At 49.9% G+C, this 141,768-nt stretch overlaps 4 protein-coding genes across 5 annotated transcripts in view; 2 read left to right on the top strand and 2 right to left on the bottom strand.

The window, feature by feature from the left end:
- ZNF395 (zinc finger protein 395) overlaps nucleotides 1–2,318 on the top strand; it is an 11,741-nt gene extending 9,423 nt beyond the window's left edge. The window contains exons 7-10 of the mRNA XM_086461705.1: nucleotides 374–638; nucleotides 1,562–1,654; nucleotides 1,870–1,973; nucleotides 2,136–2,318. Of these exons, the coding sequence (XP_086317831.1) occupies nucleotides 374–638; nucleotides 1,562–1,654; nucleotides 1,870–1,973; nucleotides 2,136–2,247 (574 nt within the window). The 3' untranslated portion in view covers nucleotides 2,248–2,318. The remainder of the gene's footprint in view (nucleotides 1–373; nucleotides 639–1,561; nucleotides 1,655–1,869; nucleotides 1,974–2,135) is intronic.
- Nucleotides 2,319–8,339: 6,021 nt separating this feature from the next.
- On the bottom strand, nucleotides 8,340–13,760 carry PNOC (prepronociceptin). The gene is made up of 3 exons (XM_086461704.1): nucleotides 13,641–13,760; nucleotides 9,546–9,981; nucleotides 8,340–8,389 (listed from the first exon to the last, which is right to left on the bottom strand). Exons 1-3 carry the CDS (start codon nucleotides 13,758–13,760, stop codon nucleotides 8,340–8,342), a joined length of 606 nt encoding a protein of 201 aa, XP_086317830.1.
- Nucleotides 13,761–28,745: 14,985 nt separating this feature from the next.
- Nucleotides 28,746–33,142, top strand: LOC104342501 (serine/threonine-protein kinase PDIK1L). The gene is made up of 3 exons (XM_009946124.2): nucleotides 28,746–29,291; nucleotides 30,840–31,056; nucleotides 32,907–33,142. The coding sequence occupies exons 1-3, from the start codon at nucleotides 28,746–28,748 to the stop codon at nucleotides 33,140–33,142; spliced, it is 999 nt and encodes a 332-aa protein (XP_009944426.1).
- Nucleotides 33,143–47,353: 14,211 nt separating this feature from the next.
- Nucleotides 47,354–141,485, bottom strand: ELP3 (elongator acetyltransferase complex subunit 3). 2 transcript variants are annotated; one of them, XM_086461702.1, is made up of 15 exons: nucleotides 141,461–141,485; nucleotides 138,482–138,581; nucleotides 137,458–137,596; nucleotides 135,907–135,977; nucleotides 133,539–133,602; nucleotides 131,553–131,621; nucleotides 129,538–129,692; nucleotides 107,776–107,937; nucleotides 104,377–104,503; nucleotides 85,826–86,019; nucleotides 80,220–80,310; nucleotides 76,784–76,849; nucleotides 71,467–71,694; nucleotides 68,860–68,941; nucleotides 47,354–47,867 (listed from the first exon to the last, which is right to left on the bottom strand). In XM_086461702.1, the coding sequence occupies exons 1-15, from the start codon at nucleotides 141,477–141,479 to the stop codon at nucleotides 47,791–47,793; spliced, it is 1,644 nt and encodes a 547-aa protein (XP_086317828.1). In that variant the 5' UTR covers nucleotides 141,480–141,485; the 3' UTR covers nucleotides 47,354–47,790. The 2 variants fall into 2 exon arrangements, with proteins under 2 accessions (XP_086317828.1, XP_086317829.1); XM_086461703.1 differs by having other exon boundaries at nucleotides 138,482–138,578; nucleotides 141,461–141,479.
- Between the last annotated feature and the right edge of the window lie 283 nt (nucleotides 141,486–141,768).

The following is a 141,768-nucleotide window of genomic DNA, read 5'->3' as shown; positions in this document are numbered from 1 at the left end:
GCGGAACGCACTGGGAAAATAAAAACCCTGCAGAGGCTGTTTCCCGCTGGGTGAACCGCAGGGCTTCAGTGGCAGCTGTGCTAAATGAACTCGATTAGAAACGAGCGGGGGATTTTCAGTGGCGCCCGGTCAATGTGCCAACGGTTTTAAAGGCCCTGGAAGAGATATTGATCTTCCTTGGAAGCGCGAAGCGCTGTGGCAGAGGCAGCGGCCGTTGCTGATTGCAGACGACGTGATGCTTCGGAGCCCGAGAGCGGAGCTGCTCTACCCGGGAGGGCGAGATCACTGTCCCCCCGGGGAAGCAGGGGGCCGCTCACCCTGCTGAAAACGGGGGCTGCCTCTTCACCGCTGCCCCCCCTTTCCTCCCTGGCAGGGACAGCGCAGACTCCGACCAGCGGAAGCGGGAGGAGGATTTCTACTACACCGAAGTGCAGGTGAAGGAAGAGCCGGCGCCGGAGGCGGCCGCCGCTACCAGCCCCACGTCTGCATCCGCCCCCATCATCATCCAGCAAGCCCTGGCGAAGCCGGAGGCTCTACTGGTGGAGCAGCCGGCACTGGAGCCCGCCCTGGCCAGCAGCGCCCTGAGCCAGTCTGCCCCCAGCTCCTTCTGGCACATCCAGGCTGATCACGCCTACCAGGTGAGCTGGCGGCGCCTCCCGAGGACGGGCCACCTCTTGACACCTTGCCGAAGGGGCAGGTCGTGACCTGCTTCGCTCAGCAAGTCCCCGCTGGGGCAGGGAGGTTTCTGTGGCCCCCGCTGCAGCCCGGAGAGGCTTTGGTGCCGGTGTGTCGCCGTCCCTGCCTGGCTGCCCTTCAGCCCCTTGAGCAACCGGCTTCGTTAATGCCTGGTTAAGGGGCTCGTGTGCTTCTGCCGTGGCTGTTCCTGGGCTTGAGGGGTGGAGGACCTGCCGGCCTCTGCCCCCCTCCAGTCACCCCGTGCTGGTATGCAACACACCCTGCTGCCGGCAGATAATGCGGGGCTGGAATGCAGCCGCACCAGATCCTGCACGTCTCCACTGCACCGCGGCGCGGGCTTTTGAGGCATGGGGAAACCTGGGGACCTGGAGCGGTGGCCCCGTGGGCACCCTGGGCCAGTGGCCCTTGTCCCAGGGGGCTGCTTGAGAGCGGAGCGCTGTTCTGGAGCTGCAAGTTAGTGCAGGGGCAGGGTGTGTAGATCCGTAAGGTGCGTGTTGATCCGTTCCCAGCGCAGGGAATGGGTGTGACGTCGTGTAAAAGCAGAAAACCTCCGTAAATAGGTGCAAAAATGTATAGACATATCGACTGGGGTGGGTGTTGCCACCGAAAGCGGTCGCAGGAGCGAAGAAGCTGCTGTGTCCCGGTGAAGGGTGACAGAGCGTGTGCGCCGTGCCCCTTGTTAGCTGAGCACCCCCTGTTAGCCGGGCCCGGTGCTGGAGGAGAGGTTGCGTGGGGGTTTCCATCCCACCCCCGGTGCTCCCAGTTTACGGGTGCTCCAGGCTGGGAGGTGAATGGTTGTGGGGCGGCATGTGGGAATGGGGGGGGGCTGCCAGGGGCTAATGCTGCCCCCTCTTTTGCCCCTCAGGCGTTGCCCTCGATCCAAATTCCGGTGTCCCCCCACATCTTCACCAGCATCAGCTGGGCCACTGCCACCTCGACTCTCCCGTCCCTGTCACCGGTGAGTCCCGCGCGCGTTTCCCCGTTCACCCTTTTGGGACTAGGAGCTGAGGCGATCTCCCCTCTGCTTTCTCACTCCCCATTCCTCCACCCCACATTTGTGGGTCGGGGGGCACACCCGTGTGTCCCACTGTCCCCTTCCAACGCCCGGGGGGCCACGGCAGGAGTGGGGACTGCGTCCTCCCGCCTGCCCTTTGACACCCCGGTTCCCCGCAGGTGCGGAGCCGGTCGCTCAGCTTCAGCGAACCCCAGCCACCGACGCCGATGCTCAAGTCCCACCTGATCGTCGCCTCGCCCCCCAGGGTGGCCATCGGCACCAGGTGAGGGTCCCGAAGGGAGCACAGGTGGAGGCCTCCTGCCTCCCCGCTGAGGCGCAGCGGAGCGATGCTCAGCCACGGTTACAGGGCCGTTCCGTTAGATCCGTGACCGAAGTTCTGCCGCGAGTGGGTGAACGTTGCTGCTTCTTTTCCCTCTTCTTGCAGGAAAGTCCGCGGCGAAGCCAAAAAGTGCCGCAAGGTGTACGGCATCGAGCACCGGGACCAGTGGTGCACGGCCTGCCGGTGGAAAAAAGCCTGCCAGCGCTTCCTGGACTGAGCGCAGCACCGCGGTGCCGCGTCCCTCCCCTGCTCCTGCCCGGGGAGCACCGGAGTCCCTCACTGCTGCAACCAGGGACCTTGGAGGTACCTCCTGTGACCCCAGAAGACACCTCCAGAGCTGCGTGTAAATTCCTCCTCCTGTATATTGTACATCTGCTGGGTTCGCTCCTTTTTTAAAAAACTTTTTCCAACTTTTTCCTTTTTTTTTTTTTTTTTTTTTAAAAAAAAAAAAAAACCCTGAAGAATATCTCCCTTTGTACGTGACACGCTGGGGCTGGGAGGGAAAGGAGCCGGTTCCTCGGCGTTTGGGGGGAGACCGTAGGCGATCTGGGGACCAAAGAGCTTCCTGCATTTCCCAGATCAGCCCTAAAAACCTCCCGAACCTTCTCAGCGTGGCTGGCGTGAGGCGCTGGGGCGGCTCCCCCTGCGCTTTGACTACCTGGAAAGTGTAAACCCCTCGGGCCCTTCGAGGGAGGGGGTCGGCGGCGGTCGCAGCTTCGAGGAAATGCTGGTGGGCTGCCGCGAGCGGGGCAGGAGTCGGAGGTTTCTCTCCGCGCATGGATACGGTCTTCGCTCGGGTCATGTCACACCGGTACCTCGAGCCTGCACATGCCTCCGGTCGGTTCCAGCACGTTGGTTTTGGAGGTGTTTTGGGGGGGGGGGAAAAACAAACCCAAACCCCACCCAAAACCCTTCAATCAGGAAAACGATGAGAATTTTTAAGGCAAAAACCTGGTGTTCCTTCTCATTTTAGGTTTTGTAAGTCTGCTTAGCTCCGTGAAAAAGCTGCGTGGTGGCTCTCGCCGTGTCTTCCAAAACTTTTTGAGCAATTTTTTTTATTTTTTATTTTTGATTAATGATTCCACCAGTAAAGGCAGCTGGGAGAACTGGGAAGGGCTTTCCCTTAACATCACCGCGTGGCCCAAATTCAGCAAAACCCTTCGATATTGGCTTTTGAATCCCACCGAGCCTGGTGGGAGTCGCTTTTCTGACTCCCACCCTCCAAAATACCCATTTCCCCCACCCAACCCGCTGCCATCGTGGCTGTCCCGCCGACACCAGCATCGCCCCGTCAGCTTTCCCCCCTCACTGGGGCAGGCGACCGTTGGGATTTGTCTTTATTTTTTTGCGCTGCTTTTTTGATAAACCATCAAGCCACAAGCCACCCCTGCGCGCGGCTTCCGCCCGGACCCTGCACTGAGGCTCAGCATCCACAGCCCCGGTAATCATGAATTGCCTGGTGGCGCCGTTGCACTGCTCAAAAATAGGGTTTTTAAGTTAAAAAAAAGAAAGAAGCCCCCACGCCTTTGCCGCTGTCTGACCTCCAGCATTTCAACGGCCGAGGTGGCGGCGGTGGCGTTACCCGTCCCGCGGAGCTCGGCGTGTTCGTCCTTTTGGGGAAGGGCCCCGTGATGCCAGGGTGTGGGCAGGGTTTTGGTGATGCCGGGGGTGCTGGTGGCTCTCTGGGATGTCCCCCGTAGCGCTTCGTTGCGTTTTTAATTTTTTTAATAACTTTTAAAAAAAACAGGGCTGGAAGCAGCGCCCAGAGCACGGAAGGAAAAGGAAAACAAAACAAAGGGTGGATTCGTGCTTCCCTCAGACCTTGTGCCTTTGCCCCCACGACTCCGAGAGACCCAGGCAGGACTAGAGATGTTATTTCTTGCTTTTTATGCCCTTTTGGGTGTTTTTTTTTTTACGCCCGTTCCGCTCAAATGGCGTCGGGCAGAGCCGGCTCCGCGCCGGCACTGGTCGGACACGGCTCAGCTGCCGGCTCAGTCGCTCAGGAAACGTCGAACCAAGCCATCGGGGCGCGGCGTCACCCCGGCCCTGGGGTGGGGGGGTTCGTATCCCCCCCACACACACACCTCCCCTAATCGTGGGGTGTAGCATCGGACACCCCCAGCCCTCCGCAGCGCAGAGCTGCCTCGGAGATTGGGTATTTCCCTGGCGGGAGCTCGTGTGTCCACAAAATAAAGCGCAAAATAACTTTTTTGCTTTTTTTTTTTACCAAAAAAGTATATAAAAAGGAAGAAAACAAAAAAAAAAAAGGTGGCAGTAGCTTTGGAACGAGCAGGCGTGCAGCGTCCTCAGGTGAGAAGGGGAGGGGGCTGGCGGGACACCCCTCCGCAAATTTGGGGGGCTGCTGCCCCTTGCCCGTGCAGCGCCGCCTCCTCCCGCAGCACGTGGAGCACTTACGGCCCGGCAGCCGGTGGGGGTCACCTCGCGGGGGGTCACCTACGATTTTCAGGGGGCGGGATGTGCCTACGGCCGCGTTCCCGAGGCCGCTTGCGGTACGGACTTAACCGGACAAAGTTGTCCCTTGTGCTCATGGTCTGGTTTGGGTTTTTTTAATGGAGAAACTGGTGCAGGCTGGGTTTGTTTTTTTTTGGTCTGGTTGGTTTGGTTGGTTTTTTTCCCCTTCTGGTTTGGGAGTATTTTGGCGTTTTTACACTTTAAAAAGAGAAAAACCTCATGTTTTTGCAGAAATGACAGCAGGCTTCCACCGTGTCTATCGGGTTGGTTGGCACTGGATGTATATTTTTCAATTTTTTGGTTGCTTTCCCTATATTTCCCTTTCCTATTATTTTGTTAACTCGCTTCCAGCCACCTCCCGACCGTCGGACTTTTCCTCCCGACACTTGAGTCTCACTGATCTCGAGAAAACTCCTCTGCGGCCCCAACCGCGGGTAACCCCGACCTGTAAATCCAGCTGGGAGAGTTTTCCCTCGTCCGTCCGGCTCGCCCCGGCGCATGCGTATGTATGTATATAGGAACCTCTTAATTGGGCACTAATTAACGGGAGGCTGCTCCCCCCTCTCCAGCCGGGACGCTGTGCTCACCCCACTGCTCGTGGCGGGGAGCCGGACCCCCAAGCGAGGCGGTTTAGCGCAGGGTGACCCCCCCCCCCCGCCCTGGCGTCGCCCCGTTGCCATCGGTGGAGGCGCGGCGGCGGGGTGGGGAGCGAAGGGGTTGGGGACACTTGTCGCTGTGGCCGTGCCCCCGTGGGGCCACCGGCCACCCCGGGGACGATGTATTAAGTGAATTTTCTGTCTTGTTGGAGCTTTTCTCAGCTGTCTTCCAAGTATTATTTTTATTGTTTAAAAAAAAAAAAAAAAAAAAAAAGAGGGGAAAAAAAAAAGTTAAAAAAAGAAAAATGTGAAATGTAATTTTTACAGCAGCGATATGAAATATATTTTATAAGAAATAAAAAAGAAAAGTTGCCCGATAGCTCGCTGGCTCTGCCTTGTCCTTGTAGCCCGTGGGGTGGGGGTGCCTCCCTGTCCCCCAGGGCCCCCCCCCCGGTGTCCCTCAGGGACCCTCCCCGTGTCCCCCGCTAGGGCAGGGGTGGCACTTTCTGCCGCTGTTTCCCCCCCCGCCCTCGGCACAGCCGCTCCTGGCACCACTAGATAGCAGTGTCTGCCCGGCGCTGGCAGCCGCGGTGGCAGCGCCTCTCCCTCCCTCGCCTGCCCATCTTTGTTGTTTTTTTTTCCCCCAAAAAAAAAACCCGAATTCATCAAGTTTTTAACCCAGAAGCTGCAGGGAGAAGTTAATACCAGCGGGTTTTTAATCGGTGTCCTGCCACGGGGGACTTGGCAAGATCTTGTGGCCTGGAGCCCTCCCTTGCTGCGAGGGGAACGTAGAGCTGAGAAGTTGCCTTGTGGTGCAAAAAAAATCTGGGTAATTTTGCCTTTTTTTTTTTTTTTTTTAATACACGAGAAAGAGGAACTAAAAAAGGAAAAAAAAAAAAAAGGGGGGGGAGAGGAGAGGGGGAAGGGGCTGGGGCTGAACGGGGGTGCGGAGGGGAGCGCTGCCTCCCCTGCGTGGGGAAGGAGACGGGGCAGGGGGAAAAACTCACCCTGTTAAAAACTGCATCCCGGGACCACCAAATTGATGCGATTCCTGCCCATTCTGCGGGGCTGCGGCTGAGCCCGGGGAGCTCCGGTCCCCGCTGGCAAAGCAAACCCACTGGCCAAAGTCTTCCCCCAATTAATTTTTTAATTGCCAACCGCTGGCCAAAAAAAAGAAGCAGCACAAATCACGGCTGTGCCCGGAGCTGGTTCCGCACCTGGAGCCCAGCGTTAACCCAGTTTGCAAACTGGGGCCTCTGGGGCTGGCCCGTGGCATGGCCACTGAAGCGTCCCTACCCCTCTGTTCCCATGGCAATGCTGAAAAGAGCACTTGGGCGGCGCTGCTGCTCCTCTCTCCAAATCCAGGGGTTCCTGAGAGAGGTGAACCCCCAAATTTCCTGGGCTGCACCCAGAGCAGCGTGGGCAGCAGGGCGAGGGAGGGGATTCTGCCCCTCTGCTCCGCTCTGGTGAGACCCCCCTGCAGGGCTGCGTCCAGCTCTGGGGGCACCAGCACAAGACAGACACGGACCTGCTCGAGTGGGTCCAGAGGAGGCCACGAAGATGCTGAGGGGGCTGGAGCAGCTCCCTGTGAGGACAGGCTGAGAGAGGTGGGGGCGTTCAGCCTGGAGAGGAGAAGGCTCCGGGGAGACCTTAGAGCGGCTTCCAGTGCTGAAAGGGGCTGCAGGAGAGGTGGGGAGGGACTCTGGATCAGGGAGGGGAGAGATAGGGTGAGGGGTAATGGTTTTGAACCAAAAGGGGGAGATTTAGATGAGATCTTAGGAAGAAATTCTTCCCTGTGAGGGTGGCGAGACCCTGGCACAGGCTGCCCAGAGGAGCTGTGGCTGCCCCCTCCCTGGCAGGGCTCAAGGCCAGGCTGGATGGGGCTGGGAGCAACTGGTCTGGTGGGAGGTGTCCCTGCCCAGGGCAGGGGGTTGGAACTGGATGGTCTTCAAGGTCCCTTCCCACCCAAACCAGTCTGTGATTCTACGTGCAACAGGACCGACCCCCACGTGAAGGAGGTTTTCTACCGTCTAAAAAGCCCCTGCTCCAGAAATGATGCCAATTTACAAAAATCTCCCTTTTTTTCCCCCTAAACCCAAACTATTCCCCAGCTGAGCAGGCGATTTGATCCCCCCATGGCAGGGGGCAGCAGGGACCTGCTCTGCAAGCGTTGACCCAAGTGACGGTTGCCAGTCGCAATAATATCGTAGAAACAGTAAACTAATTTATTAATCCTTTTGCTATGTACAAGTTTAATGGAGAAATCTTTGTATGAAACAATTAAAAAGAACAAGATCTTGGAATTTTTTTTTTTCTTTTTTTTTTTTTTTCCCGTAGGGGTTATTATATTATTATTATTTATTTTTTTTTTTTTACAAACAGCGAAGGGCAGCGCTGCGGGTGAGACCCGGGTGAAGTCGCTCCCGGGAATATGCTTTTTTTTTTTTGGGGTAGCAAATTAGGCAGGAGAATCAACTGGCTCTGATGATCCTCCTGAGAGCGCCCCCCCAAAAAAAACCCCAACGAACCCAAGAAAAAAACCCGCATCCCGGTGCGGGGACTGGGACGCGATGCATGCCGGGGGGCGGGGGACGGGGGGGACACGCCACGACAACACGCGCGCGGATTGTATTGCTGAGCAAAGAAGTCAACCCCGGGGGCTTCACGAAGCTTCAGGGGAAAAAAAGAATCGGAAAAAAAGGGAGGGAAAACCATTTAAAAATCAACATTTCCAGGTGGTTTTTGGGCGCTGGGACCCGGTTCCCACCATGGTGGCCTTCGGGATCGGGCCCGAGGGGTGGGACATGACCCCTCAGCATCCCCCATCAGAAAAACTGGAAAGAAATCCTGCGGGAAGCCGAAAGCCCCGGCTGGGGGGTGCTGAGCACTGCCAGGGAAGGCACTGGGAGTGTGGCGTGGGGGCTGATACTCCGCTGGATCCAAGGTGGCTTGTTCACAACGCAAAAACATTAAAAAAAAAAACCAAAATCCAATTTTTTTTGCAAAAAACCCCTTTTTTTTTCTTATTCTGTTTAAATTTCCACCCGCTCCCCGCTGCGGTCCTTTTCCCCCCGCTCCCCGCGGCATCTCGCTCCCATCGCCGGCCGAAATTCGTCGGGTCTTGGTTTAAATCTGGCTTAGTGAGTGAAGAGCAAAGTGATTTCTGAACGCGTGCGAGTCTGAAGCGCTTTGGGGTCCGTCAGAGAGAGGATGGAGGCTGCTGGGGTGGACAGGAGCAGGGTTAATTTTGCCTGTGCCTGGCGGAAGGTGCTGGGATGCGGTGCCGGAACGCTATAAAAAATAAAAATAAAAAAAAAAATAGAGAAAAGAAAGAAAAAAAGAAGAAAATAAAGAGAAAAAAAAAAAAAAAAGAAAAAAAGAAGGAAAAAAAAAAAAAAGCAGCTGAGCCGAGAGCGGAGGGAGCGGGGGGCTCTCTCCCAGGGCCTGCAGGGCTGGGGGGGGCATCCCCGAATTTAGGGAGATGTCACCCGGGGCAGGGGGGAAAAAAAAAAAAGGAAAAAGAACCAAAAAAGAAAAAGGGGGAAAAAATTTTTAAAATTGTCCCAAATTTACAATTTGGGGGAGGTTGGGGGTGGGCGGTCTCGGCAGCTGCAGGGTAGAGGGGCTGGGGGCTCCGAGCATCCCAGCAGTGGGGCTGGGGGACGGTGGTCCCCGGGGAGCCGGATTAACCCGCTGCTCGATTTGGCGATGTGAAGCTGGAGCGTTTGGGGAAGGAGTTATTTCATTTCAAAAAGGAGAAGGTTCTGCGTTACTTTAATTTATTTTAATCGATTTTAGTTTAGTTTAATACTTAGTTTATTTGCATTTTAAAAATTCAATTTATGTTTAAAATTTATTTCCATTTTTTAAAACGTGTTTTATTTCCATTTTTAAATTTTATTTCCATTTTTAACGTTTATTTCATTACAGTTTTAAAAATTAACTTCAATCCTTTTATTTTAAAAATTTGTTGGAATTTTTCCAAATATTTACTTTGTTATTTTTAAAATTTTCTTCATTTATTTTGATTGTGGGGTTGTTTTTTCTTCTTTTTTTTTTTTTTTGTTTGTTCTGCTTTTTGCGGGGGCTGAACCATCCTCCAGCCCTCCTTGGCGCCGAAGACAAAACCCTTCGGCCCACCCTCCCCGCGGGGTGGGGGGAAGCTGATGGCGAAGGGCCTTTCCCCGATCGCCCTCCGCACCCCGAGATGCCGACGGCCGCCCTCGGCATCCCTCCCCGGTCTCCCGTTTGGCAATTTTCAAGCCTTTTTCCGAATTTTTTTGGGTTCTGCCCCCCTTTTTTTTTGGTTTTTAATTTGCACCTATGGACATGCGGTGTGGAGGGGTAGAGGGTTGACTTTTTTGGCCATGGCGGACCTCGCCGGGCGGCGCGGGGCTCCGTTAGATCTCGTTGTGCTCGCTGATGCCGCCGGCAATGTCGTACTCACTGGAGCGGGGCGACATGCCCAGGTACTGCTTCAGGAACTCGCTAAACCTCTTCTGGTTGTTCCACTTCCTCGCCGACTTGCGGACCCCGATGAAGCCCCCGTATCGCTTCTGCACCCCCCTGGCCGTCGGCGTCGGCCACGAGCCGCGCGTCCCCCGCGGGAAACCGCCGAGCCGTCGGGAAATGTCCTCGGGTGGCTGCGGGAAGGCGCCCGGCGCCGGTTCGACGCCTTCGTCTTCGATTTCCCGGCGCCGCAGCAGCTCGCTTACCTGCAGCGGGCTCGCCGGCACCGCCGGCACCGCCGGCACCGCGCCGTACCAGGGATCGCCAGCGTCCTGGAGGTCGCGGGGCCGTGGGGCGGCTCGGCCGGCGGCGGCGGCGCACAGCTCCCAGGTGGCCCGCGGCACGGCTTCGCCTTCACACTCCAGGATGCAGACCTGCGCGGGAGACACGGGGATGGGCGTCGGGTGGGTTTTGGTCCCCCTGGGACCGGTGGTGTACCCCAAATGCCGGGTGCTTGGGCAGCCCCCCACTTCGAGCCCGTCCAGCGACACAACACGTCGGAAGGCACCGATGGAAAGGTGCCGGCAGCTCGTCAGCCCTTGCCTGGCCTGGTTCTGTGAGGTATCCCCTCCCAAAACACATTCCTGGACTCCCAGAGGTGGTGGTGGAGATGCTGGGGGGCCATGGCAGCTGCTCAGCATCCCTCTCCCAACCCTCGCTAGACCAGCTGGACATGCTCATCACTTCCCTGTTGATGTCCGTGCTCCCATCCCACCACCCCACGCTCCACACTGCTGGGTCCTTCAGCTGGGCCCAAAAAATCACTGAGTCACGGGACGGCGGAGGTGGGAAGTGACCTCTGTCGTGCGCCCATGGCACGTCCTGGTGCCTGGGGTTGTTCCTCCCCAGGGGCAGGACTTTGCTCTTCACCTTTTTGCACTTCATGAGGTTCCTACCAGCCCATTTCTCCAGCCTGGCAAGGTTCCTCTTGGTGGCAGCATGACCCTCTGGTCTACCATCCATGCCTCCCAACTCTGCGTCATCTGCTAATTGCTGAGGGTGCATCTGCCGTGTCATCCCGGTCATTAATGAAGATGTCAAGGTCCTTCAGGTTTCAGCCCACCTCGCTGTCCATTTATCTACCCTGTACTTCAGCAGCCTGTCTCCATGGCAGACAACGTCAAAGCCTGATGAAAGTCAAGACAAGCTGGTTGTCACCCTCTCAGGTTGGTCAAGAACCATTTCTCCTTCATAAATCCGTGCTGGCTGCTCCCAATGACCTCCTTCATCATTTGGAAATGCTTTGCGGGATGACGTGCTCCACCACCTCCCCAAGGACTGAGGTGAGGTTGACCAGCCCATAGCTTCCCAGATCCTCCTTCACACCTTCCTCAAAGCCAGGTGTGACATCTCCCTCCTCCCAGCCCCCCGGAACACACACCCCACCCTGATCACCACATCCCTTCAAAGGCCACCAAGAGCAGCCTCATCGAGAGGTGCCGTTGGGCTTCCTCAGCACCCGGGGGTGCATCCCACCACATTTGTGTCTCAGCCCTTTCCAAGAGGCCTCATCCACCAAGGCAGGAGGCAGACCTGGCACCGCTGTGGGGCAATAGCCCTGAGTGGGCTGGTACCCCCAGCACCCAGCAGAAACCATCCAGGAGAATATCATAGAAGAACCAAACTAAATAAACATCCGAAGAAACCAGAACTGGAGGTCCCAGAAGGGAAGGGTTGTCTTCTCTTGCCTTGGAGTGTCTCCATCCCAGCATCATCTTCATCTCTTTTAAATGCTTAACACCAGCTTGGGGACCCCACACTGAAGCACGTTGGCACATCTCGTTGCTACAGGATATCTGCAAGACCACAACCCTTGCGAAGACCCTCTTCACCATGAGTCCCTCAACTTCGCCAGGTGAGAGGCGCTGCAAGTCCCAGCGTGGTGTCTCAGGGCTGCAGCTCAAGCACGTGGCTCTGCAGCGATTGGCTGTTTCCACCCCCGAGGGCAGCCAGGCTCTTCAGACAAAAAGACAGAAGAAAAATAGTTGTCCCAAAGTGAGGTGGCGAAGAGGGTCTTGTAGGCTGGGACACCCACGAGGCTCCTTGTGGAGACACCGAGGGCATCCTGCGCTGAGCCGAGATCCTGCCCTGGGATCTCCAAGTCTTTGGCAGGGTCTACAGCTGACGGACAGTGTCCTGACAGTGCGTTGGAGATGAAAGGCGGTGGATCACATGCAGGTAACAGCTCTGATGAGCACCAGCTAACAGGCTTCAAGAGGAATGACCCCAGGCATCAGGCGGAAGACCACCAGTGGTTCTAGCACTCATCCACGAAAGAGCCCCACGAACATCCCAGGGTCCTCGGCCATCGTGCTGTGGTCTTAATTCACATGGAAATGGCTTCTGCTCGCAGGGTTTTGGGAGTCCTCAACAAACACCAGCCGATTCTCCTCCACGTCCAGTGCTGAAACTACCTGGGGAAGCTCCTCCCCATCTTCAGTTGACATTAACGGTGCTACCGTGGGTTTGCTCCACCTCTAGATGACTCTGGGGACCAGGATGTAGGTGACTCATCCACATCTTGAAGACCAGCTCCATCAGCTGGTCCCTGTCCTGCCCTGGCAGCTGCGATGCTGGTGCAGGCATGCCTGTGACTTCGAGGGGATCTCCCGTTTCTACCTCTGAAGGACGGACCAGCCACGTCACTGATGGGACTTCCTTGCCCGTTGCTTTGGAAATGGTGGAGGGTTGTAGCAAATCCCACCGTGATGCCTCTTCCAGCTGAAGCTGAGCCTTGAAAGACCCCGGGTTCCTCCGCTCCTGGTTCAAACCACTCTTGTTTTGAGATACAACCTTGCACGGGACCCATTAGCCACCGACCATCCCATCTCCTCCCCACCTTGCTGGCTGGGAAGACAGAGCAAAATACAGCCCAGAAGCAGGACCAGGCCGGAAGGTGTGGGTGGACCCTGCAGAAATGCTGGTGCCTTCAGGCTCCAAAACAACATTTTGGGGCAAATACAGGGCAATCGCGCCCCAAAACTTGGTGGCAGTGACGTGAGATTGCAGAGGGCTTTGCCAGCAAGGAGGTGGCACCGGGGTGGCTCCAGCATCTCCACGGAGCTGTGGAAGTCTCTGGTCCCCCCTGTTTTTTTTTGGGGGGGTATGTTACAGCCCTGGGGGTTTCCTGAGCTGCCGGCTCCTTTCAGGTGGACGTCACAACCCGCCGTGATTTGTCGTCATGAGCGGGCAGGGGGGAGGTGATGGATAATCCCCTGGGGGCTGAGGGGGAACGGGAGGGAAAGAAATGCTGCCAGCCAGGGCACGGCCACGGCTCAGCAGAGGGGAAAAGAAAGGATTAGGGGCTGGAAAACCCCCAAAAACACTATTTAATGGCTTTTCCCATCCAGTGTTGGAGGCAAATTAAGAGGCTGAGAAGGACTGTAGGGTGCCCGATGCCCGGTTCCCCCAAAACACCCCAGCTCGCTGGCCATTGTCAGAGCTGGTCCCATCCTGATGGGGCTCAGAGGGGGATTTGGGTGGCTCCTTGGAGGATGGGGTGGGGGTCTGCGGGGTTGCGGCGTTGGCGTAGGTGGGGACAGCGATGCTGCAAGCCACGAGGGGCGGGAAAGCTGGGGATATTTGGGGTCTTAGGACCCTCCTTGGGCCATCCCAGCCTTGTCCCCACCACTCCCAGCAGCCAGTTTGGGGTCTGCATCTTCCCTCAGGACCACCTTGTCCCTGGTGGGGGGGGTGCCCAAGGAGGAGGGACAGTGACGGCAGTGGCACCTTCCCCTCAAGGTTTGGCACCGACCAGCAGCCACAGCCCCCCCCTCCCGACCCCAAACCCCAACCCCAGCAGAGGGAGGTGGGTGCCCACCCAGTCTAGGGGGGGATGCAGCTGGCACAGCACCCATGGGTGCTGCCTGTAGTGGGGCAGCCGAGACGAAAAGAAAGGATTAGGGGCTGGAAACCCCCCCCAAACACTATTTAATGGCTTTTCCCATCCAGTGTTGGAGGCAAATTAGGTGCTACCCTCATGGGTGCTGCCCGTAGCGAGGCGGGGGACAAGCCAGCAGGCAGAGGGACTTACGAGGACGTCAAAGCTGTCCCGGTAGAGGTGGCGGTCGCAGTGCAGACAGTCCCCCCGGCAGTCGCCCCGCACCCGGGCGAAGAGGCAGAGCAGCAGCAGGTCCCAGAGCACAGCCCTCATGGCGGCACCGGCAGCGGCTGCGGCGCGGGAGAGAGAAAACCCGTCAAGCCGGGACGGCACTGCCACCGCCGAACCCTCCGCCTGCACCGAAATGTGCCCGTTCTCAGCCCGTCCCCCCTCACCCCGCCCCAGAGCTGCATGTTCCCAGTCTCCCTGCCAAAATTAGCCTTTTGGGAAAGGAGCCCGGCTGCCTCCTTACCCCCAAAACTGAGCCGGCGTGTCCCAGCTCGATTTTTTTCCGGGCTATCTCATGGCACGAGTCCCGGATGGGGCTTATTTTAGCAGGTGGACGTGGCGGGGCAGCACGTCCCCAGCTGTCCCCCTGAGCAGGACACTCCTTATCTGAGCATCACCGGAGCCGGGCGAGGATGTCCTGCTCCCGTTTCCCCTCCTGGCCGTTTTTGGGATGCTGCCACCCCTGTCCCTATCTTGGGAGGGTTCAGCCATCGCTGCCAGCAGGGATTGGTGGGATCTGAGCCCACCCGGCACAGGGCAGCAAAGCCAATTCCCGAAGAACCCCCCACGTCCCATCTGCTTTGCCAACATCGGTGGCAGGCGGTGGTTAAGTGACATGACCAAGGCCATGCGCTTCCCTGCTGATTGCTGGAGATTTAGCCCCCGGTGTCCCCAGGGCCACCTGCAAACAGGAGGGTTGGTCCTCCTGATCCCCCCCTTGCCCTCATCCCACTGGGAAAAGGGATCTGACATCCCTGTGGTCCTTGGGAGCGGGTCCCAGTGCTGCATGGCACCGGGTTTATAAGCCAGTGAGGGGATGAGATGGAGGTGACGGGGAGGAGCAGGATGGGGACGTGAAGTCTGGTGCTACCCTTGGTGGCCCTGAGGTCCCTCCGTGCTGGAGCAGCACCCAGACTCCCCCACATTGGCATGCTCAGAGGCGAGGAAGACCTCAGTGATGGTGGCTTTGCAATCCCTGTGTTGCTCCAGCAGCATTTCGGGCCACTTTTTTTGGGGGGGGAACAAACTGGGCAGGGGGGGTCTCCATTTATTTCCCACCCTCCCAAGGTGGGAGGACACCCCCACTCCTGGCAACGGAGGCAGAGCCTCCGCCGAGGTCCCCAACCAGCATCACGGTCACCTTTCGTCCCCGCCAGCCGGGTGGTGACACAGAGCCTGGCGGCTCCCAGTTGTCATTTGCTGGAGGGTACGAGGGGAAGCTGATAAGGAGCAGGAATTAAAGCTTAATCTTCATCGAGTCTCATTAAAACTGGCTGGTGGCGTGAGTCAGAGGCTTGGCAGAAAGCTCCCGGAGAGGGCAAACCCCTCCCCAAAAATCCCTTGGCCCCAAAATGGGGTGCGGCGGAGCCGGAGAGGGGGCTGTAACCCACCCCCCAGCCTTGTTCCCATGTCCCCAAGAGACATCAAGTCCAACGTCCTGGGAAAAGCAGGTCACATCTGGCTGCGGAGGAGGCTCCGAGATTACGGCTCGGCTTTTCTTCCCGGTTAATTGAAAGATGCTATCGGGCGGGTGGGCTGCGGTACCCTGCCAGCACCACCGGCCGGGGCAGGGGGGGGAAAGAGGGAAACAACCCCCCTGCTTTGCGCAGCGGTGCCCCCCCAAATATGAAATCCACCCCTTACAAGGCAAGGACCAAGCCTGATGGATTTTTATTTTCTCGCTTCTGCCCTTGGGTGTTTGGGGCGAGGGAGGGTGGCAGCGTCGGGGGGTGGTGACAACATGAAGCCCCTTTCCGAGTTTCGCTGCCACGAGAAAGAGAGGGATGCCTTTTGCCCCATTTTTTTCCCCTTTTCCCCATTTTTTTCCTTTTTTTTCCCCACCATTTTTCCCCCATTTTGCCCATTTCCCCCCATTTTTTTCCCCCATTTTCCCCATTTTTCCCCATATGGTCCATTTCCCCCCCTTTTTTTTTTCATTTTTTCCCGCATTTTTTCCCTTTTTTTTCCATTTTTTTTCCTCCAGGAAAACCAAACCTGGGCCCTATTTCCCAAGGGACACACCGGCCAGTCTCCCTGCCCTCGTGGCTGCGGATGCCATTGACCCCAGCGAAGGATGTGACAGCCCCGGCGTCCTTCCACAGCCACCCCTGCGGCTCCTTGGACACCGAGGCAGCACGAACCTTCCTCTTCCTCCCTGAAAACGAAACCCATCCATCCCGGGGGGGTGTGTCAGGATACGGCCACTGCATCCTACAAAACAGCTTTGGGACCCCCCCCTCCGCTGCTACGGGCTGCCCCAAGGGTGCGTCCGCTGGAGTTTTCAATCCAGTTGAATTACCCTCATTCATATTTGGGGGGGAAAAAGAAAAAAAAAGGAGTTTTTTTCTAGAAATCCAGCCTGCGGTTCAGATAACGGCGAGGTCTGGTTATCCGTCAGGACAAGCGGCTTTTGTTTCTCGCTCCAGGTGGGGCGATGTGGGGGATGCAGCCGTATGAAAGGGCTGATTTGGGGGCGGTGGGAAGGCTGTGGGATGCGAATAACCCGAGGAGAAGAGGTGGAAGGGGAAGCAGGTGCTGGCTGAGATGGGTTTTGTTCGCTCGATTTGATGCGATTTGGGTTGGGAGCTCGCGGGCGGCGCTGGGGAGACGCTCCCCGCTTCTCCCCAGGGGTGCTCCATCCCCTCTTCCCGTGGGAGATGAGGAGAGGAGGGATTATCCCGGCAGCGGGATCACCGTCCTCCCCCAAAAACCCTTCGAGAAGGGTTTAAACTCGCTTTCCTGGGTCAGGATCAGCCCCACTATGTGAGGAGCACATCTAGGAGCTCCTCGCTTCCCATACCCGGAGCAAAACCAGCCCCAATTAATTTTTTTCCCCCGCTAATTCCCGCACTGCCCAAACCCAAGGCCTGATCCAAAGAGATGCGACCGGGCAGGATCCAGCCCCGCTGGGAGCCAGCGTTGAAGGAGTCAAAGCTTTTTCCAGTCGAAAAAGCGCAATATTGTCCAACAGTGTCCCCCGCTGGCACCGGCTAAAACACTCCCCTGGCTCCCCCAAACCCCGGCGATGCTGCACGGCTTTGTGCCGGTGGCTTTTGGGGGGATTTTAGGGAGAACCGGAGGGATTCGGGAATGGGGGGCGGGTAAGGGTGGGTGGGGGGGTGGCTATAAATGCCCAGCGCTTGCCAGGAATAAAAACGTTTCCTTTTGTCGATCCCCCTCAATCAGGTAATTGGCCATAATTGGCCAAAATTAGACGCCACGGCGCGGCTATAAACACAGATGTGGGCTCGAGAGACAGAGAAAGGCTGTTTAGAGGTGAAAAAGCTCAGGAAGAACATTTCTCCCCGTGTCCCCGTGTCTCTGCCATTCATTCCTGCTTTTTGGGGGGGACAAAAGAAAAATCAAAGCAATAAACACCCCCCACCCCCCCCCATTTTCCTCCTTTTTGTGGTTTTTGGAAGGAAAAAGGGATCGCTCGCAAGCCAGGCGTCTCCCAGAGCATCCCAGAGTCACACCGGTGAAGTCCTGGCTAGAAGAAAAAGGGGCAGAAATACCGAATGGGGAAAGTCGTGGCAGCTTCGCCCCCCCTCCCCCCCCCAAAAAAAATCCCCTAAAAAATCCTACCCATCCTGGAAGAACCCACCATCCCCCCGTGGGCTTCTCCCCGGCTTCGGGCAGGCGGCCCGCGCCGACTCTTGTTGCATCCCTCTGGCTCCACTCCGGTTGATTTTGGGGCTGGATGGTGAAGCTGAAACTTTTCCTCTCTTGGGATAAAGGAGATGGATTTCCCCCTCCGGGAAGATATTTAGTTTAACCCTTAGCAGCGAGGGGAATATTTATCCATGAATCGAAGCCGGACGGACCATCCTCGGATGAAAAAAAACCCCAGCCAAGCTCCCCTAGGATGGAAAATTAAAGCGGATTTCCTACCTGCGGGTGTGCTGTCGGCTGCCGGCTCCTCTGATCTGTGACTCCTCCGGCGCCTGTGCCACGGTGGTATATATAGAGGGTGTACACACGCAGCCCCACACCTCCCTCCCCGCACACGTGCGTCGCTGAGCCCACCCCCGGGGGCTGCTGGCGGAGGGATGCGCCAGCCAGCAGCTGGGAACCGGGGCTGTGCATCCTTCCCCCCCCCCCCCCCCCCCCTTTCCTGAATCCTTCGTCCCTTCCTCCTCCCCAAAACTGGGGGGCCAGCCCCGAAAGGAGGTGAGGGATGCCGGCCTCGTGGTTATCCCGAGGTGCAGTGTCCCCCAGCATCCCGGGGATGGGATGGAGACCGGGGAGGGGGGTGCGAAGCTCTGTCGCCCCAACGTGCCCTGGTCTGGATTTAGGGGGGGGGGTTATAACAACTTGAAGGTACCAGCAGCTGAGTGAGCCCCAAAATCACTCCCACACCCCCAGGGCAGTCCCCAGCCCTTCCTGGGGGGCTCTTTTCTCCCCTTCAGACTCCGGGAGGAGGTGAAGGGGGGGTCCCCAACCCCGTTACCGACCCGATCCGGCACGGTCGCAGCAATACCGCACGGCTACCGAGCGCGTCGTGCATCGCTGGCAGAGGGTGCGGGTGGGAATAATTGATTTGGGGCTCAGCAGACGAGGGAGGGAGGGGTTGGGGGGAGCAGAAAATTCCAACTTTACATTTCACAGCTGATGGAAACGCCCGGCGAGCCAGGCACAGCCGCGTGCCGGCACCTCACGAAGCGGAGAGCCGGATTTGGCCGCTCCGGCATCGGGGATAGACGCTGCTTTTTGGTTTGGAAAGGCCAAATCAGGCTCGACCTGGTTTTTCCTCCAAACCAGCATCACCCCATTTTTTTTTCCCCCCCGTTTAGGTGATCTGCAGCGGTAACGCTGATCCCCGCCGGCGCGGAGCCAGGACCCCCCCAAGCGTCTCTCCCTGCCCCACCTCAGCAATTAAATAATGAAATGTGCCACGGCGCTGCGATCCTATCTTGGTAATTTCTTGTAACGATTCCCTGGGAAGGGCTGGAGACCGGAGCAAAACGCCTTTTGGTTCAGCTACTGCTGCTAAAGAGTTGCATTAATGCCCCCGGGTGAGACCTCGGATGCGCCGGCGCTTGAGCGGGCGTAAAAAAAAAAAAACCTAGAAATTGATGAAAATGCCCCAAAGCGGTGAAACGGCTTCATAGGAGTGGTTGGAGGGGAACTGGCCGGTGCTGGGGGCAAGAGGTGAGGCTGGATTTGGGGCGTTTTAGGGGAAAATAGGTGCTGGTGAGTGTCGCTGTGCTGGTCCCATGGGCAGCCTGGGGCGAAGCGGTCCCCCATCACGCTCCCAGGCGAGTGCAGGAGATAGGGACCCTGATTTTTTTTTTTTTAATATCTGCATTTTATATTTATTTTTAAATTTTTTTAAATATGTTTGACATGAGTCTATTGCCTCAGTCTTTTCCTTAACCCCTCGGTTTTGCATTAAGGACATACTCCCTGGCTCTTTTGCAAAGCCGAGCCCAGCCGAGCCGGCGTGAGAAGGCTTCGTGCTTCTTTTGTCCTCTCCGGGGGTAATTTTACAAGCTCTCGGAGCTGCCATTCCCTCCGCAGCCCCCCAAAATATTCATTTCTTGGCGCTTTCTCTCCCTTCAGCTGGCCAGAGGGGATTGCCTCCAGGGCCCCTGGCTTGAGCCGGTGATGATGATGCTGTTGAGCTGGCAGGAGCAGGAGGCAGCAAATGACATCGGGTGACGTCGTTTATGGTCTTGTTAATTAATGGAGGGGTTGGGGGTGGGGGGGTGATTGACAGCCGAGGTGCCCAAAGCCAGCATGCTAGGCAGGAGAAATAGCCATTTTTTCCCAGCGTTTCCAGGTTTGTGTGGGTACCAGCAGCTCAACTCCCATCAACAGTACTGAGAATGGGTTTGGGATGTGGGGATGATTCACCCCTTGTAAAATCAGGATAGAAAATCCAGGTGCAGCTTTTTTTTTTTGAGGGTTTTTGGGCATTTCTGTTTCAAAGTTGGGTCTGACCGAACGCTCTCCTCAGCGGTTCAGGGAGGGGGAAAAGCATCCCTGGTGAGGCAGAGCAGGAGGATTCGAAGTGACAGGCAATTAGCAGCGAAAAGCAACGATCCTTTTCATAAAGAAGACATAAAGCAGATGGGATCTGGCGCAAGGGAAACATGGAGAGGATTCAAAAGCTGCCTGGAGGATGCAGGAGCTGGAAAACTCAGGAGCTGGGAAGTTGTGGGATCCCTTAAATGCTGCAGCCGGAGGGGCCGAGGATGTACCCAAGCCTGGGTGATGCCTCCCATGGTCACTTTTGGAGGCTGCCTGATTATTTTCCTAATTAACTCTGGGTGTTTACAGGGCAGTCATCGCCTCCATCAAGAAAAACATCCCCCCCCCCCCGAGCATCACCTCCTCCCCCAGCCCCCGCTCAGGTACCACCGCCCAGGAGGTGATTTTCCAGGAGCTTTTCAAGAGCCAGGTGCCCGATGCCAGGGCCGCATCCTGCCCGCCGGCAGCCTCGGCGAGTTGCTCGGATCAGGTGAAGCAGCAGCTTAAAGAGCTTCGTTGCCCTTAATTTGGGGTTGACAAATGCCAACGGTGGCTTGCAGACCAGCTGATTTACGCCCATCAGCAACGGGGGTGGGGGGGGGGGCGTTGAGCTCTGCCCCGGCGGGGTGAGGATGAGCGTGACGAAGGCTCAAGCCATTTCTGTGCCCCTTCAAGCAGCTCGGGGCTGGGCAGGGGAGCGGGGCTGGTGCCGAGCCGGGGCTCACATGGCCACCGAACGCCGCAGCTGGCCGGGATCCACCGGGAAACAGGCGAGGACTTGCCAGGCACGCCGGGAGCCCGTTTTCGCACCCTTCGCTGTGGATAAACCTCAACCGAGGCTCCGGGCCACGCGTGGGGACCACCAGTAGCCCTGCTGAGGATGCCAAAGGCTGCCTGGAGACCTGCCTGCACCGAGGAGGAGGCAGGTGCTGCGAGCAGGGGTGCGGGCAGGCAGCGACCCCCAGATTTAAAGGCAGGGTGGGGGCGAAGCACCTCTTTGCCAAGGCGTGGGGATGAGGCACGTGGAGGGTTCCCTCCGGCTCCAGCACTGGCACGGCGATGGGTGCTGCGGGTAATATTGCAGCCGGGCTGGAGCTGATTCACTTCACGGGGTGGGAAGATGAACCCCTTTTGACTCAGGTTGGTTTTCCACCACTTTAGCGAGGTGGATGAGGGTCTGATGGGCAGCAGGAGGAGGTGATGGGGCGGAAACCATCCTCCCATGCGGATGCAGCTCTTCCTGGGAAAAGCAGCACGTAGTCCTCTGGCTGGTCTCCACCGTAACATGGGCAAGAATGGCTTCACTGGTGGGTCTCCAGCAAGTCCTGGATGAAAGGAGTCTGGGGTCGAGAATGGAGGAGGTGAGGAATTTGGGAGAAATGTTCAGGAAAAAAAAAACACGAAAGGGATGGGAGAGCAATCCCTCCCTGCACTTGGCATCAAACGGGAAAGAAGGGAAGATGATACTCCTACAAGGGAAGAGGGACCAGAGCAATTCAGCTTGAGGCAATATCTGAGAAGATCATAATTTCTGCTTGGTGCCCTTCGTCCCTGCAGCCGGGAAGGACCAGTTGGGACACAGAAACTCCATTTTGTGCTGGGAAAGGGAGATTTTTCCCCCAAGGCCCAGGGGACAAGGCTGCACAACCTCAAGGTTTCATCCTTGGAGATGCTGGAACCACGTCTGAATGGGCGCTGGGCAGCAGGACCTTGCCTTGAGGTTGGCCCTACTTTGAGCACGGTTGGGACCAGAGCCCTCCGGAGTCCAGTCCCACTTTCCTGGGACTTTCGGACCCAAGGGCGATGAAAAGTAGCAAGGACCCAAAATGGGCCAGGAGGACCTTTATCAAAACTAACAAGGGGCGGGGGTTATTTCACCCCCCTGCTGAAAGTGACCTCAGGAGTCACAGGATGTGGCCATCTCCACCCATCCCCATCCCCTTCTCTATCTCGATCTCTGTCTCCGTGTCTCTCCATCTCCATCCATAAGCTGGTCCCAGTGAGGATGGGGAGGCTCTCAGAGAGTGGTGGTAGCTGGGGAGCTTCTCTGGCCCACAGCAAGGTGACGGAGAGCATCCATTCTGGTGTTTTTTGAACTAATTTGTTGGACTAAACCACCCTCAGCAGATCAGAAACCCTCCACCGGCACCCACTTTGCTTGCAGGTGGACCTGGAGCCTCCATCCTTCCTCCGATGTTGGTTTTGGGGGTCCTGTCACATCAGCCCTATAGAAAGAACAAAGATGGGTGGTGTCTTTTCTTCAAACATCTCCAAATTTGCCATTCAAGGCGATTTTTGCCCCAAAAGCTCTTTGTGCCAGCACCCCAGACCATCCTCCTGGTTACCCCATGCTGGGACACACCATCCCCAAACATCCCCATGGCTCTGCCCTCCTCAGCTCCGCTCTCCCACAGGACACACGGATGTCAGCTGCCACCACCATCGCCACGTGTACCCACCTCGGCGTGAACCCACGACACAGAGCGCATCTGCCCAACCGGCTGCGGTCTTCTCCGAGCAGAACCACGAGTAGGTTCCTCAAGAAATAATAAAAAAAAAAACCAGTGGGAGATATCACTGGCAACGCAAGAGCTCTGCTGCTCCACGCTCCGCCTCAGCGAGCGGTGAAGGGCTTGATGGGGCCCCGCCAAGTATTTGTGTCATCTCGTTAGAAATTGCCGTTTTATTGAAAGCCCGATTGCGCTCATTTAGCTGTCGCTCAAACTCTTCTGCAGCCGCTTATTAGCGCTGGAGCGGGGAGCGATAAGACTTTGCTGAAGATCACCCATCCTCTCACAAATTACCTCTTACTGATGAATTAAGGCTGTCGAGACGACGGTGCCTGCAAGCCGGGAGGAGAGCTGAATTTCAGAAGAAGCGCCTGAAGCCATTACCCCCTCTCTGCTCATCACCCGTGGAGCCACATCTGGAACGTTGCATGGGATGCTCGGCTCCGAGGAGCAATGCAGGGATGGCGGCGCCACGGGGACGGTCGCCGGCTGGAGGGTGGGATGTCGGAGAAGCTGTTAAAAGAGGCTGTGGAGCAGGTTTTTCTTTGTTCAGAGGGGGGAAATGGTAGATCTGCCCTCAAATATGCTCCAACATATGGCGCGTCACCCCTTGTCACATGGTGTATCACCCCTTGTACGTCCCCTCCACGCTGCGAGTGGGTGATCCGGCTGGAGATGAGCTTGATCCCAGCGTAGGAAATCGCCTTCTTGGCACTATGGGCTATTCTTTTTGCGGGAAAAGCTCTTGACTTCAGGAAAATCCCCCCAAAAATCACTTCAGCGCAGACAAAGAGCTTCGTGGGGGAAAGATTTCAACCCGTGGCACGGGAAACATGGACATGGGGGTCCAAACAGCGCCTTGGGACCAGCTGGAAAATTGCCAGCCGAGGCCTTCTGGCCCCCAAAACATCCAGGAGCGACGATGCCGCTACCACCCGGGTTGTTCTATTTATGGTTCAACCCCCTGGGGCCAGCGCTTGAAGGATGGGCAGGATGATGTTCAAACCATCTCCTCGCTTCTTGCTTTGGGGCCACGGCACCCCCCGTCTCCTCTTTCCCATGGAAAAAAAAAAAAAATCTTCCCCGAGGAAAAAAATCTGCTCGGCTCAGCCCCGTCTGATGGATGGCGGCGGGGAATGGCTGGCGAGAAACCAGATTGAAACCGGTGACTCATTTCCCACCGGCGGCTATTTTGGGGGGGGGGGGGTGGGGGAGGGGAGAAGAGCGGCCGTTCCCCAGCCCACCCCCCCCCCAACATCCATCAGGTGGTTGGAAATTCCCTGCAGCCCCCTCCGACATCCGCCGCGCTGCCGTGGGGCCGGAGAAATGAGTTTTCGCCCTAATTGGACCTTTTTCTCGCTTTTCTTGCTTCCCCGCCCCGTGGTATCCTCTGTTGGATGCGGGATGAGGATGCAGCTTCGTCCCCGCTGGTACCTGGACCCCCTGTGTGTGTCCCCCCCCCGGCTGTTGAAGGGTGATATTTGGCTGCGACGGAGCAGCTCTCTGTAGGAGGGGTGATAACTAGCAATCAGCATCACCTATAGACACTGCGATATGTATAGGCGCTGAGGTGGAGCCGATACCAACCCAGAAATACCAGCCAGCACGGAGGCCCCGGGGTGGGAGGATGGGGCAGGATTTGAGTTTCGAGGTGCCGACGATCCCACCCGAGAGCAGAGGGTGGCTCTGAGCCCAAAGCACGCCTCCAGCCCCAAACGCAGGCGCTGCCTCCGGCCGGGGAAAAAAAAAAAAAAGAGCTCAAAGTTTAATGAAACAGCTTCAGCAATCAATAAAAAAAAGAAAATAACTCTAAGGGATTTCTTTGCTCGGCAGGTACTAACCCTCTCCTCCCACCCCTCAGCCCTGCCCTGCCTCGCACCCTCCGCTCACCCCATCGCTCCCAGCGCGGGTCCCACTAAACCACTACCCGCTAAACCACGATGCACCAAAAAAATAACCCCCAAACCCCAGCATTTAGCGCTTTGCGAAAGAAAAACTGCAACATCACTGTCGCCTTTAGCACATAAAACCTCTGAGTCACCGGAGGAATGTGCAGCGCTTTTTAATAGAGTCCAAACTGTCCCAGCGGGCCCGATGTTTAACATTCAGGGCATTGATTTATTTTATCTTTATTTATTTAGATTGCTCCATTAAAGTATTCCCCCCTCAGCACCCCGACACGTGAGACGACGCATTCGCAGGAGCGAAGGGGAGCCAGTGCTAGATGCCACGCGGGCGAGGAAGGACAAACCGACCGCACCACTGGTCCTCTTGATGCTTAATTATATTTTTTTAACCCAAATGTAAAAATAACGGTTCTCCTTGAGAGCGGGAGTGGGTTTACAGGTGATGTTGGGTGAGGGGTGGGAAGGAATGGGTGGTCCCCTCGCAGGTAGCTTGGGGCGAATGCCCTAGAGGTCTAGGAAATCCTGCCCAGGCAGAAAAGTTGAGGAAAAAAAGACTTTTTTCCAGGATAAAATACAGAATTGCAGCGAGCAGATGGGCGGCTGGAAGGGGAGAGGAGAAGGGATGAGCTGTGAGCTCCTTGCTGCGGGACATCGTGGCGGTTGAAGGATGCTGCCGTGATAATAAGAGAATAAAAATCCAGTGGAGGCAATTAAAATCCTCCCTGCCAGCCAGAAGGAGATGCGGTGGTACCCGACATCCCGCCGGGCTCATCCTCCCCTTAGCACCTTCATGTGGAGCCAGGATTTGGGGCTGGTGTGCCCCTGGGTGCGGGGTGATTTTAAGACACAAGGAAACATTTCAGACCAATGCCGTCGTTTTATTTCATAAAACCAATACTGAGGGAGCGTGATGGCCACGCAGAGGTCAGCTGCAGCGGAAATATCCCCAGCATTTAATGCTGAGGGATCGGGATGCTCCATCCCTTGCTGGGATAGGGATGGTCCCAGCTGCCTCTTCCTGGTCCTTCTTCCCAGCCCCATCAGTGTTAAGGACTTATTTAGGACACAAGTATCTCCAGCAGCTCAAGGGCACACCCCAAAGACACCTCGTAAAATCGTATTTTGGTTTGGAAAAGCAGCCAGGAGGAGTTAAACGGGAGTGGGAACAAAACGTGGGATGGTCTGAAATCCACCCCCGCTAAGAAATTTGCCTCAGCCACGCAACCAAATCCAGTCGCTCTCTGTAAGTTAAAATATCAGCAAATGGCTCCATTTTCTGGTGGAACTGGGTCATTAAAACCGGTTTTATTAATTTCTGCAGGTGCAGCAGGGAAACCCCCGTGCACACCTGCTTTTCTCTCCCGGCTGCAACACGGCCGGAAATCAGAAACTGGATTGAAAAAGCACATTTCCACTGCCTGAAAATGCTGCAAATCATAGAACCACAAAATCATCAGGTTGGGAAAGACCTCTGAGGTCATCGAGTCCAAACGCCAACCCAACCCCACCATGCCCACTGAACCCGGAACAGAGATGAGCCGGAAACCGGCCTGCCCATGGCGAAACCCCCTCCTCGTCCTCCTTGTCCTCCTCCTCCTCCTCCTCCTCCTCAGCACAGCCCAAACCCCCAAGCTGGGGCTGGGAACACGGGGGTGACCCACAGTTGGGGGCGAACCCCTGAGCGATGTTTGAGGATGGGGGCACATCCCTCTGCCGCTCTGTTTGATGCCGCCATGTCTTGGCGGGGAGGGGGGTGCGCCAGGCCCCTGATTCCGGGGGAAAGCAAGGCCTGGGTGGGCTGCGCACCCTCTGGTATCAAAAAAGTTTCCCGAAAATGGCATTTATTGCATTTTTTTTTCAGTCATCGAGGCCCAACCGGAGTCAGGAGGTGAAGTGGCACCATGGCCTCGCTGATCACCAAGGAGACAGACGGACGGGGGACACACACGGACACACAGCCCTGGCCATCGCATCCTACGCCTCTCCCCACGCCGACCCACGCCGACCCCCGCCTCCTGCACCCGCCGCGCTTTGAGGAGGTTTGGCCTTCGCGGGCACCCGTCGCCCACCGCAGAGGCTGCTGGGATTTGTAGTTCTCCCGCCCTGCCACCGCCGCGCAGGCGCAGAACTTTCCTCGCCCGCTTTGCTTGAGGCGGGGAACGGTGAAGCGTTCGCCGATTGGGCCGGCGGCGGCCTCACCCTCCCCCCTCCCCCTCCCCCTCGCCCTTTGTTGACTTTGTGATTGGTTCGATCGTGTCTCTTTCCTTCTGGTTGGCCGGCTGTGGCTCGTGGGCGGGGCCGAGCAGCGGCGGCGGGAATTGCGGTGGTGGCGGGTCCAGGCGCGAGCGGGCGGCGGCGGTGAGGAGCGGGGGCGCCGGGCCCGGCCGGGCCTGAGGGAGGGCAGGGGCAGCGGGGTGGGGGGACAGGAGCCTGAGGGGGGGCAGGGGCAGCGGGGTGGGGAGGCAGGAGCCTGAGGGGGGGCAGGGGCAGCGGGGTGGGGAGGCAGGAGCCTGAGGGGGGGCAGGGGCAGCGGGGTGGGGAGGCAGGAGCCTGAGGGGGGGCAGGGGCAGCGGGGTGGGGAGGCAGGAGCCTGAGGGGGCGCAGGGTCAGCGGGGTGGGGAGGCAGGGGCCTCAGGGGCGCAGGGGCCTGAGGGGAGGCAGGGGCAGCGGGGTGGGGAGGCAGAGACCTGGGGGGAGGGCAGGGGCCTGAGGGGAGGCAGGGGCCTTAAGCTAGGTGCAGGGAAGAGCTGGGCCTGAGGGGCTGGTGGAGGTGGGGAAGGGTCTGGGGGGTGGGGATGAGGAAAGGGGCTGAGTTGGGGAAGAGGGGAGGGGAAGGGGCCTTAAGTGAGACTCTGGGAAGTGCTGGGCCTGAGGGGCTGGTGGAGGTGGGGAAGGGGCAGGGAGTAGGGGGGGACGGGAAGAGGTCCTGAGGTGGGGGAAGGGGTCTTAGGGGAGGAGTGGGGAAGAGCTGGGCCTGAGGGGCTGGTGGAGGTGGGGAAAAGGGGCTGGGGCTGGGGAAGGTGCCTGAGGTGGGGAAGGGAAGGAGACTTAGGCAAGAAGCGGTGAAGAGCTGTGCTTGAGGAGATGGTGGAAGGGGGCAGGGGCTGGGGGGAAGGGGCTGAGGTGGGGGAGGATCTGGGAGTGGCCAAGGGGTTTTCGTTGAGATGCTGGGAAGAGCTGGGCCTGAGGGGCTGGTGGAGGAGGGGAAGGGGCTGGGGAGGGGAATGAGGAAAGGCCTGAGGTGGGGAAGGAGCTGGGGCTGAGGAGGTGGGCAAGAGGGGAGGGGAAGGGGGCTTAGGTGAGACACTGGGAAGAGCTGAGCCTGAGGGGCTGGTGGAGGTGGGGAAGGGGCAGGGAGTAGGGGGGGGCAGGAAGAGGTCCTGAGGTGGGGGAAGGGGTCTTAGGGGAGGAGTGGGGAAGAGCTGGGCCTGAGGGGCTGGTGGAGGTGGGGAAGGATCCGGGGGGTGGGGAAGGGGGCTGTGGTGAGGCAAGGGGCTGGGGTGAGTGGAGATGGGGAGGGGGTGGGAGGGGGCGTGATTATGCCATGGGGCAGAGTGGGAGTGGGTTTGGGGGATGGTCGGGGTTTGGGCTGTGGTGGGGGCTGCTTTGGAGAGGAGTGGGGAGCTGAGGCCTGGAGGGTGGGGAATAGGGTGGGAGAGGGTTGGGAGGGCTGGGTGGAAAGATGGAAGCTTTGGGAAAGAGCAGAGCTGGGGGATGGAGCTCGGGGAGGGGGGGATCGAGAAGGCAACTGGGGTGGGCTGGGAAGAGAGGGGGGGGTGGGTGGGGGGAGCTGGACTGAGCGTTTGGGAAGGGAGGAGAATTTGGGGAGAAGTGAAATGAGAGGCTGAAAAGGGAGCAGGGGGATAGGGCCAGGGGTGGGGAATTAAATGAAGGACCATGAGAACTTCATCGGGAACCTGTGCTGGACAATGAAGTGAAGAACGATCTGGGGGGGGGGGGGGCCTGGGAGTAGGACAGGGAGCTTGGGGGGGGGGGGGGGGAAGGGCAGCGTAAGCCTTGTGGAAGGGGGTGAGCTGGAGAAAAGGGGTATCAGGGCACGAATGGTAGAAAATTGGTAGGAGAAGTGCAGGGACGTGATGCAGCCGTTGAGGGATAAGTAAATTCATGAGGGGAGAAAGTGAGTGTGACAGATTTGGCCCCAGACCGGTGCTTCTGGCCAACTTTGTTCCTTTAAAAGTCAATTTTTGGTCCAAGTGAGTTCAGCCATTACCCAGCAGGTCTTGTCTTCCCTTTCCTGCCCTGCTTGGGGAACGTGCCTACACGGCTCTTTGTCTTTCGCACTAAACCTCGGCCGCTGTGGACCAATCGATGTCGCTTCCCAGGTGGTTGCATCCCGCTGTGCCATCAGGATGGCGCTTGGTAATGACTCCAGGTTGCCATGGATATAGGCTTCCTCTTAAAACCCCATCTTAGCTGTCGGGCCTCGTGCGGCGGCCTCATGTCCCGCTAAAATTGATCCCGGCTGGAAGTATTTGCCGCGCATCGGCGGTCGGCTGCTTGGTTTGGGAGGGTTTTAAGCTGCTGATCCCCTTCTCTTCCCAGGTTTTCCCCGCAGGTGACGGCGGGATTGCCATGAGTTCCAACGGTTTCCTCTGACGTGCCGGGGCCGCGAGCGAGGGATGGCTGCGGAAGCCAAGTACAGCATCGTCCGCGAAGTGGGCCGGGGGAGCTACGGGGTGGTTTACGAAGCCGTCCTCAACCGAACTGGCACCAAAGTGGCTGTGAAACGGATGCACTGTAACGTGCCCGAAAACGTCGAGCTGGCTCTGCAGGAGTTCTGGGCCCTGCAGAGCATCCAGAGGCAACACGAGAACGTGATCCAGCTGGAGGAGTGCATCCTGCAGAACGGCCGAGCCTTCCAACCCATCAGCCACCGCTACGGGAAGTCCGACAGCCACCTGCTGCTCATCGAGACCTGCCTGAAGGGGCGGAGGTGCATGGACCCCCGCTCGGCCTGCTTCCTCTGGTTCGTGATGGAGTTCTGTGACGGGGGCAACATGAACGAGTACCTGCTCGCCCGCAGCCCCGACGCTCAGCTGAATCACAGCTTCATGCGGCAGCTCAGCAGCGCCGTGGCTTTCCTGCACAGGAACCAGATTGTGCACCGAGACCTCAAATCCGACAATATTTTGATCTCTCACAGGCGGGGCAGCCCCGTAGTAAAGGTAAGGGAATAAAACTGCGACAGGGCAGCGACCAGGCGTGATTTGGTGCGCCACGGGCTTTTGGTGAGGCTGGTGATCCTTGCGGTAAGCGCGCTCAGAACTTCTGGTAGCAGTTGTGGGGTTTTTTTTTTTAGGAGTCTTGGAAGGAAGTAGATGTCACGATGTGCCTGTAACGTTCTTCATCCACTGCTTCTCCTCAGGGCTGTCTAACTTCACGCCACATAATCGGAGATCACCATCGGCCGAAGATGAAATGATATTTTCTCTTCCCTTACACTCTGAGAGCACCAGTATTTTCTCTTCCCTTAGGCTCCCTGCTGCCCTGTCACACCAGCTGGCGCTTCCAGTGCTGCTGCCTCGAGCGCGCGCTGATGTTCAGGGGAGGTGGGGAACGTCCTCCCGCTTCGTGTCGGTGCTGGTAAAGACTGGGCTGCAGCTGCCTCGCGGCACCCGGCGGAGGGGCTGCCCCAGCTCTCCCAGGAGCTGGGAGCCACCTCGCTCCTGAGCTCTCCCTGCCGAGAGTTTGATGTAAAACAGTAGGTTGGCCCGTTCGGGCAGTTCATGGATCAATAATGTCGGCCTGTAGCGTCAAGGGACGCTCAAATCGTTGTCACCTTGATCACTCTGGGTAATAACGGTGATGCGAGAGATCCCGTGCGCTCGCCGTGGCACAGCGAGAGCCACTTCTGCAGCAGGTGGTGTTCAAGGTGGGATTACACCCGGTGAGGTGGGATCAGTGGGCTTCACAGGCAGATAACAACCCAGGACCTGTTGTGCCCGTCTTGGGAAGGGGAGAAAACCACAGGGAAGGAGCCAGGGAATGGGCAGCTGCCGGGAAATAACCCGCTCTTCGTCTGAGGTTTTCTGCCATAAAAGTGAGGGTTTAGACCCTAAAAATGAATGTGTGTGTCCTAACAAAAGGCTGCTTGTTAATGAAAGATGGGCTTGGGCCCTATATGTGAGGGTTTGGACTTTAAACATGAGGCTTTGGGCCTTCAAATTCGGGCTCTGGGCCTTCAAAATGATGCTCTGGGCCCTTGAAATGAGGCTTTGGACCTTAGAAGGGAGCTGTGGAACTTAGAGAGGAGGGCTTGTGTCCTAGAAACGAGGCTTTGGGCCCTAAACTGGAAGTGTGGACCACAAAAATGAGAGCTTGGGCACTTAAGATACGGCTTGGACCCCTGGAACGACCGACTGGATTTTAAGTATGTTGCTGTGGAGCTTGAAAATAAGACTTTGGAAACTAAAAATGCAGCTTTGGGCTCTAAAAAGGAGAGTCTGCAACCTGAAAGGGAGCCTTTGGGCCATAAAAAGGAGGTTTTGGAGCCCAAAAGGAGACTCCGGACCCTAAAATGAGGCTTTGATCCCTAGAAGTGAGGCTTTGGGCCGTAAAAATGTCTCTTCGGGCCCTAAAAATGAGGGGGTCGGTGCCGCGCCGCGGGGGACTTCGGAGCGGGATTGGCTGAGCTGCGGTGCGTAACCACGCTCGGAAACTTGGCCGGGGCGGGGGGTTGTGACTAACCGGTCTCCTCTTTTGTGGCGTGGCAGGTAGCGGATTTTGGCCTCAGCAAGGTGTGTCAGGGGAAAGGGAACGTGAACCAGCACCGCTTCTCCTCCGCCTGCGGCTCCAACTTCTACATGGCCCCCGAAGTGTGGGAAGGTCACTACACCGCGAAGGCCGACATCTTTGCCCTGGGGATCATCTTCTGGGCTATGGTCGAGAGGATCACCTTCCGAGACGGGGATACTGAGAAGGAACTGCTCGGTGAGGATCAGATCGGTGCTGTCCTGCTGTCAGCGGACCTTCTGGATCCGTAGGGATCCCCGAAGGGGCGTTCTCCTGCGCGTGGGTACAGGCGCCGTGGCACGTGTGCTTTGTGAGCGCCTTGCAACCCGAAGAAACACAAAACTGGGGCTTTTTTGGGGGGGTGGGGGTTTGTTTTTAAGAGCACTGCAAAGAAATCTCTTTTTTTTTTTCCCCTTCAGCACGCTTTGCTCCTAATTTGGTCGCTTCTCCTCCAGGGTTTCTGGGTCTTGAAGACGTACCGCTAAGGCGGAGGGAATGCTTTTTGTAGTTACAAATTGTTTGGTTTGGAAGATTCTTCCTTCTGCCAGGTTTTTTTTTCCAAAAAATACTCTGCGGGATTGAAAGGTTAAGGGAAAGGTCGCTTTGGCTTCTCTGCTGTCAGGCCTTCCTCACCCTGAGGAAAGCTCTTCGGAAATGGATTTGGCCCTCGTGGTCGCTAAAGAATTGTAAAAGGGAAAATAATCTCGTAGCTGGTGGTGAGGCATCTGCCCTACAGCTATGCCCATGACAGATACACACCTCCAGAAACACTTGTGATGCTCTTCTAAACCAAAACCTTCCTGGAATTGGGCTTACGGGTTCACTTGTATCCTTGACTTGCCACAACCGAGGGACGGGCTCGCTCGCAGCCCTGAAAGGGATGTTCCAAGGAGCCAAATCATAAGCGGGGAGAGGATATTTAGATAAGCTCCACCACCATCTGGCTGAGTTTCCTCCCAGTGGAGAGACACGAGGGCTTGCAGGGATGCCTCGTCCGAGGGCCTGCCCTCTCCCTGCCTCCTCCTCCCTCCGAATCCCCCGCGTAGATACACGCTTGAAATACTCGGTACTAAACGATTTCACAAAAATATATTTTGGAAAATTGATTTTGAGAGGAGAGAAAGCCTGTCAGGCACATTAGCATCGTAACTGAAGGTGTCTGCCCAGGCTCTGGCATCACAGCATGTCCGTCTGTCTGTCTTTAAACGTTTAAATCCTTGGAGGGCATTTCTGCAGAGGCACTTTGAGGAGCTATTGCGCTGCCCCTTTAATTGAATGTAGGGTTTTTTCCCATCTTCCGAGGAGGCTCAGTTCCAATTCTATTACTTATTTCTTGTCAAAATGCCAAACATTGATAGATGTCGTAGTTCCCGCCTACAGAACCCAGCAAACGGCCGCCGCACGAGCCGATTTCGTTCCAGCCGCTGCCCGCCAGCGCGAGACAAGGGGTTTGCAAGGGCAGCCCTTCCTGGACGCAGACAGGTCCCCGCCTCTGACCCCTTTGTCCCCGCTTGGGGCAGGGGCAGAACAGCTGAAGGGAGCCAAGCGGGTTTTACTGCCCGTTTCGGAAGCCGGTTTAATCATTTTCAACAACCGGTGAAATGATTTCGATTCCTGGGAGTAAATTTATGTTTCCCTTCCTTAATCTGGCCGAGGGTAAACAGGAGACGCTGTTGTTTTGACTGAAAACTGACCGATTGAGCAAATAAGTTGTGTTTTTAACGTTTTCAAGTCACCTCAGCCGAGCGCAGCCTCCCTCCCTCTCCTGGAGCCCGCTGGTGGGGCGGAACGGAGGCGGTTCGTTCCTGCAGCCCCTTTTCTCCGCAGACGGGCCGCGGAGCTGCTTGCCGTGCTCAGGCTCACGCGACCCCTTGGTGACTGTTTGAAAGGAAAAGCCTCTTCTGATAACAGCCTCTCCCAAGATTTGGCTTGGCGGTCGCCTCTTGGCGACCTTTCCGACGCCGCCTTGCCCAGACGGCCGGCGTGACGGCGGTTGGTGTAGCCTTTTCTCTGCCTGTTTAACCCGACTGTTCCTCCTCTGTGTTCAGGAACGTACATCTGCCAAGGCAAGGAGCTTATTCCCCTCGGAGAAGCGTTGCTGGAGAACCCCAACATGAAACTACAGATTCCCCTGAAGAACAAGAAGTCCATGCCGGATGATCTCTGCAAGCTCCTGCGTGACATGCTGGCTTTTAACCCCAAGGAAAGACTGGACGCCTTCCAACTCGAAGCCCGAATCAGGCAAATCTCCTACGGCAAGAAGCGCCAGCGCTCTGCCTCGTAGGGACGCAGGACGTTCAGGTGAGTGTCTCTGCCAGGCTACTCCCTACTTTGTCCGAGCTTCCAGGGGATTTTCTGTGGTTAACCTCCAGGCTAAAGCCCTCTGAACCCAGCAGCTGTGAGAATTCAGCGACGGAAAGATGCAGTCGGAGAAGAAAAGGCTCCGATGAGCGTTTGGGGAACGGCGTTTGGTTGAAGCCCGTCTGACAAAGCGCCTCTTTCACGGCGTTTCTTCGGGGAACGGGCTGTGCCGTCTGCAGTTGGGCCAGCACGTCCTCTGCCCCGAACCTCACCTATTTCCACCCGTGAGGGCGGGTTTCTGCCGTCGCTCCAGCATTTACCGCGCTCCTTCGTGGCTTTTATGATGTATTTGCTGGCGAAAGAGAAGCTGAAGTGGGCAAAGCTGCGGCGTGTTCGTGGCTGTGCATCTTGAACGGGGCGCTCGGGTACGACAGCAACTGCCAGGCTAAAGACAGGATTTTAAATTCTATTTTTTAATTAAAGCACTGTTGATGCTCGGGGTGTATCAGAGCTGGGTGTGCCGGGTGATAGAGGAGCTTCCTCTCCGGAGCTAGTTAACATGTGGAGGTCTTGAAGAAGGTCTTGGAGAAGGCTGGACGGGAAGGCTGGTGGTCTTGTTGGTTTTGCGTGCCCACTTTGAAAAGAATAAACCGATCCTCACCCTTGTGAGCTCTTGATGGCCTCTTCAGTGCCTGCCTTGATGTTCGGCCGACGTAAAATTCGAGATGAGCTGTCAGATTCCGCGCCTTTCAGCAGAGCGGGGAAAATGCAGAAGGGGGTTTCCAGGATTTTCAAGTCCTGTCTTCTGCTGTCATGGACTTTGTGTCCTAGAATTTATTTGGGAAACGCATCACGGAACTAAAGGGGTTTTGTGGCTGATACTGCCGCATCTGGCTGGCCTCGCAGCGGAGGGCACTGTCCCTTGTCACACCACTGCCGTTCTGAGCAGCCCAATACTCTTCCTCTCGTGACAGACTCATCCTTTAGCTTAAAATCTTCTCCTTCCCGGGTGTTTGCCCGCTCTGAGCTGTTTCATAGAGGACAATTGTCACCCCAGCAGCCCGGGGGGGGTGGGTTGGTTCCAGCGAGGTTGGCTCCATCCGCTAGGAGTAACTCCTGCGCTTGCTTTAGACGAGTCCCTTGGGGTCCTTTGTAAAGCACAAGCACTCGCTGTCGAGCCTGGAAATACTCCTCCTGCTGCGCCCCGGGGTGGCATCTCTCCCCTTTCATACCTAGATCTCCTCTGGTCATTGCTTCGTGTCCTAAAGCCCTTTTTTGACTCGAGTGGCTTCAAGCCCACGGCGTCCTGGGTTACGGCTGTCGCTTTCATGTGACCTGACCTTTTATCTTCCCAACTTTTCAGAACAACCCTGAAGATTTCCTCACCCTTTTTCAGGACCGCAGCACCTCCAGCTCTGTGTCCTCAGGGCACTTCTCGCTGTGCCAAGGCCGTTGCTAGTGAAAACGTTCATTAACCGAGCCCGGTGCCGGTGCCAATCCTGATTAAACTCTCCTCTGGCCTCTCCAGCTCCAGATTCCCCGTTTCAGTTCTCCCGTGGGACAGGACAACTCCGTTACACCTTCCCTTTCACTAACCCCAGCCTTCTCCTGCCCGTCTGACACTTTCTTAAGTGGTTCCACACCAAACTCTTCCCTGAAATCCCAGCGGACCAGACCAACGCTGCATTTTACCTAGGAAAAAAAAAAAAAAAAAGGAGTTTTATCGCTGAAAACGCCTCCATCAGCCTGGCAGGATCTGCAGTTCTGGGGCCTCCCACCCGAGACGGGAGGCCTGATGTACTGTAATCGCGGCGGTGCCACTAGTTGGCAGGTTAGCCTGCTTGTGGAGGAATTTGTGAGGAGAAAGAGGGGGGAAAAAAAAAAGGCTCTAGCAGCCCAGCGCCAGGCTTCCTGCTGCTGAATTCCCTTTTTCCTTACGAAACCATACCGGCAGGGAGGTTTGCAGACTGGGTTCAGCGGGAAAACGCCAGGACATATCCCCCAAAACCCCCATCTGCCTGAGGCCTCTTCAGTTATTCCCTTGTCCCCTCGGTAGGAAGGTCGCTGAGCACCTTCTGCGCTCGCTTTTGGGGTGGAATCGGAGTCGATGCGGCAACGGCTGGTGGCGCAGTGCTGCGCGCCGGCCCCCCGCTGTCGGCTGCTGTGGCGGCGTGGACCGACGGCAAAACCGACTCGCCTTTTGGACACGGGGCTCTCTTCCACACCCGTGGTCCAGAAATGGACTCGTTTTGTATCCCACTTCCCTCCTCTGAGCTCAGCGCGGAGGCGGAAAAGGGCGATGCTGGGTGGAGGTTCTCCAGCAGAAACTCTCCCGCAGCGAGTTCGAAGCGAGCGGGAGGTACTTTTGGGGGTTTGCCAGAGCGCTTTGGTGTCGTGGGGCAACAAATTCTGCAGCCAAACGCTGAACCTCCTCAGAATAGAGTAAAAAAACATCGAAATGAGTTCTCTTCCATGAGTTTAAAGACGAGGATACGGGTAGGAGCGGTGATTCCGGAAGTCCTGAAGTTAAACATCGCTCGGAGCTGGGATTTTTGCCGAGGAAAGCCTGAGCCTGTCCCCACCTCGCGCTCCTCCCCAAGTGGACGTGTGCCTGTGGGGTCCCCGAGGCCGACCGGTGGGGTCCCCGAGGCCGACCGGTGGGGTCCCCGAGGCCGACCGGTGGGCCAGGGCCCAGCGCTCCCGCCGAGTGGTGTTTTCTTCTGCAACTTGGGCGCCTTTCCTTTGCAGGTCCCGGTGTCCCGCTGCTCTCCGGAGGCCTCGACAGCTCTGCGGAACGAGGGGCTCCCTCAGGAGACCGTCGCCGGCTTCCGAATGGTTATATTTAAGTGGACAATAACTTTATTTATTTGTACAGTAATTTTAAGAGGAGAACTACACAAAAGATCTATTTTTTATGCAACCCTTCGGTGTTTTTCTATTTGCATTCTTCCCTGCAGCGAGTAGCGCAGGTGGAAACCGGGCTGAGGTGCCCTCGGCTGCCTGGCCGGCCTCGGCGCCGTCGCAGAGGAGTTCCTAAACTCGCTCTTTTTACTCAACCTCACCCCTCGTGCACCCCTTCGTGGCCGTCCCGTGCCCGCCCTGTTGAAGGACAACAAAGAACCGTGCAGGAACCGCCTGGAGCCGGGCTGCTCTGCCCCACCGCCTGCTTTTCCAGCCTTGCCTTCTCGGCGGTACCGCCGCGGCGCTCGTCTTCGACACGGGAGGTCTCTTTAGGAGCTTTTTGTTTCGGTGTAGTCCTCCACGCCGGGTCGCTCGGCCGCGTGAGCGGGCGCTGGCTGAGCTGGCGAAGCGTTTGCCTGTTCTGAGAAGTTTTGAGCCGAAACAAGAACGTCTTTTCTTCGCGGTAGCTTTTGCATATTCTCGCTTAGATTAACTGAAACGCTTTCTTAAAATAAATACAAAGAACGTTAAAGATGCCAACTCCTGATTAGGACGTATGCGTCACTAACACTTAAAGTAGTTGAGGGAATCGTGCTTCCTGCTGTGTTGGCTCCTTGTGCCAGCTGCTCCTACGAGGGAAAGGGAAAAGGCTGAGCTGGGATCTTGGCAGGTGAAGGGGGAGGCTCGTCTGCACCCCGGCTGGAAAAGGTTTGACCGCTGTCTGTCACGTTGGGAAAGGTTTGAACGTTCTCTGTGAACTGCTGCGCATCCCGTGCTTTTCCGAAGGAGCTGGGAGCTCCCGGCCAAGGTTCCTCCCGCTGTGAACCGGTGCCCTGCGGGGACGGCCGCCTCTTGGGGGAGAGGAAGGAACCCCGGGAGACGGTGGGCAGCCCCCCCCTGCGCCGCACCGGGGGGCAGGACGAGAGGTCATTCCCTTCGCAATGGGTTATTCATCCCCCCTGTCCCGCTCTGCCGCAGTGGGAGCTGCGCTACCGGAGACTCCGCGAGCGAAATCCCGGCAGAGGCTCGCTCCTCCCGCCGTGCCGTCACCCAGAGGCCTCACCGAGGAAGCGGAACGTTGGCTCACCCGCTCTTCCCAAATGCCGTCTCTTCACCCTTCCTGATCCTGCAGCCGCTTTCTGCCACCTTGGAGCGCGCCGGTGATTCTCCGGGGCGACTTTTCGGGGAGACCTGGTCTGTTTTTTCAGGGAGAGAACGGCGGGGCGCAAAACCGTCTGTTTGCTCCTTTTCTTCCTTGTTTTTGCCGTGCTTCTCCGGCATCCTCATCCTTGTAGTGAGTCTGTACGTGTGCTTTAATCACTCTGTGCTTTATACCTTAATAAAACGCTGTGCTTTTTATTCATTAACGCATTAAAAAGTGTGGAAATAGAGACTCTCTCTTTAGAACCACGTGATGCTTTGGGGTTTGGTTTTTTTTGAAGGTGCCACTACTGAGCCTTGCCCTAATGGCTGGCGGCTTGGTAAACGAACACGCACGATGACAGCCTCTAATTAGGGGACTGTCAGAGGGAAAGGGGGTGGTGGTGGTGGGGAAAATCCTGGGGCTGCTGCGTGTAGCTCTCTGCCACCAAGCTTGGGAGTCAAAAGTGATCTAAAGGGTAAAGGTGGTGGCTGTAGCCAAGGAAGGGACAACGAAATGGAGGAGCGCAGGGCTCCGTGTCCCAGGAGCTGCAGGCAGCTCCTTGATGCTACAGCCAAGGGGAAAGAAGAGAAAAATACAGAGGAGTTTGTCAAAGACCTACAATTTGGGAAGGGGAAGGGGAATCGTGTTAAATTACGTGTGTTCGGGAGAAAACGAGCTCCTCTATCGACCCGACGAGAGGAAGGGGGTGGGTGGGGGTGGGTTTCGCACAGCGGCATGGCCAAACTTTGCTGCAGGAGGGTCAGAGGGCTTCGAGCTCCCCCCTGCCTGCAGCAGCGAGGTCCCTGAGCGGTTACTGGGCAAGGGTTCGGAGCCACCTCTGCTTCAGGGAGCTCCCCGATGCTGGCGGAGCTGCTTTTTCTTCCAGCTCCCGGGGGGAGACGGCGACGCTGCTGTCCTCCTTCCTCACCTGAACCCCAAATATTGCAGCCCATGGGGCTCTGGCGCCGTCGAGTTTTCCTCAGGCGGGAGCTCTTCAGTGGAGTTAAAAAAAAAAAAACTCCTTTTTTTTTTTTTTTAACCGAATCTCTCTCGAAGCACAAAGAACGGAGAGGAACGTGGAGCTGTGACGGCGCTTGGTATTCCAAGCAAACAGCTAGTGAAGGTGGAGCGTTGTCCTGCTTTGGGGGGGGGGGGGGGGGGGGGGGGGGGAAAGGGGTAAATCCTCCGTTTTTAGCCTCACCCCTGCGACGAGCCTCGTGTGCATGGGGGGGGCGGTTTGTTCAAACAAACGGCCTCATGGAACAGCGTCTGTCGAGCCTGATGATTGCTTTGGGTTAAGGATGCTTCAGACTAGTTAATTTTTATTTCACTGGGACAAATAACATCACTCACAGCGATGCGAGCTAGCTAGGGGCCGAGTTGCTCCGGGGAAGAATTAACTACTCGCTGCCATCCCCAGTCAGGCTCAAGTCAGTCAATCCTGTCCTATTTTTTCTCTAAAATTAAGCGTTGCCTCCAAATCATTCATTAGCAGAACCCTCCACTAATCATCAGCCCCAGACAGCAGAAGGCCTTTCTTCCTCCCCCCCCTGCTAAATCCATCACCGTAGCAGGTCTTACAGCTGCTGGGAAGCGGAGGGGGTTTTTTTGGGAACCACAGAAACTCTCAGGGCTGTGAATCACAGAGGGTAACGGAGGCGCTCGGGCCGCGGGCGGGGTGGCTGGAGGCGTCGATCGTCCCGAGGGGGGACGCAGGAGCGGGCTGGATGCGACGGCTGAGCTCAGCAGGGGCTCGGAGGGGGCTCGGGAAGGGGAGCGGGTTGGCTGACCTGGAGGCTCAGGCAGGAGGAGGGACGGTTGGCGCGGCGGGAGCTGCAGGCCTGGCTCGAAACGGTCCCTTTGCGAAGGGGCCTGAGGAAGAATTCCATTTCCCCGCGGCCGGAGAGGTAAGGACGAAGTTCTTGACTTGTGTGGGTGCAGACGCGAACCGGCGTCGCCCGTGGCTTGACTGAATCTAGAGAAATCTTTTTGCAAAAATAAGGAAAACGGGGAAACCTGCAGCTGACTCCATCGGAGCCGGACACAGCCCAGTCCCCAACGAAAACCTGTAGCACCAGAGCGCCCAGTTCCCCTTCCTTGGTCCTCCTCGAACCTGACCTTCGCACACGGGGCTCCTTTGCACCAGCAGGTAAGGCTGGTGCCTCCCTCCCCCCAGCGCGGGCGGCCGCGCCCGAACCCGCAGCCCCTTCCCAAAGCACGAGGCGGGCGACACGTCCAAGGCACCGACGGGCCACGGCTGATGTGACAGCGAGAGAGCGCGCGAGAGGATTTGAGAAGGTAACGCGCTCGTGCCGTCCGAGCTGTCGGTCCCCGTTGCTCTCTCAAGACGCTGCGTACGCTCCCAGCGGCTCTTGCCGAGGCTTTTTGAAGGCGGAGGCAGCCACTCGCTCCCTCTTAAGCCCGCTGAGCTTTTCCTTTGTTCTCAGAGAGCGGCGGGAGCAGAGCGCTGAGGTGGAATTGGGTTTAAATGGAAACACCGCGCGGTCTGCTGGCGGTCGTCACGCCTCCTCGCAGCGCCCCTTGCTCGGCGCAGCCTCGTGCTTGCTCCCTTGGCGAAGGGCTGTTTGCAGAGCGGCCGGGAAAGGTTTACTTAAACCCCACTAAGGGGAACTAAATCTCTAGAACCGCCCTCAGATGTGTGAGGATGCAGAGCTGTGCGATCCCAGCGGCCGAGGAGAGGGAAGGGGCGCTGAAGGATGCTCCTGCATGAGGGGGTGCGTCCCAGGAGCAGCTCCCCGAGCTTGTGTTTCTCCCCCGGAGCGAGGTGATGGGGCAGTGGGCTGCGGGCAGCCCTTCCAGGGGTGAGAGCACATCTTCTCTGGGGGGGGGGTGTGTGTGTGTTAGGCTTGGACCTGGAGCTGGCACCCAACAACCGGCCGCGAGTACTTACACCAGCTGCTGGCAGCCACGGCCAGAACAAAGCTTAGGTTTCGTTTTCATCACGGTATCAGCTGGATTTGGACAAAAACTAGAGCTGCAGCGATGCTGGGAGGAAGCATCAATGAAACCAGGCAGTGACAGGAATTGCTACACATGGACTTCAGAGGGTTTGGTGGGTGTGGGTTGGGTTTGGGTTTTTTTTTTAACCTTTTTCCCTGAAGCCAGCACACGCTCCTGCCGAAGCCGTGGCCTCAAGCTGCGCCAGGGGAGGTTTAGATTGGATATTAGGAAAAATTTTTTGCTGAAAGGGTGGTGAAACACTCCAACAGGCTGCCCAGGGAAGTAGTGGAGTCACCGTCCCTGGAGGTGTTCAAAAAACGTGTAGCGGTGGCACTTTGGGACATGGTTTAGTGGTGGGCTGGGTAGCGTTAGGTTAATGGCTGGACCTGATGATCTTAAAGGTCTTTTCCAACCCAAATGATTCCGTGATTCTATGTGTGCCGAATGAATTCAGCTGCCAGTTTGCGACAGAGCAGCCTCAGCCTTTTGCTTACACAAAAGATTGAGGCTGAAACCACCACATCTGGCTTTTTCTCACAATTATAAACAAACTGAAAGAGGGAGAGGGGGGAGGGAAAAAAAAAAAAAAAGATCAAAAAATAAAGCCAAGTGCGTTGCTGCAAGAGGTTAAAACCCCCACAGCGGGTCTGGGCAGGGCCTGGCGGCCTTCGGAAGGGGACTTGGGGCATGAAACCCCGCAGAGCCATCTGTGCCCCTGCGCCAGCCAGCTGAGGCGGGGAAGCAAGCAGCGATGTCGATAAATCGATGCCGAACCACTTCTTCCCCACCTGGATAAGGCCTCGAGACGAGCCTGAAGATTCTGTGCTGCTGTTTACCCGAGGGCTGAGCGGTGCCGTTTCACCTCAACTTCTTTTTTTCCAACCCACCGACTCCTTATTCTTATTAAACAAAGCTGATGAGCACAGCCCGAGCGTGACTGCCGTGTTTTTTTAAGCTCAGGCTCCTTTCTGGCTCCTGCTTCTCTTGATTTAATTTTCTCCTTTTCTTCCAGAATCGCCACAGATTCCCCGAGCCCCTGGTGTGACTGCTTATTGCACCGAAGGCAGGAGGCAGCCCCTGCTGCTGCCGCACGAAGGAGGCGAGCGAAGGAGAAAAACAAAATCCGAGCTGGCAGCAGGGGATCGGTCCTTGAGAGCAGGTCGGACCCGCGCCACCCTGCGCCGCTGCTGCGACCTGGCCTCACCAGTGAGGCCACCCAGCATCGTCACGTATTTCTGGGTTACTTGGTGGGTTTGTTGGCCTTTTCTCTGGGTTTTTTTTGTGGGTCTTCCCCCCTTCCCCAGTTCATTTTTTATAATGAATAGAGCTGCTGGGGTCTTGAAAGCAAGACAGACGCAGGATGGGCCAAACTAGGATGTGGAAACAGATTTTTTTCTTTCGTTTTCCCCAAACTCAGCAGCATCTATTCTGCTAAATTCACCCCTTTCAACTGTAGAAGGGTCTGTTGGGTGTGAAGATTGCCCTTAACACCACTGAGAGCAGAGCAGCTGGGCCGCTCACACCCTGCCTCACCACGTTTGTCTCGGCGTTGGTGTCCTCTCGTTTCACGGCTCAGTAGCCGTGAGGCTCCACCTTGGCCACCTTGGGCTTGAAGACCTCAAGTTTTTGAGGCACCTCCCTGCTTTCTGCTGCTGTTAGGCTGCGGTCAGACATCCTCCTCCTGCAGCCGCCTCTTCCACCTCGCAGGCGTTGCGGGCTGGAGTCGATCTGCGCCGCGCTCTGCCAAAAGCCATCGGGACGTCCGAGCCCCTGACTCCCAGCAACGGCTCTTTTTGGTTTTGGTTTTGTCTGAAGAGGCTGTTGAAGGGGTTCACCCGGTTCATCCTGCCTGAGGATGCGCCGTCACGCAGCTTCAAGGGGCAGGAGCCGCTTCTGCCTGCGCAGCTACAGGTGGCGAGGACAGGGAGGACCACCAGGCAGCTGCGGTCGGCAAAGCACCCGGCTGGAGGTACCCAGGGGTGCGTTTTCGTTGGGGATACGGCACAGGGGGGGTTGTGCAGGTGCTGTGGCAGATCTGGGTGGGTTTTGGTTTGTTTTTTTTTCTTGCTGCAGAGCTATACAAGTAGGCTGATGCCCACCAGGTCCTCCAAGCTCAGGCTGAGCACCAAAGCAGAAAGGACAGAGGGGCCCAGATGGGCCAGAAAAATATTGGTGTGAACGTTTAGGTTGGAAAAGACCCTTAAGATCATCGAGTCCAACTGTTGACCCAGCACTGCCAACTCCACCACTAAACCATGTCCCCAAGCGCCACCTCTACATGTCTTTTAAACACCTCCAGGGATGGTGACTCCACCACCTCCCTGGGCAGCCTGTTCCAGCGCTTGACAGCCCTTTTGGTGAAGAAATTCTTCCTCATGTCCAATCTCAACCTCCCCTGGTGCTGTTTCGTCATGTTCCTGCCTGTCTCCATGCTGCTAACTTAGAGATCGCCTGCAGCCAGGGCAAAAGCTGGAGGCAACAGCCATGGGCTCACAGGGATCTGCCTGGGCTTTGCTTTCTTCACAGGTGGAGCCTGTGCTGGGGTGGACCCACCTGGACGCCTGCGTGACCCAAGGTGGCAGCTCTGGTCCCCTCCTGCAGCCACCGAGCAGCGGAAAGCAGGAGGTAACAGCTCCCCAGGGTCCCAGAAGCAGCAGATCGAGGCAGTCCCATGCCCCTCAGCAGGGTTCCTCCTGCCAGCAGCTCTCCGGGGCAAAGACGGGCTCCTTCCCGCGGCCGCAGGGAAGCACAAACCCTGCTCGGCAGCCCTTGGGCTTCCAGCGAGAGGCTCGTCGCTCCAGCCCAACCAAGGCAGGGGCAGAAGGTAATTTTTAAAGCCACGAGGGAAAGGCATATAAATAGAAGCAAGAGAAATATTGAAGCTGGCAGAGCTGCTTTTTCACGTCAGGAAGGCCCAAACGACGGCAATGAAACCGCGGCGCGAGCCCCCGCGCTCCTGCCCCGAGCGGGTGATTAGAGCTCGAGCTGCACCTGAGCTCCCGGCCACCCGGCAACCACGTGCCACAGCTCGGCCACGGCCGATGGCAGGCAGGCAGGGAGCGCTCGCAGCCCCAAAAGTTGGAGCAGGAGAAAGGCGACAGGGTAAAACGAACGCAGAAAGAAGCACGTCTCACCTTTTTTCCTCTTTTTCGAAGGATTTTACGCCGGTCACTGCTGTTTGCCCAGGAAAGGGGAGAGCAGCTCCCATGAACGACTTGCTTCCTTCATGCCTGCTTGCTTCTCTTCCTCATGGGCTGCGGAGGAGCTGGGCACAGGCAGGGGAGCCCGACCCTCGCTGGCGCTCTCCTGCTTGGAAGCGCCGGCCTCAAAACCCCTTCTCCTGCGCAGGGCTGCGATGGGAGGACGCAGGACGAGCAGCCGCTCCGCATTTTCCACCTGGAGCAAGGAAATTTGGGGCCTTCCCAGCTCCAGGTTTCATTCCCACAGGCATGGGACCAGCCACAGCCCTTGGGCTGGTGGGTTTTACAGGGAAATGGCGGGTTTTGTGCCTTTCTTTGTCTTTTGAACAGTCGCATAAGCCCTTGTCTGCTTCATCGCCCTCGTTCCCGTCACGAAGGGAGAAGAAGGAGGAGCTGCAGCTTGTCACTACAAATCCCTTCAGTGAGTGGGGTGTTTTGGGGTGGTGGGTTTTTTTGTTTGTTTTCCATCCAGGAGGCTTCAATACACTTTTCCACCCAGTCCCATGGAAAAGATGCCGGGTTTGGCCACGGAAGGCAACGCTGTCTGCGCTTCGCCGACCTCCAACCGCAGGACGATTCAGACAAGACCCATCTCACGGGCGGCAGCGAAGCACAACCTGCTCCCGGATTTCAAAGCTGCTCTCCCTTTCGCCATTAATTACGGGACGGTATTAACCGATTTCCTACCCAATCGCTCTCTAAGAACGATGTACCTGTACTCAAATGGACGCTGTTCTCATACAGAAAGGGGAAAAAACCCCCTCAAACCCTAACATAATATCCCAAATTTTCAGACTACTGCAAAAACCAGGTCATAGCCAAGTGGGAAAATCCTTGCTGTGGCTGAGTGGCTACCGGGACCCTGCAACTGAGCAGCCTGGCCAGGAAAAAGCCAGTTTTTTTTCAGCCTCAAACACCTCAGCCAAACCATAGTGCCAATTTCTCCTTATTATAATAAAGTTTTGGGTGCTCAGCAACGCTCCCTCCTCCCTGTGCGTCCAGGGCAGGGCCCTCTGCTCATCTTCAGCCCATGGCATGAACTTTTAAGGGAGTGGGGAAGAACACAAAAAACCAAGACCAAAGATTGTTTTGATTTCTTTCCTGGCAGGGATCGCAGAAGACGTTAGCCATGAAGCTGCCGGCATCCCCTATCGGCAGGGCTACCTGTAGGAAACTTGGGGTGTGTCTCAAGCCCCATCAGGACCCCTCTGAGCACCCCAGTTTGTGATCTGGGTACCTGCTCCCACGCTGTCACCTTGTATTAACGAAGTCTGGCTGAAGAGGTGGCCACAAAGCTTCACGTCTCACCACGGGAAGGCTCTGCGCAGCCCCTTTTCTCCCAGTAGGTCCCAAATTTCCTTCGTGCCTCCCCTTTTTCGCAGCTGAAGATGACCCAAATCTTACCAGGCTCCGTGGCTTCGTTACTGTTGGTGCCCAGTGTACTTCAACTGCAAAAAAGCCCGACACCCTTCAGGACAGCTGTAGAGGGAAGCGTGGTTTTGCTTTTCCCTCCTGGCACGGGCAGCAGAGCGCACCTTCTTGCCCAAAATTATGTCCAGGCAACCGCAGACCCCATGAGCAGCACTAAAACCCGTGGAAAATTCACACACAACCTCCCCCACGCCCCCTCCCCAGCTCTCCGTAGGGGACTGACACGCACCACTGTGCTTTTCAACCTGGGTGGACACACAAAGGGCGAGAAGCTGCAGCTGCCACCCCAGGACTTCTCCCCCAAACCGTCGTGTCTCCCGGGCCACCCCGGGCAGCCCCAGCGAGCCCTGCTCGTGGCCTGGCAGGGGACGGGGCTGCTGAGCCGCCGCCGGAGCCCTTCTGACCCCCATCCCAAACCCCAGCGGTGCGGCAGCCAGCGCAGACGCCAGGAACAGGCGTTGGAGGAACTCCCTGTCCCCGGCAGAAGCAGCGGCTCGGCGAGAAGCACAAACCAGCTCTTCATTTGGCCGCACTGATACCCAACGGACGAATCAATACATCACACTTCAAAACAAAACCCCAGCCTGTGCAGACAAGCCCGGAGAGTTTCGCAGAAGCTGAGCCAGTGCAGCATGAAATCACCCCAGAAAGAACACACAAATGGGAAGCTAAAAATAAGATCCCCGAAAAGAAAAAAAAGGCTTTATTTCTTGATAAAGCTGCTGGTAAACTCGAAAGGCATTGGCCTGAAAAATACCCCACAAGCCCAAACGTATCTGATATCCCTAGATGTGCCGGAGGGCCACGCTTTCAGACACAGGGAAGCGCTGAGCTCTTCCGGCCAGTACCTGAAAAAAACGGGGCTGAAAGCGTCAGAGTGATTCATAATTATGTCAGCGGTACCAGAACGACAAATTTTGCGGAAAATTTTAAGGATTCTGCAGAGAAATTGCATCCCCTCCCAACGCAGCCCTTTCCATCTCCTCTGCTTTTATGGTGTCAGAAGCTTAACATGCCCCATTTACCAGTGTCTTCGAGGAGGAAAAAAACAACCACCCAGTCCAACAAATCAAGGAGCAACAGTCCCACCTCCCTTCTTTAAATCAAACCCTCACAACACGCTCAGGGTTTTGGTACCAACGAGCCCGTCTGCGGTTTTCACTCCCCAGCCCTTAAAACACAGGACACCAGCGCTCACCTTCGCTAATAAAAACTTTATTGCCAAGTATTTCGGCAGTTTCGGGCTTTTTCGGCGCCGCCTTCGCCGCTCGCGCGTCAGCGCGGTCCTGGCCGCCGGCCCCTGCGAGAGCCTTCCTCCCCGAGCTGCTCCTCCCCCCAGTCAATCATGTGTGTCCAGCGCTCGTCAGGGGCGAAGCTTCCAGAAGGCTCCTGACAGAGTCATTTATTAAAGAAACACCCAAAATGTCAACTTCTTTATGAGCCACTACTCTAGATTTCAACTCTGGTTTTGATTAAAACACCATAAAAAAATGAAGCGGAGGTCAGAGCTCGGGCAGCTCCCTTCTGATTTCATCCAGCCAAGCGGGCAGCACCGGGCACGCTGCTTCTGAACCCCCCCGAATCACCACCACCCCCCTGCCCTGTGCATCCCGGGCCGTTCCCCCCCCCACCGAAGGGCTGGCGAGAGGTGAGGAAGGTGCTGAGCCCTTCACCGCTCGCTCTCGCATCCCATCGCGGGCCGTTGGCCAGAAGCAGCTTTAATTCTACCATTCCCGATGCCTGGAAAAGGCAGCCATCACCCCCTTCTCCAAGGAGGACCAGGAGGAGGAGCTCCTGTGTTGGCAGAGATGGGGACCAAACCCTCCCCAAAGCCCTTTCCTGCCGTGGGAAGGAGAGGGATAGAGAGAGCTGGGATGGAGGGATCCCCCGTGCCTGAGCAACCCAACGGTGTGTGGTGACGAGGGGACAGCAGTGCGGGTAAGGGAGGGATGTGGATGTCGTATCCGTCTCCTCGTGCCCCAACCGGTGGGTCATGGGCTGGGAAAGTGGGAAAGCGGGTGCTGGAAATACGGACCGACAACCTGGAGCAGAGACCACCAGGATGGTTATGGAGTTGGGAGTACGGGATGTGCAAGGAGAAGCTTGGAGACCAGAGGCAGGCTTCTCCCAGTGACAGGCCAAGAGGCAACAGGCACCAGTGGGAACACCATGAACTCCAGTCAGACCTCAGGGAAAACTTCTTCAACATAGGGGTGGTCAAACACTGGAACAGGGACCGAGACGCTGTGGACTCTCCATCCACACCCGTGGAATATCTCCACCCTTGGAGATACTCAAGCATTGCTGCCCTGATGCAACTGGACCTGCTTTGAGCGGGGTTGGGCTAGAGACCTCCAAGGTCCCGTCTAGCTCAGTCACTCCACGGTTGTGTGTCACCAGAGAGGGTGAGTTTAAGTTTTAACCTTAATTCCTACCACCAGCAAGGCAACGGCTCCCGATGCTCGTGGCCTCCCACTGTAAAAGGATCAAACAGCATCGCTTGGGATGGAGGGGGCGCAGCCAAGCTCAGCACAAACAAACACGCGCAGACAAAGGATTAATTCATGTGGCAGAGCGACCCACACGATTTCAACGCTGAAACATTAAAAGCTCGCTGACGGCATCGTAGAAATAAGAGACTTTTTCCCACCGGGCTGTTCAATAGGGTCCCCAAATTCAGAGCCTTCGGTTCACCCACGCTTCAGTCCTCGCCTCGGGGCCCGTCCCGGAGACACGTCAGGCTTACGCAGGCAGCGAGCCACGTGAAACATCCCCAGCCTCCCCTGGGGCAACGGGCAGATCCCAGGAGAACTGCTCTCCCCAGAGGAGATGCCCGATTTGCTGATGTGGGCTCTGGCCTAAGCAAGTCCTTGGCAGGCGGCAGGCTTTGGGTTTTAGCTCGTGTCTGTCACCTTGAGCTTTCTTTCCAGGATGAGTCTTGTCTCCTCTCTTCTCCCCCGCAGCAGCTGGTCGGGGTGAGGACCCCCCGGGGCATCAGTCCAGCCTTTTCACCATGTAAGGCCCTTCCAGCTCGTAGCCGATCTTCCTGTAGTAGTTCCTTGTGCCAACACCTGTGAGAAGAACGACAAAAAGGTTTAATTTACGATTTTAATAACGACAAACGAGTTGGAGAAGCCAACGCTGGGCAGGAAAGTCACCCCTGGGGAGGGATGGGGCTGAAAGGAGCCCGGCCTCTCCAAACAGTCGGCGCTGGGCCTCCCTGGCTGCCGTGGGGGTGTTTACTCGTTAGCATCTGGCCTGATTACGTTTTTTTTTTAAGAGGGGAAATGCAGGAACACAAGCTGTTCTATCTGCCCTGAATCACGCACCCCATCCTTTGTCTTGAGAAAGGCCGTGAGCTGCGAGGGAACAACAGTGAAACGTGAGTCCAAGTACCCCAGGTCTAACAACACCCGAAGACGGGCTCTTGAGTAGGCGGCGGCCCAGCTGCAGGCATCATTACCGGGAACTGAAGGGCTCTAAAACCGGACAAACTCCGTCCAACCGCTCCTAGAAATGAGCTCAGCTCCACTTCAGAGAGACAAGTGGGCTCCGCCGCCACAATCCAATTTCCTCGTTGAAAAGGCCGGCTCCGACCGCCTCGGTTCTCCAACAGCCTCTTTCCCTCTCCTTCCTCTCCTAATGAGAGCCCGCGGGGTGAGCCCAGCCCCACGGAGCCAGGCTGCCTTTCCCGCAGCGTCCTGCGGCAGGACAGGTCCAGCGCAGCCGCCTTCCCCCTCACCTTATCTAATTACTCGCAGATGCAGCCATTAGTCATCGGGGGGGAGGGAGGGAGGGAGGGAGGTGGAATTCAGCATCGTGGCATCATTGTCAGCGCAGCTGGTGGGTAGGGACAGGAGGACAGCTAGGACACGGCTCTCCATCAAGAAAAGCAGCCCCTCTTTTCCTCTAATCTCATCCCTCCAGCCAGTTCCTGGAAACTGCGGGGCTTGCAAATGGCTCTCCAGGAATCGGGCTGCATCTCCTATGCAGGGAGTGACCCGGCGCAGCCGGTAACCCCTTCCTGCCCACACGTCGCTGCGGCGGTTTTACCCATCGCTGCTTTGACAGGTTTATCTAGAACAGGGGTGATTGATTTCCTGAACGCACGTTGCAACAGCCACCGGACGGCTCGAGCACCGCAGCTCCAATCAAACCCCCAGCCAACATCCTAGAGAAGCCTTGTATCCATTCAAGGTATGGGAAAGAGACCTGAAACCCCGACCTGAGATGTCCTCGTGCCCCTCATTCCAGCTGAAGCTGGGAAGAGCTTGAAAAACCACCAAGAACCCCACACTGGGGGACACCTGAGCAAGTTTACTTCTAGCGCAGCGGCAAAGCCCCCATGGCATCGCAGCAGAGCACCATCCTCACCTAAAAACATCCTGAAGGGACCTAAATTCACTCAGCTTCAGCACCAACCTGAAGCCAAGGAAAAACCCAAGTGCGCCGCGGCAACACATCCGCTCCCCTCTTCCTGATCTCTGCTCGGGAGGGTTGGGATCTCTGACATGGAGTAAACTATCAGCTTTATCAGTATCTTGCCTAAAAAACGTCCCCTGGGTTCATTAGGAGAGATGCTGGGGTATGACACGCAGATTGGGGCAGTAAACCAGCAGAGCCACCCCACCCGTGGCCCAGAACAACTTGGTGGAAAGGATTAGTGAAATCTAAAGCTGAAGAACCCTCTCGGAGGCAAAGGACAACACAGTAATTCAGCTGATGGTTTTAAAACCACCTTGATCCGAGTTATTTAACGCTCCCCCTCCCTCCCCTCTTCTTTTTTCTAAAGCCCTTGGGAAACGTGTGGACTTTAATGGCGGCAGTTCAGGTTGCATCAGAGCATCGCGTGCAGCCTCCATCCATCTCAGAGCTATTAAGAGGCCCGAGCCGAGCGCCAGCTCCTCCTCGTTTGAGGGCAATGGGTTCAGGCCATTAACAAGAATGATGATGCAGCTGGCTGGCCCCGCGCCCCGGGGCTCCCACGCCGTGAAGATTCGCGAAGCCCTCTCGGTCGTCATCTCAGCCGCGCTCGCGGCAGTTAACTTCTTGCCCAAAATGAGTGTCCTTCAACGGCAAAGTCTGCGGCGAAGAGGGGGCAGGAGATGCCTCCAGCCAAGGGCTGCACGCGAAGAGGCGGTGCCGTTTCCCTGCTGCCCAGCTCTCCCTTGGGATGTCACAGAACGACAGAACGGCAGGAGCTGGAAGGGACCTCTGGAGATCATCTGATCCAACTCCCCCGCCAAGGCAGGGTCACCCAGAGCAGGTCGCCCAGGAACACGTCCAGGCGGGTTTTGAGTATCTCCAGGGAAGGAGACTCCACAGCCTCCCTGGGCAGCCTGTTCCAGGGCTCTGCCACCCTCAGGGTAAAGAAGTTCCTCCCCAAAAGAAGTTCCTCCCCAAAAGAAGTTCCTCCTCAAAAGAAGTTCCTCCTCAAAAGAAGTTCCTCCCCAAAAGAAGTTCCTCCCCAAAAGAAGTTCCTCCCCAAAAGAAGTTCCTCCTCAAAAGAAGTTCCTCCTCAAAAGAAGTTCCTCCCCAAAAGAAGTTCCTCCCCAAAAGAAGTTCCTCCTCAAAAGAAGTTCCTCCTCAAAAGAAGTTCCTCCTCAAAAGAAGTTCCTCCTCAAATGTCTCGCTAGCTCCAGCGCTGCAGGAATGTTTTCAAGGCAAGAGGCTTTTGAGGGGAAAACCTCTCGCCAAGACGCCCCAAGGAGCAGCCGTTGGGTTTGAAACGGAACCACGGAAGCCAAGCGTCCAGGATTATGTCACAGGGGCAATATCTCCATTTGGAAGCCGGGAGAAGCAGGCAGGTGCGGAGGCACAAGCCATCAGGACGAGGACTTCTTGCAGTCTCACCTGGCGTGACAGGAGTGGGTCAGCAGATGGAAGCGCTCGGTGCTCAAGCCCATGTCTCTGCACTACATGTGACTGGGGGCACGACTCCAGACCGGATTTTTGGTACCCTGGGCTGCACGTGCCCACCCCACGTTTGAAGTTGGCCAAAGAGCCCTTCGTTCAGACCCCTCTGCCGCCTTCCGAGGGCGGACTGCGTTTGATCTGCAGCTGGAGCGAAGCTTGCGGTTTCGGTTCCTCCGAAACCCAACTGTGCCGAAACGCACGGAAATCTCCCCCTGGGCCAAACTGCTGCACAGCAAGAGAGGATGAGGATGGGATTCACTTCAGCTGCTCTGCACCCGAAGGCTAACAAACCCAGCCTACAACATTCGCTGCCATGAACACCAAGTTATCTCCTCGTAGTCAAAGTACATCAGGGCAATCACGACGCGCCCGGAGGACGGGCGTTTTGAGACCAGCGTGGCACAACTGGAAGAGAAAGGGGGTGTTGAAGCACGGAACTGAAAGCAGGCTGACAGCCAGAAACCATCCGCAGCCTTGCTCATCCGTGAGAGGAGCGCCACCCAGTAGGCGCTGCGAAATGGAGTAAGAGATCTGTGGGACACTAATAACTGCCCCTGAGTAACCCAGAAGGAATCCGTCTTCACAGACCTCTCCGTTGTGAAACGATCACAACTTTGGAGGAATGCAAAGTCCCCAAAACCCGAAGCTGCAGGATTATGCTGCTGGCTTCTCGTCACAACACGCAGCCTTAAGAAAACCAGAGCTCCAGCTATGAAAGCAACGCGCCGTTTTGTCTGCTCACGAGTCTTGCTAGGGGTAAGCGCTGGAGAAGCAACTCGTAACGCCCAGCACGCACTGAATACTTGTCCCTCAAGCACACCTGAAAGGAAGGTCTCGATGGCCCGAGTTCTCTTCCCAAAGCTTTTCTGCTCTCCTTTACAGCAAACATACCAGGGAGCTGGCGGGACCTGTTCAGCCAGCACTCTTCCCACTGCTCCAAGTCGCACCCAAGCTTTCCAGCGAAAAGAAACATCATCCGAGCAATATCACAAAAGAAATAATATCACAAAAGAAATAATATCACAAAAGAAATACCACGCGGGAGCGGAAGAGCAAGGCCACAAGCTGACCCAAGAAGCTTTTTGACTTTCCAAGTCAGAATTAGCTGCGTTTCTCCTTCTGGGTCTTTAAACCGGGGGTTTAAGTTTTAAACATTCCGTATCAAACTGTGCAGGAGAACTTGGTTTGAACTCAGCAGAACAGATATTTCAACCAACCACTTCGGGATTCACCGCCAGTGATGTGGTTGAAGGGCAGGGGCTGCGATCACGCTTCGCCTGGACGGGAACCCGTGGCCAGGGGCCAGCTGAGGCTTTTTGGAAGCGTCCCTCGCCGCAATCTTCAAATGACACATCCTCTGGCAACGGCTGCTGGTTAATTTAATCGCCTTTTGTTCTCTTCTTTTGGAAGTATCTGAATAATGGTGAAGCCTGCTGCTCAAACCCCAAACCTGGCTCCTCACCATAACATTTACACCTCAAAATTAATTGAATAAATTTTTAAGCCTGTAACAGGGGACAGAGAAAAGCCACCACAGCGTCGGGGTCGAACACTTCTGGCCCAGCACTGCCTCGGGACTGCTCCCCAGCGGCCAGCAGACCTCGGATTTCACTGCCCACGTGCAGCCACCCCTGGCCATGACCTTTTCTGTGCGGAGCCCATAAATACACCCTTCTGAGTCAGCCCTGCCACACAGAAATATTGCAGCGCAACCTCCGAGGCTGAGAATCCTCTAAGATTCCTTCACCGCGGCTCGCTAGTCACAGAACTAAGTGAAAATGAGATTGTTTTCAGGATCATTAAAGAGCTACTAATAGTTCATAAAATTTCCATAGCAGAGATTTACTGAGGCTCACGAGAGACTTATCTCCTCAGAGGCCTCCGCATCCTTTGGCAACACCTAAAATCATTTCTGAAGATGTATCGTGTCCCGCAGCTTCCCCCCCCCCCCCCCCCAAATATTTCTCAGAAGCAGGTGGGGGGGGGGGTCCTGTGTGCGAGGCAGCGAACCGCTGAACTTTCCGCGTTGCCTCCACCCTGCTGCAATTCTGGTGAGAGCGAAGCCTCTTCCAGGGTTTTTTTTGGGGAGTAACTCCCTGGCTCGGCGCTTTGCCTGAGGAAGGGAGAGCCTCGGGCTCGCTGCACGGACACCCAGATTGTCCGTAGGGTCTCTGGCAAGTCGGATTGTCCTTCAAGGGTGCTGAGAGAAGGATGGGTGGTTAGTGTAGGCCACAGGCTGGGAAAGGGCGATGCTACGTTCACCAAAGCGCTATGGATTTCACCCAGAACGAGCAGCGAGTCTCAAGGCAGCCGTGGCGATGTGGGATGGCTCCAGCTGCGTGTCAGAAAGGACGTTCCCCCCCCCCGCCCAGTGGCTGCCAGTGCTGCTGGAATAGGGGAAAGTTCTGCCACAGCTGGAACAGAGGTTTTGTGGTTTTGGAAAGGCACAGAGGAGGGAGCTACAAGCACTCCTGCAGTCACCTACGGTACTTCCACGGAGGTGGGTAAACCACAGCGATGGCACAGAGCCGGGTGGGAGGCTCGGAAGCCGCTGCTGCCACGGGCCAGACCGTAAACATCTGCCTTTTCAACCCAGCTAGGAAAGCGAAGAAAACAAGAGCTCTGAGAGAATCTCCTTGGCCTCCAAGCGTGTCTCCCATGACCAGGCCAAGGCTGCCAAAGCACGAGGAGGATTCAAAGGCCGTCATTCAGAGATCACAACGCTCACATTTTCGAGCCTCTCAAGACCTGGGGTCGGGTGAGTTGGAGCCTGACGTCAGTGGTGAGCGAGCAAACACAACCCTCTTTTTTACCATGGCTGTTGGTGAAGACTCAGGCTACTACGAGAGAAGTTTTAGGTTTTTCCTCCTGCTCCTTGCTTTGACCTCCCCTGAGTCCAAGAAAACACCCTGCTAGCTGTCAAACAAACGCCTTGTTGTGAAATCCGCTGCTACCCAAACTCCGTGCAGGATCCCAAGGCAAAGCCGACGCTTACTGGCGCTTGGCAGCCACGCCGGCATGTGTCCAGCGCTTGCTTCGGAGCGAGCCCTTGCTCTTCAGGTTATACAGGACCTGTTCACACAAGGAAGGGTCAAAACCAGGGTTTCAAATCCCTAAGGGCGGTAGGAAAATAAGACGAGAGAACGTTTTCTTGCCTATTGTGCCCCGGACGCTGACTGAGAAACCACACACCACATTTCCAAACTGATGCACGAGTTAAGAATGCGCAGCAGATCCATCCACGACCTTGGATGAGTTTGCTTTGGCACTGACACTTTTCACCACGCTGGATTTTATCTTCAGGAAAAACATGAAGCTGTTTCACGTGAGCCTCTACCAACCAGCCGCAGAGAACGGTAACAATGGGGAAAAGGCAAAGGATTTGAGATAACCAAAACGCCTTATCAGCACTGAGGAAACAGGAAAAAATCCCCAGCATTCTTAACACCGCTGAGAAAACCTGGGCACGTCAGTGCAATCAGAGAGCAGTTATTAATTTAAGAACCCAAGGAACAAACCCCTACACGTATCCCCGCAGCGAAGACTTTTATTTCTCTTTAAAGATTAGATAATTGGCAGCTCATTTCCTGAAAGTTCCTAAAGAAACCAGGAGATAAAAAACCTCTGAAAATTACAAGTAGGGGCTTTTGGAAACATTACCCAATATCTTACAAATATGATGCTCTCAATTTTCAAATTCACATGGAGAGAAAACACAGAGTCGGTCAATTTTCTTTTAAAACAACAGGCTCTGTTGGGAATTGCTGAGAACTACTAAAACTCTGGCAGCCATCAGAAAACATGATCCAGGCACTTCAAATGGAAAAACAGGAATATGATATTTTTTTTTTTAAAGCTAATTGATGATCTTATTTCAATAAATCTGCTTTAAAAACAAGAGCATTGGAAACTCCTTTTGATTTCGTTTTTTTGCACCCATAAGCACACCGCGGCGCTGGGGTCCGAAGCATTCTCCCCACGGAGCGACTTTCCCCCGTGTTTCAACAGCCTCTGGAGGGACTAAACCCGAGGATGGGAGAGTTCAGTATTCCCTGACTTCCTCCTGCTGCAGCAACCACAAAGAGCCAACTGGTGTTGCAGTCAGAGTCGCGATTTAGACGTATCTTCACACGCTTCCACGACTGTTAACATCACTGTGCGTGAAGCCTTCCGTAACCCTTTCTCTAGCCAGGGCTACATGATCAGCAGAATCAAAGCCACTGAGCCCAACCTGTGTTTAGGCTGCATGGGGCTGTTTGTTGGACCTGGAAGAGAAATCTGCACCTGAAAGCCTCCGTTTGGGGTTGTTTTTTGTGTGTCTGTCAAACGCAGTTTGTGCTCTCTCCCCGCCCAGATTGCCTCCCAGAGATTTTAAATTACTATTGTCACAACACCTCTGTCTAGCGGGGAGGTACTGTCCTCACCACGTCCCAGAAGAAGGGCCAAGAGCCCAGGGAGCTGGGTAATTTGTCTGCAATTGCAAAGCAAGCCTGCGATAAAAAAAAAAAGAAAGAGTTTTGAAGCCCGGGTCTCCCTTTGTCAGCTCGACAACCCCCTTCGTTCCTGCAGAACACTGACAGCCTTTCAGGTTCAAGACTGGATTCTTTTTTGAAGCCCGTGACCCACAAGCAGAAAGCCCTGAATATCCCCAGCATCGCCCCCCCAGCAGCTCCAACCCCTGCTCCATCTAAACCCACTCTGGGTTTGACGCAAACGCAGAGGTCAGGCCCTTTCTGACAGAGCTGAGCCTTCCTCCAACTCACGGTGTCCTGGGTTACAGTGTAAAATGTGCCAAAAGGAAAAAAAAGTATTCCATTACCATCTTCAGGAGCTGTTGAGACCAGGTGGGGCGGCGCTCCCTGCCTCCCCCCTCTGGACTATCTCCTGTTACTGGGCACAACAATGCCTCATCGCCTGACCCATCGATCACTCGCTCCTGGACTATCTCCTGTTCATGGCCCATCAAGGAACTGCCTCACGACTCCCCATCCCACGGTGAGATGCTCCGCCCGGGGAGGGGGGGGAAGGAGCCAAGCAGTCCATGCCAAATAAAAACTGAGATCTCCAACACCCTAGCAGCCTTCTTCCACTGGATTCCCAGAGGAGTTTTTCCCCCCACTGGAGTTCCAGAGGACAAGAGCTACCTGCCGACCACTGGACCTTCGGAGGAAGACCAGACCCTTTTACCTGATCGCTGCTTCCACAGAACTACATCCATCACTTCAGGAGGACTGCAGCCAGCATCTTATCGGACTGCTACTGCCACCCTAACAGGGTGTCAGGTTGTATTTCTGACTCGGTCAGTGTAAACCAGGGGGTTGTTTGTTTTTCCCTGCCTTGTGTTATATATATATATATATATATATATTAGTAAAGAACTGTTATTCCTATTCCCCATATCTTTGCCTGAAGGCCCGTTAATTTCAAAATCATAATAATTTGGAGGGAAGGGGGTTGCACTTTCCATTTCAAGGGAGGCTCCTGCCTTCCTCCACAGACACCTGTCTTTCAAACCAAGACACACGGTCAGCTCTGGGGCTGGATAAATAAAAATGAAGGAAGAAACCACGCTCCACGGACAGCACCGGAGAACTTTACTCTCCCGTTCGCAACTTACTCTTTATACGCCACAGATTTGATTTGGTTTAACTCAAATCTAGAATGGCTCGGCATGGTCTAGGACCTGGCTCATTTGAAAAAACTCCTTTTCTTCCTCTTCCCACAGGAAAGGCAGCATCCCCTCATTCACCTGCAGTCCCTTCAAACGGAGATCTCTCATCTAGCAAACGAGGTCGCCATACACCCTCCCGGTTCAGCCCGTCCCAGGAGGGAGCCTCAGCAACCCCTTTAGAGGAACCACCTCAGCTTTAAAGGTTAACACGAGCTGCGATGAATCCTCCTGTAGCAGAGCAGCGACACTGACTCACCGGCAATTTCAAGGTGAAAAAGGGACGTTTGGGGCCAGCAGCATCACAGGTCAGTTTTCCTAGCGCGGCGGGGCAGGTTTGCCAAACACCAAAAGCGCCAAATACAGTTTAACGGGGTGAGTTTTGGGTGTGACACTACAGGGTGGGAGCCTGGGGTGCCCGAGTGCTTTACAGGGTACAGACACACCAGCCCCACTCCGGAAAGGTATGTGGGTTGTTAAGGATTATAGTACCTTGACAGAGTAATTTAGTGAACTCATTTACGTACTGAGTTTTATTGAAACAAAGCAGATACACCAGGTTTCCTCCCACCCTGTCACACTGCAGGATTCGTGTGTTGGTGAAGGTGCAGAGCTAACAAGGAAACCACAGCAAAAGCTTGATCATATTAACAAACGGATCGCTCGGGGATTTTCTGATTTGTTCTTAAGGCCAAATCTCAAAACCAAGACTTTTTTTTTTAAAAAAAAAAAACAAAACAATTAAATGAATGGTAGAATTAACGAGCTGATTTTTACAGCATTCAACTTTCGGGGTTGCCTCTTAGCACAGAGGAGATGCTCGGGCTAGAACTGATGTTTAAATGGCAAGTCTGCAGGTAAGACCCATCCTAGAGCTTCCAGATGGTGAGATTACATCTCACTGATCTCTTTATTACAGAAGCAATATTTCATTAATGACTAGACAGGCCTGCCCAAACCCAGCTGCATCCACTGTCAGGAGAGAGAAAGCCACCAAGCCAGCGCCGCCTTTAACTGCAACAGATGAAGCCAGAGCTGACAGATCTTCTGACTCTAAACCAAGCAAAATCAAGTATTTAAGAGCTAATACCATAACTTCTCTTACTCTTTAACCAAGTGCTGCCACCGGGCATTGAGAGAGACAGGGACAGTGAAATGCATCTGGTACTCGACCCCAGATTTGTCACGTTAAAGATTTGTGAGATTTTAGATCTACAGGGTACGCGACGTCCTGAGACTTCTCCCAGCGATCAGCGCTGAAATATCCAACCCAGCTGGTAAGGTATTACCGAGCGACTGGGGATTTAGGATGACTCACCGAGCATGTGAGGCATTCACGATCGATTTTCTTTCCTATGGGCTATGAGATTTTAAATGCCAATGAAGAAACACTCAGCAAGCTTGAGAGTGAGCCTACGAGTCATTAAATCAGCAGCATCCCCATGCAGCTACTTCATCAGAGAATCACAGAATGGGCTGGGTGGGAAGAGATCTTCAAAGGTCACCTAGTCCAAACCCCCTCCAAGTGAGACCTTCAGCTGGATCAGGTTGCTCAGAGCCCCATCCAACTTGACCTGGAATGTTTCCAGGGATGGAGCATCTACCACCTCTCTGGGCAGCCTGTGCCAGCGTTTCACCACCCTCAGCATAAAAACGTAGCACATGGCTTCAGGAATTTGTTTCAGCACCCGTCCAGTGCAGCAAGGCAGGGGTCAGAAACCAGCCTTTTCTTCTGAACGTCCCCTCTTACCCATCAGAAGAAGAAAGAGATCATTGGTGTCATAAATACGACGTCCCTGTACCTGAAGAACAACTTAAAAGGCTCCTGTAGATCTACAGGGTACTAGTGCAGATTGTTACATCAGATGTTACTGGCTTCTGGTGAGTAAAAGTAGTGTGAGAAAAGAGCAGAAAGACCCCAAATGCCTAGCAGGGATTCCTGCGACGTGTTCCTGGGAGCAACAGGCACAGTCAGCAGCTTAGGTGGCTCCACCTGAAGGTTATTACTGCACGTATTCTTAATAAAAAGCACCAAAATATTGAAAAATAACAATGCTACTGGTTAAAAAGAAGTGAGAACGATTAGGCAGGGAAAAATCCTTCAAGATCTCTTCTTGGTTTTGCATGTTCTTGCTTTATCGTCCTTCTTGCAAGCTGCTGACAGGGCTCCTGCGAGTTCTCGTGTTCGTCTGGACCCAGCAGCGACGCCAGTGGAGAGGGTCACTAGAACATCAATTACGTTTGCACCTCTGCAGCGCAAGGAGGCCCTGAAAAGGCTCTGGTGTAGCAAATAAGGAATTAATATGCTTAATGTAAGATTAGCTAGCCTCTCGCTTCCAAATTTTGCAGACAACGCCCCTTTACCTGCTCTGCAGAAACCCTGTTCGGCTCAGTTCTGAACAAAGCGCACCGAGACGGGCGGTTAATGAGGACTGTGCCCGCTACGGGCGATTCTTCTCCAGCTCTTCCCCAGCTACTCGACTTTTCTGATGATCTGGCTAATGAAGCGGGCCGGCGACGCTTGACATCACCTGATCCCTCCACGCCTACCATTCAGAAATCCCATCCTGCCTTCCCAGCGCCACCTTCAGCCTCCGCGCACTCAGGCGTGAAACATCCCTGGCCTGTGTCCATGTTAATTTTCTACTTGACAGAACACAAATAGAAACCTGGTCCGGGGGAAAAGTGATCATCTTGCCGCATAGTAATTAGCTTATAGCAGGGAACGGCGGCGGAGCCAGACCTCCACGCCGCCCTGATAAGGTTGCTACGTCACCGGGATGGAGCGAAGTGAAGCCTCGCTGCAGGGAGGCATTAAACCACGGCTTCAGAAGACGAGGCGTGCCGGTGCAGATTTGGCCGCCGTTCCAGACACCTCTCCAGTCGCAGGAGTAAATTACCAGCGAGGCTCGTTTAAAGGCTACTGGTGACAAAACGCCTGCGCTTTAAACGGGAAAGGCAAGGGTGCTTAGTGACGGACCCCGGTGCATTCGGGTTGAACAGGGCAGGCACCCGCGACAGAGGAATTCAATCTCATCCCCCACCTCCCCGAATAAGCATCTTCTGCACAGAGATAAGGAGACAATCCTGTTGGTACAAGCCAAGCCAGCCTGCTTTTCTGATGCCAGCGTGAACAGATAACGCTGACAGACGTCACAGCAGATACTGCAGCCGAAAAAAGCTCTTCCGTGCGAGAGCGAGCTTTTAGGGGTTTGAAAAGTAATTTGCAGTCTTACAGCGCGTAAATATTTGGGCTGTGCGTTCCTGGTCCTTGCCCTTGGAGTAGCCAGCAGGCTCCCTCACGGCGTCGCAGCTTTCAGATTCACTAAACCAAGGAGGCAGCTCACCTGCTGCAAGCACGCTCACCAAGGACAACCAGTAAGACACCAACCCTTCACGGACCCGGCGGTGTAACGGGGCTGTCCCTCGCCTTTTGGTAGCCGAGTTAGGCTAGGCAGACAAAAACAGAGAGAGCTGCTCAACAGCTGGATACCTTCAGCTCCTCTGCTGTGAATAAAGGGAATAGTCAGTGGTAGCCCCACTTTAACTTCATTCAAGGAACTCGGGTTAGGGAGGTAAAATACATAAGCCTTGTACTGTCACTGTTAAACATCACCGGTACCGAAACCACCAACCTCCCCTGCGTCCACAGAAAGTGAAGCTGGAGGCAGCTACCTGTGCTCTGCACGTGGCAGCGGTGTGAGGCAAGCGGCTTTCATGCACTGAAGACGTGTGAAGGGCACACAGAGGCAGGGCTGGACAGTACGATGGGGGTTTGGAGGTGGTAGTAACATTGAAAATCCACACGTAAAGCCAGTGGCTACCCCTGAGACAGGAGGAGACTTATCATTTAAAAAACCCAAACCAACAAGGGCAGTAGTGTTACACAGGGAGTGAAAGCCAGGTGTTTCGGTGTCCGTTGGGCACAAGCCCAACGCTCCTCACAAAGAGGAGCGGGAGATGAAGGACTCGGCGAGGAGGTAGCGAAGCACAACGGCCCAGAGCATCGTCGGAGCCAGGAGGAGCGCGGCATCAAGCCCGGCATCAAGCCCGGCTGCCCGGGCACAGGCAAGCTCTGACGCACGGACGTCTTGCGCTCGGTGATCGCTAAGCCCTGTGCTGGCACGGGCTGGTCGGGAGCCGCTCAGGAACCGGCCAGTTGTGCTCCAAGACTTCAAGGTAGAGGCACAAAGGCCATGAAGGCCAGCCAGGAGCGACAGCAGCGCTGAGCAGGTCCCTTCGCTGGCGCAGCTCTGGGTTGTGTTGCTTTATCCCTCCTCGGATGAGCACCGGGGCTTTGGGCGGCGGTGCTGGGCACTGCCAGGGGCACTAAGGCCTCATGAGCGACCTTGAAGGGGTGTGTGGTGCCACCTTCACTCACTTGCACCCCTCTGTCTCTGTGGGCCTGCCAATGACAGCCTCTCTCCAGGTTTCCTAGACGGTTATAACGGACAACGCGCGCATTAAAAGAACAGAAACATTTGGGACGTGAACCTTCCCAAAACCACAACTGCACAAACATTACTTAAGCACACAAAGATTATTTTAAAGGCAGGTAGGGAAGCCTTTCTGCTACGTGTTTTTCAGTATCATGTGTAACTACAGCACTTCAAAAGAGAAAGGTTACCAGTCTTGTCATTTTATTGCGCGGGTGCTTCAAGCAGTTGTAAAGCCCCGACTCGAATCTCTCCGGTCATCATCTCCTTGCCAGAGGTAACCACCAAAATCAGAGGATGGCGTCAGAACAACCAAGTTGCTGCTTAGAGGAAGCACAAAGGACCCGCAGTGTTTGAATTTGTTTAAGCACATCCAGTCAGGAGCTTTACGCTTCTGTCATTTAGGAGGGGGGGGGGACCCAGGACTTCTAATATTTCAGAGTTTGTTGTGAGTTTACATTTCACATACCCATCACTGCTGCTGTTTTAAAGAACGAGATTAGGGTCAGAAGGGGCTAATTATGGGATGTCAAGCAGCAAAGTGTCAAAACAACGGCAATAGGAACCCTCAAGAGACAACAGGAAAGGTCTTAACAGAGGACTGTCCTTTATCCACCTTCACCCAGACCGAACCGATTACTCCTCCCAGGCTCAAGGTACAAGGGGAGGCAGTGCCACCGACCCTAAAAAGCTCATGGCAAGGCATGGGGGGAGAAGTTTATCAGTTGTGTCAGTCAGGCAGTCTGGCAAGGCAGAAAAACCTCTCGAGGGCTATCAGGTACAAAGACACCCTCTCTGACTCCCGAAGTCCTTGAGCAACAAATGACCGAGAAGACGTTCGCACGCTCACTCGATGGTTACTCCCTTCCCCAGACACCCAGCACCGGCAGCGTCAGAAAGGACATATTGATCCGACCCGCTGCAGCCTGCTCGTGCTCTGCGGGCAGAGGCAGAGTCGGAAGCAGATATGCTGCAAGTTGGACCGAGAGGCAACAGGCACGAGGGGAACAAGCATGTGTTCGTCCTAAATCATCCCCTGGACGCTGTGCAGCTTCTGATCAAAAAAAAAAAAAAAAAAGAAGCCCTGTACTGCTTGAGTCACTGTGTGCGACTGCTCGCCACTGACTCCCCAAGGGGACCCTGGTGAGGGCCGACACCTACAGACGGCAAAACGGGAGATACAGCCTCAAAACAGAGCTAAGAAAAATCCCACCCCAAACAGAGACAGTCTGTAGACCGAATAGTAAAAGAGGAGTGGAAGGGAAAGCTTTGTTAGGGATTGGAGTAGCATCATCCTACCAAAAGGAGAGAAAACCCTGAATGTAAATTCAAGCCTCAGCTATTGCCAAAGAGGAGGAAGCGATTATAAATTCAGCAAGCTCACGAGCCCATCCACTAGCCTCAAACACAGAGGTTTCTTACATTTTCAGTGCCTAAGGATTTAGGGACATCAAAGGAGCAGCATGTTTAAAAATGTTTTAGTGTATTTTAGGGGGGGGGGGGCTTTTTTTAAAAGGAAAAAAAAAAAAAAAAGACGCAAATTCAAAGCAGGTCTAACTAAAAGCAGAAAAAACCCCCAGAAAACCAAACCCACCACAAAACCAACAAAAGGCAAAGAAAACACACATGCAATTACAAATGCTGGAAAATGGAAAAACAGACATTTCAGATCAGACCTCCCCAGAGCTCTGAATAATGGAGTGATGCCTCCAGGGTCTACCATTCAGCTACCCAAGCCTGCATACTAATATACTACTCACATCAGAAGAGTAGAAAGGCACCACTCATGCAGAAAATTACCTTAAATGAGCAATGACTTCATGATAAACAAGCCACTCGCTTTTTTACTTTGCTCTTTGATTTAGGTGGTGGGGGGCACCTCCTCCCTCCCACTGAGGAGCAGACAGCACACTTCTGGCTCCGCACAGAAACCTTGCAAGCAGGCCACAAAACCACCCCGTTATTGCGAATGTTGAATTCAGGTGGGTTGAGTCAAAGGCCCAGACGTGAGCCTGCGCCTCTGCGGGGAAGGATGTACCTTGCACTCTCAGCATCCAGAGTCCAAAGCACTCAGGATCTCCAGCATCCCAGCTTTAAACCGGAGCAGAGTATCCGCACAGCGGCAGTACCTGAGGTGTAACTACAGCGTCACGCACAATGTGAAACCAGAGCAGCTACGGCTCCTGCCGTTTCCCATCCCGCCGGTACCCCAATTTCCCCACATGCTGCCAGAATCCAAAGTGCCCTTCCTAACCTGGCTTGCAAATGCTCATCTTCCCTCACAAATTGCACCCCTAGTGCGTTTGTCATTGACTCCAGAGTCGATGAAATGCAGTTCTCCCACTGGTCCTCTTGAAATGAAGTGATATTTAACTAGACACACCACGAGGCAGCTGCTCTACAGCCGAGCTCGCTCGGTGCATCATTCCCCGCTTCATTGCCCGTGATGACTCCTGGGTGCCTGATGCAGGGGTCCTCAGATGTTCCTTTGTTTGAAAGTAACCTACCAGGCTTTTAGGTACGGTCACTGTAAGCAACGGCAATCCCGTTAAGTCCTGCCACATCTTCTTCCTCTTCTGTCTGCAAACTGAACGTCCCTAAATGAGTTAAGACGAGAAGACAGGTTCAGCTGAACCCGTTTACTCCAAGAACAGCAGGGAGAACAAAATGCTTTGGAAAGAGTCTGCTGGGAAACTCTTACTTTTTTAGTTTTTTTTTTTTTTTTTCCCTAGGAGTGCAAACTAACGTGGCTCTGAAGAAGAGCAGCAACTGACGGCATTCGTTCGTGCAGCCCCGGTTTGAAGATGCTTTTAAAGGGAAATCTGCTCGCTGTCTCACGAATACCTCCCCTCGTGACGTCGGGAGAGGTCCTCAGCCTGCTCTGGGTAGGGCCACGGCAGCTGATGAGGTGCAGAATGCTACCCCCATCGCAGGGTGAGACTGGTAAACCAGGGAGGAGCGTTAAGTCTTTCTCTAACAGCCTTTGGAGATGAACAAAGCACACGGGAGATAAGCCTGCCTTAAGCCAGAAGTAATTCTTGGCTGCAGCAGCAGTTGAAAAGCTGGACTGCAAGTGGGCGTCAAATTCGGGTTATAAACACGACAAAGATGAAACCCACAACTCAATGAACTCTACTCTCGAAGCTTTGACTAAGAACAAGCTTTAAGCCCTTAACCCCTGGTGCAGCCTTGAAAAGGAGGATTACCACTTGCAGGCAGTGTAAGAACAGCGCTGGTCAGAGAGAAAGATTCCCATGAAAAAGAGTATTTATTTTTAAATCCCTGAAAACTGCTATTGCTCACAGTTCGGATTCAATGCTATTTATACTGCTGCGTATTACAAGCCACGAGGATGGAAATCACCTTCATTTTGTCATTAATCTGATTTCCAAACGCTTCCTACCCAATCTAATTTCAGAACTTGCGGGTTTATGAGTTGTTTGGGTTTTCTAAACTTGGGGACAGTTTGGGTTGAGATTGGGGAAAGGGCTGTTGAGGAAGGGTGAAGCACAGAGGTCTCCCCACACATTCAGCTCCCGCTCACTAGATTTTGTGTAGGGTTTGTCTTACCGGTTCTTCCTCTGCCCACTCTAAGCCAAGCTCCTGCAGCTGGAGATCACACAAAAGCCTTAACCGACCAAGACAGGTTCCCACTTTTCAAAACATAGCCCGGCTGGGACAGATGCAAGACAGGTCGAAGTCTCTGGTTTGTACTGGTCTGTACTGTGCAGAAGTCAGGCCGCATTAAAAATCTTTGGTTTAAGATATCTTATGGCATCTGCGTGTGTACACATGCACCTATAATCCTCCTACCAGAACACCCTTGCAGATTGCTGGCTTTTGCAGAAGTGTCCTTGCTTAAGGACAGCAATATTCCTGTTCACGCCTGCACCGAAATCCCAGTTAATACAGTACCAAGCCTGTTTTCAAAGCTGTTACATTATTAAACCTTCAAAATGGAAGTTCATTAAGAACTAGAGGATTGTACGCAGCAGCTATTCCACAGCACCAATCCCCTAGTACAGGTTTATCCTTGGCTTCTTCTAAATCCCCCTAATTAATTTTTTTTTTTTCAAAAGGCCATCAATCTGAAGCGGACAAACATCAGAGAGTCAATTCATTAACATTCCCGTATTTCCACTTATCTTGGGCCACTTCTTCTCTCATTAATAGCTAGTAAGATTGGCATTTCTAAAAATAACCAACCAGCGCTGGCAGCAAACCTCCAGGGAGCCCTCCCAAACCCCCTCAATTCTCCCAGCAATACCTCGGAGTCTCGTCCTAAGCTCTCCCGAGTACCCCCTGGCAGTTGCAATCTCTGAGGCAGCCCATGAATCAACATCCGATATCAACTACGAGACACTGATTACTCAAGTAATTTATTACTTCTAGGGTGACCAAAAAGCTGTTTACTTGAGGAAATGGGGATACTTTAGAGCACCGTCAAATGCGCCCTGAAACTTTCCCTCTGATTTATATGCCAGCTCAGTTTCTCTCCCCGTAACGTGCTTCATCGCGGGTGAATTTAATGCGGGTACGATGCATCAGGCTTACTTTTAGAAAGTTCTGAACCTCCGTTTTCCCCCCTAACCGCAAAAAGGCAAAGGCAAGAGTAGCACAGTTTCCTCAAACACACGAGACAGCGTGCTCCAGCAGCACCAACAGACTGGGAGATGAGTCACCGACTGTAATGAACGATTTCATCTCTGGTGGAGACTACAGAAAACAGGTGGTATTAGTCTAATTTCTATTCACAGCCTTGCGACTGTGGATTCCTGGCTGCTGCAGTATGCTTAGGAGAAAGATGTTGGGATCAGTCACCCCAGTCTGATTATTATGGTCCTACTGATCTTAATCAGGAGGCAATCGTGAATTACTCACTTGTTTCCCATTTACATGTTTGTATGAAATGATTTTACAGTACCGCCTGACAGAGACTATAAAAATGCAAACACTTCACACCGAAATACGCCACTGACTCACTGCTGAGGGGGAAGGAGTTTTAGCCCTCCTCGAAGCAAGAAACGGGGCAAGCACAAGCCACGACACCTGACCTAACAAAGGGGCACATCTGCATTTGCAGGCAAGGGAAGTGATGTTTAATTAAGAGTATCGACGAGGTTACACGTGGGAAGGAAGGGAGCAGAGGGGAAAAAGATTATGCCTGAAGTCCTCCGGGGAGTCTGGACCGAAGGAAAATTGGCTCTGGCAGCTAACAGGCCCCGCCAGGGAGGAAAGAGGTTTCTAATGAGTAAGGCTCTAATGGACACAGCCTGAGACGTCAGGAAACGTTGGATACTACCTTGATCAGGATGGGCAGCAAATCAGCTGGGCAGGAGAGAGGCGTTTCTAATGTAACCTCACTAAAAGCAGATTAGTCATATGGTGGGGTTTTTTCTTCCTTTCCTGTTTTTCATAACCGCTTGTAACTGTATTGCCTGTTTCGGTGGTTCTACGTACTTACTTCCACCTGAATTTTCCTTAATCTGGCTGGAGTTCAACGCATTTCCAAACCAACTTCAAGCCATGCTTCAATGGCAAATCATCAGCCAGAGACTCGTGGACCCCTCTAGACTGATTTAGCTCCCCAAATCCCTTCCCTAAAGGGTCAGTGGGCCCCTCATCAGCTGCATCAGCTAGAGATGGGTGCGTGGTCTCACACAGCTGGAGAGACGGGAATATCTTCCGTGATCAACGGTGCAAAGCAAGGCTCTGGCACACAGCAGGCTACCGGGGGGCACCCCGTCATTTGGGGTCCCCAGGAAATGGGCTGCCCTAAACCAATCAGTATGAGATGCCCCTACTAAAAGCCAGGGTAGAGAACAGTCACAGATGATCCCAGAATCACTGAATGGTTTGGATTGGGAGAGATCTTTAGAGATGAGCTCCAACCTTCAGCCAACAACGAAAACCCTTCATGCTGTCCTGTCTTAAAAATACACGTATTTCTTTTTGAAGAGATGACAGACAGCGTTTGCTACCTAGCCATAACTTTCCTAAAACCTGCTAGAACACAGAAATTCAACCAGCCACCCTGGGACTTTGCTAGCAGGAGCCCTGCGAAGGTTTCGGCCCCGATGGACCAGCAGTGCCCCACGCAGTTCTCCGGCAGGGTACGTGCATCAGCGTGGATCAGCGAGCGCTCCCTGAAGACGCAGTTTGCATGTTCTGGCACTATTTAGTTGAGTACTGATGTACCCATTAAGTGCAAGCCTGGAAAATACTGTTGAAGAAAGGACACTGCTCAACAAAACCCTGCAACAAAGCGTTCATAAAGCCGTGCAGCGCTAATGAGATAGAGTCCTGCGAGAGACATCTTCAAAGCTTATGTGCTTCCCTCTAGAAAGCAGTCAAAATTTTGCAGTATGTTGGAGATGGAACCTTGCAACGGGTTCCCGGACTAAAAATCTATTTTGAAACCAAAATTAGCAAAGCCAAATTCATACTCCAACGGAGAAAGAACTTTTGGCTGCATTTTTATTTCAGATAAAACCTGCAGGAGAACTGAAATTCAAGCGGTAACATCTCCAAGGAAACAGCTGGAAAACTTGTGGTCTTTGCAGATGCTGTAGTATTCTGTATTCAAAGATAAATTGCATTATATTGTGCTTTGCATTCCAGGGAAAAAAGGAAATAAAAAGCACAGGCAAGGTCTTAATAGGATGCCACAAACTGCACATGCAGCAAAACAAGACTTCTCGCACTGGATCTCGATGCAAAGAATACATTCTTCACATCAGTTTGCTAAAATGCAGCTAAAATTAGTAACCCAAATGCTTTCACAAATCATTTTTTAGTAACTGCTGTAGGTTTTCTGTTCTTGTCAAAAGAAGTGCTCTGCAGCGCAGAGGAATCGTGACTTCGTCTCTCCACGCATCCCAAGCCACGATGCTACCAGCAAAACCGAAACAAACCATTTTCACTTTTGCCCCTCTTCTTTGCTCAGGAGCGACGTGGTACGGCCCTTTCTTGGCCGCATGAAATTCCCTGTTCAAACTGACACCCACGCAGCAGCAACAGGGAAACAGGACTGACATAGGTGTTAAGCAAACAAGAAACAGGGAATCCAGAGAATACAGAATTATCTTTAAGCATCTGGCTACTGCCTGCACGCCGCCCTCACTCCTGCTCACAAGTACTTGTCGAGACGGCCCGCTCTGGCTTTTCAACGCCCAGGATCATTACCCAGCTGGAAGCCCACAGCGAAGCTCTTTGCTTCAGCACTCAGCAGCTTGGATCAAAGTGGTGGATTTCTGCTTTTCGGGGTTTTTCGGTGGGGCAGCAGCAGATGATTATTATTTTTTTTTGTTTTAAAAGGTCTAAACGACAGCTATTCTGTTTAAGTCCCCCTAGCACACATTAATCTCATGCCAACAAGAGTTCCTCTTCCCATGCAACTCGCCAGCTTCCCCGGTTAATCCATGCGCCTGTAAAAGCTCTCTACAGCTACCCTAACTGCTAATGTAAGATAAATTAAGACACAAAGGTAGTCCCGACCTTGACTTCACACATGTGTGACGAACTGACGCCACTCTTCTCAGCCACAACGCCTTGAAAATGAAACGGGAGAAAGGGCTGCAGCTCGCTCTGATACAGCTCCCTTCCTCGCGATGATGCTTAATGTATCCTAAAAGCACATCTGTCCACCCTAATGACGGCACTCGCGGAAAGACTCTAAAATGGAGGCCGGCAATTTTCTATCCTCCTAAGCCGGGGAAAGCGGCCCTCGACAATAACAACCTGCGACGGGGGCCAAATCAGCGAGGTCGGAAATGGCAGCGGTGGGAGGAGGAAGACCCCCGTGGTCACGCAGTCTGTCTCCTTCGGCGCTAAGGGCAGGAGGGCTCCCCGCAGCGCGTCCTCTGGCAAGGATAGCATTGTCTGGGCAGAGCTACGGTGGAATTTGAAGAAGCATCTGCTGATGCTCACTTTCGACCTAATACGATGAATGTTCAAAGCAGTGGTGTTGGCTGCAGCGGGTTTATTTTCAGATTAAGATATATATATATATATATATTAAAAAAAGGGATAAAGCAAAGGTACCTGAAATTACAGCAATTTTCCACGACCCATGCTCGTCCTTGGCTATTCTTTCTGCCTCCTCCATTAGTAACATACCAAATCCCTAAAATGGGAGAAATAACAGGAAGAAAAAGTAAGTTCTGTAAAAATAGAAAGTATAAGCAAGGTCAGAATGTAAGCATCAGTACAGCGCCAAAAGACTCGTATTTTCAGCACATGAACGATCCTGTGATCAGGAATATTGCTTGGAAGGGGCTTGAGAAGAGATGCACCAACACCAAGCTTCACAGTGGAGCCTTCTTGGGGGTCTTTTCTGATCGTGAAATGGTTCGTAGGCAGTTCTAGTGCCTGACTGCTTCTCAACGGACAGAAGGAAGTTACACCCCTGGGTGGGAAGTGAGCTGGTAGGTGTCCCGTAACTCCTGGCGCTGAACAAGTCTATCCTGCCGGGATAACCAACCCTAAACAACAACCACCCACCTTCACGTCTACCTCACTAACCTGGGTTTGTGCCAGTGACCCAAACAAAGCCAGAGCACGACCACCAGATGCAATTGTGGAATTGCAGAAGGACCCCGGGGCCGTTCTGACTGGGGACACCAGGTGAAACGGATGGGGCCAGACACCACAGACCCAGAGACGGGCCCTGCTGCTGCTCACTCTTCTGAGATACACACGTTGCCTGAGCGCCTGGTGATTAATCCTCATCTCTCCACAAGCCCTCCAGGAGTCAGGAGACTTCTTCAGGATGGAGAACCGAGGCACACAGCCACCACAGGGCTTCTGGGGGCTGCCCCAAAGCGCTGCGCGACCCTGGCAGACCTAGGCTAGGCTCAAGCTCTGTACTGCTCTCCTAGGCTCAGCCTGTGACCCAGGAGGTGCCAAATCAAAAAGAACTGCAGAAGGACACGTTAATATTCCGGACCAGATCCCTGCCTCTATTTACGTTTGGAAATCTTGCACAGCAGGAGTGCTACTGGAATCACAATAAAGCTTGAAAATGAGGGAATAGCCTTTCCACTCTGTTTAATAACTTCGTTGTTCTGTATATCTGGGAATAACTGATTGGATTAATTCACTCCTAACATTAGGATGCAGGAATTATACTCAGCTCTTTGTTCATCTGTTTTCCTGACAAGATGTACAGAATGGGGCTGTGGTGACACTGAAGCAGATGTGATTTAATTCTAAAAAACATTTAACACTTACAGGCATTTTTAAATAACACACAGAACTGCTCATTCTAAAACACCCTTCTAATCAGAAATGGCCCCCACAACTGTGAAGAACACTTTCTGATTAACCTCTTGAACACTGACTACTGCGAAAGAACACGAGTGCGTCATATGCCATGAAATTTCAATTTACAGCCTATTTTGTTTGTATTTGGCTACTTTCAATTGATTTTCTCCCTCTCCTTTTTGGCGGTGTTTTGGTTTTTTTTTTTTTAATTTTTATTTTCAAATACTTAGGACGACCACTTTTTTCTTTCTAAATTTTTAAGTGTTAACTATTTTATAGTGGAAATATCCACTTCTCTTCCCCCGCTCCCCCTCCCCCCCCCCCCCCCCCAGCCACTGCCTTATGGTCACACACCATCAGCGTCTAGGAAAACTGCATCCTAATGCATATACTCAGGGAAAGATTAATAAATACGAGGAAGTTAATTTAAAACAGCAGCCCTGAGCACTTCTGGCAAAGAGGACAAACTGATTGCTTTTTTAAAAGCTCAGTCTAAAGGTTCAAAACCTAGGAGGGCAAAATTTAATTCACATTTTCGCTCACCGCAAGCCACAGCACGTTACATGCAGCAGAAGGATAATGTGCCATTTTCATACGAGTCACTGCAAGGAATTAGAAAGACAGCTTTCCAGTCCGTTCTCCACATGCTGTAAGATACCTTTGAAATCATCTCACAAGTGTGTCTGAAGCAAAAAACTGTCAGACCCAACTAAGAATCTTTACTCAGGAGTCTCATCAAATCCCTTAAACCAATAAACATCTCTGAACCAAAGCTGGAGTTCTTCTGGTTTAGTAGGAAGAATGTAATTCAATAAATGTTCCTTTGAAAGAAACCTGGGTAGTACCAAATAAAAACTCCCCTCCTCACAGGTAACTATTTCAGATTTCAGAAGTGACATTCATCTGTTGGACAAAATCAGTTTCAGAAGGAAATAAAGAGCCGCGCTGGCTGTATCCCCTTTGTTTTGTTTTTACTCAGTTTGCAGTCAAGTCTGATGTACCGTACAGGCTCCCAAAGGAAAGATACTTCAGAGCCAAAGATGCTCAGTACTCAAAAGTCAAATTGGCACCAGCCTACACGAGCTTGTGCTGTACAGGCATGAGGCAGCACTGACAGCATTCAGCTATGCTTTATTTTCATCTCAGAGCAGTTGCACTTGCCTAAACATGACCACATTAGCAAAAGCTCAGAAGCAGCATGATTTCAGCAGGTGAAATGCAAGAAGGGGCTCGAATTCAATTCCGTTCCTATTGCAGCTGAGTATAATTCAAAGCAACTGAATGAGTCTCAGATGTTAAATAAAATTCTTCTCCCGTTATGCCAGGGAGAGGGGAGGAGGGTGCAAAAAAGAGGCTCAGATGAAAAACAAACATGGCTTGGAATACCTGGTGCTGAAATTTTGAAGGATCCCGACTGCTCACGGGGACCACGCTCCCGTACACGTGCAATTCCCGGACGATGGACACGCCTCCTTTCAGCTCAGGTCTGAAGGACTCCTCTGAACACTTCCGCAGTCGTAGAAGGCCAACGAGAATATCCTGCTCTGGATCTTCGTAGGACAGGAAGGTCTCCCAGCCACCATTAGCCACATAATCTCTTCTAACCAATTCAATCTGGTGAAAGAGAAGCAACGATGACGAACAGGAAGAGGAAACCAGAAAAGGAAAACTTCTCTAAAAACATTTAAGCCACACGTTGAACAGACCAAAACCAATTTCACGGATCCATAAACTATTATGATTCAGAGAAAACATCAAGCGCTTTCTTAAAGGCCAATTTAATTCTAGATGGATTTTAGCAGTACTGCTGTCACTGCAGTCATATTAAAGGTAAAACGCATGACTACTTTAACAGAGATGTATTTGCTACCGGGACAGAACTAGTCCTTCTAGCCCTATTTGCAAGCTTTCAAGAAGGGCTGGTAGCCCACATGGCTAGCTGTTTGTAAGTCAGAAACCTAAACTCTATGTTTCTTGAGTTATTTGGGTTTCATAATCACTGCAAAATCAGTGGGGGTGGCAACTCTTGCCTCTAACCAAGGGACTCGCTGTCATTGAAACTCAGCTCCAGTCACAAACTCGCTTATGTGGAACGAGTAGTTCTGCATCTGCCTTCACTAAACCTGCATTTACGCCCATGTCTCTGCTGCTTTGCAAAAGAAATGGCTTGAGATGTCTACAGGACATGGTTCTCCTAAGCAGCAGTCAACTTCTTTACTAATTACCCATGAGTTCTTTCCAGCCCCGCACAGGATCTACCTATAGATGAGCACGCTGCGTAGTGCAACAGGAGCGGATCTGAGAATTGGTGTGGAGCAAGTATTGCATCATATGTGCTTTACAGAACCGGCAGGATGTGGTTTCTTACTCATTCAGATAGTACTAAAGACACCAAAACCATCCAGACAAGTACCCTGAGAACTGACCAGTAACAACATATTACTTGCCTCAAAAATTCAACTTTTGAAAACAATCTAGTCAAAGGCAGCTCTGAAGGTCACAGCGAGTGGAAGGGAAGAGTGAAGTGTGAGTTGGCTCACCGTGCAGAACACAACAAAGACCATGCCTGGGTAGAAGAAATTACTTCTGCAGAGCATCTAGACGCTCTAAAGAGTAACTGGTGGGTAAGAGAGCAGAAAGAAGAAAAAAACCTTCTTTTTCAGACAGTCCTGACCCACCATCACCAAGGAGCCGCCTCAGGCCCCAAGATGAGACTCCCTTACGGCAACGTGTGACCTGATCAAACCTCCCACAACGCAGCACTGAGTTAATTTAACGTAACCTGCGGCCGCTGATGATCCTGTCACATCTCCGGTGACACAGCGAGTCCCTCTATTCGCCTTTCGAATTGATACGGGACAGCTGAACCAGCTGCTCCCCATGGCTGCAGGGACTCCCTTGCCCACCTCTAACACCCAGCTGCAGAGCAGACCAAAATGCTTCCCCAAATTGCCCGGCTCCACAGAGGATTAACAGCAACAGTTTGCAATACTGAGAGCCTGACGTCCATGCAGTATATCGGGGGGTTTCCTAGTCCTGGTTCTCATCCCCTGAACCAGGCTGGTGCTGGCGTACCCTAGGAAGGCACTTTCTCTATCAATCTGAAAGGTATGAGGTGTCTGTGCTTCCTGAGGCTTTCAAAGGGGGGGGGGAACAATGGGAGGGTTGGCCTCAAAAGCGCGCTCTGAACTAAACCCAGGACATAGGGACACCTGCCATCGTTCTGACACACTCCTGCAACTCTGGGAATTCAAAGGTGAACGGCAAATGTCAGCGGACACCCCGTGCACCAGCACTGCACTGGCGTTTCCAACATTTACACCCCGACAGCACAGCATAGGGTTGATCCCTCTGTACACCTTGCCGTGCTCCTCCCAGCAAAGGACCTCAGTATTTTTTCTGAAAATCCTCTAACACCCAGAAATCCATGAATTAAAGATTTGTTTACAGCAAAGCCATAAGGGAGTCTGTCGCCTGCCTGCTCTACTCCATGACGAAGCCTGGGTGAACACAGCTCTCAATTAAATCCCTTACTGACTAGAGAAGCCAGGCTCGCTTCAACGCTGACATACAGCTCACGGGGTAGAGCGCCCAAGCAGATGTCTGCCGATGTGCCAAGCTGTCCAAGAGCACAACTCCGCTCCAGCTTGTGTGTCAGGACGGCTGACACGCACTGATCCAGATCTGCCGTTAGGTACTTAACACCACTAGTGAAATGGAAACGTACAGGAAAAGAAAAGAGCACGAGATTTCTAAAATAAGCAGATTCTTAGGTTAAGCAGTCAGGTTAAAGCTAACTGCTAATGTCTAAAAAAAAGGCAGAAAATGTTATTAAACCCTGCTATACTAACAGTTTGAAATGGCAAGATTGGAGAACTCCTGGTTTCTCCTGAGGATAAAACAAAGCAAGTAGAAAACGTGGCTCCATTGCTCGTCCTCCAGCAAGGACTAGATGCTGTGTTATGCCCACATCCAGTCCAAAAGCCACTGGCAGACAGAGGTGAAGCAAGACCAGAAGGACCTTCACCAGGAGGCTTTACATAGTGTGCGTTTTTACAGCACCAGATAAGCTGATCAGCTCTGAAAAGTCCAGTTTTTTGTTCTCCCCACTTCCCTCGGCACAGAGCGTCCGAGAATACATAAATCCCCCCAAAGTTTTTTCAGGAAGTCACGAGACGTACAAAGCCTTTTCCTTCTGGGATGCTGGTATAAACGCGGCAAAAGCCATCCTGAATCACCTCCTGGTCGGCTGGTGCACAGCCCTGTGCACCCCCTTGTCCACAAACCATCCTGAGCGCTGGGTAAGCCCAACCCTCGGCAGGGTGGATCACCATCACAGTGCACAAGCCTATTAAGTGTCCGGCACAGTCTGTTTTAAACTTACTTTGACAAACAAAGGGAAAACCCAGTGGCAGATTACACTCTTAACCTAAACCAGCTACTCCTGGCTTTAAAAAAAAACAATAAATCTGCCTTGTTCCTCCTAAGGCTCTATACTGAGATCATTATCTTGATAGAAAAGCTTTGCAGGAACAGCAGCTTCTACATCTTACACCTTCTGCTTTAGCACTAATGTAGGTTCATATCCTTAACAGAGCTGTCATTGCCCCTCGCCTTTCAAAAACTGTCAATCCAACGTCTCTTTACAGCAATTCACTAGAGCATTTTTAAGGCTATTACGTAGCACTATGCAGCCTTAACCATTCGGAGAGCAAGCAAATACCTTCCGCTGCTATGGAGAAACTAAGTGAAAAGGCAGCTTGGAGCCAGCTCTGTAAATAACCAGCTACGGGCAAGTAATCTGCTTCAAATCAATTTTTATTAAAAAAAACCCACCCACAACAACTTTTTAAAAGCAGACACACCATCACCCTTATAAAAATACACGCAGCCGGAAGACGTTGCATACAGTGTAACTAATTAAGCAAGCAATTAATTTATTTCGATCTGACAATGATAGCCTCTCTGATCAAAAGGATGCATTGTTTACTTATGAAGCCAAAGAAAACATCATACCTTGTCATTAGTCTGAAGCGCATGAAAAATTACACCATCTTCAGAATATTTCTCTCGCTTGCTGTCATGATAAATTTTGCTACGACTACATAATGACATCCTCCTGCCACTCAGACAGATGAGTTTAACAAAGGGAATTTTCAACATAACGTTGCTTTGAAAACCCTGTGATAAGCTATTTGCTAACTACTCAAGAAATTTACAATTTAAATCAGATTAGCACTGCTGACAACAGACAGCTTTGGAAGATATTCCGTGAGATGACCGCAGATTAGATAACAGGAGCGGAGCACAAAGGCTGCATGGCCTATGCACAAACGAGTCCGTACGGTCTCGGTTCTCGCAGAAAGCTGGTAAGAACAAGATAATCTATTTGGAATCGTTATACATTTACACACGTTATATCCAGTTACAGTGGATTTCTGTTAGGCAAGATGGGAAGTGTTGCACTCCATCTGAAGTCGCATCGTGGCAGGAGAAAAACAGAATATGGCTCCCAGTAATCTACGACTTGCAAAGTGAGAACACCTTTCAGATGCCAAATTCAGAGGATATTCATTCTACTTAACTCCTGGCACCGAACTCAGAGTCTCTTTGAAGCCTAAATAATCACGTGGAGCTTCCAAAGCACAAGTGAGAGGACCTGTGTTAGGAATCTTCTCTGTGCTGACACATCGAAAGCCCAACCCCAGTTGAGTGACTCACATTGAGAAAGTGGGTATGTGCCCATTGCACAGAAGAGGAGAGAGGTAGGTAAGTGTCATTTTGATTCAGCTTTCTACCTGGGGCTGGCAGCATCTGCTGCCTGGCACAAAGAATTCTTGTTTGAGAGTAAAGGCAATATATGATGGACAAACTCCAGAATCATTTCAGTCCCTCCTTCATGCCAGCAAAGGAACAGGAAGAGAATAGTTCCAGGGTATGATTTATTAGCCACAGCATGCACGTACAGTAAGATGGATCAGACCCCATATGATCTTTAAAGCTCATTTCCTCCTTTTCCTTCATGGACCTCCTGACCACGTTCTGGAAGGACTGATCCCTCCCTGTGACTACAGTGAACTGGAGGATTAGTTTCCTAAATTGGATGCTTGAAGTTGAGCAGCGAACATCTTCCTTTCCATAAAGCAGGCATAGCAATCTTTTTGTGGACTATTTTAGGAAGGAAAAACACAACATATGTGTCATATGCTAAATGGAGCTACTCACATATAAATACATACATACATGTGCAGAAGTGTGTTTATACACACTGTTTGCCTATAAAAACATGCACATTCACAAAAAAAGGCTGTAAACTCCTCTTGCTCAACATTCACTCCTGTTCAGCATGCACACACGGTGTTACTGGTATTTTCTAAATCCAAATTTGTAATGAGGAGGGAGAAAAGGGAAGGCAGTTATTTTGTTATAGCAGTGCAAATACCAAAATAACTGCTGGCTGTAGTCAGTTTATTGAACATGGTGTTCCATAAGTTTCAACATGTGACTGCGCTCAAACAAAAGACATCCAAAGCTGCTGCGAAAATAAATGGAAAATTGGATCCAGCTACAAAGGCAAACCACAGGACTGGACGTGCAACAAATGGGTCCCAACGCCTCCACACCAAACACATATAACAAATTGTGTCTGAAAGAAGCTCGCAGGGAAAAAAAAAACAACAAAAAAACCCCAGACAAATCTTACCTGATACGGTCTCACTTTGTGGTGAATTTCCTGAATTCCAACCTCTCTTGTCCTTACATCACGACACTAGGAAAAGAAAGGGAAGAAAACCAAAATTACATAGAAGAAAAACGTTAAGCTCTGAAACAGAGATATTTCCAGCCGCCTATTGGGTTCAAAACTAAACTGAAATAGCATGAAGTTGCACAGATGAATTCCAAATGGGTAGGCTTCAAAATAAAAATGCTCACCGATCCATCCCTAATACACCTCAGAAAGAGGTCTTGGTGCTAAATGGAAAGACATGCTGGCAAAAAATCAATTCACTAAGCAACCATTATGGCTCATGAGGAAACATACCCTTTGATGCACAAACAGCAGGGTCTGGAGGCAAAGTCAACATACTCCAAAAAAAATAACGTAGGGAAAAAAAAAAACAAAAAAAACCACAACCCAGACAGTGGCCTAATCCATTTTCACCCTACATTGGGAAGGTCTAACAGGGGCAAAATCTACACCAAGGCACCAGAGTCCTTAAATAGCCAGGTTTTGAATCTCTGCAACCCTTTTCCTGCTTTTGAATGAGAATTATTGCAGAAGCCCTACCCAAATATCAGAAAGTACGGCTAACGCTGATCTGGCATCCACAGAGCATCACTGAGGCTTAGGAGCAATGATGGAGGAAAAGCCAGCCAAAAGAAATCTTCCCTCCCTTAGGATTCAGACAGAAGAGGTGATGAGGCTCCAAGCTCAGCGCTTGAGAGGTGGGTTATAGCTTGCACAAACTTTTGTGCCTCTCAGCAAAGCCAATGGAAGTTGAGTAATTTGGCACCCGTTCCCATAACCAAACAGTTGGGAGAGCACGAGCACTCCTACTGCGAGAGACTACGTGCATTCACGTCTTAGTGGGTTATTGGAAAGTTCAATGCTAAGCCTAACCCAACTTCTGTCCGCAAAGTGCCACCACAAAAAAAAGCCACAATAGTTTTACCCAAAGCAGCCGAGTGGCAAATGCCCGTTTCACTCCGGTACGTGGAGGGACAGAAGACAACCTCCACCAAAGGGCTAAAACTGCCCTAACAGCAACACCACCCACCTGCCCGTGTATTTCCGAAAGCCAGACTTTTAAGTCAGGGAAAGAATGTGTGAAAATCCAATTCACACAGAAACCCAAAGTACCCAGAACGAGCACAGCTCTCTCTCACGCCCTGTCCTCCTCTGAAGGCTCTTAAATTCCACCATCAGTGTAAAGCAACAATCTCCCTAAGAGCAGAAAAAGCAGGGGCTTGTGTTTGGTTTTTAAAGCGGGCTATGGTAAAACCAAGACTTGCTGACACACCAGTAGACAAACTCTTCTCTGCTTCCTAATTTCCTAGCTACACAGTAAAAGGCAGAGAAGGAGCCACTCTTCATTAAGAGCCCCAGAAACGAGGAAGGACAATGTATTCTGGCACGCTGCTTCAAGATTCTCTGTCCCAACTGCCTATCTCCACTTGTAGCCAACGGCTGGCCATCACGAAGGCCAGCACCTAGTCCCCCCCACCCTGGCAAGGCTCCTCGAGAGTAATTTCTTTCCCACAACGACAGACACAAGCTGGAGTGTTGGCATGAGTGATCCCCACCCCTCAACCGCACTCCTCACGGAGCCATTCCCCACAGACGGATGCCAGAACTGGTGAGCTGGCTGATCATTACTACTGAGCCTGCAAATATGTAGGATTCCTATAAGTCCTCTCCTTGCCTTGGCCTTTTCCTCTCCTTTTCCAAGCTAAGAGACATGAGAACAAAGCGTATTTACAGTTTTCTCCTACGACACAAGAGAACCACGACAGTACCTCACATTTCAAGCTCTATTGCAGGAGACTGTTTGGTTCCTCATTCCACCAGCTGCAGCGTTTCTGCCTCACTAAATTAAAATTATAATCATCTGCACAGCAGAGATATTTACAGATTTGGTTCTCCTAAAAGCAATGACCGCCAGCCTGACAAGTCCTTTAGTGGTTGCCATGGATCACCCACCCCTGCTTCCCCAGCTGGTCTTGCTCAGGTTCAGATCAAATGATGTGGTTTTAATATCAAGCCCAGGGAAGAGCTCACTAGTAGCCCTAAAGAGCACAACTGAAAAGGCTTACTGCACCACGGAGGTTGTCTCCCCTGCCTGGTTTTGAAGCGAAAAGTCAGGAGGAGGGATGGAAGCTTCTGTGGCTGGCAAAGCTGTCTGCCAAATCCTGGCTTGCTACTGGAGAGAGGCCGGGAGGAATGATTTAAGGAGAAAGTCCAGGGCATCAGCTTAGGAGAGATTAAGCGGTGTAGAGAGCCCAGCTGGAAGGAAGACAGTCTGGAGCTTCTTTTCTGATCTTTTGCACTGCAGCTGCAAGACCCAAGTGAGACGGCAAAGGCAGTAAGGACCTAGATGTAGCCTAGAGAACCATCCGTGTTAAATACCAAAAATAGGGGTCAGCAGCACAAATTGATGAGGGACTTTAGGCACATACACAGCAGATGAAGACTTTACTGCTGCTGGATGCAGCAATGCCTTAAAAATCTCTTTAACAAAAGGTGAGCTAGAAAGTGGGAGTGTTAAATCACAGTACAGACGCACGGAACAGTTGTGGTGAGGATCTGCCCCTGCCTAACCGGCAGGACCCCAAAGCAATTGAAGCCCTTTGGAATAGTCTCAAGGAGCAGGGGGTTTGTGTGATGTTTTGTCTAGGAAGTCGGACATCCCAAGAAAGGAAGAACTTGGGCATAACTTTACTGGAGGATCTGCAAACTGTGGCTGATAACTGGGTTTCGAAGCGGGGTTCAAACAGTGAGCAGTGTCAGGGCAGACCAGGAGGGCACTGTGAACACCGACTGCCGCAGCGACCTTCTGAGAAAAAAAAAAAATCAAGACTGGGTATACGTACCTGCTTCTGACTTCAAATACAAATGCAATTCCTTCCTCCCCCTCCTTCTCTCCACCCCCGCTCATATTTTTATTTGACCTTAGAAATATCAAGTGTACCAAGTCTCATTTGTTTGTGCTGAAATCTCTCTTGCAAGATTTCTCTGGCCTCAGACTAAGAGCTTTTCTTCCAATTGTTCAGTCAAGTAAGTGCATGCGTGGGAAAGAGAAAGGAAGGAGAATTTTTAATAGCATAAATTAAAAAGAAACCTTCCTGCCTCCTCTTTGATTTAAGGGTTTCATTCTGCTAAAAAGTGGCATATCACGAGCTAGTTACCAAGTACCTTCGGGAACGGGGTGAAAGGGCTGAACTAACAATCAACCAAACAAAACCAGCTTTTCACAAGTATCATCGAGGTGCTTTTTAGTCATTAACATTTTTTTGAAAGACCTTAGTTCAGCTGTAAAACTAGCTCCTATCCTGTCTTGTAGTCATTACTCTCGTCTCTGCTACTTGGGTGTAAAGTCATCAAGCAGCTCTCCCTCGATACCAACTGACAAATACTTTACCTGTGTCCCAAGATCTTTCATCCTGGCCAAGGCAAGCTCCCTCAGGTTCCCGTGCTCCACTCCAGAGCTGACCAGTGGCATTGGGATATCTCTGCATGTAAGAGGAAGAACAAAAACCTCCAACGACTGCATTAGCAGGCAATACACCATAAAGCGCCCTTACGGTCACCTAAGCCAAGATCCCACATAGCAGACCACAGAACTTACCTGAATTACCTTTGTTTCAAGTCTTTGGTTGGAACAAGAAATAACACAGGCAAAACACAGCTAAAAGCAGGAGAAAAATGAAAGGAAAAAGCTACAGATTTCATTTTAGGAAAAAGACTGAAGACAAAAGCGGGCTTTTACAATCCTAAGAAATAGGTTGTAATTTTGCTCTCAGTTCTTTGCTTGGAAGTCTGGGAAAAAAGATCATCCAGCCAAGCCTGTGCCCTGCCTAGGGCTCCAGGTCAGATGTTCTTCATGGTATCTGTCGCTGCAATTGGGAACCAGACCGCATCTTTCTGCAGCCCCCGAGTTGAATGCCCATCAGGGAAAATTCATCAGAATTACAACATGTTTATATCGGGACGCTAGCTGCTTAAATGTGAAGAAGTTCTGTCCAGCAAATGATTTGCAGCAAAGCCCGGACAGAAAGTCGAGGGCCTTCCTATGGGAATGTAAATCATGAGTCTGCAAGTGACAGAACTCCTTCCCTCCGTTCTCCAAGGAAGGTACTGAAATGAAATCTGAAAGCAAGACCAGGTTTGGCCTCTCCTCTGCCTTCCAGGGCTGTTTGTCCCACCAGCGATTACGAAAGCAGGATATCATCCCTTAAGGAAAGGAGGACTTACGCATCCAGACCAAGCTGAAAAAGAAACACGTGGGTCATTGGCACACCCCATTCCACGCTCACCTTCTATCTAATGATGTCCTATACGGTGATCTCAAATGCTTCTCCCTCCTCCTCCTCAAACTCCACCCTGGCACCACTGTGTAATCCAAATCCCCTCAGATCTTCTACAGGGAAATAAGGACTACACAAGCATGAAAGATACTCAGTAAATTGTACCGAGTTTGGTCTCAAAACAGGGCTCAAACTTTCCTTGGCGACTATTCCTCCTTTACCTTTGCACACATTCAACAGAATAAAGACCAGAATATCACAAAAAAACATAGAGAGAATGGGATGGTTCAGGGAACTGGTAATGTAATTAGCTTAATCCATGTTGGTTCAGTAGTGATTGAACGTCATCACCATCCAGCAGCTGTCTGATGACCTCCGTAAAATGTATTAATTGATCTATTCAGTCCTTGAGGACTTGCATTCACACCACGGCCCCCACTAACTATTACTATTTTTTGACAGCAGCTGTATAAGAGATAAAGGTCTTCAAGGGTCCTAAAGACCTGATCCTTGTGCTGCTTGCAGAAGTCTTGTAGAAGCCTGAGACACTGGCAAAGGGGGCAAGAAAAGGAGTTTTCCTTTAGTGTTCAGAATAAAACCAAGGGCTTCAAGACTCCAGGATTCTCCTCCCATTTCAGCATCACCCTCCCAATTCCTGTACAACTTTCTCCAGCATAAGGGAGGCCCTGTGTTTCACTTTCCTCCCCTGTTTTCCCTGCTCCTTTTTCCATAAAGCCAAAGAGTCCATGAAAAATTCCTCGCCTCTTGCACTTGCATGCCAAAAAGTGGGGGCAAAACACAATTAGCTAACCAGTTCATTTATTCAGTGGATCCCTTTGAGTAAACAAGACACCACAGAGCCAAGACAACACACTTTAAAGAGCTTCAATTAGAGGAAATGAGCACTTCACGTTGTGACTAAAGGACGCACTACAGGAGAAAGGCATTTTCATCAGGGCACGTTAGATCTACAGTGAGAATCTAACTAAATGCCTTTCTTCTCATTATGGAACAACTCCAGAAAGTCAGGCTTTATGTATATTTTCCCTACAGGGACACAGATAAAACATCCTGACATCTTCCAGTACCAGGTCTTTAGCTAAATCCAGAGTCAGCTATGAAACAGTAAATGAAATACTGCAAATAAAAGGTAGATTACAACATACAGTAACTTGAGCCTCTCTCATCCACCTGCTAGGGAGCAAACTAAATTAAAATATGAATGTGAAAAATAAGCTTTTTAAGAAAGAGAAAACAAGAAGTAGGTTTTCTATCCCCACTTCAGATTAGGGCAGAGTATTTAAATAAGTACCCCGTGTGCACCATGAGCGTACACACTAACTGCCCATTTTGAACAGCCACAAGACAGCATTGTACCAGTGATTTCAGGACTTGTTAAAATGCTAAACAAATTCAGGGATCTAGGGGATTAAATCCTGACCTTATTAAAGTTAATGTGCAATTTGCCAGAAGCTTCAACAAGGCCTATTTAATCTTCTCTTTTTCAAACATTTTGCATTACTTGGGACGCTTGTGAAGCAGCGGACTGAAGCACACAGTGAGTCTTAAAGACCTGGAGCCTGTTCTCAGCTCTGACTTATCATATGATCTCAGCTGAGTCAAGTATTTTATTTCTTCATACCTACATCAGTACAGTGAAAATAACATTCACATGAAACACTGAGATCCGCGGAAGAAAAAGTCTCAAGGTATGTGGCACTACTCCTGTCCTATCACACCTTCTCACACACCAAAGCACTCGGGTGATAACGAGGTTCACAAACGTTCGGGGTAAATGCAGTATTAAGCATCTCCGACCGTTACAAAACACCCCAGAAGACATTCTCCTCCAACCAGCCATTAGCAACAGCATCTCTTTTTTTTAAACCTATTTAACCTGGTTTCCTGAAGCAGAAAGACTTCTGCAGTGTTTTGTCAGTGACACCTCTCCCATGCTCACCCGACTCATTAAACTGATTATTTTGAGCCTGTGACGGACCACAGAAACATTGAGTCCCTTCTGTTTCCTCAAAACCTGGTACTGGGGAACAGAGATCCCAAATAGTGGTCCTAATAAGGAAGGGCACAGACAGCTCAGTCTTTTTGTGGTGGTGTTTGACATGTGCCTTCAGGTTTTCTAGCAAACGGCCAGTCAGTACGCAGAGCACTCGGGATAACCTGCTGCCTGGGGCACAAGCTGAATCGGAAAGGATTGTGGAAATAGAGCCTGAAATGCAAGATGTGAAGGATGGAGGACACGTGGCAGCAGGCTGGAGAGAGACGGAAAGGGCCCGGGGCAGCAATGGAGAACGGGGGAAAACTTGCTGTCCTCAGTGAAGCAGCGTTGGGTTGGAAATCTGGCTTTGTTCATTGTTCTGCTCAGAGGCACACAATGGCCCTGAAAGCAATTTAGATCAAAGTAATAGCTTCTGGACTTTGCACCGGAGGTGTAAAAATCTGTAATCACCATGAACAAGTTTCAGATAACATAAGCCAGTCAGTAAGAAAACAGCTATTCCACTGGAACATAATAACTGACAACCGGCCGACGGCTGGACGGAGGCTGCTGCTGGTGACAGAAGAAATCAGTCAAGCTCAGGCAAAGCAGCACACCACGACTTCTCCAGGCTTGCGCTCTTTAGAAGGCGGCCTGCTAGGCTGCAAACTCATGCCGTCCTCTAAGAATAAACCTGTTCGTTTTAGAAAGGATGCTGTGGTGATAGCATCACGAACAAACGGGCCTTTGCGTCTGCAGTGGAATTGATGAGGAAGAAGGAGATGCGCAGGGAGAAAAGGCAGGAGTTTTGCCTTTAATAATGCTTCTGTAAGTGATGCGAAAAGTCTGGGGGGATATCAAGTAGGAATTTCCCATAAGCCATGGTTTGTCGCCTTCATCAGTACCTCATCCTTCTTCTCAGAGTTCAGCTACGGCCACCAGTTCCTCAAAGATCTGAAGAAAGGATCTCCTGGTCGCTGACTCTGCCTCAGTTACTACAGACTGCTGGATCACAGTCACACTCACAAGCCTCATCAAGCTTCACCATACTTATATTTAGTTTCTCTTACTCTTTGGTAACGTTGGAAAGCTACTCCAGAATCTCAGTCCTGACCAAAAATTCCCAGCTTTCTGCCTCGTTTTATGCAAGGCTACTTCTTATTTTCTTGTTCTCTGCCAAAATCAATGTTCCTTTTTCTTAAAAGGTTATTTTTCTTCTTTCATAGATTCACAGAGGTCACTTATGTCCACACCTGTCTTTCAAACAAACGACTGACGCTCCTCTACACATATTTCCACCATTCATTTTCTTGGAGATGGGGATTATTCCAGACCAGGTCTTTCCAACGCCTTGTCTGGTGGCTGCATGAAGGCTTTCATCTCTAAGAAGAGTTATCCTGAAAAAAATGCTTTTCATGGCTGGGTCCACCAGCGGCTTATTCATATTACTGATCAAGACACTAAGAACTTTTCCTCCCCTGCTATTTTCACATGGTGACTTCACGGTTTGTAGCAAAACCCCCTTCAGAGTTTGACTTCAAACCTCCCTGAACTGCATCTCACCCCCTCTCTGCCATTCCAGCTGCACCGCCGCCAGATCCTCCTTGCGCATCCTCTCTCTTCCAGTGACGCTTCCCAGCCCTGCAAGGTTTCCTCAATGCCCTGTAAGGTTTCCTCAATGCCCTGTAAGGTTTCCTCAATGCCCTGCAAGGTTTCCTCAATGCCCTGCAAGGTTTCCTCAATGCCCTGCAAGGTTTCCTCAATGCCCTGCAAGGTTTCCTCAATGCCCTGTTACTTCTTGTGTCATTGTAAATAAATACAGTTTTGAGCAAGATTAGTTTTTAAATGGATGTTTGAGAGACTCCACTAATAACCCTGAGTCCACACTTTCTTTGTCAAAGCTACCCAGCATTTCTTGCCTTCAGCCACCTTCTTCTTTACCATGTTTATCCCCCCCCATCTCTGATAGGGCACAAAATCAAACACCTTAGAGAAGTCCAGGCAGGTGAGGTCTAGCGCACAAAGCTTTCTCATTCTGCACGCTCTTGGAGAGCTAGGCATCGGCACTGCTTCCAGCTCAGGCAGCTGGGAGCCAACTGAGTATTGTCTGCACATGCAGAAACAGGCAAGTATGCTGTAGCCTCCCTTCCTATTATCAGGCAAATTTAGGAGATAACAGAAGAAAAACAATCCGAGGAAGACTCCACACTGAAAACACAGGGCTAAATGGAAGTATTATCTATCATCCTGGGAGGTGAGCGCTGGAAATTACGGCATGACCACAGTACATTTATGAAAACCCTGCAACACCCACAGGGAAAGAAAGGAAGCCTCTATAGCCAAAAAAAATGACACACCTCGCAGCTCCTGCAATAAATACAGGAATCTTCACTCACAGCCAAGAGGCAATTAATTATCCATCGATGTCATTAAAGCACTACGTGTGCTACATCCTATGCTCTCGTCTGACTGGCAGCAGAAGTGGGGCCTCCAGAAACCCTGAAGTTTCTGAGTGCGTTAGGGAGGCAGTTCAGTTTAAACAGTTTCTCATTCTACTTGGCCTTTCCCTTTTCAAACAGATAGGAAGCAGTTTAAAAAAACCTTTAGTGCATTAATGATTAAGGCTGAAAAATAACAAAAGGCTGAGTCAGATCTTGCTGTAATAAAGTAAGAATCTGTCCAAGTGCAATAAATCAATATACACGGCCCACCACAGAAATTTACCTCTGAACACGGTACACACGTGTCCATGGTGGGACAAGGGCCAGGATTCTGGCCACCAGATCCACAAGAGTGCTGGGGGGGTAGCTCTTGTATCTTCCAGTCTTCCAGAGCTCGTACAGACCAGTGCCACGGATCACTAGTGTCGGATAGAGCTTCATGCCGTCTGGGCGAAAAGCAGGATTCTCAAAAAACTCCTGCAAAAGCGGAACAAAAAATGCAAGTCAGGGCAAAACAAACTACGTTTCTTGGGGCTTCAGTGCCTCAACAAAACTAATTTCAAGACAGACTTTGTAAAAGACAATTGTAAGTACATTTTAAGAACTACTGGCTTACATAGAGTTGCCAGTATTTATCAGTTTACAACATTTTTTGAAATAAAAGGAGTATGTTCTAGATTTAAAGAGAAGGCCACTAAAGAAAAAAAATCCACATGACAGTGCTACAAGTCAAATCTGTACATTACTTCTACCTTTCAACATGAATTCAATAGATATTGCACCATTTATTGTAACAGACTCTACTCAGAATAATAGAAATGAGTGTACTTATCTTCAATCTCAGCAGAACACATTTAGAGATTAATCAATGTGTCTGGGACACATCATTTGAATAGCAATGAAGAAAAACACATTTATTCTACAATGATGTTCTGAACAATCCTGGAGAACAGGAGGACAAACTGTAACTCCGATGACTAAATCCCAGCACAGAACTGCAAATGGAACACCACCAGCTCGCTCTACACAACAATCACGTTGGGTTTTTGCACGTTACATTTCAGTAATGACAATTAAAATAAAATCACTTAACAGAAAACATTTAAAAAAGATATGGAAAAAAATCAAAACCCAGGCAAGACACTCTGAACCCAGCAGCCATTGAACTGGCTTAAGCAACGACATGGCCCTCATTACGACAGCATCTACGGACCAGATCTCATATTGGATTAGACTGTTGTGCACTTGAAAGCCACCACTTGAGCCCTCTCCAGCGTGGTATTCTCATAGCAATAAAAAAACCACAAGTTTGTTAAGCTGAGTTAATGGCAGGCTATCACGGTCCCCCCAGTGGCTACGCTAGCTTTGGTACTCACCAGCGCTCTGCTGAAGTGCTTCCACACATTCACGCGGCCCAGACCCACTCTGATATTTCACTCCGTTTCCTACCACTGCTGTGTGTTACACCAGCTCCTGGGATGCTCCAGCAAGCCCCGACATTGGAATAAAGAGCCTTTAGCAGCCTGCGAGGAGCAGAACCTCTCCATCAGGGCAGCTCTAAGCAGTTGTCGGCTCCCTGTGCTTCACAAACCCACACATCAACAGGATCAAAAGCAGCAGAGGGCTTGCTGCTAGCTCAGGCACACCAGGATGGACCTGGGCAGCCTCGAACGCGTGCTACCCCCAGCACAAGGACGGGAAGCAGCGAGCAAGGGCAGAGAAACGGCAGGACCACGTCAGCCCAGGCCATTTCTGGCAAACTCCCTGCCGCAGCCTGGGGCCAGCTCCAGAGCCTCTGCCCTGCACGCCCGTGCTCCTGTGCCACCCCACCTGCTGTGCAGCTACAGAGAAAAGAAAAAAAGACCGGGGAGTTAATCCAGTTGGAAAAAAAAAAAGACTGGTTAAAAAAATACCTTTTCCAGGCAGAGCAGCCTCCTGAGCCATTTAGACACATCCTCACATCAAAGAGGTGGGGAGAACTGAGTCAGCTGAAGAGACAAAACGAGACCTGGACCATGGGTAAAGTCACAGAATAGTTTGGGCTGGAAGAGACCTTTAAAGGCCATCTAGTGCAATCCCCTGCAGGGAGCAGGGACACCTTCAGCTAGATCAGGCTGCTCAGAGCCCCATCCAGCCTGACCTGGAATGTTTCCAGGGATGGGGCACCTACCACCTCTCTGGGCAGCCTATGCCAGTGTTTCACCACCCTCAGTGTAAACAATTTCTTCCTTATATCTAGCCTAAATCTACCCTCTTACAGTTTAAAACCATCACCCCATGTCCTATCGCAACAGGCCCTGCTAAAAAGTTTGTCCCAATCTTTCTCATAAGCCCCCTTTATCGAAAAGCCTCAATATGATGTCCCCAGAGCCTTCTTTTCTCCAAGCTGAACAACCCCAAGTCCATGCTGCTGCTGCAAAGTTAACCATCAAATCCTGCATTCATGGTCTGATGAAGCTTCAAAGAAAACCACCACCACAAGGGGGAGGTACTGGTTTTAAATTTTGCAGGGTGGTTTTAACTCAGATCAACTCACTGACTTGAGTTACCTAGAGCTTTGCCAAGCGGCTGTGCCAAAAGCTGCTGCTGCTGAGAACCCCATCCAGCCACAGCTTCGTTGCGCTCACCTCATCACAGAACTGCTGAACGACCTGGTTCATGCAGAAAGTGAGACCCACGTTCTCCACCCTCAGCTTCCAGGAGGGATAATTCACTCCTTTCTCCTCACAGAGTATCCAAGACACAAGACCAACCATCCCAGACAGGTAACCCACCTTGTATCCCATTAAGCTGTGCTATCTGTAAAGTAAATGGTTTACAAGGAAGTTGGACAAAGGCATGTAAAGACTCATCTAGACGACCCCAGTGTCAAGGTGCTCACTCCGGAGCGTGTGTAGATACAAGGTTGGTCTCCTCCTTTCCTCAGGACTGTTTATGCACTCCATAAACACTCCTGCTTGTCACGAACCTCACATAGAATCACAGAAGGGTTTGGGTTGGAAGAGACCTTGAAGACCACCCAGTCCCAACCTCCCTGCCATGGGTAGGGTCACCTTCCACCAGACCAAGCTGCTTCCCAGCCCCATCCAGCCTGGCCTTGAGCACTACCAGGGAGGGGGCAGCCACGGCTGCTCTGGGCAACCTGGGCCAGGGTCTCACCACCCTCACAGTGGAGAATTCCTTCCTTATGTCTAACCTAAATCTCCCCTCTTTCAGTTCGAAACCATTACCCCTCATCCTATCACTTCCCTCTCTGATCCAGAGTCCCTCCCCACCTCTCCTGCAGCCCCTTTCAGCCCTGCCAGGCCGCTCTAAGGCCTCCCCAAGCCTTCTCCTCTCCAGGCTGAACACCCCCACCTCTCCCAGCCTGTCCTCACAGGAAGCTGCTCCAGCCCCTCAGCATCTTCGTGGCCTCCTCTGGACCCGCTCGAGCAGGTCCGTGTCTGTCTTGTGCTGGTGCCCCCAGAGCTGGACGCAGCCCTGCAGGGGGGTCTCACCAGAGCGGAGCAGAGGGGCAGAATCCCCTCCCTCGACCTGCTGCCCACGCTGCTCTGGATGCAGCCCAGGAGGCCATTGGCTTTCTGGGCTGTGAGCGCACATTGCTGGGTCATGTTCAGGTTTTCATCTACCATCTACATCGCTGCCATGAGATGAAAAACCATACCTATCTTGCCAGCTCCATGAAATAACAAAATCATCATCATCACCTCTGAGAATAGGCCATAAATGACTTATTCAGAGACACTCTGGGCTGGTTTGTGCTGTAGCTCCACAGGCAGCAGATGTGATGGCTCCCTGCCCTGCCCACGCTTTCTAACACACCATCCTGCTCCCAACCTCGAGCCAGCTCCCATTCCCGATGGACCCTTGACCAGGATGACTCACCTCACTAATGTGAGAGAACCCAACGTGCATTTTGGGGAGAGCACTCTTCTTTTGCTTCTGCTTCAGCGTTGGGCTGGGTTATGAAACAGTCTGTTGAGCACCACTGACGAATCACAGAACATCTCAAATTGGAAGGGACCCAGTAAGGATCACCAACTCCAACTCCCAGTAAGGAAGTAAGGTCAGAAACAGGATCTGCCCCCATGTGACAACAGGGAACCAGTACGTCTGCTTAATGCATCTCCTGGAAGCCTGTGCCCTCCCCTCTGCTCTAAGGTGTGACTTTATAGGTCAATACTGTCACTGGCGGCTGTCAGAGAGGGCAGACATGCTCTGCGCTTGGCTGACCACTCTTACCACTTCTTCTGGGCTGGCCCTGGTGTGCATCTGATGCTAAAGATGCAAAAAGGGGGTAAAAAAAAAAGATAAAACAGATCACTGGACTCATTTCCAAACCAGCCAGCTGAAGGAGGTGTGCAACCCCAGGTCACGTAGCACAGGGTCAGAAAAATCATCCAGAATCCTCTTGTCCTGGAACAACCCAAAAGGACAGACGTCCATCCTTTGTGGGTGGTTAGAGGTGCTCTAATATGAACCAAAGCAACTGTGAAAGAAGGAATAAGAAAATGGTGTAAGAGGCGATTGTTCTGATGAGAGGAGCGCTGTGGCCAAGCGGCATTGAAGAGGAGGAAGACATTAAGGTAAGGAAGTAATGACGCTTCCCCAGTGAGATATAGGAAGGTAAATAAACCACTCCAGCAAAGAAAAAAAGCTTCTAGTGAGGTTATGTATTAATATTCACAACAATGCTGAACACAAAAGCATGTATGATTCACCAGTCAGAATATTTAAGCAGTCACTGATTTACATTGCAGATTAAAGGCAAGCACCAACACAGCGCTAAGGTTAAAGCCATCCAGCAGTCGAAGGCAAGGGCAAAAGTTAAGGTTTCTAATCGCCCCTGAATTTTGCCACTTCATACACACTGCACATTTTACGTCAATATGTTAAGCTAGCTGATAATGCCACTTCGTATTTCAGCCGTGCTGGCAGGAAAAATCAACATACTTTTGTATTTTTTTCTTAAACTATTTCTCAAAATATTCCTCAAGCTTAATTATTTCCAAAGTAATTAATTTCAAACAATATAACAAAGCAGCGTCTCCTTTTTTTTCCCTGAACCCCTTTTTCCAGCAGTAAACTTTAAATAGCTTCTGTAAATCCCAGTATTTAAAGGCTTAACCTTTTCCCATTTACAAACAGTTTTGATTAAGTCTCTCATGAAACAAAGGAAATATAAAATGCTAACACATGCCAAGCTTTAGGAGGAATTGTAGCCTTTTCTTTTTTTAATTAGACACCTTAAAAGGTGTCTTCGACTGATAAAACCGTTAGAACAGTCTACTGCCAAAACAAATCCAATCCTTAAACCAACATTTGCTCCAGAGACTGCCATCCATGGCATCACTGGAGTCAACAGGAGGCTTTCCATCAGCTCCAGCAAGCACTCAATCAGGGCTTAAATCCACGTCTGCTAATGCACTGTGAAGTTAGAGGTTAAAGATGACCCAGACAGAAAGGATCCTTCCGTCTTTCCAGTCTTTTTGAATCGCTCGAGGATGCGGTGTAGTGCTCTCGCATGCATGAATATCCCAAATGGAAGCACATACAGCTTCAAAGCTACTAAACTATCTTTGAACTCGAAGTTTTCTCTCCTCTAGCTAAAGACTGTAAGCCACCTAGCATTTAACACGTCTCACATAATATAGATGCTAGCGTAAAATTTTACATTTGTGCGTGTAGACGATGGACAGGACGTGAGAGGTTATCGTAGTGGTTTAACGGCAATAAAGGAAAAGGTCAGTTCAGATCAGCTGAAACTTAAATGATCTGGAGGTTCATAAACATGGACCTAAAATAACGTTTCTCATAACCTTGCCCAATTTATGTGGCATTAGAGAAAAGTTGAGTATTTTTTCACAGCAAGTAAGACAATGAGTAACCAGAGAATCCTGGAATTCACCATTTTTTTTTGTTTCACCTGAGCTCCATTAAACATACTTTACTTGTAGGAACAGCTGCTCTGTGAATTACAAACGATGAATCTTAATAAGATCCCATCCACACACATTCAGTCTACAAGGTTATACAAGTTAGCTGCTAACATGTTTTATGAGAACAGTAATTGATTTTAGTAGCATATGCCTTTGTTGTAGAAGTTCCCTGTTATTAAAGCTAATGGTATCTATAGGATCCATTCATCCACCACCTCATAAACCCACTGCCACTATGAATAATCAGGGTCCAATGGGTGTAAAATTAGTCATTTAGATGCCAAAAAGCCACTGATTTTTCCATCAAGGCAGACGTATCAAAGTGCCTGATGGAATCCTTTTGTCCAACTCACATCAATTGCTTTGAGTTTTAAAAATTGCATGACATTGTAATTGCTGTCCAAGAAAACAGACATTAGTTGAAAACCAAAAGTCAACATAACACCATGTGAACCAAAAAAAAAGAGCAGAATATAAAAGGAGATGGAATGAGGAGATGAAGTCCTGAACTCAAATATTTCACTTTCATGTGTGTTTGCAATAACCTTTTTCGATAGAAAACCCGTTAGTCACCCACGTATCTGTTCAGAGTTGCAACAGAAAGGTCAAATGAAAGGGAAAAAAGGAAGACTCTGGGAATTACAGCCCAGTCAGTCTCACCTCTGTGCCCAGTAAGATCATGGAGCGGATCCTCCTGGAAAATACGTCAGGACACATGGAAAATAAGGAGGTGATTGGTGACAGCCAACATGGCTTCGCTAAGGGCAAATCCTGCCTGACAAATTTGGTGGCCTTCTACGACGGGTTTACAGTGATGGTGGATAAGCGAAAAGCAACTGACGTCATCTACCTGGACTTGTGCAAGGCTTTTGACACTGTCCCACATGACATCCTTGTCACTAAACTGGAGAAACATGGATTTGATGGATGATCCACTCGGTGGATCAGGAATTGGCTGGATGGTTGCACCCAAAGAGTCATGGTCAACGGCTCAATGTCCGAGTGCAGGCCAGTGACAAGTGGTGTTCCTCAAGGACTGCTACTGGGAACAGTGCTCTTTAGCACATTTGCCGGCAACATGGACAGTGGCATCGAGTGCACCCTCAGCAAGTTTGCCAACGACACCAAGCTGTGTGGTGAGGTCGACACGCTGGAGGGAAGGGAGGCCATCCAGAGGGACCTGGGCAGGCTTGAGAGGTGGGTCCAGGCCAACGTCATGAAGTTCCACAAGGCCAAGTGCAAGGTCCTGCACCTGGGTCGGGGCAATCCCAAGCACAGATACAGGCTGGGGGATGAGTGGATGGAGAGCAGCCCTGGGGAGAAGGACTTGGGGGTGCTGGTGGGTGAGAAGCTGGACATGACCCAGCAGTGTGTGCTCACAGCCCAGAAAGCCAACGGCATCCTGGGCTGCACCCAGAGCAGCGTGGGCAGCAGGGCGAGGGAGGGGATTCTGCCCCTCTGCTCCGCTCTGGTGAGACCCCCCCTGCAGGGCTACGTCCAGCTCTGGGGGCATCAGCACAAGACAGACACGGACCTGCTGGAGCGGGTCCAGAGGAGGCCACGAAGATGCTGAGGGGCTGGAGCAGCTCCCTGTGAGGACAGGCTGAGAGGTGGGGGTGTTCAGCCTGGAGAGGAGAAGGCTCCGGGGAGACCTTAGAGCGGCCTGGCAGGGCTGAAAGGGGGGTACAGGAGAGGTGGGGAGGGACTCTTGATCAGGGAGGGGAGTGACAGGAAGAGGGGTAACGGTTGCAAACTGAAAGGGGGGAGATTTAGATGAGATTTTAAGAAGAAATTCTCCACTGTGAGGGTGGTGAGACCCTGGCCCAGGTTGCCCAGAGCAGCCGTGGCTGCCCCCTCCCTGGCAGCGCTCAAGGCCAGGCTGGATGGGGCTGGGAGCAACCTGGTCTGGTGGAAGGCGCCCTGCCCATGGTGAGGGGTTGGACTAGATGATCTTCAAGGTCCCTTCCAACCTAAACCAGCCTGTGATTCTATGATTCTGTGATTTGGGATCATAACAAGCCCACACAGTGGGTTGGTCCCATTTTCAAGTTTGGTAATAGCACAACTCAGCCAATGTTAAAGATTGTACCCTGCAGTTTTAATTTGATTTTAGTGATCACTTTAAGTACACCACAAATTGGAAACTTATTTTGAAGACACTCAAAAGCCGCAGTTCTCCAAAAAGCAATAAATATTATTTTATGGGATTCCACATCAACATTTTACAGACCAAAGATTCAGCTGCCGTCTTTAATCTTCTTGCTCTCAAGATGCTCAACTGTTTGAGGAGATACCAGTTATAGGATAAGCGCAACAATTTTTTAAAGCGATTTACTAAAGTGTTGGGATTTGCTAAAAATAAAGGTCACCAAAGTCTATTTTTTTAATGATGTCCACTAGCAATCAGGTGCCACTCAACCCGATTCTTCAGTTGGTCCCTTTACTACAGTCCCTGCATTATACAGATGATTAAATCCCCGTCTGACTACATTAAGATGAACATTATCTTAACTCTCCATATTCCAGCATTCCTTATCTCCAGCAGCTGTATTATATGTAACTATGAATACTGGTAGCACTTGAAAGCTACCGCATTGAATGACACCTCCAACCCTACAGGGAACGAACAATCACTTAGTAGTTTAATTATATGCATTAATAGAAGCTTGTGGCTCAAAAAGTGGCTCCATTTTAACTCTAAATTTGCATTTTCTCTTCTATTTCTTGTAAATGCCAGTCTAATTAAAATGTAATGACAGGATCTGCATTCACTGATACTGACAGTGACCTACTGACCGAGAGGTACAGACTAAATGGTGCCTCTGGAGCAGCTTGGGATCACACACATAGTCAAGCACCAGTTGTCACCTGGGGAGCAGGGAGATGTGGTGCCAACAGAAGCTGAGAAGGTCGTTTTGAAGTCACTTAACGTCACTATCTTTCAATTACGTCACCTTAGACTTCCCATGGAGTTACCAGAACACAGGAAGATAGTACTTGCTCGCTGCTCTGAACACCACCTGTGTGCGGACTCTGACTTGGCGTAAATGAGAAGGTGTCAGATCCAGCTCACCATAATGATGGAAAAGGATTGTATTTACCGGGATGCACGTTATAAGTGCATATATGTTACACACTGCGATCATATACGCACTGCATGGAAAATGCACACGTGAAGACGAACGCAAAGCGGCACATCCAGCGGTGAGGAGGCAGACCGGCCCTCTATGTCAGGGAAGCTAACTCTCTCGTATCTCACCCGCGGCAAGCTGGAGCTTGCTGTTCTGCTGACTGCGTGCACACCTACTCTTCAACAGACCTGTACCTGACGCTTATTTTAAATACATAATATGAAAACACAGTTGAAACATTTTTCTAATACAACCTGGGGAATTCCCAAAGTTGCCTTGGGCTGATAAAAAGATGGTATGTTGATATACTTGTGCCAAACATACCACCATTTCTGAGCTCCATCAGGGGTTTTCTAGCCTCAAAGACTTTCTCTCCATTCAAATGTTACTTTTGAGGAGTGACTTTACAGTGGACTTAGTGAATCCTGCGCTGAATCAGTGACTCCTGATGCAAACAGTACAACATGGCAACATTTTTAATTAGGCTCTTCCGAAATGCAGATGTTACTTTATATACGGTGTCATGAATCTCCATAAAATTGATTAAAAGGGGAACACAAAGCAGAGATAAATCAAGTCACTTCTGCTTAATGTCTGCACTCACACCAAAATCACCTATAGATGTGATCACAGAGCAGAAAGTCTCTAAAGCAGATGACCCAAATTTCCAGCCCTCCTGAGAGCACCTGTAAAGCATTCTGCAAGCAAGGAAGGAAGGACCATTTCTCACTTAATTGTTACACCTTTCCTGACTCTTGACAGGTATGTAGTAAAATCCTCTCAGTTCCTGACACATTCAAGCTGTCAAATTTCACCACGTAAATACAATTAAGGAAACTACTCAGCCAAGAAAACAGTGACAGAAACCCCAACATTTCTGCCATGAGAGGGTCAGTTCTGTGATGATGACCAGCACCTACTTTTAGCTCACCTGCCTGCAAACCTCCTCAACACTAGTATATATATTAGTGTGCAGAAAAACGGCACGTCAGAGATTCTAGTGCTGTAATGCACGGCAGGTGAAACAGAAAAGTTTGTTTCATAGTAATTTTGCATATTCATTTTGCTAGTCTTTAAATTCCTCAAGGAAGATGCTCAAAATACTAGAGAAGTTTATCAGCAGACCTTGATCTGTCTTACTGAACTATTACAATAGCGCAAATTAACAAAAATAATTATGTTTTTGGTTGCCACTCAACAGACTAATCTATACGTTTACTTTAGGATGTCCTATAATGCGTCATACGTAGACTTTGAACGTCAACTTAGAAAAGTGGATTTGCCCACTAACGTCCAGATTGTAAAGGACCCTGTAATTCACCCTTCAAGGTGCAGGAAGCTGTTACACCTCCTCCCTTCCCCAACAGCCTCAAAACCCCCGAAACCACGTGCCAAAGGGAGCTCTTCCAGAAGTGTCTAACACAAGTGAATCCTCACAATCTTCTGCTTCAGTGAAGACCACTACATCACGTTAAACCCAGGAACAAACTGCTCTTGGGGTGCAAAGCAACCATTACAGCAGAGACAAATCAATCGACAGGAGCTGATGTGAAGCTGTCTTCAGCGGGTTATTGACCAAGACTGTGCACCTCAGTGTCACAGACACCCTAATTCTCTATGTGGTATAGGGAACTGCTGCTGCCGGACGAGGAGGGAACACACCTGCCTCCCATCCCGTCATAGAATGGTTTGGTTTGGAAGGGACCTTGAAGACCATCCAGTTCCAACCCCCTGCCCTGGGCAGGGACACCTCCCACCAGACCAGGTTGCTCCCAGCCCCATCCAGCCTGGCCTTGAGCACTGCCAGGGAGGGGGCAGCCACGGCTGCCCTGGGCAACCTGGGCCAGGGTCTCACCACCCTCACAGTGGAGAATTTCTTCTTAATATCTGATCTAAATCTCCCCTCTTTCAGTCTGAAACCGTTACCCCTTGTCCTATCACCACACCCCCTGATCAAGAGTCCCTCCCCACCTCCCCTGCAGCCCCCTTTCAGCACTGGAAGGCGACTCTAAGGTCTCCCCAAAGCTTTCTCTTCTCCAGGCTGAACACCCCCACCTCTCTCAGCCTGTCCTCACAGGGGAGCTGCTCCAGCCCCCTCAGCATCTTCGTGGACCTTTTCTGGACCCACTCGAGCAGGTCCATCCCAGGGTCTCTTTTTACCCCTGGACTCTCAGGATCTACAGGTTGCCTCCGCTTTAACACTGTTGGATAGTTGCTCTCTCCAAGTTTGCACAGAACTTACCGCAAGGAGATCCTACTCTGTGACAGTCCCCAGCACCGCTACCACACACCTCAGTAAGAAGAACAGCCATTTAACATTTGGCAGAGGCCTTGGGCATCAGCAGCACGACCTTGGAGCGTGGTTCTGACTCTCAAACACAGTGTCTATCCGAACACCAAGACAGATCTCTCCAGATTGTGCTCACTGCACCAAGCAGTCCCATCTGCTTAGTCTTGCAGGTGCTCCAAGAAAGTCTCCATTTATTACGCAGTTTTGGAGAAACCCATGAGAATACCTCAATCAATTTGCTGTGAAGTTTCACCTTCACTTTTACCAAGCACAGAACTCTGGTCTTTATGTTTCTGGAAGGGTCAGCTTTCCCCTAGGGCTGCGTGCAGGAAATATAGCATTTTTCATTGTCTTAAGTACACAATTTTTGCAACACAAATCCCTGTAAAAGCATGTCTTCTACCCTAAAAAACACTGTGACCAGCAACTCTATAATGTTTTTGATAATCTAATCCTCCTTCATCAGACCTCTCTTTTCTGTAAGAAGCATCACTACAACCATGTGCCCTCTCCCACCCTGCTCAGCCCTGCAAAAGCTTCTCATTTATGTTCACAGCAAAACCATTGTGCTTTTCCAGTATGCTTTTTTAATTAAAAAACAAACAAACAAAGAAACAGACAGGCAAAACCAACCGCTAAGTCCTCAAAAATTTAATTTGGACATGATGGTTTATCCACTCTGATGACAAGCATTCAGCTGCTGCCGCTGATTCGTGCTAAAACACGTATTTTACTGAATGATGCTCTCGTTGCCTAAACGCCTGACAAATTTGCACTCTCTATCCAAGACACATCCCTTTATTCCTGCCCTCCTTTCCATTTGGCTCGACGTTCCCAGCCATATGCTCATTATTGACTGCAGCAGCAAGGGGCCTGAGTGAGAGAGCCCCAGAAAACAACTTCTGAACGCTGGTGTGAAAAACCACCACTTGAATAGACAGAGCGACTGTATGAGCCCATGCAACCCGCAGTTGTGGGGGGACTGCTAAGTGCAGAAATGATCCTTTAGTTCAGGTAGAAAAAGGGTCTCCACTGTACCTCTGTATTTAGCAGAAGCTTTTTTTCTGAACAGGAGGCTATTTTAAAGGTAGTGATTGTTATTACCACAACTGTTATGGCTGGCGTGCTGGAGGAAAATGTGCGTGCGGACAAAATACTAATTCAGAAAGACAAAAGAAGCAACCCAAGACCCATAATAAATGCAGTTTTTTCACACAGCCTTGCAATTTATCACATCCATACTAATGGCATGTTTCTATGCAGTCCAACGCAACGTGGCCAAGATCACGCTGCTACTGGAACCCCCAACCTCGGCACTTTCTGGTTTTAACTGGGACAGCCTATCCAGCTTACGCGTGGATCCCCAAACGATGCAGAAGAGAAGGGACCCGTTTTACCTGTGCTATTCACTTGATTCAGCTATTCTTCTCCTACACTCCGCCACACTGAGGGCTGCAGCTTTTAACTTCTGCTCCGTTCCTACGTTGCACATATCCAGAGAGAAGTCCGACCCCCTGTATAGGAAACACACCCAGAGCCGCAGCAAACACACCCAGCCAGCAACTGCACGTTATTTCCACACAGACACTGGAGAGGGAGAGAAGCTTTGTGCACACAATTCTACCATCTGCAGAAGTAGGCACACACTGGGGCTTTATCTAGATATTTTATCCACAGAAATATGAGCGCAATTATCTGTGAAAATAGTTTCTAGAAACAGCCTGTTCCTTACTACCATGATTCTCATTAACATAAAAACTACCACGGCGTTGCCCATAGTTCATGAAACTATAATTGTTTCCAAAGTGAAGAGCTTTTTAGCTCTAACACTTACTGAGACTCCAAGAGAAGCTCTACTAACTGAAGGACTGATCATTAAATACCACCTAATCTGTTCCTGTAAATGCACCCACGAAAAAAAATAGACAACAAATTTTCCAAGGTAATGCTGGCTACCTGCCAGTAATGGTGTTTCAATGAGATGTTTAGCGGGAACTGAAAGGCAAATCATTTACCCCACTAAACATTTCAGAGCTATATTTAAAAACACAAGATAATTGTCTTCCCCAAAGAGTAAAAATCAATGTAGATCAGCAGTTTAACTGTCTTTTATTACAGTTATTAAAAGCTCCTGATAGAGGTGCAATATATTAGTTTCATTATGAATTTCATCTCCCTGATAAAAACGAGAGCCCTCAGGAAAACTATCTCCTTCTTTACAGCTAAAGGCAATACAACAGTATTTAAAGTTTTACGACGACGTGAAATGCACTGCAGAGAAAGGACGCTCACATTACCCCCTGCATTACTTGACCATTATTTTTCTCTCTCGTATTCAACAGACCCAAGAAGGCTGTAGCCCTCTGCGTAACTTGCACTTGGATCATAGATGCATCAGGCATTTCACTAAAATTAGTCTATTTCTGGGAAATGCTTATTTTGCAATTCCTTCAGAAAAAACACCCAGCCTGACACATGACTAAGAAAAGGAATTTTCACCAGACTAAAATCATTCCATGATTGCATTTTATTTAAAGAACACAAGAATGGCTCTGCTGAATTGAACCAAAAATCTCTTCAGTCTGATACTTGTCTCCAGTGCTGACCATTAAATGCTCCTGCCTGTGCTTTTACCCTCATCATTTTATTTATATGAGACTTTAGACGGACAGAGTGAAGCCACAGGACCTCCTCATGGCTCTCCTCAAGGAAAAAGAGCTTCTCAGCAACTGAAGGCTTCTCTGATGTTTCTGGGCAGCATCCACCAGCTCGCATGTGCCTTCAGAGCTGGAGGGTTCTGCCAGCAACTTGCTATGACACTTCCCCTGATGCTTCCCACACTTGAAATTTCTAATCTTCTGGCTCTCTTCCCTCTTTCCTTTCCTTTTTTTTTTTTTTTCCCCTCCCCAGATTTATTCCATCTATGATGGGTCTTTAAAGTTGTTTGAGATGGGCTTACAGCCATCCCTCCTGGAGGACCGAAAGGAACGGCAACAGTAAATCATGCTTGGGCAAAGACCATAAAAATAAAATTAAATAAAATAAAGGCAAACATACAGTATCTTCTCCATTAATAAATACGTTAGCAGCTTAGTAACATCTATTCTAGAGCAGATAAAAGTTTGTTGATTATACTATTGCCACTCAGTGGCTCTGCAGAAACAGAAAGAGGAATTAGTAACAGCATCCTGGGAATTCTTTAGCCTCCTAAAGTTTTTGCTTAAATCCTAAGTTCTGCTTGGTAGCCCTGTTGGCAAGTGTGATTCATGAATCCTCCCAACCATTTACCCCTAGAGTCACCTCATCCCTCTTGTGCTACAACAGCAAAGCTGAGTGTTTATCGCATTCCACAGAATGAGGTGTCTGCTCTGGCAACAATTCCATTATTCCCGCTGAGCCCTTGATTTATTCCAGCTATTATTCTAATTATTTTCTCCGACCACCTGCTACGTGAGGCACTGCAACTCGGTCTTAGCCACCACGCTCGTGCTTGCCAACGACCAGTAGCGGAGCGTGTGTGTACATGTACGCTACCTGACGCTCCTGGCGCAGCCACACGGGTGGTGGGAGGAAGCAGAGCATACTCCTCCCCCGCAGTGTTTTCCCATATGTGGAATGGGGTGGAAAGCCCTGAAGTAGAAAGGAAATCCTCTGAGGCTATAAAAAGAATCAATAGTAAGTGAAGGAAAGAGGCACGAGGCGGGGAAGGAGTGGAGAAGCACAACATAACTGGGACAGGACTGGTACATCCACGCTGTTTAAAAAAAGCAACTGTAATATTCTTCATGATGAAGGCAGGCAAAAAGCCAGTCACCTGCCACCTACTGTAAAAAAGAAGATACACATATGACGAAAGATCTCTCTCATACACTCACTCCTATCAATAAATTAAAGTTCTGAATAATTATTAATGAACTCTCCAGGAAAACCATTGCTATACACACACACAACCTCGAAAGCCTAGACAGGCTTGCACAGGAGCAGCTGACGGGCATCCCAGCTGCTGGATGGAAGTAGCAGGAAACATTTTGAAATCAATAGGTCATAAGGGACGACAGAAGCAACGTTACTCTCGAAACCGTAATTACCTGTTCAAATTGAAGAAGCACCCAGTATTTTTAGTACGCAGCCAGCACGATCAGCAAGTCATTATCTTCCCAGGAGAGGCCCCTATATTTAATATATCAAGGTGCTCAGACCTCCTTCTAAAGTCAGCTTGGTTCCTTTTTGTCCTACCTTCCCCAGTCCGAAAAGCACGTGGCTAGAAAGGAGGTTACTATCACAACAAATGGAGATATTTTTTCCAAATTTATCTAGAACTCTTGCAAAATCAAAAGTCTATAAGGGTCCTTGATAAGCGGCAGGCGTCTTTGTCCCAAAAAGTCAAAGGCATCTTCTTAGAAGATTACACATTTTAGGAGAACACTGCAGAAGAGAGCACTACCGCTGCTCATGAACAGCTTAGTACTGTTGCAAGAACACAACAGATGCTCTCCACTTGGTTCCTCTCTCCACTCTCACATTATTTTTATGTAGTAGAAATGTCTAAATATTTACCAGCATGGACTAACATTTACACAGCACAATGTATAAATAAGTTGTTTTAATAACTCGAAACCATGATATAAAATTTTAAGGTGGGAAATAGAGAATGTACTATCTAGCTGAATCCCTGGGAAGGAAGGAACTACTGTCTGCTGAATACTTATGCTCCCCAGTGCAGGGTTTAAAAAAAAACAAACAAAACCCAAAGGTTTTTTTTTACCCCCTGTTCTCTCCCTTTTAAGACAAAGGATCTTTAAAAAATAAATTATAAAGCATTTAAGATAGGATGTGAAAGGCAGAGGAGAAGGTAAGAGGAAGAGGATAACGGTCTCTTGTTTACCATTCCATCCTGAAACATGTCACAGTGATCCACAACCTCTCCACTCCCGTTCCCTGCAGCTCCACTTGCTGAAACGCACAGCGATCACTTTGCTGGGCATCAACTCTGCAGCTGCCTCTTTCACACAGGTCTTTTTTCGTGTGCTGTCTGGTCTCACATGGCGATGGGGTACCTGGGTAACCTCTCTAACGCAGTTATTTTTGATTCCTTCTCTCCTTTCCCACACTTCCTTCTTTTTTCAAAGACCACAGGTATCACTCTCCTCCACGTGGATGTGATCTATCACCTCTTCCCCACCAGCCCGCCTCCCCAACCCCCATTTTGCTTCCTCACTCTGCAGCATCCGCATTACTTCTTGAGGGCTTCATCCTCCACACTGATTACTCATCCTCCAACTCCTCATCTGTACGTTCACTGGCTTCCAATCTGTGAGCCTTGCTTCAACTTTCTGAACTCATTAACAGGGCTGTCGCTTGAGTTGGTCTTCAGCCCATCACCCTTCTCTGGATTCTTGAACTCCCCCTCTTAAACCATCACCTGGTTTTCTTATTCCCCTGCTTAGCATTTCTCTTTCCTGGCCCTCCAACCAGCCTTTTTGCCAATGCCAGCACTTCAGCAAAAAAATCCTGATCTTGTCTTAACCCTTCTTTTTCTAAATTGAAAGAAATCTTAATTCTCTTTGGGCCTCATTCTCATCTACGCTCACTTTTTGCATCCTTTCCCATCACAGTGTGAAAATTCCTTCCTGCCATGTCCCAGAGCTGGCCCACCACCACCATTGGCTTTCCCAGCTCCTAAAGCCAAAAGACTTCTCTGGTAGAAACAGCCTAAACCAGTTGACCTTCTCAGCTCTGGTTTCTCCTTCTCTTGCTTTTCTATGCTCAACTTTCTTTTAATCCCCCCCTCTCACAATTCCAGCCTTTGCACCGCATTCTTGTCTCCTCTTTCTGAAAACTTTGCCTTCTGTCTCTTCTATTTCTGCAAAAATTGTCATTAATAAATGGACAAAACGCAGCACGCCATTACCCTTCCCCTAACAAGCTGGGGAGCCTGCTGGCCCGCGGAAACTGGAGGCAGCTCAGCACCACTTGAAGCGACACCTTTTACACAGACTCCCCAAATTTCCTGCAATGAAACAGGAGCAACTCCAGATCTGACAGTGGAAAAACCTTAGCCATTTATCATCAATAAGCACCAAAGAATAATAATCACTAAATACTTTCTATAGCAGCTTGTAATTCTGCCTTAAGTAATTCCTCCCTCTTCAGTTTTACATCTTGCAAATACCTTAGATTACTGTCTCGTCTTTGCTGGGTCTTACCCAAGGTTAGCTCTTTAAATCTTTTTTGTCAGTATTGCTATTCTTCCACCACAAATTCTCTCCAGTCTAATACTACTTCACTGATGACAGGCCCATAAAGAACACAGAACTACAGCTGCAACTGCAGGAGATATGGAGTAAGGGACTCGGGTTTTGCTGTACCCTGCATCACAAGTAATTCTATGAAAACCCAGCTAATGTGATGTCCACCCTCTGCCTCCTTCAGCATTATAAGAAAATAATCCAGGAGCAACAGAGACGGGGGCAGGAATTCTGAGATAACTTTCAGCTCTCTCGCTGACTTCACCTCTAGTTCCCTGCACATCACTTTGCCCCAGCCTCCCACTTTGTCACAGGAACATAGTGGTTGCTACTATGACATTGTGTTTATGAAGAGCTCAAGGAGTTCTGCACAAAACCCCTTAGAAAAAAACACCTACCACAGGTTTCAGAATTTCCTTCACGCACTGTACAGCTGCATTTTCGATTGCTTCTTTCTAGACGAGCCCGTTCGCAGCGTACCAAGATAAACCATTGCTTTTTGCCTGTACTTCTAATCAATCTATTCTATTGCACTGATAGCCTGTTAGTGCCAGAAAGCACCTAGTCTGACCTTGCACAGAAATGTACCTGGGATTCCTGTGCCATGACTGCAATTTCTGCACTATTTTAAAAAGATGAGCAATTTCGACTAAAAAAAAAAATGAAACAATGAAAAAAAAAAAATCATCTACCACGCTACCAGATAAAGCAGTTAATTCCCTACACTGTTTACCATTTGCTCTTTATTCCTCATTTCAGTTTCTCTAGAAATAATTCGATATTTGCTTCCACATCATTGATAAAGATATTGAATAGCACTGAGCCAAGAACAGAGATGCTATATAACACACCTATACACTCTACTTTGCAATTAACTACCTTCGAGATAGCATGCTTTTAACTTTGAATCATGTACTAGTCTAAATCCAAGGAAAGAAAACCACCTTGGAAAAAAGTAAGAGCCCTAGTTAATATCGGAAGAGCTATATTCCACAGAGACCCGAGTGACTCAGGCTTTCATGAGGCAAGGATATAATTTTCTGGATGAAGTAGTTCAACAAATCTTTCTCACCCTCCACCTTCAAAAATGAATTTTAAATTATTTGTCCTTAAGAAACAATTCTGGCCTGGATCATAACTAATAGCTGAGCTAAGAAAGAGAAGCAGCATTAGACGAAAAAGCTGGAACACTCTAGAAACTCCCGGTTATTTTAAGCCATACTCACCACAAACTGGTCCATGTCCCTTTCAAGCCCCATGTTTGGTAGATCAGGCATCATGTGTGCCACCACTTTAAACCCGGCATCCTTGGCTAAGTGAAAAGACTCGCACACAGCCTTCACGGTGTGACCTCTGGGAAAAGAGAAGAGAGATTCAGGATCACAGAGAAAAAGTCATCTTTTGATACATTTAACTGAGATTATTCTTTAGGAAGTGGGAAGGGCTGAGTTTGGAACACGGCTGCTAGGAAAGCAAACTACACTAGGGGCTAAAAGTAGTCCGGTTTGCTACTTCTATAGCAGGTGAACCACACCAAGGCTGCAGCTATTCAAATCACAGCCTGAGAGACTCTGGAAAGCTGCTGAAATTCAATTCGTAAAGCAACGAGACAAGTTGATGCCACAGCACATGCTAGGACACACTGCACTGAAGCCTGTGTCTAGTCAAAATGAAGCATAACCAGAAACAAAAGCAGCAGCAAAGGAGGAGAAGGATGGGGGCTAAGGAAAACCAGCTAGCTCGAAAATCATCCTGCAACGTGCTTGCCAAACTCTCAAGCCCTCCTTTTAGAGGAACACAACTCTTCTCCACTTCTGAGAGGTGCCAAGCCTCCAAAACATAGGCTTAGATGAGGACTTTTGAGGGATTTTGGGTTCTTCTCCATTGACATCAAACCAAACTCACTCAGGCTTGCTCTGCAGGAGCTCGGAGAGACTGGGAGCCCAAACAACAGCAGGAACGAAGGTTGAATCTCACATAACTCATTAGCCTCTCTCCTTCCACCTCCATGGGCCAGGAGCCTTCTTCTGCCTCCAGAACTACAAACAGCTACCAGGAGGTCCCCATCACAAGTGACCAGTTTTTCCACAAAGTCCTTGCTTTTGCAGTCCCCCAGCTGGGAGGGCTCTTCCACTACTGGTTGGCATTTCTGGCTACTTCTATCCCCTCAGCATCCCCTGCCTTCTTCCCTCTCCAATCCCCGTTTTCGTCCCATCACACTTTCACACCAGTTCACCCCATCTTTTGGAATTCCTTACCAACACATTAGCTCAGCAGGTGACTCTTCTTCTCCTCCGTAGTCCTTTGGTTGAAAAATTAAGGCATCTTTACAAACGTATGCCTTCTGCCGAGACCCAACGGTAACCAAACCAAACAGCTACTTCCTCTAAGGACCTCTTCCTTCCTCTCTACTGGAAGATTCTGCTTCTGTTAAATCCCTACACGTAGTTTTAAGACTATCGTTTTATTTATGATTTTTTTCAGAAGTATTACGGTGTTTTTCTGAGACTGTTCAAGGACAGTATTACTCAAGACCTTGAGTAGCCTGAGGGGAGCAAATGGAGACTTGCTTCATAAATAAAAATTATTTTCTTATTAAAAGTGGAATTTGAGCTGCATCAATAACTTGATTATTTGATGCCTAGATCTGTTCTTGAATATTTTTCTGCCTCACAGCCACCAAAAGCACTCAAAAACCTCACTAATGACTTATGGAACATAATAGAAAGTAATTTCCAAACAGTTAGCCTAATTGGTTGTAATCTGACATTTTGCTACAAGCAAAATATTAAAAGTTTGAAGTCAAAACACATCCCCCACAAAGTAGAACAAGAACAGAAGCAAAATGAGGTCATTTCAAAAGAAAAAAGAAACTTGAATCACCCTTCTGTAAAAGTATATTCCAATTTATTGTTCTAAAAAGTTGGAGATATCTGAGTGAACAACCTGCATTTCCCCGGCTCTGAGGCAGCCTGCAGCAAAGCCTTTTAGGAATTCTGCAAGCAGCTTTGAAAAGTGCCAAAAACCTTTAAAAACATAACTCTATACAGGATTACTTCCGAGTGAAATCAAGTCAGTATATTACTACGCTCTTCTTCTGATTCATCGGCAGGAAAGCGAGGGTTCATTAGCAAACGTACGGGCCAGAAGTGCCGCACAGCTTTGAATGACTTACGGCACCGGCTCTGACGTGACAGGCAAAACTGGAGGAAAATTGAAGATGATTGAAGTGATAGCTAAGTGAGGTTTTGAACTTCCACCTCAGGCTAGGACACCTTTAAAAGATTTGAGGTGAAAAAAAAAAATAATTTAAAAGCTGAAGAGAAATCAATTGTTAAATTTACAATCTGTGTCAGAATTAACTAAATGAATACATCTCGCCTAAGAGGGAGATCTAGTTACCTTCCTTAGTATGGATCTTTTCCTTTGGAGAGCTCTGACATCCAGAGGAAGAATATACCACCTATGAGTATTAGCTCCCAGCTCTTGGGCTACTCAATAAATGGCTTTTTCTGTCTATTTAGACCTGGAGCCTGACTTTTTCATAGCAGCGACATCCTGCTCTTCCATGCACCAGCAATACCACAGCTGAACTCACAGGAGGAAACTCAGTTCGGATTCTTTCTTTAAGTCTCTAAAAGAAAATGCCCAACATTTTCAGTTTTGCACTACTGCCTTTAAGGTAGGTATTATCAAAAATGTGCTTTGCTTATCGAACCATAATCTCTCTGTCATTAAGTATGATTATGGTTATTAAACATCTTTGGGAGGTGACTGGAATATGCAGTAAGAATGAAGGCAAGTTGAATGAGTGTCAGAAGTGAAAAAAAACAAAAGAAAAATTACTTCTTTCAAAATGTCAACAGAATTATCAGACTTGTAATTAAAAAAGAGACTGGCTTACTTGCCTGTAAGGCGTGGGACGGAAACTATACCGCGCGCTCTCCTACGTAGGACAACTGTTCTTTTGGCCACAGGTCCAAGCTGACAAGGAATAAATCACAGGCCTTTTGCAAATACATTTTGCAATCCCTAGAGATACTGTATGCCTAGAATGGCTGCGGTTAATCTATCAACGGGCGCTGTTTCTGGCTATGTCTCACCCTCTGTACTTGCCAGTGTCATCTCGATCTCTCCAATACTCAGCAGAAAAAGGTATCTGGTGTAGAGAACATGCTGTTTGCTGGTAAAGTACCTCCAATAGATTATACTGCATTGGATCTACTCAAGCTATTGAATTATGTAGGACAAGAACTATGAGCTCTCTCTGGGCACAGGTTCTACTTCACAAAACTGCATTTATTTATGAAGCAATAAAAACAAGAGAGGCGTACAATACAGGAAGAGAATATGAGTTTAAAAAAAAAAAAAAAAACCACAAATAACTACATTTTCTCAAGCCACGATCTACACAGCATCACAAAGACTTCTGTGAAGCCACTGCAGTTTATGAGCTTTCCTTAACAGACACACGGCCACGCAAGCAAGGAAATGAGCTAAAAGTTTCAACATTCAACGTCAAACGGGCGTTCAAGCAAAGAGGTCAAGACGCGCTACTCAAGAGTATTCCAGAAAGCACCCAGCCAGCAGCCACGCTCAGCTTCGCGCTGAAGCTTTCTTCTCACCTGTTGGTGTCCCTGGCCACATCCTCGTACACGCTCTGCACTCCGATCTCCAGCCTGGTACAGCCGTAGGACAACATGTCGCTTAAATGCCGCTTCAGGCAGTAATCCGGTCTGGTCTCTATCGTTATCCCAACGCATTTTGTCAGGCTCCGTTCTGAATACCTGGAAAAAACCCCCATCCTCTATAACAAAGTGTGAAGGTGCCACAGGTAACCTCAGAAGAGTTTCCAACGTCTTCCAGCTGAGAGTTTCTATGTCACTACCAGAATCAAAATCTAAGTTAAACCCTTCAAATATCCCAGCAGTCAGGGTGCCCTCAACCCCGTGGCAATGCACGGATGAAACGATACACAACTATGCACATGAACAGGAGTCTGGGGTTTGCTTTGGATGAAAAACTGGCCTGTGGCAGCCTCGCAGGGCTTTATTTAAACAGTATGTGTTAGGAAGACACTCCCAGAGCAGACTGAGCCTTCAGTACTCATTGGAAAGGAAGCCTGGGCAAAAGGGAAAGTCAGCTTTTGGGGACAAACCAAAGGCAATCTGAGGCACTCGCAGACATTCAGACACTGACGACAACATAGGACGTCACATTAGGGAGAGTTTGGTGTGGTCAGTACACTTCTGTTTGATTCCCACGGTGTACAGATAAATTGCAGGGACCGGGACAAGATCCAGCTGCGTTCTCACAAGGAAATGGACAAGACTGTCCATGAAAAATTCCACAAATCACTTCCCTTTGTGAGCAAGCAGCACGCTCACAACTTCATTGAAGTCTAACGCTGAAACAAAATTCATGGCTACCCTTTTTCCCCTCTCCTCTCCCATTTATCACTGGATGTCTAACAAAGACTAATCATTCCAGCTAGTAGAAAGATCCACTACTGATGACAAACGGTAAGCTACCGACCCAGGAGAGAGCAAAACAAAAGAAAAAAAGGAATCCAAAGCAGCTTTGAACCAAAGTTCACGAAAAGAAACCATCAATCAGCATAATCTCCAACACCACCACGAAGGACAATATTCCTTTCCATACTGGAATTGTTTCCCTTGACAGTCTTTCCTGCAGAATACGGTGGTTGTATAACAGAGGACTGCAGCACAGGAGAAAAGATTTACAGCAGGAAGAAGGAAACTTCTTCTTTTGAAACCATTTGAAACTGCAGAGATAATCTGGATAATTCCCAAACCAGGATGCGGGCAGGATTAACAGCCCCTGCTTGAGAGGAATATCAGTCTCCTTAATGGTCCCAAATGAAGAAGACCTCAGTATTAATATTAAATGTTGCTGAAGAGAGGACACCTTGAGTGAGAGAGAGATGTTACGCTGATACCCGAAAAAATACTGCGCACCGAAATCACAAGGATGACTAACTTCAGCTCTTTATTAGCTGTTCTATAACGATTCATCATCTGATTTCTGGCTCTGGATAGCTGGAAACTTCTGTTACAAAATAAAGCTCCAGAGCCTATCTTAAAGCATGATGGAGGTCCAATTTGACCAAAACCACCCCCAACCCCTCCCTCAAACTCCCCTCTCCCCCCAAAACCAGCAGAAATCCCCAAGTGGGCTCAGACTCACAAGCAAAAACATTAACTCCCTTCAAACTGTTAAAGCCTAAGATATATAAGGACCAAGATACCTGGGGGGGATAGACTGTAATGGCTGTCAAAATAAGCATCTTTAAAAAAAAAAACCAACAAAAACCAAGTGAAACATTTCAGAGTTTGTGGCTCACTAATCTGACAGACAGAACAATTGTTTATCACGTCAGGGAGAACATTGCTGACGTGCGATTCATTAACATCAGACTGAAAAAATGCCCACTTTTAAAGACGTGATTTGCAAGAATTAAAGAGAGAAATTTTAGCTAAGGCGGGGGAAAAAAGAAATCACCAGATAACTCACCCATCACGCCGGAGGATACATGCTCATATTAAGCACCTGCAGTCAGGCTAGAAATACTGCGGGGAGACAAAAATAATGATATCCCTGCCCACCAAGACATAAAATGCTGAATAAAACAAACACGAACAGGCCCTAAACTAGAACATCTACTAAGGGCACCAACAGGATTTCAGTACGGTGTAATGGCTGGTAAAATTGTCTTGCTCAACTCTACACTGAAAAGAGAAGTGTGTCTTAATGACACCCAGAAAAGCAAAACAAAGATGAACCCAAAAGGGACACAGCAACGAAGACGGCCTTTCCGAGAAGAGTCACAAGTCTCATCAAATCACCTCTGTAAGAGACAGGCATTTACAACCCAAGCCACAAGTCCTCCAGCTCTTCCTAGCAGCCCCAAAGACTCACGGAGAGCAAACGGAGAGCACTCTCATACTCTTATTTTCCCAACATAAAAGAAAAGCTTGACTCAGAGGTCCGTATTTAATAAAGACTACAGATTCCCTTCAACTAGTGGGAAAAGAGAAAGAAGCGTGTGATAGTCAGCCTTCCACGGAAGGTGATTCTGGCAACACATCTCTATCATTTCCTGAATAAAAGACTTTCCTTCTGTTTTTTCTCAACTTTTAAAACACTCATTTGGATAGTCAAAATTTTTGCTATTTGCAAAATGAGCCAGTCTATTTCCTTTGAAACCTAATACTAAAACTAAGGACACACACAAATTGTAAGATTACAAGTTAAGAAGCCAAACAGAGTATCAGAAGTGGCCCTGAATTAAAAGCTTTACTAGATTTACATAACCTGTCGTTTTATGGAAGAAGCTATCCAATAGTACTCATAAAAGCTGTATCAATTATTATGATGCAGCACAAAGCTGCATTCTACAACTACGTTAAATTTTTATTTTTTTAAAAATAAACCTGTCAGCGTTGAATGTTTAATTTCAGCATTTTCCTACACATGGCCAGCACCTCCTTCACTGACCGAGTCAACTGTGAGCTACAAGAGAGAGCTTGGAGACCTGAAAAGGGCAAGAAATACTACATAAAAGGTTATCTCCGAAATACTGGATTTACATCAAGACAGACACTGATTTATTATTTTTTTTTTTAACCAAATTGGCAAGATCTCTTATTTTAAAACACAGTTGGAACTTAAGATAGATATTTACCAGCCAGCAGAGAAAAGGAAAAGACAAACTGATGTATGCTTAAGGGTAACACTTTCTTAGTGGAGAAAGCTTTTGGATATATATTTTTTTTAATTTTTAAAGAAATATATCTTTGAAATCTAATCCCGATTTCCAGATCAAGTCATGATTTTTTCGTTGTTATTATTATTACCACCATTAGTCAGCGATGCACATAACAACTTACAGTAGATCACTATTTCAAGCCTGACTTTGCTTCTCCTACACCTCTTACTTTCATTAGTCAGGGTTCATCGTAACTGCCTGCTGGGAACACGGCGGTTTCCCAGATTTCTAGCAGGCTGGGTAGGCACATTCTTCCCCTTCCAAATCCATGCTGATTCCCCCTGGCCACCTTCCTGACCATGGAAGCAGCTTCCACAAAGACACGTTCCATAATGCTCTCGGAGACCAAGGTGAGGCTTACCAGCTGTAGCTCTCCTCCTCACCCCCTTGAAGAGAGACACGACATTTCCTGAGGACCCCGCGGTTATCATGACCTCTCCAAGGTGAGATGGAGCTGCCTCACCCACCCCCTCCCACAGACCTCAACGTGTCCAATTTGCCATTGCTGTCCAATGCAATCCTCACCCCAAATTGCCACCTAGCAAGAGTAGATCTTACAAACAAATACCAAGGCAAAGAAACACCGCATACCTCAGCTTTCTTCTGCATCCTTCATCACAGAGTTGCCTGCCTCATCCAGCAGCGGCCCCACATTTTCCTTCATCTTGATTTGCTGACAACGTACCTATGGAAGTCCTTCTTGTTGCCCTATAATACCTTGGAATTTCAACTCAAGCTAAACTTTCCTAATGTGCCCTCTGCCTGCCTGTATCCCTCCTGGGTATCCCATACCTCCTTCCACTTTCTGCACACAGCTCTTTATTCACGGCTGAGCTCCATCAGGACTTCCCCATCAAGCAGTTAAGCAAAGCTGGTGAGCTGTTGTGCCTGCTTGGTTCCCTGCACGTCAGGATGCACTGTCTCTGCGGTTTGAAGAGGTTGTCCTGGAAGATCAGCTAAGCTCACCTGGGCTTATTCACCCTTCAGGGCATCCTCCCACGGGATCCTGCCATTCGGTTCCCTGGAAAGATTCCAAGTCTGTTATCCTGAATTCTAACATCTTTATTCTTCTACTCGCATCCCTCGGGATCTTAAGCTCTAACATCTCAGAGTCACTGCAGCCAAGACCACATCCCTCGCTCAACCAGCTCTTTATGAGTAGCAGATCCAGGAAAGCACCTCTCCTAGGCACTGGATGAACCAGCTATTTCAAAATACTATCATAATGCATCACAGAAATCTCCTAAATTAGTTGTTTTCCATCATGTTGCCATTCTAGCAGGTATAGAGGTGTCAGACTAGATTTAAGGAGTGTTGGATCTTATTCATGAAGTGCATATAGTCTAATTCTTACATCATTTTCATACCTTTTCTTAGAACTATCTCCAGTCTTTAAGTATTCTTCTTGTTGCCTTTGATACCATCTCCAGTCTTTAAGTATTCTTCTTGTTGCCTTTGATACCAAAAACAGCCACAGAACTTTGCAGACACACCAGTACTATATCCAGATGGAGTATGATTTGCCTATTTCTATCCAATTTTCCACTATTTATACAGTCAAGGGTAATTTGGCTGCTGAATCATAAAGCTCATGATAATGCGACTTAACTCCTAAATATTTTCTAGATATTTCGCTGCTTCTCAGAATAGAATCCTGCATCATTCCTAGAAAAACAGCTTTACATTTTTCCATAATAAAGTACACAGCTTGCTTGTATACAACTTACTATGGAATACAGATATATCTCTTATTTGCCCGTCTCCAATATTGATAGCTCCTGCCAACCCTTAGAAATTACTATTTTAAAACAAGTATTAAACAGAAGGCCCGGAGGCAAAAACAACAGAATCCTATTAGAAACCATTCGAGTCAATGACAATAATATTTGGCTACGCCTGTTTTGAAAAGGGATGTAATGGGCGACATGTTGTTCTAGTCTCTTTTTTAATGTCAAAATACCTCACTGTACCAAGTCAATTCTCTTGCAGAGGTTTATGCATATTACACTTCATTTCTCCAAACCCCCTGTAAGCTCAGTTACAGGATACAGTGACTTATCATGATAATGGACATGATGGATTTGCCTTCATTTAATCTTTAGAAACAACAGAATTTAGCCACATATCCTGCAGGAATGGCGTGCTAGCCAAGGCAGATATAAAGAGGGAACAGTCTATCCAGCTAGGCAGACAGCCTGAAAAGCAGATAACTGGAGCTCTGAAGAGAGGGACTTCAGGATACTCGGACACAAGAGGTTAAGATGACCTTGATGATAACCAAGACAGGCAAAACTATTACTAACTGAAGACCAAGAGAAGCAAAATAGAGAAAGTCCTGAGAAATTAATGATCCCAGGCTGGAAACTCTACCCATGATGGTCTTGCATATCCCAGTTCACCTCATTTCCAGGTTCATTCTGGCATTAATATTTGTGACACGCATTTCTTCTGGAACCTGAGAGTGGAGGTGGATTTTATCTTCTCGGGCAGCAACAAACATCTTACAGTATTTCTCCTCCTTCCCTGGAACAGTCTTATTTGTTGTCTGTAATACAGCAGTGCTGAAGAACCCCACATAATCAAAAGAATAACGAGAAATCAAGACAAGATGACAGTGGGGTAATTTTAATAACAGACTGACCGCGGCAGTAAATTATGCAAATGAAATAGATGCTAAGCCATACAAAGGAAGGAAATGAGATACAGAGAAACCTTACGAATTGCACAGACATAGCTATTGTAAAGACAGTTCTTTTCAGCATGATTACTGCACTGAAATAGGAAGAAGTGAAGGAGAGATTATTCATTTTAATCATTGGAGAATATTTGACTGACTTTTCAGACAAAGCTGGTACATAAAGCGGACCTTCAAATCAGACTCTGCCTCTTAAATAAGCGCAGGGTTTTTAGATCAAAAGGGCACCTACCTCTCCACCAGACACAGCAGTCTGACATAGGGTCTCAAATACTTTCTCACTTGGAGAAAAAGCAGACAGTACAGTTCTGGCATAAAACAACTCATTTAACAAAGCCCCTACCTGCTTTCGATTAAATTTCGGTCTACAGACAGAAGTCTCGTCAACTAAGAGACCTGAACATCAAAGACTCAATTATTTACAATCCATACTGCAGCAGCTTCCCAACTTCCTGGTTGGGATCGGAGTGGCAGGATGCCAGACAACGCAGAAAGACATGCCTCACCCCACAAGCTCAGAAAAGACAAACGAGAAGAATAAAGCAGGCGGGTTAACACTGTGCGTATACAGCGCGTTAACCACACGCCTTTAAACCATTTATCTGGTTTACACGTTTCTGAGTAGCAGAGTACTTAAAGAGGAGGTAAATGGAGAAGCAGAAGAGCAGAAAAAGGCACAAGCAGCAGCAGAAGCTCAAAGGCGGCATCAAAAAGAACTAATCACCAAGAGCAACAAGTGTTTAGGTGTACCCGACTACATGGAGAGGAGGGAAGGGTCTAGAACAACTCATCCAACCCAACAGTCCCCAAAAACTCGCCCGCAGGACATTCCAGCATTACTTCAAAAGCCAAAGAAAACCTTAAAGGTGAAGATGCAATAAATTATGAGGATGCTCACGTGACTCGATCACCATTATTGCTCATGGATTACCCGACAGCAGCGATTTCCACAAGGTGTGGTGCTCCACCCTCATACACGTCGCAACGAGTGGTCACAGCGCAAGGCACTGCTGCTCATCCACCCTTAGCCTAACTCCAAGAAAACGAACAGTTGCAAACCTGCCTTACAAGAGGTGCTGAGAATCTTGTGGGAAGAGGGAAGCGTTGGGGGGAGTCAAGAATTTTAACCAGTGACCAAAGGAGACGTGGGCAGAAGGACTCATTTCCTGGCCTTAAGTTTGTGAACAACAAAGACTGTGAACATCCAGCACCTCAGAGAAGTCTAATGTCAGAAAAAAACCTCCTTGTGCCCTTGACTACACGGCGCATGGTCCCACCCAGGTGTGCAAGACAGACAATGATGTCTCTACACGTGGAATTAAGACAAAAAGTGACACCATTGCTTTCTGAAGAGGAAAATGCCAATATAATACAGTGGTATCTTACATCCCACATCCTCACCTATTACTTAAATGACCTCCTCCTTCTTGATCTCCAATAGCTCTGCTGCATCACCATGCCAATCTCCAAAACACAGCTAGCAATAATTAATTCAGTATCTACAATTTCCTGCTAGCCGACAAAACAGGCGGCATCTTACTCATCCGACATGTTTCCAAAGTTGCCTGTTTGATGATTGCCCACAGCAGGTATTTCTGAAAGCTCAAACACCAGTTATTTGGCTTTATACTGCTCCCTTTTTAATACAACATATCAGTGTTTTTTTTATCACCTCTACCAGGAGTATGACAGACTGCTTCGGTTTCTGAGCAGCACCGGTTTCCCAAGGTTCAGTTTTCAAATACTGAAAAACTTAGTTACTCAAAATACAGTCATTTATTGACTAAAATATAATTTTCCAATTTTGATATAGTAACAGCATTTAAACCTGATGAAAGATAAGTGAGAACAAATCCTTTTTTTGATGAAATGCCACTAACAGATAAGTCATACGTAATTATACTCCCTGCTGCCGTGTCACTCAGTGTTGGAAATCCAGGATACAATCTGTGTTCAAACTAGTACCCATTCTGAGGCAAAAAAAAAACAACCCCAGAACTTGCCAGTTCTCTCTCTTCCTTAATTTGTTTACCAAGTAGTAACCACAATGAATGGATCTGACATCTGAAAATCCTCCGAAGAAAAAGCACAGCACGAGCAGAAGCGTCACAGTTATGTTAACACACTTCAGGCCTAATCAAAGTAGGGCTATTTGCATGGACTAATTAAACGCCTGGCTGTAACGACAAGGAGGTAATGATGTTGGCTATAAAGGGAAGGGGGTGGCAGGGTTGTTTGGTTTATTTTTATATCATTCACAGCTTGCACAGAGCACCATCATGTAGAGGGACCTCTGGGCAAGGAGGCTGTAGCTTCGCTGGAGGGACGACAGCCTGGACAGAGCAGTCCACGAGGGCTGCTCCGCTCTTACCGTGCTGGGCTAATAAATGCACAATTATTTCGAAAGCCATAATCACTGCCTATTCTTAGAAGACATCTGAGCAGGCCCTGAAAGGTTCGTCTGAGCTCAGGAGGCAAAAGAAGGACACCGAACAGAAACCCCCAACAGGACCTTCCAACACTGCAGGCTTATTTTCCCAGCTCCCATCCATCAAGTTCAAGGCAAGAGCAATAGAGATAATGGCTTTTTTCAGCAACAAATTACTAGCAAGCTGTAACTGAAAACACCAGGACAAATAAACATATGCCAGTGAAATATTTCAAACAAGAAACGTGCATATGCGCGGCTCTAACAGGAGCTGAACTGCAACCTCTTTTTTACCTATCTCTGTCAAAACTAAAGGTTGAGGGGGGAAAAAAGCTAAAACAAGGCTAATATGGGCCAGAAAGTCGTTATCTCCTCCACCTTTATGTCAGCTCTCTGCCTTTCTCAAACCTGTCCCAGTGAGCAGAGCCAAATTATAGTCTTGGGGACCAAAGTCTCTCACGTTGCTCCCAGAACAGAAGCAGCAAGACGAGCTCCCACCTTCCTCACACCGACGCTTAGGGAGACCCGAGTCTCTGAACCGCCTTCACATGGCAAACTGGAGCCCCAGTAACAAACTGACCTGGTCTGGAGGTGGAACAAGGGACCTGCAAGCTCCAGGAACACACGAACATTGTCCTGGGCAAGTCCAAAGGTCTGTTTAGCCCAATATCCCGTCCACCACGGCTGTTGCAGATGCTTAGACTAGAGCAGCAGGAGCAGGGGAAGCTGCAGTGGTATCTTCCTTGAATACTCTCACAGTTGCCAATTATTTCCTCTTCAGGGTGTCCCTGAGCCAGAGGTGATGTCTTTAGTAGTAGTAGGTGTCTTCAGGACTTAGCAGCCCTCGCTGGGTATTTTTTCTATAAGTGTGTTTGGTCACCCCTCAGGCTAACTGTGGACTGCACAAAGAAGTGCCTCCTTTGTGTGTAGTTAATTCCCGTTTCATCTGATAGCCCTAGATCCTGTGGTGTAGGAGATAATCAATGATTATCCTTTGTCTTCTCCATGCCGCTCAAGATTTCATAGATCTCTGGTATTTACTCTCAAATACTTTTTTTCCCCCGGTTCCACAGTATCATTTTCCATCTCCCCTCCCTTATTTCTAAAAAGAACAACTGAACATAGGTTCAAGCTGTGAAGGCACTGCCATATTCCACAGCAGCATAACAGTATTTCCCAGTTTGCTCTCTATTCCCTTCATTATCATTCCTCACACTGAGTTGGTCTTTTAGCTAATACCAAGCATCAAGCCTGTGTTTCTCACAGTTATCTACTGTAACTTTAAATTCTTGTTCCTGAGTGGCATTAGCCAATTTGGAGACCATTGTTCTGTAGTAAAATAAGGGAGGGGAAGAAAAAATAAAATAAAATAAAATAATCTTTCTTATACAACTTGCTCTATATCTACACTAATTTTCACCTGCCCCTTCACTACTCACCCAGCACGGTCAAGACCACCTATTCCAGCACAGATTCCTCTGGGACACCACTAATGACTTTCCTCAGTTGTGTAAATCCATCATGGATTCTGTCTCCTAATATCTTTCAATTATTTATACATGCAAAGCCTTCACTCTTATTCCCACACTCTTTAAAGAGGCTTCAGTGAAGGCCCTCATTTTTGGAAATCCAAGGAAAGTTACACATATTTGTCAAATGCTTCAAAGAAAACTACAATGCAGATGTTTCGTTGAAACATCAGCCCATTTCAAGTAGCCAGGGGAAAGGAGTTCACCTGGTGTAAGATGAAAACATGTATTATGGAAACCTAAAGAAAGAGGGAGGTGCTCTGGGGTTTTAGCAGCTAAAGAAAACAAGACCTTTTATCCTAATAAAGACAACCGAGGTCCAACACATCAGCAAAACACAACTTTTTCCAAGATGTCTAAAAGAAGGAACTACATCAAGTGCTTGTAAAACGTCCTCTTCCTAAGCCCATACTCAGTCTACTAGACGAGGAGTGGACACAGTTCCCTTCACCACAAGCTAGGCTCTTTAAATTTCAGACTTACATACAGGTGCCAGTAAAAACCCCACAAAACAACCTATACCTCTTACACGTGGAAGATGCAGTTAGTCCAACACACCACGGTGATCATTCCAGCTTGGGTTTTCAGCAGCCAAGACAAGCAGATCAATGAGCCACACGGGGATGAAACAGTAACTTGGTTGCCTACATGCTCAACCAGCCATTCTAAAACTCCCATCACTGCTCCCAGGAGACTTGTGCAGATGTTTATCTCCTTTAATTGCCACTGATACCATTTGAAAATGACAAATCAAAGAAAAGAAGCCACGGGTGTCATCTGAAAGACCTGATAAAACTGCAAATAAAGAAGTGGTTCTGGTGACTAGAAGCTTGAAGGCACCACGAAGCTCTGGGCTCGCTACAAGAGGGCAAGACTTCCTGTGCCGAACAGCAGCTCCTCTCCTGTTTAACACAAGAAAACAGTTTCCAAGTAATTACATACCCTCCCAGGCTACCAAAACCACACAGGTCACTCCTGAAGCGGGAAAAAAGCCCATGCATGAGGGTTATCAACCCCAAACAGTATTATTTTCAAAACCATTTGTCAGTTTATGGTGCAGAAGAAAAGCTTGGGGAAAAAAAAACTATGCTCAGCACAACGAGAGAAAATTGGAGACACTGGAAGCTATGTAGTTTTAGAAAGAATCAAACGCATTTCTCAGTAACAATTTGGGAATTTCTGTCCAGTAATCGGGGATGAACACCAAATGCAGAGCCCTACTCTTTGCTTTGAGCATCAGTTCTGTGCGGCACGGTGGCCTTAACCTGCACAGAACTTCGAGGGGAGAAAAGCAGAAGGCTGTAGGCTGGTTAATATTTCACTTTGGTCAATTTTGCCTTTCTGGTATCTTTTCACCAAGTAATATGAAATCTAAAAAGAAATAGCTCTTAGTCCCATTTCGGCTGTCCCTTATGTGGATCCCAGTACAATTTTATTTGACCTTTAGTTAAATTCCACCTCTACCAGGCGATCGATATCAGCTATTCCCGCAGGACAGGTTTTACTCCACATCCCTTTCTCTTTTTATCCAAGTGTACAGAAGCAGATAACACATCCCATGAACAACAAACCACGTCACCGCAGTGACACCGAAGTGGAAGCAGCTCGTCAGCCTGCCACATACAGCGGAACAGACTGTTACAAAACTCGCACGAGGAGATGCCCGAGATTTGTCCTTGATTTCTCCCATCTTTGCTGTGCCATTTAGTTCAGGGAGACTTGAAAGCACAACAATTTAAATGTCTGCTGCCAAATCAATATGATCAATGATTGGGTCACAATGTATAGACAGTTTACCACGAAATAGTCAATAGATAGTTATAGATGCAGGCTAAAAAAGGGATTTGGGAGAAAAAAATCCTCCTACCTAAAATTATGAAAGAAATGACACAACAGTCTCTTTTATTAAATCTAAACTGAAGTTCAAGTTTTTCTTCCTACAGCTGATGAGAGAGACGGCACTAGGTGAGACTTATATGTATTAAAAAAAAAAAGCCCTAGTTCCAATTTCAGTTCTGATATTGACTCACTGTAGCCTAGGGAAAGTTGCATACTCTTAGTAACAACCTCATCCTAGCTGTTATTGAGGAAAATAACCACTTCTGCTGTTGCAGTGCTGCATATAGTTCCGACAACTCAATGCCCAGAAAGCTGCTGTTGCATAAAGACGGCGTCCAGTACAGACCTTGCTTTGTAGTTCGTGCCTATCAACCAGAATTCATCCCGTCCCCATCTGACACTTGGATATAAACACTTAGCTTGAGGAAGGAAAAACAGCTTGATTGCTGCTTTGAGGAAACAAAGACGTCGTATCAATAAAATTATAAACAGAGCTAATAAAAAGCAGTCATCAGCCAAAACTGCCAGTGAAAAGCTATGGTTTAGCTAATCTTCTTCTCTTGCCAAAGCAACTCCCTCAACAACCTATAAAGATGCAATATGACTGCTTTCAAAAAAAGGGCTACAAAAACACACACACGCTTGTCTTCTCCGTGCTTGTAAACCCCCATGTTCAGGAAGGGGCTTGCTGCAGCAGACTACAAGAACGGATGGTGCCATTCCGCCGGCTCCGTTTGCCGGCCGTCGTAGCTCCGACTAAGGTGCCAACAGCTACTCAACTTTTCATGGCGATGGAGCTCATCGCTTTGGAAAAGTATTTCGGCTTTTAGCTGCTACCAGAGCTTAAAACTGCGTCCTCCCCAGGCACAGATGTCCCGCGCAACTCCAGTGAAGATACGTCCGTCCCAAGGAGCAAGTTCTCCCAGCTCCACTGATAAGGAGAAAAGCCAAACAGCTACTCCCCGTTGCGAATGGCATGCTGGGCTTACAGGAGACAAATACACGAGATGGGAGACAGAACAGAGAAAGAGAGCACAAGCAAAGGTGAGTGACCACTTGTGTCTTCCTAGAGGTGGGGAAAAACATAGACCTGGAAAAGAGAATGGGACCAAGAACCAACGCTGGAAGGAATAGGAGTATCCAGCAAACAGATACACTGCATCAAAAACTGGCACGAGCTCAAGGAGTCAGAAGTCAGAGATGAAGAAGGAAACAACTCCTGCCCGAGCCTGCAAGGAGCCAAGACTCTTGGTGCAGGATCCAGCTCACGGATGCAAACACCTACGTTGGGCTGGGGTTCTCGTCTCCCATGCCCGTTCATCAGAGCCCAGAGAGTGATGCAGATCCAGCACGGGCGCCTGCTTCAGTGTGAGCTGGATCCCTCTCTGGGCTCTGCTGACTACATCTCCACCGGCTGGAAGGGGAGATCAGGCACACAGAAACATGTGAATTGAGCTGTCTTAACCCACAAGCTGCACCCACATCTCACCTCAGAGGTGTCAGAGAAAAGGTGAATCTTATTTCTTTTGAAGGAACAAAGGCCCTTCCCAATAATTTTTGAATTTTTAGAGCAGCACACAGTCTGTATCTGGAGGCGAACACAGGCAAAGGTCTCGCAGAAAGAGAAAAATCTAGATAATCATATAATCCAAGGCCCAGACAGAGGGTGACCAAATTAAGGCTGCACAAACACCCCCAGCTCTGCCAGTTCCCAGCTTCTGAGCACTTGACTTCACCAACTGATGGGCCACAGAGTCCCAGGGCACATTAGCCGCAGCACATTGCGGAAAGATGTATTTCAAAAGCAAACAGCCTCTGCTCTGCCTACTAAGCGTTGGCGAAATAGTCGCAAGGAAAACCACTTCTTGACGCCCTTCCATAAAAGTATGAAAATTAAACTTTTTTTTTTTTTTTGCATGCCTACTGCACCCACCGTGTTACTAGAAAATGGCTTTTCTTTCAAATTAATTTAGCGCTGTCGAAAGGCAGTAGATCTCAGTTTACAACATCAATGAGGCAAGCAGAGCACAGCTGAGGGAACTATAAACTGCATCTCACTAGTTTACCAGCCCATTTTAATTTAGGCTGGAAAGCAATCTCTGCTGAAAGTAGGAAAAAAGGTAGTGCAGGTCCCACGTTAGCTCTCCAGGCCATGGGAGTATCAGTCCAGGATCGCCCGCATCCTTATGGAGCTCAAAGTAATCGCTAATGTTTGACCTTTTGCCCGCTTGGAAAATCAGAATACAACAGCAACCACGGCAATGCTTCTGTAGCACACAGGGTGGTGTAATACTTGTGTCAGGGAGGAAATTAACCCAGAAAGCTTATTTAGTACGTGCCACACCGTCTCTTCGTGACATTACCTTAGCATCACCAGCACAATTTGAACTAGAACCCTATAATAATCGACCCAGGTTTACATTCATAGAGGTGACCAAGCCATGAATAAAACTCCACCTCCAGTTACCAATCCCAGCTGACCACTCGGATCCCATCCTAGCATTAACGTTTTAGTGCAGGTCACCGGAGAACTTGTCGTGCTTGCCAAATTACACACGCACAGCAGCGAAGCAGCAAAAATGAGAAAAGTATTCCCTTTGGCAGGTGTTCAGCAGCAATTTGCTGAAAACGTACAAAAAAAAGGGACTGAAATTCATTATTTAGCTTTGACAATGTCATGACCGCTAGGGCCATCATCCTTTGCACCAGTGTAGGATAAAATACCTTTGGATGACCAAAATAAATAATAATAAATGCCTTTGGATCAATAACATTTACAAATATTGCTAAATTTGGTGTAGCTCAAATTTCTGTTATGAATAAACACTACTACGTTGTAAACCTTTGAGAAAGATATATTTGGTTCCACTTCAGAAAACCTAAAGTCACCTAATACCAGATCTGCTGTTGCACATGCACAAAAACATGAGTATGGCTTCCTCATATCTACCTTCCCTAGTTGTCCCCGTTCAGTCACAAACCTGAGTATTTTAAATGCAGGAGAAAATGCTGTGGAAATACTGAACAGGACAGATAACTGGATAGGCAATCACTTTCCATAGCTGCAGGAGGAACAAAAGATGAACAGCTACCCATAACAAGATTAGGATCTGATGAAATGACTTTCACTTATGTACATTCGAAATAACACACAGTTCAGCAGCTAAAAGTGGGATCCTGCAGTAGAAAATAAGCAACGTAAAGTAACGGGATGCCAACAAAGGCCAAGCCAGCTTTGGGGCAAATTTCCTCAAAGTCCACCATCCGGAAAGACGTCCTCCACCCTGAAGGCATTTAGGGGTAAACACTCAGCAACAAGCAGGTTTTCGCGGCAGACATAGCTCCCGCACCACGGCAGAGTCGCATCCAAAGCTGGGAACAAAGAAAATCTGTCTGCTTCTCCAGAACGTTGGGAACGAGTCTCCAAAGCTCTGGGAACAAAAGGAAATTTAGGCAGAACCTCTGTTGTAAATGATCTGGCACTAAAACAATAGCCAGTTATCTCCTGCCTGGCACAGAGGCACAGAAAAAAAATCACTGCCCAGTCAGATGCCCCGAGGGATTTGACAGACAAGCTCTGATGGATACAGCCACAGCAATTTGCAATGTTGCTGCCTCCTGCTATTCACTTCCCTCTCTGCCAGAAGCTGCTGCCTGCACAGGAGGGGATGCAGAACCAGATAAGTACCCACACACCTCGGTTGCCCAAATTACTGCTAGAATAGGAGCTTAAGCTGGCAATTACAGTGGTTTGTGCTGGAGCTGCTAGAGCTTCGAGAGCCTACCTGTCACAGCACCTACTCATTATGGCAAGTCAAGAGGTGAGATCTGACTATCAAATTCTGGCAATTTGTAGCGGGGCAATTTAACAGGCTGGGCGCCCCGCAGCCAAAGAAGTAGCCTATCTTCTTAAACCGCTATTCGTTCCAGATGATATTCATTTGCCACAGGTTGAACTCCGGCAGCTGAAGGGTGGACGACGACGTTTAGCTGCCTGTTTTGGAAGTGGTAACCTCAAGCAGAGGGTCAAGGTAGATAAAAGGAGAACAGTAACCTCTTAAATCGCCCCAGCATGAATCACTGGTGCTAGTGAGTCAAAGCCCTCGGTTATTTTTGCTAGAGTCACCATCAGTACTCAGAAAGCACAATTAAGATACATTAGTGTAACAAGCGACCATATGTCAATGGAGCCATCCGAACTGTAGGGGAGCATCTTTCCCTATACTCACCGCGACGTAAAGCACGTTTGCTCAAACCTCTTTCCTTGAGATTCACAGAATTACTCCCAAGCGGGGCCAGAGAAACGCACACGCAAAACCAGCTGCAACAGCACAGGCATAAGACACCCACTCGTCACCCCACAGAGCTCCACGGAGGGTCTGTGCCCTAAAAGTCAAGTAGCCAGGCTAAATTTGGTAAAATCACCAGCAGCAGCAAGACTAGACTCACCTGCAGAAAGCTACACCTTCTAACAAAACTCCCAAAGTCTCATTTGGAAAATTTATAACAATTTTGACAACAAGGGGCGACCTTTTGAAAGCAGGTTCATTCCTTACTATTGAAAAGCAAAACTAGGAGGTGCTCCGTTGTCAACCTTCATGATCACTATATTCCTTGTTCTTTTAGGTTCTTCTACTCTTCTAATCAGCTTCTATTAGAAGAATTACTGATACACGAGACCTAACGTGGGTATTTGAGAAAAGAATATAACCATCTTTCCAGAAAACACATCACCCAATAACCACACAAACCACATTTTTCATGGCTTACTCTGATCTGGCATGCTCAAAAAGAGCGATTTCCAGCTGGGTTTTAAAAGGTGTCAGGAGCTCCACATAGCAAACCAACTGCTGCTGAAACTACCAAGTTTTTCTCTTCCTCAGGTGGGCGAAGAGGTCTTAAACTGCCCTAAATCCAGGCAGTGGTTATTTAAAACCTGTGTCTCCTCTTTCAGCGAAGGCCCTAAAGTAGCTGGATCTATCAGCTTACCGCTTGCCAGAAGATCGATACGGCTTTTGGGATACTGAAAGGAAATTTCCTCCTGCAGAATAAAAATGTTTGTGGCAGCGGGAAGCGTTGCTGCCTGCTCACCAGCTCAGCAGAAGACACAGCTAATGGCGAAAACCCAAAAGGACTCTCGGCAAAAGCAGCTGACGACAAACCTCAGAAAAAGGCAGTCTCATGGTGTCATCCATCTCCACAAGGAATCAAACACAGCCGACAGGACTCACTTCTGCAACTTCTGGGCCTCATGCGAGTGGACAATGAGACTTTTTAGAGACCACTGACTGATGAGTGGATGTGAAGCCAAACCAGCCTTGGATTACAGACCTATTATGGAAGTAGTTACTAGACTAGGCGCTGTGCGCCTGAATATTGTCGCATAAATAGCAGGTACGCAAGATACTTGTACTGCAGAACACGAGGTTCCCGCAATTTTATCCCTTCCTGACTTAGCCACTGACAACGTGCTTTACAACCAGATTGAACATCAGACAACGCATGATACTGTTAAAATAAAATCATAAAAATAATTCCTGTGCGTTTTTAAATACAGTAAGAGAAGCCCGGCTCGATGTCGCAGTCCAAGGAGCCGCATGGGCGCGTAGCTTCGGGGGGACCTTTCTAACACCTGCCTTTCTCAACACAGGCAAGTTCTCGTTTGGCCTCATTCACTAATTAGAAGTCGGATCCTGGCTCAGAGATGAGGTGCTCAGCCCCTGGAGTTAAGTGGTGAGTCACGGTGGCAGTTAAATATGCCCAGCACCTCTAATGACTCATGGGTCAGGTGAGAGGAGTAAAATGATGGGGAGCAGCAATTCTCATTTGCATGTGTATTGTATACCTTCTTGGTTCATCGTCCCCACGGAAGAGCAAAGGCAGCTGCAATCAAGTCAACGGTTTGGCTTGATGGGAACCAGAGAAAGATGTGTTCCTCTAGTGTACAAAAAGAAAAAATATAGAATCATAGGAGTGTCTAGGTTGGAAAAGACCTTTAAGAACATAGAGTCCAACCGTTGACCTAACACTGCCAACTCCACCACTAAACCACGTCCCCAAGCGCCACCTCTACACGTCTTTCAGATACCTCCAAGGATGGTGACTCCACCACCTCCCTGGGCAGCCTGTTCCAGTGCTTGACAGCCCTTTCAGTGAAGAAATTCTTCCTCATGTCCAATCTAAACCTCCCCTGGTGCTACTTGAGGCTGTTTCCTCTCGTCCTGTCGCTTGTTCCTTGGGAGAAGAGACCGACCCCACCTCGCTCCAAGCCCCTCTCAGGCAGCTGCAGAGAGCAATCAGGTCTCCCCTCAGCCTCCTCTTCTCCAGGCTGAACACCCCCAGCTCCCTCAGCCGCTCCTCACCAGACCTGTTCTCCAGACCCTTCCCCACCTTCGCTGCCCTTCTCTGGACACGCTCCAGCCCCTCAAGGTCCTTCTGGCAGGGAGGGGCCCAAAACTGCCCCCAGGATTCGAGGGATGGCCTCACCAGTGCCGAGCCCAGGGGCACGATCCCCTCCCTGCTCCTGCTGGCCACCCCATGGCTGATACAGGCCAGGAGGCTGTTGGCCTTCTTGCCCACCTGGGCACACTGCTGGCTCATGTCCAGCCGGCTGCCGACCAGCACCCCCAGGGCCTTTCCTGCCGGGCACTTTCCAGCCGCTCCTCCCCAGCCTGCAGCGCTGCGGGGGGTTGGTGTGACCCAAGGGCAGGACCCAGCACTTGGCCTGGTTGAACCTCATGGCATTGGCCTCGGCCCATCGATGCAGCCTGGCCAGGCCCCTCTGCAGAGCCTCTCTGCCCTCCAGCAGATCAACACTCCCACCCAATTGAGCATCATCTGCAAACTCACTGAGGGAGCACTCGATCCCCTCATCCAGATCATTGACAAGGACATTAAACAGAACTGGTCCCAATACTGAGCCCCAGGGAACACCACTTACCTGTCTCATAGCGATTCTTTGGCAGTAATTACAAATCTCCTAAAGAAGGGAAGCTTATCACCAAGTCCACAACCTTGCTTGACAGGCATTCAGAAGTGCACTGAAATCTCCTAAGTGGTGTTCCCAACAGAGAAAAATTAAAACTTCTCAGTCTTGTTGCACACTCTCTACAAAACAAAGATCCCCTCTGGCTCTGCAATTCTTTACTCATTCCTTGGCCAACTTATTTCTCAAGCATACCAAAGCACCTCAAGCAAAGACTTCTGTCTGAACAGTCTAAAAAGTGTTTATTACCTCAACAGGGAGGTGCTACAGAAATATTAAACACCAGCAACGTTTTCTCAGGGAAGCCATTTCCTTCTTCCACTCGCAACAGTCGCTACAAAAGTTTAGCAGTTTATTCTTTTAAAAATGACACTTTTGGTTGGCAAGTTCATGTATGTAAATACAGTCACTTCTACACTCATGTTTTCTCCATGCAGCCATAAAAATCAAAAATCTTAACTCACTTGAGGTCCACTAATACCAAAAGGATCTCCTACCGCTTCATAAATACAGGTATAAATGGAGTTCTTCACAGCTCCAAAGTTAGACGCCCAGTTTACCTGGAAATGGTCTAAAGCAGCAACCTAGCTTAGCTGCTCTGAGCCATCCCATGAAGACCCCGCTCTCTCCACTGACTCTAAAGCCACAGTTTCAGACTTACTTATTCAGCAACAGCTGGCTAGAGCAGTGCCCCACTTCCCTGAGACAGATCACTCCCAGCCCCACATCATCTCTCTCCTCTAGGCACCGCTGGGTTTGCAGCTTTGTGATTTACCACGAGGTTGGATTTACCATAAGGCTCTTTATCTGCAAGAAAGCCAGAAGCCAGCTCAGAATGTCAGCTGGAGACCAAGGGCCAACACAGTTTGAGGACTTATTTCCTCAGTCAGCCTTGCAGTGTTGGTTCCTGGTGAGGAACAGCACATACCTCCATGGCGGGCTACGGTCATGCTGTTCTGCTGCAACTGCACAGTCACATCCTTTGCATCAGATTAACTGGGAGCAGAAACTGCAGTGGGCTGATCAAGACCAAGCATTATACGAAAAAAATTCAAAATTACATCAAGAGGAGGATGTCAGATTGACGAGGCCTTCAGTGCTGCACGGTTCAGACCATGTAGGTCAGCGTATCACCATCACTGGAAAGACAGCGTGGGACACCGAAGCAGAGCTCAAGTTTAGGACAAGGTAAAGAAATGACTGGACAAAAGGGGAAAAAAAGCCTGTGTTCACAGTTGGATGCTCCACTGGCTTAACTGAAGGTCATGCTCAGAAGGACTTTGAAGAAAGCACCTTGCCTGAAGGTCTCCTTCCCCATTAGGGAATCATTGTACAAAATCTAAAGTGATGATTTGCACAAGGAAGAAAAATTTCAGGGCTACCATAATCCCAATCAAAGTAAGGGGTGAGAGAGACCAGATCCCAGGTTACTGGTGAACCCACTGCCCACAATCAATACAAAACCAAGTAAAATACTGTCAGTATTCCCCACATGGCATGGCCTCCTTGCATGGAAGTAGTGAGGGAGAAGGGCCGAATCCTCATGTACAAAGAGAAATAAATTCAACCTTGACTGGTTATTTCAAGTGTCATTGACCACCTCAAAACAGTTCTGCAGTGACACAGTACAACAGCTAAACGCAAGAAGCACAGAAAGTAAAAAGTCTGATTCATCTTGAACCCAATTTTCTCGCCTCTAGAATATTTAGGAAGCGCAACTTGAATAACTCCCACATACCTCCATCTACTAAGCATTTACCATGAGTCTTATGTTAAAAATATAAACCTTTATTTATCTGCTGGAAAAAACCCACACGTTGTTAGTGCAGGTTTTCTCACATTGCTCGACCTGCGTGCCTGCAGGTCTGACTTCAGAGCCACTACGCTTTTGCACGCGCTTAAAATTACTCGGTCACACGGTCTGTGTCATAAATAGTCTCCTCAATCTGCAAAGCAAAGGACAGGCTACTCGAAAAACAATTTTAGGTCCAATAAAAACAGTTCGACACCTGTAGCAGAAAAAAAAACCAACGGAATAACCACATCCTGAACCACCTGACGTAGGGATGAGCACAGCATTCATTTGAGTAGACAACCTGCAAACATCACCCGTCTTCCACCCTGAGCTGCGCCCTTCAGTGCTCACAACCAGGGCACTAGAGCAAAAGAAAAGAAATTATTTTCCCAATTTGTCCGTTATTTTATCTTGATAAAATTCACGTGAAGAGAGCAGCGTAGCACTTGTCTGGTCTTTGAATGACAAGAAAAAAACCCAAAGAAAACCAGCAGAAGCGTTTGCTGCCCTCCAGAGGAAAACCAAATGAATTTACAGCTTTAAAATACAAAGGTAGGCACTAGGCAAGGGCTAGTCCTACCCAGCTTTTGAAACCGCTTTCTGTAGTGGATGATAATGTTGTCAAGGAAAATCCACTGCACTGAATGATGACAAAGTAGCAAACTAAACTGTCAGCAGGGACGCTCACCTAGTTTTAACAGCTCCAAAATGTCAAATCTCTCATTTTTCCTTCTGTTTTATACTGCAAAATCCACTGAAAAGTTACATATTCAATGACACAAAGCACACGTAAATAAATCGGCCTCTGATTTTTGGTTCATCAGCTGCAAAATGAGAAGAGGAGCATCTCCCCATCACACCAAAATACTACAAGGGTAACTGCATTTGAGCCTGCAAGGGGCTCGGAGCTCCTGAGCGCTGACGCTCTCGGGGGTGAGTCATCCCTTATGGGAGCTGACGTCTGGCCTCCCTCCAAGGCAGGATCAGTTCCCCTTCCCAGCTAAAGGAAATAAATCCCACGGCAATGTGATTCGTCACAACTCCAAATCAAGGTGATGAGGCATAAAAGGTAGAAGTCCAGATGGAATGCCAAGAAATTAGAAGCAGCTTAGCGTTTCCTACGTGAGAAAATAGATAAACCACGGCCCCGTCTCCTGCTGGTGCTACGCAGTACGCAGCAATGCTGCAAGTTGAGCTATTCTGTGGTAAATACACACTTGGATAAACGTTGCCTTGCAAAAACTTCTTTGTCTTCAATATTTTCTGTTCTGACACCAGTTAAAGGCCACTTCTAAACAATTACATTAAGGAAAACCAAGACGCTTACCTGACGGCCTCCGCTACGTTATTGGAAGTGTGACCCGACAAGGCATCGTGAAGGTTCCTGATGAAGTAATCCCTGTAGTCTTCAGGCAGGGCCATGAACGTTCCACCCATCACAATAAACTCTACTTTATCCACGCTGTGGCCCAACTGCTTCAGCTGTAGAGTTAAAAGCGCCAGGCAAAAATTACCAATCAGGGACGTAGAGAAGACTTCTCTGAAAACCCTGATGTTCTTACACTGCGTTTCCTTCTTTAGTTGTCGTTATCTTTTAAGAATGACAAACCATTAAAACTTTCGTATGGATTTCTTAAGACATTCCCACCCCCCCACCCCCAAAAAAAACCCTCAAAAGTTATTTTTCTACTGCACAGCCATTGAACCCAGCATAACAGGTTTCCTCGACAAAGCAGAATTACTTGAGCCTAGCATCTTGCTGGTGGCAGTACACTGGTTCCAGTTTGAAGCTAGCCTAGATACGGCCAGTAGGAAAAGTTTCCTTGCATCTGCTTCAATCCATGGAGAACTGACTTTCCCCACAAACTTGTGGGAGAAAAGGACTACACTGAACCCATGTAGAGTTTTCCAATGGATTTGGAGATAAACAGGAAACCAGTCAAAGCAGAACAGGACTGAGAAACTCTTCAGATCTTCTAACTCTCCAGTAAAGAAACTAAAAAATTATCATTTTGGTAGGAAAGCCGCTATTTGAGTACTAAATTCTCCATGCAAATAATTATCACAAACTAGCAACTGCCACCGAAGTTCGGTACAATTTTGCTGTAACAGGATCTCCTACTAGTAATTGGGTCATGTTCAGAGCAGATAAGAGGTTCAAAACTAACGGAAATGACAGACAAGTAAAAGGTCTAAAAATAATTTTTCTACAGGGATCCAGTCAGGCTAATGTAGAACTATGGAATCATGAAAAGCTGAGGTTGGAAGGGACCTCTGGAGATCACCTAGCCCACTCTCTCTTCTCAAAGCAGCACCAGCTACAGCAGTTTGTTTGACGCTGTGTCCAAACAGGCTTGGAGTGTCTCAAAGGCCGGAGACTGAACACCCTCTCTGGCCAACCTGGTCCAGTGCTCGGTCACCCTTGTGGTTAGGAACCGATGTTCAGCTGGAATTTCTCATGTTTCACTTGGTGCCCATTGCATCAGGGCCTGTCCTGTCACTGGGCACCACTGAGAAGAGCCTGGCTCTGTTTTCTTCGCAGCCTACCACCAGGTATTTATACACATTGGTAAGGTCCCCCCAAGCCTTCTCTTGCCAAGCCTAAACAGTCTTGGCTCTCTCAGCATCTCTTCAGATGCTCCAGTGCCTTCATCATCTTAGCGGCCTTTTGCTAGACTTGCTCCACATGTTCATGTCTGTCTTCTTCTGGGGAGCCCAGAACTGGACACAGCTCTCCAGGTGAAGCCTCAGGAGTATCGAGGTGAGAGGAAGAATCTCCTCCCTTAACATGGCCGCAACACACTTCCTACTGCAGCCCAGGAGGCTGCTGGTCTTCTTTGCCTCAAGGGCACAACGCTGCTCATGGTCAACTTGGGTGTCCACCAGTAACCCTCCCCAGGTCCTTTTCTATCAAGCTGCTTTCCAGCTGGTCGTCCCCCAGCACGTACTAGTGCCCGGGGCTGCTCCTCCCCAGAAGCAGGACTTGGCATTTCCCTTGGCTGAACTTCAAGAGGTTCCTGCCAGCCCATTTCTCCAGCCTGTCCAGGTCTCTCTGAATGACAGCATGATCTTCTGGTCTATTACTCACTCCTTCCAACTCTACATCATCCACAAACTTGCTGGCAGTGTGCTCTGTCCCAACACCCAGGTCATTTACATAGAGGTTAAACACTACTGGCCCCAACATGGACAGCTGGGTTACATATCACCAGAGACCGGCCTCCAGCCGGACTCAGCACTGCTGGTCACAACCCTTTCAGCCCACCAGTCCCGGCAATTAAAAGCATTCTCATTATTTCCATCACAACCACGATACATTCTCCTTTCACTGTGAAAATTCACCTGTTCCACTCTGTGTCTTGTCTGGAGATAGGGGTCGTATCTGGCCCGAATGGCCCTCATGGACGTTGGCTAAAAAACACAAGGAGATTAATTTTGGAAACTTTTTTCTTTTTAAAAAAAAAGAACACAGTGAAAAAACACCAAAAGACAACTTTTAGCACTGAAACAGAAGTCTTCAAATCCTAATTGACCCTAAAGTCTTCAAATTCACAACCACAGAGTCCATTCAATTGTAAATACGAATTTGGCTCCTTAATTTTTTTTAAATTTCAAAAACCCCACATTTTTGTTCTGAGTTAAAAAGACAGAAAAATGACATAAAAAGAATGACACAATTTTTCGAATTCTTAGTGCATTACAACAGGATTGTAAAGAATCTCTGTAGCAAGTCACAAAAAACACTGCAAAAAATCACAGACAAAATGTTTTTCAAAATACCACTTTTTCTGCCCTGCTGATTTCAGATTCTCTTCACTTGCACAACAGTTCTCCAAGCAGCATCCTCTAGAGCTCAGTCTAAATTCCAAATATTCCTTAAGCCAAATCTATTCTTTCAATTGAAATCCCTAACAACTTTTATATTACTAGCTGATGTAAGCCTATTAATAATACTCTAAGATAACGGTCTCAAGTATCTTGTGTATCCTGGATTCATTTGGCATTTCCTATCTGTTATATTAAAAGCTCTAAAGGATGAGGACTCTTTCCATCATGCACAACTCCCACACGCTGTTAGTACCAAAAAATGAATACAACATATCCAAAACAACACCAATTATAAAGCAGTTTCACATATACACAAAGATTTTCCTACTTTGCACTGACGGGACAAGCTTCAAGTCACCGAGAGGCGGGTAACAACAGACAAAATCCATACTAAAAGGATGCTGCGTCACTCTTTACCAAATTAATCCAGCTTGTATTTTACCTCATTTTGCTCCTCTACATCTGTACTATAGCTAGGAGCTGTTTTGTTAAACCCAGTGACAATAATTTAGTCACAACAAGATCTTCTGCCGTTAAACTTTCTCCAGACAACAGGAGAGCACTAGTTCAGAAATACACATATTTAGCAAGACTCCACTGTGGATACAGAGACATAAAAGGGCACGAGTGTAATTTCAGAGGCACTAGCAGCTAAATAGCGGGCTTTTTTCCAGAGCTTGACCTTTGTTAACCCACAGGGTCCCATAGCTTGGACAGGACTGAAAACAGGACCAGTTAGGACAGGATGGATGCTCAGGGCCGTGTCCAGTCAGTGTCTGACTACCTTTAAGAACAGAGTTCCCAAAACCTCTTGTGATCCCTACTCAGACGTCACGTTAAAACTTTCTTTTCTTACATTAAGGCACAACTTTCCACATTCTAACTCACGTTTATTGCCTCTCATCTTTCCGCTGGGCAGCTCTGAGGAAGCTGGCTCTGCCTCCTCTGTCCCTTTCCCTTAAACCCACATTGAGCCACAAGCAAAACCATCTCTTTCTGCCAGAGTCTTCCGTTAGGAAAATTCCGACACGGACTGACAACTGCTGTGGGAATCGCAGCGTGCACTCGCTTCACCACGCTGCGTGCAGCAGCGTCCCATGGGAGACAGCAACGCCACCTTCCACTCCTCGCCCTCGCTCATCGCTTGCCCCAGCTGGAGGTTCGGATTTAACGGCTGCTCCCACACCAGCGAGCCGCGGGGTACAGCCACGACGCTGCCCTGCCCTGCTCAGAACCACACGTTGCTCACCGCTGCTCTACAGCGTCCTGCACGGGTAACAGCACAAACGGCAGCAAGGGGAGGAGAAAGAAACAACTGCTGCAATAACGGAGAAGCATTTCCAGTCCCACACTTGAGCTGCTTTAGACCTCGAAGTTCACAAAGTCTGGTTTTGTTTTTTTTTTTATTCTTGCAACACAAGTGAATTTGGAGAAACAAAGAGCAGCCCAACCCAAGTTTAGAGAGCGCAGGCAACGCGTTATGGCAGCCTGAAGTCATACCTCATATCCAGTGTAGGACTGTGTTGAATATTCAAAATCAGAATCAGGTCCACCTGGGCAGTATCTGCAAATATAAAAAGACGGAAAACGGGCGTCAAACTCATACAACTGCAGCGACTCCACCTGGCTGAGAGGGTGCAGGCTGAGCAGACGCTGCTCTAACTCATCAGAAAAATGGGGAAATCCAAATTCAAGACAGCCCCACCGCAGCATCGTGCCAGCTGCTCTCCTGGCGCTCAGGAGAAAAACCCAACTCACAAAAGCAAGGCTTTCTTTGCTCAAGCACTACAGCACCTCAGCGCTGCAATACAGCTTCCAGACTAAAGCTGGCTCACGGCTGGTCCGCTGAGAGCACAGGCTGAACAAATGAATTCCTGTGCTTCTGCCTCACCCGACGTAAACACAGGCACAGCCCCCAAGGCCCACGCTGAAGACAGCAGTGCTGCGACACCCAGCCACGCTGAGAGGAGCCCAGCCTGTGCCTGTTTACAAAGGCCAAGCACAGGGTGAGAAACGGTTGTTTGATTTCATTTTAATGAAAACGGGATGTTAAAAACCAGTTCCAACCTGTCAAATGACTGCAACCACATGAAACAACTTGATAAGGCTCACTAGAAGCAAAACGTACTACAGATGTATTTCTGGAAGGTGGCATTCTTTTAGGGAGCTGCCATACAGTTTTGTAATAGTTACACGCAGATTATTAGATTTTTTTAAAGGAATTTTACAATCAAACTATTTAAATATTTTTCACCATTCTGGCAAGAACACCATCTCATTTGACGTAAAATATGTCTTTTGTTCGGCATGGAAAGACATAAAATAGAGGTCTCACCCTGTTACACAATCTACACTTCCAGAAATTTATAGAATTTAATTATCTTGATGGTGAGAAAGTTCGTTTACATTTGTTTTCTGAACTCAGGAACATGTTATTTAACAAATCCAGCATTCTAAGACTACTTCAACTGAACGCAGCCCAGCTACTCCGGGTAACTGCACGGCAGTTTGTATCAAACTGCAGTTCCTGCATCTCGAGGCTTGTCTGAAACACAGCAAGCCAGGCTTGCGGCTGCCACAGCGTGACTGCTAGCCAGGAGAGGAACAGCGCGCGGCAGACAGTAATTAAAAGGGATATAAATTTATTCTGAAGGGTCCTCAGCTTCCTTTTTGAGAGCTGTGGGAGTAACGGCCGATCTACAGCCATTCTGCCCTTCAAGATGCCCCGAGCCAGGAGGGCTGCCAGCCCTTCTGCTTCAGCTGCCGGCGCTGAGCACCTCCAAGAGAAAACGGAGCAGTCGGCGGGTTGTTCCTCACGGTGCAGATCCCAGGCTCACAGACACCAAGAGAACGCCATCCCTGTCAAAGCAGACCCATTCGGCTCACAGTATAATCGATTCGTTTCCTCACCGCCTGCCCTGCAAACTCAACCCAAGTCATCTGTCACCATTACAAAATTAATTACCAAATTACCGCGGCCAACTTAATTTGCTGGCGAAAGTTGTGCAATCCAACCGGAGACATTTCACATACGTAATTACCTGGAACGCCTCAAACAGAATAGCTGCTCAGGCAAAACCAAGAACAGAGCCAGTTCACTCGCTGTTAGGCAGCTGGTAGCGAAACGCAGCGATGTTTCAGGAGCGACAAGGTGGGGAGGACAAGCAATGTTTTGAAATAGATGAACTGACACGGTTAGGGGAAAAAAAAAAAAAAAGATGAATTTCAGGTTTGCGGACTCTCAAGTCAAGCAGAGGTACCACAGTCCAAGGGAAACCCAGCTGGGGGGGGGTGTCTCCACTCAAATTTAACTCAAAAACTATCCCCTTAACAGCACAAGCTCTCGGCAGCTGGAGGCCTTCCCTTCCGCTGTGCTGTGGTCTCACTGCAGAGCCAGGCTGTCACACCAAGCAAGTCTTTGCAGACAACACCTGCACCTCCTCGGGGGGGGGGGGGGGGGGGGGTGTGTGTGTCTCAGTTCAGCCGTTTTCAAACTTCTCAGATTGGGCCCTGTTTGTTTTCTGCAACACTCTTCTCCAATCTGCTTCCACACCCAGCCACAGGCACCCTAACACAGAAACACCCCTTACATTCGATCTTTAATGTATCCTCCTGGTTACTCCCTTCACAAAACTGTGTATCTACTAAGATAAGCTGGGTTTGGTCCATGAAAGAAAAAAAGGTTTCCTCCTGGAAGAAAAACTGGTAACAAGCAGACTTTCTAGTGCAACACGCAGGTACCAGCAATCTGCAACTTTGTGCTCGCGCAGAGAGGAACCTGTCCCCAGCACAATGCTCCTGCAATATTAGATTTATACAGAAATACTGGAAAACAGTCCTCTTAGGTCATCTAGGCTGTCATACTTACACACATATGTTGCCTGTGAAGTTAATGTGTGGACACCTGTGTGGTTTACACATCACAGCCACGACAGCAATCTGTAAGAAGCAGAGTTAGAGGAGAGAAATTATAGTAATTGCTCCTGAAGTTACTGAAATAAAGCGCATCTTGGAAGGCTATATATACATCTGCATCTGCGAGGGACTATTTAAAGATGTTTTCTGCTTAGTCTGCCACCTAGAATAGCTGAGTGTTAACTCTTGAAGGAGATCACAAATATATCAAGGAATAGGAATCTTATTGTTTAATATTTTCACAACTCAGGATAAACTGGCAGTCTATTATAAAGAACCACGTGTCCTATACCAAATCTGATTAACCACCCTGCTGAAGAGATGCACGCTGGCATTCAGGTAGTCACCAGGATCACCTAACGTGCATTTAAGACAGCGCAAGGGTGGGAGCGTGCCACCAAGCATGGCTGGGAAGATGAAAACGGGGGAAGAGATGAAGAGAAACAAAAAGATATAAAATAAAGATAATAAAAATAGCTTCCTCCCTCCACCCCAGCCAAACCTTTCTCCCCTGGCTGATCTCCCAATTGCTCTTCACACCCTAACTGCGAACCCAAGGTAAGGCACCATGTCCCCTTGTAAAAAGGACCAAAGGAAAAGACCGATGCACTAAGATTTTCTAGAGTCCATTAATGTGGGGAACCCAGCTCAGAATACCTAATTTCCAGTTTTCAGAAATCCTGGTTGGAGTAAGAGTTTAGTGAAATATTCTACAGTCAGAAAAAAAAAAAAGAAATTAATGAAATTAAGAGGGTTTTGTGGGAGTGGGAGGTTTTTTTGTGGTTTTGTTTGAGCATTTTGGGGTGTTTGGGTTTTTTAAGTGATACAAATTGAACACTTCCTGGATTTTGGTTTCTATTTCTTTTTTTTGGTTGGTTGGGTTTTTTGTTAACTTGACTTTAGGCATGGTATACATACACTAGGGAAGCACAGAATGGTTGGGGTTGGAAAGGGACCTCTGGAGATCATCTAGTCCAACCCCTCCTGCTAAAGCAGGGTCACCTACAGCAGGTCACACCAGGCAGATTTTGAATATCTCCAGGGAAGGAGACTCCACAGCCTCCCTGGGCAGCCTGTTCCAGTGCTCTGCCACCCTCAGGGTAAAGAAGTTTTCCCTCATGTTCATGTGGAAGCTTAAAAACACACAGCTAAACGTTAGCTGTACCTCTACTACTGTTTTCAGCCTGAATTCCCTTGCCAAGAAACGGGTTAAACACACACGTTTCACCTCTGTTCACCGAGAGGGCCTGCAGAAGCCGCGCTGCTTCTACAGCGACAACAAAAGCAGGACATGCTGCTCTGAAACAAAATCTCCCCTTTCACTTCTCCCCGGTGTTTGGAAAACAACAGCCCTGGGGGCACAACGTCACAGGAAAGGCAAGCTGGAAGCTGGCCACGCAGCCAGGGCATCTACAGCAAAGCTTCTGGACATTCATTCTTTTCAAAGACCAGGACAGGGAAACACAACCGAATTGTGGCTGGAGAGGAGGGTGTAGGTGCTCACCCCGCTAGCAGTCCGTATGGGCTTGGCCTTCAGCTTTGGCACCAGCACCTTGCGGTACTGCGGGGGAACGGCGGCGATGATGTCAACCAAACGCGGCTGCGCTGACAGCCCATACTTGGCTGAAGTCTTGGTTTTCAGCCTGAAAGCAGAAATTAACGCCAATCAGCGCCAATTAACGACTCCATCCCGACCTGCATACCCACATTCCAGAGCAGTGCTATCCTATCACTGGGCAGTGACACAGAGATCCAGGCAGCTTCTCTCCATTTGCCTTCCCAGGTAACTTACCTAACAACTAATTCCTTGCAACAGCTGCACTGTGTATTAAGACACTGAAAATAAACTCCAAAGAAAGATGACATGCGACAACTGCCGCTGTTTTTTGTTTCTGTATATTTTTCTTCGAAATATGGTTTGAGCAAAGCATTGTGAAAGCTGCCCACAGACTCTGGCTTACCCATTTTCAGCGATTTCACTCTTTTTCTTGTCTTCCAGGTGATTAACCCCTCCACACGCACACTCTAGCTGACTTCATTTCTATTTCCAGCATCAGCAAAAAGTTTACTATTATATCATGTAAATGAAATAGAAACAGTGGGACAAATTCAGGTTTTATTACTCCACATATGTAAAGGAGGAAGCACTTTCTGTAAACAACAACTTAATTTTTAACACATTGCTAAGAAAATCTGATTTACACTTTATCCCTGCATTAATCTCTCCTTTCCCTGATGGAACTGACTTTGGGACTGCTGGAGGATGAACACAGGTGGAAACACAAAAAGGCAATGACAAGTTTCCTAGAGTTTTTCACCAACACAGCCCATTTTGTGCTCTGAGCACTCCCAATGAAGTAGCAAATCACCACAGAATTTACAAATCTTGGTGTCTTTATTATCAGAGAGAAATGAGAGCAGCCTGTGAAAATAACACATTTTAAAATAAAGCCTGAACGTAATAGACTGCACAGGACACGTTCAGCACTGGTGGATCAGCTCCTCAGTGTCACCCCAGAGCCACTTACTTGTTCAGATTCACATCTTTCCCCTGCTCATGAGCCTCAATTAACTGCTTTATGATGTCTGCTATCGTCATCACCATCAGCTCTGCATGGCTGAGGTCTCCTGAAACGAGAACAGGACAACAAACCACGTGTACAGCCAGCACTTGTGACAACCGAGGCGCCCCTGCTCTGCCATTCGGTTCCAATATTTCCCACAACTGTTGCCTGCAGAGGGAAATTCACCACTTGCGCTACCGCTCCCGAAGTGCAGCGCTCCCCCAACAAATGCCAGCCACCACCTCACGCCAGTGGCTTTCCTCTAGGACAAACCCCACCCTTGTTATGTCAGAGTGTTATAATCAAGTTTGCATTCTGAACAGATAATTACTTTCATTGATAACTAACTGCTTTTAATGAACGACTTATTTGCTTTAAGGAATAACTAACGCTATGTATTGATGATATTAGTTTACATGGCAGTAAGAAATATACAAAAGCTCACTGATGCTAAGAGACAACAGCTGCAGGCCTTGCAAAGAAGGTCAAAGCTAAAGCTGCAGCTAATTCTGAAATTGTCCAGAACAGAACAGGGAGACAGGGACAGGGAGGGAAAGCGCACATTCTTGGTGTGTCCCCTTATCTTACGTGATGAAAGCAGAGAAACTAAGGGACGTTAAGGTGAAGATCCTCACCTCCTCCCCATCCTAATTTGTATATCAGAGATCTTGATCAGTAAGATAACCCATGATTATATTAGTATAGGAATGTTAATGAAGTTAGTTAATAGGTGGACCAACCATTGTAAATGTCAAAATTAACAGCGGGCATAACATGCGCGCTGATGTTAAAATACGTTAAAGATCGTGACTTTGCAGAAAAAGAATACAAAATGCTGAACTTTTTGTGTAACTTTGAAGCACATCAGGTGGAGCCATTCCCCGTGCCTCCCAGTGCTGCCATAAAGAAGTGTCTGCTTCTCTGTGATTGTATAGATAAGTTTGTCGTGATGGCGACCTTTCGTCAACAAGAGCACAACAGCTAGAATTAAAAGTCACTGGAAGTTAAAGACGGTTCGTAGAACAGCCTGGTGCTACCAGTACCCGTGGCCAGGAACAGAACACGGTGGTGAGGAGGACAGCGGGGCAAGCCAACTGCAGAGGGCAGCTCTGTGAACTCCCCTCCCGCACAGAGAGGGGTCGCTGCACCAGGCAGTGCTACCAGTGCCTCAAAGCTTCCCCACCACACCTCACAGACCCAGCCCATGCTGCAATGAGGGTCTGCACTGTATAGACCTACACATTGCTTCCATACCAGCTTTGGGAGAAGAGGGGCATTGCTCTTAAGAGATCCAGCCACACTTCCTATCAACAACGTGCATGTATTTCACCTCATGCTGCTCTGTCCACACCAGCAAGTGTTGGGGAAGTCAAAGATACGCACCAAACTTCTCTGAAACCCCCCTAGCAGGGACACAGCAGGGTGCACAACCGCCCCAACGAGTTTTTGGGGGTGCCAGCTGCGGTGAAATCCGGCAGCATCTACACCCGCCTGGCAGAAGCACCGCAGAGATGCTCCCACGGGGGCCTTGGTGGACGACAAGCTCAACGTGAGGGAACAGCATGGCGCAGCGGCAAAGAAAGCCAACAGGATGCTGGGCTGCATTAACAAGGGCATCACCAGCAGAGATGAAGAACTCCTTATCATGCTCTACTCGGCGCTGGTCAGACCACACGTGGAGTACTGTGGTCAGTTTTGGTCCCTGCTGTACAAAAGAGATGTGGACAAGCTGGAAAGGGTCCAGAAGAGGGCCACAAAGGTGATCAGAGGACTGGGAGACCTGCCATATAAAGAAAGGCTGAGGAAACTCGATTTGTTCAGCCTTGAGAAGAGAAGGCTTAGGGGGGACCTTATCATGTACCAGTACATAAAGGGTGGCTACCGAGAAGATGGAGACTCCCTTTTTAGGAAGAGTCACATGGAAAAGACAAGGGGTGATGGGTACAAGTTACTCCTGGGAACACTCTGATTGCACTCCAGAATAAACTTTTTCACCACAAGGACAATGAGACATTGGAATAATCTCCCAAATGAAGTGGTGGATTTCCCTACATTGGACAGTTTTAAGACTCAGCTTGACAGGGTGCTGGGCCATATCATTTAAACTAAACTTTGACCTTGAAAGGTTGGACTAGATGATCCTTGAGGTCCCTTCCAACCTGGTATTCTATGATTCTCTCTCTGTAGGTAGTTTTGGAGGACATACCAGGCCACTGTTAGCCAAGTGCCCTGCATCATCTTGGCTGCCCCATATCCTTCCCCTAGTTTTTTTTCTGCCACGAGGGAAAAGCCCAGCAAACACCCAGACCGCCTCATTCTCAGCACCCCATTCTGTGTCTGACAGCCAGGGAACCGGTCGGGAGGAAGGCAAATTCCCGAGCACCCACACGGGTGCAAAAGACTCTGTCTCCCAGCGACAGCGCCCAGTTCAACAGTGGAGAGAGAAGACGGGGGAGCTCACAGAGGGGAGCCAAGTCCCTCCAACCCCCAAACGAGGTCGGGGCTGGCCCTCCACCCACCTCCAAAAGAACATGGAAGGGGCAGAGCAGGGTCTTGCCTCGTTTTCCCGCTCCACACCCACACTCACAACGTCAGGGGAGGTGGTCAAGCCCCGCTACCCCCCCGCCGGGGGAAGCCTGGGGAGGAGCCCTGCCCCACAGCACCCCCCGCCATGCCCAAACACAAGGCAAAGCCCCTCAGCCCGCTCTCACAAACACACACACACACACACGAGGCCGGGGAAGGCAGCAGAACCTCCCCCCCATCCCCCCGGGACAAGGGGAGGAGGGTAAAACCTTTCCCATAGCCCCGCCGCCCCCCGTTCCCAGGGCTGGAGGAGGCCGCAAAGCGCTGCCCCGCCGCCCTCAGCTGCCGGGAGAGGAGAGGGGACAGGGCCGCCCCCCGGGTACCGCCACCCCCCCACCCCCCCCCGGACCCCGGTACCTTTCCTCTTCTGCTTCATGCTGCCGCCAACCCCCCCCGCGGGCCCAGCACCTCCTGCCGCGAAGCAACGCCGCCCCTCCACACGCGCCGTCGTGAAAACGTCGCGCTGTCGGCCGGAAAGCGACAAGAGACCGGCGCCCGGGGGGGGGGGGGGGGAATGGCCGTACTGCGCATGCGCACACTGCGGGCCTTGCGCCCCCTTAGGCGCTAGGTGGTGGTAAAGCATCGGCGTGAGGGAGGGGGAGAAACAAGCTGGGTTTTCCTGAGAAAAGGCTAAAAAAGTCCCTTTTCAGGGGAACTAAAAGGTG

Source organism: Leptosomus discolor, chromosome 2 (assembly GCF_034619465.1).
Source record: "Leptosomus discolor isolate bLepDis1 chromosome 2, bLepDis1.hap2, whole genome shotgun sequence".
Classification (NCBI taxonomy): Eukaryota; Metazoa; Chordata; class Aves; order Leptosomiformes; family Leptosomidae; genus Leptosomus; species Leptosomus discolor.
Note: the sequence above shows the minus strand (reverse complement) of the source record. Positions and strands in the feature narration are given on the sequence as shown.

Coding starts and splice junctions, on each gene's coding strand:
- ELP3 (XM_086461702.1), bottom strand. Junction 107,938..129,537: donor AACGTAGCGGAGGCCGTCAG/GTAAGCGTCTTG, acceptor GGTTTTTTCCAG/GTATTCAGAACGGAGCCTGA. Junction 68,942..71,466: donor CTTCAAAATTTCAGCACCAG/GTATTCCAAGCC, acceptor CTCCCATTTTAG/GGATTTGGTATGTTACTAAT.
- PNOC (XM_086461704.1), bottom strand. CDS start 13,760: ATGAGGGCTGTGCTCTGGGACCTGCTGCTGCTCTGCCTCTTCGCCCGG. Junction 9,982..13,640: donor GGGACAGCTTTGACGTCCTC/GTAAGTCCCTCT, acceptor TCTCCCGCGCAG/GTCTGCATCCTGGAGTGTGA. Junction 8,390..9,545: donor GGGCATGTCGCCCCGCTCCA/GTGAGTACGACA, acceptor TATTTTTTATAG/CGTTCCGGCACCGCATCCCA.
- LOC104342501 (XM_009946124.2), top strand. CDS start 28,746: ATGGCTGCGGAAGCCAAGTACAGCATCGTCCGCGAAGTGGGCCGGGGG. Junction 29,292..30,839: donor GGGGCAGCCCCGTAGTAAAG/GTAAGGGAATAA, acceptor GTGGCGTGGCAG/GTAGCGGATTTTGGCCTCAG. Junction 31,057..32,906: donor TACTGAGAAGGAACTGCTCG/GTGAGGATCAGA, acceptor CTCTGTGTTCAG/GAACGTACATCTGCCAAGGC.